The sequence below is a fragment of the Natrix helvetica genome (genome assembly GCF_964273705.1).
Source record: "Natrix helvetica genome assembly, chromosome: 1".
Lineage (NCBI taxonomy): Eukaryota > Metazoa > Chordata > Lepidosauria > Squamata > Natricidae > Natrix > Natrix helvetica.
This window is the reverse complement of record NC_138548.1, coordinates 370,828,891-370,973,069: the sequence shown is the minus strand read 5'-3', so window position 1 is coordinate 370,973,069 and position 144,179 is coordinate 370,828,891. Positions and strand designations below refer to the sequence as shown.

General features: G+C 42.8%; 2 protein-coding genes across 2 annotated transcripts; one reads left to right on the top strand and one right to left on the bottom strand.

Moving 5' to 3' along the window:
• Window positions 1-34,925: 34,925 nt before the first annotated feature.
• LOC309384593 (vomeronasal type-2 receptor 26-like) lies at window positions 34,926-134,233 on the bottom strand (the record flags this gene model as incomplete). The annotated part of the gene is made up of 3 exons (XM_081938294.1): window positions 34,926-35,830; window positions 133,055-133,181; window positions 134,117-134,233. 3 exons carry the CDS (start codon window positions 134,231-134,233, stop codon window positions 34,926-34,928), a joined length of 1,149 nt encoding a protein of 382 aa, XP_081794420.1.
• On the top strand, window positions 77,751-87,383 carry LOC309384594 (vomeronasal type-2 receptor 26-like; the record flags this gene model as incomplete). The annotated part of the gene is made up of 4 exons (XM_081938295.1): window positions 77,751-77,963; window positions 80,482-80,712; window positions 85,412-85,538; window positions 86,482-87,383. 4 exons carry the CDS (start codon window positions 77,751-77,753, stop codon window positions 87,381-87,383), a joined length of 1,473 nt encoding a protein of 490 aa, XP_081794421.1.
• Window positions 134,234-144,179: the final 9,946 nt, after the last annotated feature.

Genomic DNA, 144,179 nt, shown 5'->3' with positions numbered 1-144,179 from the left:
GGGAAGCTTAAGCACAGGAGTGAATGAAGAAGGGAGTGATTTTCTCACCATCTACTGCGCATGCTGCAGATAGTGGAATTGCCGCCAAGGCCAACCGTCCGGCATACCAACCTGATGATGGGTTTTGAAGCTGCAGCCCACATGACACCTGTGGGGTGTGTGGATTGGACTGGGGTTTGCGGTTACTAGGGGGAGGGAGTTGGGTCACATATTGATATCTATGATTACGCGCGGTTTTGCCTCAGATCTTGCTTTGCTAGCTGCTTTCTACTCTTACTCTACTTTTACTCATAACCAGTAAAAGTACTCTTAATTCTGAAAAATGGAGTTGAGTGGTTTCTTTCTTGGTTACTGATGGAGGCTGCCCTGACAGGGGCTGTTTAGGAGGTTAGGGTTTCAATGGGGAGGGTGTTCAGAAGGGCAGGAGCTGCAACAAAAAAGGTCAGGCTTTGGAGTAACTGTATGGTGTCAATATTTTAGGGAACATACAGTGTGTCTATTAAATCTGCAATGGTGGGACAAGTAGATATCCTCAGGGAGAAGAAGCCCCAGAGATACCTGCTCCTATGCCTAGTAGGGCTGTGAAAGTGAATTTAATTGCACAGAGAGAAACTGGGAGCCTGTGTAGCTTACATAGTAGTTGTCAACTCACCGTGTTGTCATGGCGACAGAATGAGTGGGAGTGCATTCCACGCATACTGTCAGCTGGAATGGGATCTAAGATTATTGCTGCTGGGTTGGAAGGTGTGCATCTATTGGGTAACGTGATTTATGACACAGACTGAGGGGAGGGAAGGAACAGGGGTAAAGTCCAGAAGCAGATAAACAAAGCAAAGATTTGGCTGCAAACAAATCTTCCCTAATGAAGCTATCAATAAATCACTGGTTTTTGTATAAAACATTGGCTCGATTATTATGAATCAGTAACAGGATCGTTAGGAAACTTAACAGTAGTGGTATAGTATGGAACAATGTAGGGAACCCAACAATTTGAGGAATTCAAATTTTCATGTGCCAAGTAATTAGGATTCAAAATCATTCAATCATTAAAAAAGAACCGCCAGAAAAGGAAGAGAGTGCCAGGTAATGAATTCTGAATAACATAGATAGAAGGGACCTTGGGAGTCTTCTAGTCCAACCCCCTGCTTAGGTAGAAAATCCTATAGCATTTCAGACAAATTGTTATCCAATCTCTTCTTAAAAACTTCCTGTGTTGGAGTATTTATAACTTCTGGAGGAAAATTGTTCCACTGATTAATTATTCTCACTTTCAGGAAATTTCTCCTTAGTTCTAGGTTGCTTCTCTCCTTGACAAGCTTCCATCTATTGTTTCTTGTCCTGCCTTTGGGTGCTATGGAGAATAGGTCGACCGCCTCTTCTTTGTGGCAGCCCTTTATTTTATTGCTTTTTATTTACTTTTTATCATCTAAAAAGAATTCAGCCTCTATTTTTATTAGGATTAGGCATTAGATATCAATGAGCATTTACAAAAACATGGAAATGGATTGGATCTTATTCAAGATCTTACTCCTCCCATTAAGGAATAAATTGGAGATGTTAAAAATAGCAATGAAGAATAATATGTCTTTTAACATGCACTTTGATCAAATGCTCTGGTTGAATCCAATGCCCTTTCCTCTGGTGTCACTCACCTTCCTGTGTGGAGATGGTCCCTTCTGGACAAGGAATACAATCGTAGCAGCAAATGGGTTCTTCTTTCCGACCCTGTTTTACAAATCCAGGGTGACAATTGTCCACACATTTGGAATGAGGCAGAGACTAAGCAGAAAAACAAAAATCATTCCAAAACGTCTGCCAAAATTTTTACAAAATTAAGCTGTGCTTAAGAAAGAAACTTCTGATGAGGAAAATGTTTCTTCTGGACTACATAAAATACTGCAAAGCTACTTCTTAATGACCCATAATCCCTTGTGGGGTGGAGTCTGGTCCACTGAATGGAGCTAGCAGAGTGTTTAATGGCCGAATGCCCTTCCTGTTGCCAATGTGGAGTTGTGTTCAGCAGATATATTCTCAGTGTTTCCAAAGAGAGAAATATCTGACTCTACCTAGGATCGAACTCATAGCCCCCTGATTGTGAGGTGAGAGCTTCACCTCTGGGCCATTGCACCACTCCAAAGCCACTTCCCTTTGAAAATAATCCAAATCCTTCTTCCAATTAAAAAATAAAGAAAAAATTCCTCACAAACTAGGGCTGTCAACCTCAAATCAGGTATTATTTAGTTATATCTGCATGTTTATATTTTCAATTCGTACAGCTGCCATGCTGGTGAAATAAGACTAAAGATTTCTGTCTAGTTTCTGGAATTATAGTGAGGACGAGTGGAGGTGAAGTCATGAGAATGTGTCCCTCAAAAAGGGTAAGCCAGGCATCTTTTGCTGCAGAACATGAGACATGTGCATGAGCCCTGTGTGGGAAAGGGATATTTCTAAGGCCAAGTGAGGTATTCAAGACGAGGTCCTTTTCATTGAACAATTACAGTTTTGTTGTTAATTGCTAGTTGTGTCCAACTCTTTGAGCCCCCAAGAACAGTGGTGGGATTCAAACAATTTTACTGCTGGTTCTGTGGGCGTGGCTTTATGGACGTGGCAGGGGAAGGATACTGCAAAATCCCCATTTCCTCCCGATTAGCTGGGACTCAGGAGGCAGAGAATAAATGGGGGTGGGGCCAGTCAGAGGTGGTATTTATCGCTTCTCCAAACTACTCAAAATATCTGCTACCATTCTGCAGAACTGGTCAGAACCTGCTGAATCCCATCTCTGCCCAAGAACCATAGCACTGCAGAACCCCTTATCCTCCACCGTCTCTCAAAATTAGAATTAGATGATATAGAAAGACAGACCCACATTTCTTTATTACTTAAATTTAGATCACTTTTTGTTTCAGCGGAAGACTTAAGGTAGCTGACAATCAAAATAAACAATTGCATTCAAAGGGTTTTTAAATGGCTTGGAAGCCAAAGATCAAATCTAAGTAGCATTTCATTACAAATGAACTCTCATTATCTCATTATTTCAAGAGTCAAGAAAGTTTTTTGGAGGGGTGAAGGTAACATTCAGTCCTTCATTTTTCTAGATTAAGGCATTATCTCACATCAGACGGTTTTCCCAGATCTGCCAACATGGCTCTTTTAATAAATTGGAACTTTGAGCAATACTTTGCCTCTGACTCTGATTTACTTTTGGATGCTATTTGGAACCTGACATCATTATGGTTCCTCTTTGCCTGAAGATCTTGGATCCCTTTCCTAGCAGCAGGAGGCCTATCCCAGTCAGTTGAGACAGAGGCATAAATAACTGGTCAAATAATGGCTCTTTAAAAAGACCTGAGCCTGCTCTTTCAGGGGATACAAACACCAACTATAGAGACAGAGAAAAGTTGCCAATATTTTCAACCACCTTGTTGAGCGACTTTAACCGTGAAAGAGCATCTTGGTTGAGAATAAGCCTCTGTCTTTCAAAGCTCCCCACTTGCTCTTTGATGGAATCCTTCTTGGGGTAAAGCAACCAACTTATGATATTCAGATCTGCTGCTACATTTCCACTTTGGTCCAAGTATAGTTTCTCCCAGGAAAAATTGCAAAATTCATTCTTCTCCAGAAAGGGATGGAACTAGAATTGAAACATCCAGGAATTTTGAAAGCAACTTGAAACATCCTACAAGAAGGAGCAATTTTAAAGCTGAGCCAGTGAACAAGAGATGTTCAGTCCCCACCTTCATTATTTGCATGAATAGCAATAGCGCTTAGACTTATATACTGCTTCACAGTGCTTTTACACAGGTGGCATTCAGCAGGTTCTGACCACTTTTGGAGAACCAGTAACGGAAATTTTGAATAGGTCGGAGAACCGGTAAATACCACCTCTGACTGGCCCTGCCACCATCTATTCTCTGCCTCCCAAGTCCCAGCTGATCGGGAGGAAAGGGGGATTTTACATTATCCTTCCCTGCCATGCCCACCAAGCCATACCATACCAAGCCACAACCACAGAACCGGTAGAAATTTTTTTTGAATCCTAGCACTGCTGCGCCACCACAGCTGAATGCAAAGTCTGAGCAGCCATCAGTCTGAAAAGCTTTAGTTACATTCCTACAGAGAGGAGGGGGTAGGCTTAATCCTTCCAGGTATGGCTGAAATTGATGAATATAAAATTCTATCATGCTAATTAAAAACTCATAAGTACAGGAATTTATTTACAATGTATACATTGTAAATGATTTTATAATAGCACTGTTTAATATCAAAATATAATTGTCGCAGTGCCTACTCTTTGGAACTAAATCTGGCCTCAGCTTGGCCAAATCTGTTGGTGTTTGGAAGAACAAGTAAGTTGAAATGACTCCCCTACATGGCCATTGGATTTTTTTTCTACGTAGGAACTAGGTTTGATCGATCCTTGTCAGGAGTCGTTACCTGCCATGGCGCTAGCCATGGTGCTCCCAATCTCTCTTTCTTGTCCGTTTTTCTCCTCCTAGATATTGAGGAATAGGCAATATTCAAGACATGGACCAGAGTCTTAACAATATTGTAAAAATGGTGGTCGCTTTTCATCGGAATTCTGTTCCTTTTCTCTTGTGTGTCCAGTGGTGCTATCTGGGTACACTGTCTCCGGCCCTTGACAGAAAGGACATGTTTTGAAAAAAAACAGTGGAAAGTTTTTTCTTCAAATTTGGAATCCCAAAAAAGCCTGGATGGAAAGGCATCACCATTTGGCCATATTTTTTTTTCCTGAAAAGCAAAGACCCAAATACTATGGATATATTTGTAAAATGCGTTCCTCGTCACTGTCACTTTCTCTACGATTGTGGTGATCCAGACTTTCCCTTCAATGGGTCCCGGCAAACCTTCCATTGTTAAATGGATGTGGTGAACTCTATCCACAAGAGAAGCAAATTCTATGAAGTGAACAAAGACATTGACTTGTTTCCACTTAGAGATGGCACTTCTGAGAAGTTCTATATCTCTAGCCATTGAGAATTGCTGCGAGATAACAACACAAATTCCATTCCTGACAAGCATAGGAGTGAAAGTCCTCATGAAATTCTCTCCCTCCTCTGTGTCTGTTGAAAAGAGACCAATCAAAGTCCATCTGAAATGGAGGAGAATTTGGATAATTCCTGCATTTTGGAACCCTTTTTTGGGCAGTATCTGATGGAAAAAAGGAATTTGACTTTTATCACTGAGAGCCTCCGAAACAATTCCATAACTGATCTGAAGAAGCAATGAAGAACAGTGTATTATATTTAGATCAGATCAAGCCCAAAATGTAAGCTTTTAACACATCCAGTGTGGTTCTCACAAACATATTAGAATAGTCTATTTTTATTAACCCTTAAGCTGTATCAAGATAAAGAATACAAAATGTGGAATATTAGCAAGATTGACTATAATCATTTGTCTAATCTGGGGTCTAAGATATTGCCCTTTCTCTTTTCTAATAAAATTGACATTCAGATAATAGACATCTTATGTCTTCCATCTCTAAGGTAAAGGTAAAGGTTCCCCTCACACATATGTGCTAGTCGTTCCTGACTCTAGGGAGAAGCGTTCATCTCCATTTCTAAGCCAAAGAGCCAGTGCTGTCCAAAGATGTCTCTGTGGTCATGTGGCCGGCATGACTCAATGCCGAAGGTGCACCGAACACTGTTACCTTCCCACCAAAGGTGATCCCTATTTTTCTACTTGCATTTTTACGTGCTTTCGAACTGCAAGGTTGGCAGAAGTGAGACAAGTAAGTAACTCACTCCGTTACACGGCGCTAGGGATTTGAATCACTGTACTGTCAACCTTCTGATCGACAAGCTCAGTGTCTTAGCCACTGAGCCACCAATCCCTATCTTCTATCTCTAGAGCACTGCAATTGCAAATCACTTCATTTTAGAGATTTGCTTAAATGTTCCATATTTAACATTGAACACAGCTGTTCAAGTTTTACTCGAGTCAATGTTTAGGCCTCCTCCCCACTGTGGATCCCAATCTCTAGCCACAGCAATGGCCATGGTGAAAAGCAGCTCGTGAATTCCATAGAAAAGATACAATTGAATCTATGACCCAACCACCAACAACCTGCTCACTTTACCAGATAAAGAAACACAAATACAAACCTGAGGGACTTTGTAGGTGCCTACTAATGTTGACATCTGAATGGAGATGTCATCAAGTGTTCCATCAAAAACAGCCATCAGGTTGTCCTTCTTTCCACAGCTGTAGTTGGGAACATTGGCTTCTCCAGTAGAGAGCATGTCCAGCAAGGCATCTGAAGTCCCAAGAGTGTTCATATAGTTGTCATGGATGTTGTAGCCAAGTGTGAGATTGTACAAAAGCTGAGAATTCTTGTTGACTTTTTGAATGGCAAAAATGAAGCTTAGGATTCTTGCTGGATAATTGAATGAACTACTGTAAACAAATGTTCATGATAACATCATCTCTAACAACAACAAAATATATTTTCATTTGTTCCTCTTTCTCTCCACAAGCCCATTCAGTCTTAAGCTAAAAGAGTCCAAAACAAGAAGCAAATTAGTCACCCATCACTGTTTAATGTTTATAAGTGTTGCGAAGGTGGGTTGGAGATTTTATATTCACAAATATATCATTATTTGTAATAGTGCTCGTTTTTCATTTGTGCAATGACCAAGATTCAAAATAGAATCATCAGTAAAGAGGACTTATAAATGATCCAGAAAAGCAATTCTAAAAACAAGCCATTCTCTATTCCTACTAGGGTCAGAAACTGAATATCAATACAATACAATAAACCCTACACCATTTCAGACAAATGGCTATCCAACATCTTCCTACAGACTTCCAGAGTTGGGGCATTCACAACTGCTGGAGGCAGGCTGTTCCACTCATTAATTGTTCTGTCAGGAAATTTCTCCTCAGTTCTAAGTTGCTTCTCTCCTTCATTAGTTTCCACCCATTGGTTCTTTTGTTCTACCCTCATGTGCTTTGGAGAATAGTTTGACACCCTCTTCTTTGTGGCAACCGCTGAGATATTGGAACACTGCTATCATGTCTCCCCTAGTCCTTCTTTTCATTAAACTAGACATACCCAGTTCCTGCAACAGTTCCTCATATGTTTTAGCCTCCATTCCCCTAATCATCTTTGTTGCTCTTCTCTGCACTCTTTCTAGAGTCTCCACATCTTTTCTACATCGTGGCGACCAAAACCGAATGCAGTATTCCAAGTGTGGCCTTACCAAGGCATTATAAAGTGGTATTAACACTTCACGTGATCTTGATTCTCTCCCTCTGTTTATGCAGCCTAGAACTGTGTTGGCTTTTTTGGCAGCTGCTCCACACTGCTGGCTCATATTTAAATGGTTTTCCACTACAATTCCAAGATCCCTTAATAACCATTCATATCAATGAATGGTTATTAAAATAGAGAAATGGGTTGGGCAGCTACAAACCTTTCAATAAGCTAGTTGTGATTAACTCAGGATTGTACAAGAGGAGGAAATAGTTTATATTTGGGGGGTTTGCCCCGTCTTTGCATTTGAGTGTCTTAAAATAAGACATAAGAGAGAAGCTATGGAAATCCAATGATTCAAGAAATTAAACAGGTCCTGCATTATAGGAATAACTGAAAGAAAACAAGCATGTTACGACTGCAAATGGAGAAAATGCAACTCCATCCCACTGGATGACTTACGAGGGAGATTGATAATAAGGAGCTATGTTGAAAGGCAGCATTATATGGGACATTAATGTGGCAATGGAGACTATGCTAATGAAGTGATCTCCTGGCCTGTAATAGCTCCATAGTTTTTTCCCTTCCTGCTCCTTCAAACTCAGCAAGCACTTCATTCTCAGCTTCCCAGAGACTGGCTGGGACATCAGCAGCAGCAGAAGTAGAAGGAGGAGATCCATAATTCATGTGGTGAATCAATCCCCTTCCGTTTTTCTAAGGAAGAACAAGAGAGTTCGGAGAATTCAAAGCACCATTCAAAGATGGAAATGAGAGTGACTTTCTTGACTGAGAGAGAGATAAGTTCACCTGGAAAGGAAAGAAAGGAAAGGTACATTCAAGAAACACAGTCCCTGAATGTCCCAAAATTTGTGCCACACGGAGTGTATGTATCCTTTTCTGATGCAAGATCCCTTTCAAGTTGCTTCAGTCTACTGTTTACATCAAGGGCAATCACTGCAGAGATATCAGGAGAGATCTCACAGATCAGGATTTTCATAATTACTGTAAGAAGCAACATCTCCTCTGGGGAACCTGAACTATTTCTGGCCTCCATATGTGGAGGAGAAGCTGGAGAAAAACATGGTGAAAAATCATAGATATACCCCTAGAGGGCATTGGTCTGAAGTAGTGTTCATCCTTCCTTTCTGGACATGTCTAGAAAGTGATGCTGAAAGAAGATAGTTCAACACTCAGGACATTGGGTGTTCTCCTTCAATGTATTCTCTTGTCTCCAGAGACTCCTGGGCAAGGTGACCCGGAACTATAGAACACTACTTTGGTGCCACTTTAGGTTGTTGACGAGTAGTTCTAGTGCTGCCTGTCTACTAATGCTAAGAAAGAAATCTGTAACCTTGAACCCTGCCTAATGTTAAGAATAGGACCTGTTTGTGATTCACTTTTCCATTAGATATCCTTATATTAATCGGAGGTGGGATTCAGCCGGTTCGCACCTGTTTGCCCAAACAGTATGTTAACTTTTTGCCCAGTTCGGTGGCTAATCACAACACTGGCTTTCCCCGCCCTGTTGCTCCCGCCCTGTCCCTCCCAGCCACTCCTTACCTCGCCCATCTTGGCCACTTGCTTAGAGTAACACCTGTGGCCCAGCTGCTCTCTGGTTCTTTGCTCGCTCCTGCTCCTCACCCACTTGCCTGCCATCACGGCTCACAAGTTATTCTGACTACGGAAATGTTGCTGAATGCTATATGTTGGACAAGACAAGTAGTTACTCTTGGCTGGCCAATGAATAAGAATGAGGTCAAGAATGAAAACAGGAGGGAGATGGGGAGGATGGAAGAGAGATCACGATTGCTGGCTTTGACCATGGATGTTGCTTGAAATTTAATGAATACTCCGAAGACAAATCCTGTTGCCATAGACAGGAACAAGGCAAGGGAAGCTAGGATGATCCCCAACATTTCTTTGTAGGATAGGAAAGTCTCAATCTTAAGTATACAGCCATCTCGGTTGATGCTTGGATGCTGGTCCACTGGACAATTTGTGCATTTCTCAGCATCTGAAAAGAGCAAAATTAACAACTACCATAAAGCAGATTCTTCCATCAGATGCAGAGTTGGAATAAAATAATAATGTGGAAGAATTGTCTGTAGAGAAAGGAAGTATGTAGCAATGGTTAGCAAGTTTAAGCAATCTATTGCAAAGGACAATTATCTATGGAGGAGAGCAGAGGAGAGGAGAAAACATGAGTAGTTCTCCTTTTCTAGGGTGATGTAGGTAAAGCTATTAGTATGAAAGATGTTTATTATAATGCAATTATTAATGCCATCAATATTGAATGAAACTTGCTTGGACGCTGAAATACACCATGCAAACTAAGCGGAGAGAGTGCAAAGGAGAAAGGGAGAAGAAAGGAGGAAGAGGGGTAATAGGAGAGAGGGAAACAGAAGGGAGAGATGGAGAAGGAGAGAGGAAGGGGAAGTGGAGAAGAGAGAGATGGTAGAGGGGAGAAAGGAGGTGGGGGAGAAGGGCAGAGATGAAATAGGGTATAATATGGTGTAAAGAAAGCAGAAGAGCAAACAACAGTTGTTGTGGATTGATGGCAAGAGGAATTGGTATAATACTGGATGATACAAAATAATGATTGTTAAGGTGTAATGGTATACTTGATGCTACATGTTTGAAAATAAAAATTAAAAAAACTTTTTCAAAAAGTAGTTCTTTTCTGCAGACACCAAGAAAAAATGCCAGAGGTTCACCAATAAATAAGATAAAGAAAAGAAATGCCATTTCTCTTCTAATTCCAATTCTTGATTGATCTGCTGTTTTTAATATACTGCTCCCTATTTAAATTACCAGACTATTTCTTGTAACTCCCTACGAATTATCCGTATTACAAGAAAACATTTTTTAAAGTCAAGTTTAAAAATGCCTTCCAAAACATGTGTTAGGGTTCTAAATACCATGCAGAAATAAATCATTGTCCAAGGCAAAACATCCTTAAAGGTGCAATTTATTCCGCAGGCATGTTAGCACGGCTATGGAAATTCCAACTCTGGATTTTCATCCTGTAAGTTCACCCAGTTGAAAGTTCATGATCTCTCCCCACACCCACAAATCCATCACATGTTCCAATCATCATCTTCCACGCTGGCATGTACACCCATCTTCTTCCGGCCAGGTGTCGAGATGCGGAGACAAAAGATGACCTTGGCTTCTATAAAAGAATGTCAACATACATTCCACAATCCTACTCCTTTCTATTCCCCCCTCCCAACTACTACACTAATGAAACAGCATAGAAAATTATAAGAAAGTGTGGCAGGCCAAAGATCCTAAAAAGAACATAAGTGCAGGCCTGACAACATGTTGACATGAGCAAGTCAGAGGCCATGGCAGTGACGTGCGGTGAGGTTTATGGCTGGTGAGGCATTGACCCAGTGGTGGGTTTCAATTTATAAAAAATTGTGGACTTCAACTCCCAGAATTCCACAGCCAGGCATGCTCAGTTCCGATTTAAAGCAACAGCATTTGTTTTTCTCCTTTGCAAAAGAATTTTCCTTCTTTCTTTTTCTTTTTCTTCTCCCTTCCCCTCCTTCCTCCCCCTCTCCCTCCCTCCCTCCTCACTCAAGCACACACACACACATACACACACACACACACAGAGAAGTTGTGATTCGACTACACACACTTTCCCCCAGCCCCTGAAGTATCCAGCCCAGCTTCACTGATTACAGGTTTGAAAAGGCAACATGGCTCTGCCTGCAATCAAACCCTAACCCTTCCCTCCAGCCTTTGCCCAAAGCCCTGCACCAGGAGGATGAAGTTTGAATTCCTCCCCCTCCCTCTGACCCACACGTACCTTTTCCAGCTGTTTCAGAGAGGATTTCAACTCTGCTCTTGCCTCAGTTCCTCTGAAGAAGCCCCGCCCAAATGAGCGCCCTCTACTATGAGGCAGGAGAACTGCGTCCCTCACCTACGTCAGGAATTCTTAGGCTTTTAACCATTGCTTAACTCTGCTCGAGTGATCATAAAACGCCTAAAGTCAGTCTAGATGAGGCATGCAGTTCTCCAACCTCATAGTAGAGGGTGCTTTTTTAGAGGCTTTTTTAAACAGTTAAGCAGAGTCATCCACGGTGAGGCAGCAACTAGCTAAGCCTGACCTCAGCTCTCGCCTTTTACATTTTTTTTTCTTTTTATAATGACAGTGGTGAGGCTGTGCCTCCCCTGCCTCCCCTGACTGCACGTCACTGGTGTATATGTGTTTGTCTATACTGTATATGTGTGTGTGCTTTATGTGTAAATGTATGTCAATACAATATAATACAATAGTAGAGTTGGAAGGGACCTTGGAGGTCTTCTAGTCCAACCCCCTGCCTAGGCAGGAAACCCTATACTGTTTCAGACAAATGGCTATCCAACATCTTCTTAAAGACTTCCAGTGTTGGGGCATTCACAACATCTAGAGGCAACTTCTGTTCCACGGATTAATTGTTCTGTTAGGAAATTTCTCCTCAGTTCTAAGTTGCTTCTCTCCTTGATTAGTTTCCACCCATTGCTTCTTGTTCTACCCTCAGGTGCCTTGGAGAATAGTTTGACTCCCTCTTCTTTGTGGCAACCCCTGAGATATTGGAACACTGCTATCATGTCTCCCCTAGTCCTTCTTTCTATTAGACTAGACATACCCGGTTCCTGCAACCGCTCTTCATATGTTTTAGTCTCCAGTCCCCTTATCATCTTTTTTGCTCTTCACTCTTTCTAGAGTCTCCACATCTTTTCTACATCATGACAAGCAAACCTGAATGCCATATTCCAAGTGTGGCCTTACCAAGGCATTATAAATGGTATTAACATTTCACGTGATCTTGATTCTATCCCTCTGTTGATGCAGCCTAGAATTGTGTTGGCTTTTTTGGCAGCTGCTGCACACTGCTGGCTCATATTTAAATGCTTGTCCACTAGGACTCCAAGATCCCTTTCACAGTTACTACTGTTGAGCAAGGTACCACCTACATTCTACCTGTGCATTTTGTTTTTGTTGCCTAAATATACTCTTTTCACCATTGAATTTCATTTCATTAGATAGTGCCCAATGTTTGTCAAGCTCCTTCTGTATCTTAAGCCTATCTTCTGAAGTGTTGGCTATTTCTGCCAGCTTGGTGTCATCTGCAAATTTGATGAGTTTCCCATTTATTCCCTCATCCAAATCATTGATGAAGATGTTTACTGGGCCTAAAACAGAGCCATGGGGTACTCCACTGCATACCTCCCTCCATGTAGATGCAGTTAAATTGAGGACTACACGTTGAGTGTGGTTGGTGAGCCAGTTACGAATCCATTTGGTGGTGATGCTGTCTAACCCACATTCTTCTATCTAGTAGTAGGTTATGGTCTACCTTATCAAATGCCTTACTGAAGTCCGAGTAAACTATATCGATGGCATTCCACTAATTTTGTCACTTTGTCAAAGAATGCAATAAGATTAGTCTGGCGTGATCTCTCTCTCTCTCTCTCTCTGTGTGTGTGTGTGTGTGTACACATACATATATATGTACATACGTATAAATGTACTGTATGTTTATGTATAAGTGTATATATTGTATATATGTTATATTCATTTTTTCTCCCAACAATTCTTAGATCCAATAAACAAACAAACAAGCAAAGAAATAAATAAATAATCCTGCTTCCTGTTTTCTTCTATCATATTTTCTTCTTTTCATAATTAACTCCACTTTCTACTTTCCATGATCAAAACAAAAACGATTTGTATATATTTCAGTCTGTCAGGGTAATCCACAATGTCTTGTTCAATTTTTAAGTGGTCACCCAAGTGCATTTCTAACTCCAGTAAATCCATTTCAGTGGTCCCCTAAAGTATTTCCTTGCCTTCGCTAGTCATTTCTGGTTGAAGAAAAGTATTAAAAAGTTCTAGCATTTTACTGGCCCATAAATAACATGATGTCAGCATTCCAAATATCATGCAGAATTAAATCAGAGTCCAAGGCAGAGCTATCCTTAAAATTCCAATTTAATAAAACAGACATGTTGGCATCGTACTGTGGAAACCCCAATTATGAAAAACCTCCTGGGATTCCACCCAGTTTAAAGTTCATGATCTTTTCCCCACACCCATAAATCCATCACATGGTCCAATCTTCTTCGGCCACGCTGGCATCTCCACCCAGCTGGTTCTGGTCAGGTGCAGAGATGCGGAGACAAAAGATGACCTGGGGCTTCTAGAAAGGAATGACAACAACACATTCCACAATTCTACTATTTTCTATTCCCCCTCCCAATTACTACACTAATGAAACAGCATAATGAAATAATAGAAAGTGTGACAGGCCAAAGATCCTAAAAGGAACATAACTACAGGCCTGAGACATGATTCCTTTAAAGTAGTCATCTTGTGTTCTGATAATCCACTTTCAAAGTTTTGTTTTTTCAATTGATTAGCAAACAAGAACACTTTTTCCCACACTAGAGATTCTTTGTAATTAGCTTCATAGTCTTTAAATCAATTTCAAAAAGCATTTATAAAGTTTTCCCAAAACAACTCTAAAATCACCTCTTTACTGTATATTACAAAATATTACAAAAAATAAAAGCTTTTACAAAGATGGAAAGATGTGATGTGCTTCATTTTTAAATGGCCTAAAGAGGACACCACCCACTGACTGGTAAACTTGTTTCAAATGTTTGTTTGTTTGTTCATTCATTCATTCGGCCTTTTTGCCCTTCATCTTGTTTCGAAACAACTCTGGGAGCCTTATGCCATTAAATGCATTAAAATCATAAAAGCAAAATATTTCTAAAACAATGAAAATGGAAACTACAATCAAGATAGAATTATAGTTAATTGATGGGGAGGCAAGTAGCTGGATGTGTGTGTGGGGGAGGTGGGATTGCCTCTTAGTTCATTAACCATCTCCATTGTGATGCTCCATCATTGGGATCTGAAGTTATCTACCAAATCATTGCTTAAGCAGTAAGGAACAAAAGATGGTATTTTATTTGATGAGCATAATGTCCAAAAATTTAGGTAAAGTTCTACCGACTGTGATTTCTAAATTCCAGCCCTTGCAAAGAAGGCCTGTCTACTCACCCTGTGCTTTTTTTTTTTTTTGCTTTGTTCAATTTTATCATCCCTTGAGACTACAGTTGAAGTTCAGATTTATAGTATGGTGATGTCCCAAAGGTCCTTCTTTCAAGAGGTACCTGGACTTTCTTGTATTTATTTAAAGACATTTCACTTTTCATCTAAGAAGCTTCTTTAGCTCTGAGAGGGGAATGGAAGGATTTATAGTCCTTGCAAACAGCTGCTCATTTGCATTCTTTTAGAGAGTCATTTGAGGCCACTTGGAGATTTTTCTGTGTCCTCTGGGTTACCGAAGTAGTGCAAATGGTTATTAAGCCTTCTTGGGACTGCTGAAATAATAATAAAATGTCATTTCTTATTTTGTCCTTCCCTAGTTTCATGAAAATTGAGATTATTAATTTTTTTTATTTTACACTTTGAATATTATTATTAATTAGTCTTACATTCTTTATATGTTTATTTCCTTTTATTTTAAATAATCTTAATTGTCAAAACATGCATACAAACTCAATAATAATTGCAATAAATAATTAAGTGTTATGAGCCTAAGAAACTACTTCATGATCAGATACCAACTTTTATCATTAAATGTTGCTTAGTATTTAGATCTGGTCTCAGGATGATAATGTAGCACTTGGGGAAGAAGATGCAGGCCAGCAGGCCAGCACCAGAAGCCAAGATGGAGAAGACCTGCACGGCCACCATGGATTTCCCTTTGGTGCTCAAGTAGGTGGGCAGGAAGGAGACCCAGACACTGCAGAAGACCAGCATGCTGAAGGTGATCAGTTTGGCTTCGTTGAAGGCCCCAGGCAGGTTCCTGGCCAGGAAAGCCACCGTGAAGCAAATGGCAGCAAGGAAGCCCATGTAGCAGAGAACAACATAAAACATGGTGACAGAACCTTCGTTGCACTGAAGGATGATAACTCCTGATTGGGAATGCAGATCAAAATCAGGAAATGGAGGAGAAACTCCCAGCCAGATTGCACAAATTACAATTTTTCCAGCAGAACCAGAAAGGATGATGAAATTGGCCAAGCTCTTCCCCAACCATCTCCTCACCCTGTTCCCTGGTTTTGTGGCCAGGAAGGCCAGCACTACCATGATTGTTTTGGTTAACACACAAGACACAGCTACTGAGAAGATGATGCTGAACATGGTTTGTCGGAGAAGGCAGGTGGCTTTCCTTGGTCGTCCAATGAAGAGAAAGGAGGACAAGAAGCAAAGCAAGAGGGAAACCAGGAGGATGTAGGAGAGGTCACGGTTGTTGGCTTTGACAATGGGAGTTTCTAGGTATTTAAGGAATATGACTAAAACAAAGCCTGTTGTTAGAAACAGGAGTACAGTAAAGGAGACCAGGATGATGCCCAGATGTTCTTCATAGGACAAAAAGGATATTCTTTTGGGGATACATTGGACTCTGTCATCATTTGGATATTGATCATCTGGGCACTTGGTGCATTTTTCAGTATCTGAGAAAACAGTAAGTAATATTATTTTTATAGTCCTTCCTTTCACCTTCCAAGAAAGACCTTCTCCGGATAACAGCTGACACTGAGAGACAAGAAAGCCCTAGCAATTGGTAAACTGAAATATAGATATAGACATAGAAAGATAAAAATATTATGGTTGCCCATCTGAATCCAAATGTTGAAGGAAATCCTAAAGCATTTCAGACAAATTGTTATCCAATCTCTTCTTAAAAACTTCCAGTGTTGGAGCATTTATAACTTCTGGAGGCAAGTTGTTCCAATGATTAATTATTCTCACTGTCATGAAATTTCTCCTTAGTTCTAGGTTGCTTCTCTCCTCGATAAGCTTCCATCCATTGTTTCTTGTCCTGCCTTTGGGTGCCTTGGAGAATAGGTCGACCGCCTCTTCTTTGTGGCAGCCCCTTATTTTATTGCTTTTTATTTACTTTTTATCATCTAAAAATAATTCAGTCTCTATTTTTATTAGGCTCAGGCATTAGATATCAATGAGCATTTACAAAAAGACGGAAATGTATTGGATCTTATTCAAGATCTTATTCATCCCATTATGGAATAAATTGGAGATGTTAAAAATAGCAATGAAGAACAAAATGTCTTTTAACATGCACTTTGATCAAATGCTCTGGTTGAATCCAATGCCCTTTCCACTCGTGTCACTCACCTTCCTGTGTGGAGATGGTCCCTTCCGGACAAGGAATACAATCGTAGCAGCAAATGGGTTCTTCTTTCCGACCCCGTTTTACAAATCCAGGGTGACAATTGTCCACACATTTGGACTGAGGCAGAGACTAAGCAGAAAAACAAAAATCATTCCAAAATATCTGCCAAATTTTTATTTATTAGATTGATTAAAATAAAAAGAAACTGTGCTTTAAAAAGAAACTTCAGAGCAATAGATCAGGAAAACATAAAATATGGCAAAGGAATATTTGAAATTGAAATATTGAAATTGAAAACAATCCAAATCCTTTTTCCAGTAAAGATACAAAGAAAAAAAATTCTCACAAACTAGGGCTGTCAATCTCAAATGAGGCATTATTTAGTTATATCTGTACATTTATATTTTCAATTCATAGAGTGAAATAAGACATCACAGGGCTATAATCAACAGGGAAATAAGACATCTACAGATTGCTCAGTGGCTAAGATCTTGAGCTTGCCAATCAGAAAGGTCGGCAGTTGTGTGGTTCGAATCTCTAGAGCTGCATAATGGAGTGAGCTCCTGTTTTTTATCCCAGCTTACGCCAACCTAGCAGTTTGAAAGCACATAAAAATGCAAGTAGAAAAATAGGGACCACCTTTGGTGGGAAGATAACAGTGTTCCGTGTGCCATTGGCATTAAGTCATACCTGTCACATGACCACAGAGATGTCATGCAAGATGTAACAGTGCTGGTTCTTCGGCTTTGAAACGAAGATGAGCACCGCCCCATAGAGTCAGGAATGACTAGCACATATCCAGGGTGATATGTGGTTTTCAACCTCAAATGAGGTATCATTTAGTTATATCTGTATGTTTATATTTTCAATTCATACAGCTGCCATGCTGGTGAAATGAGACTAAAGATTACTGTCTAGTTTATGGAATTATAGTGAGGACAAGTGGAGGTGAAGTCATGAAAATGTGTCCCTCAAAAAGGGTAAGTCAGGGATCTTTTGCTGCAGCACATGAGACATGTGCATGAGCTCTGTGTGGGAAAGGGATATGTCTAAGGCCAAGTGAGGTATTCAAGACGAGGTCCTTTTCATTGAACAATTACAGTTTTGTTGTTAATTGCTAGTTGTGTCCAACTCTTTGAGCCCCCAAGAACAGTGGTGGGATTCAAACAATTTTACTGCTGGTTCTGTGGGTGTGGCTTCATGGGCATGGCAGGGGAAGGTTACTGCAAAATCCCCATTTCCTCCCAATCAGCTGGGACTCAGGAGTCCTAGAATAAATGGGGTAGGGGCCAGTCAGAGGTGGTATTTACCGGTCTGAACTACTCAAAATTTCCACTACCGGTTCCACTCCAGAACCTGTCAGAACCTGCTGAATCTCACATCTGCCCAAGAACCATAGCACTCCAGGACTCCCTATCCTCCAACATCTCCCAAAATTAGAACTACAATTAGATGACATGGAAAGACAGACCAACATTTCTTTATTGCTTAAATTTGGAAATTTGAAACAGAAGCATAAATAACTCTGGTCAGTTATGGTCTCTTTAAAAAGACCTGAGCCTGCTCTTTCAGGGGATACTAACACCAACTATAGAGACAGAGAAAAGTTGCCAATATTTTCAACCACCTTGTTGAGCGAATTTAGCCGTGAAAGAGCATCTTGGTTAATAATAAGCCTCTGTCTTTCAAAACTCCCCACTTGCTCTTTGATGGCATCCTCTTTGGGGAAAAGCAACCAACTTATGATATTCAGATCTGCTGCTACATTTCCACTTTGGTCCAAGTATACTTTTTCCCAGGAAAAATTGCAAAATTCATTCTTCTCCAGAAAAGGGTGGAACTAGAATGGAAACATCCAGGAATTTTGAAAGCAATTTGAAACATCCTACAAGGAGGAGCAATTTTAAACCTGAGCCAGTGAACAAGAGATGTTCAGTCCCCACCTTCATTATTTGCATGAATAACAATCGCACTTCGACTTATATACCACAGTGCTTTTACATCTATCTCTAAGTGGTTTATAGAATCAGCCTCTTGCCCCCAACAATCTGGGTCCCCATTTTATCAACCTTGGAAGGATGGAAGGCTGAGTCAACCTTGAACTGGTCAGGATCAAACTCCTGGTAGTGAGCAGTGAGTTAGCCAACAATACTTGCATTCTAACCACTACACCACCACGGCTGAAATTTATGAATGTAAAATGCTATCATGCTAATTAAAAAACCATTAGGGTTTTTATTTAAATTGTAACATTTATTTAAATTGTATTTACATTATTTAAATTGAATTTATTTAAATTGTAAAATATATTTACAATTATAAATATAATTATACCCAAGTATAACTTTAAAAAAGCCAACTATAATCTCATAGACACCGACCACTCATTTCTTGATAGGCACATTCTATTCACTGGCTGTAATACTGCCAAAGACTATTATAATTTTTTTTTGCTCGAAGTCCAAATAGTCATTAAACTATACGCACCACTAATAACTTCCAAAACCAAGAAAAACAAATTACCCATAGCAATACGGAAGCTCCAATGCTCACCCAAAAATCCCTCTGACGAAATAACAAAACTGGCTACGTTGCTAACTTTAAAAGCTGCTATAAAAACTTATGCCACCAGATAAAGACTGAATGTCTCAATTATCACATCAAACAAGAGGAAAACCTTTTGCGCATGAAATCCAACAGTGCCTTCTATAGTTTTGTTAACAACCAACTTAAAGGCTTAAGATCCATCCCACCCCTAAAAGGACCTAACGGCAAAGACTGTAATGATGAAGTCGTTAAAGCCAAAATCTTTAACATATTCTTCAGCTCAGTATTTGTAAACAGCAATGGCTCATGCCCAACATTTCCTAGTCGTACCACAAATAATTACAATGATCTAACACAAATCAATTTTACAGAAGATAACTTTGAAAAGGCACTATGCAGCCTAAAACCATCTCCATCTATTGGATCTGATGGACTATGTGCCTCCTTCTTAAAAATGCTTTCCACTGCCATAGCAGAACCTCTAAGCATAATCTTTGAAAAATCTTTCAGAACAAGGTCCTTGCCCAACCTATAGTCTCTAGCCACAGTCATCCCTATCTTCAAAAACGGAGACCCCAGCTGAGTTGAAAATTACAGACCAATCTCTTTATGTGGCGTCACCTGCAAAGTCATGGAATCAATCATAAACCAACTGGTTACCCTCCACTTAGAAATGAACAACCTACTCTCTAACAAAAAAATCGGTTTCAGGAAAAACTTATCCTACAATCTACAACTCCTACACTGCAAAAACATATGGACTACACAACTCGAGCAAGGCAAAGCAATACACGCAATTTATATAGACTTCTGTGAATCTTTTGATTGGAAAAAGGTATAAGATAGAGATTATAGAAGAAGTGCAGGAATTCTATGAGAAATACTGCACAGGGGAAGAAGAACAAGGAAGTAAAGAGGACCTATAAAGGGGAAGTCGAGGCCAAGAGGAAGAAACATCAGAAGACAAAGAAAGAAACAGGAAAGAAGAACAGAGGCAAGAAAGAGAGGGAACAGAAAAGGAGGGCGCTAGAGGGAAAAGTCAGATACAAACTAGAAGCAACAACAACAAAAAAAAACCCATCTAAAGATGGACCAGGAAATAACTATTATCTCAACAAACTTGAATGGACTGAAAGCACCAAAAAAAAAAAAAAAGAGTGCAGATGTTTAACAAACTTAAGAAACTGAAGGTAGATATAATCTGCATACAGGAAGTGCATATTAAAAGGGAGCATAAGAACTTATTGGAAAACAAAAAACTAGGGAAATTATACACAGCACTAGCAGAAAAAAAAGAGGGATAGCAACCTATATAAAGGAAAAAATAAATTCCAAAGAAGTCAACTCTGATGAAGAAGGCAGGATACTAATGATTGAATTAGAGACAACATAAAAACCGATATTATTAATAGTCATATATGCACCAAATCAGAAACAAGAGGAATTCTATAGGAAACTACATAACAAAATAAACGAATTAGAATATGAAAATATTTGCTTAATTGGGGATTATAATGCAATAGTGGATAAAAAAATGGACTATGAAAGCAAAAAGAAAAGAAAACAAAAAAAATATGCTACCCAAATCCTTTTTTGAGATCGCAATGGAATATAAATTACACAATATTTGGAGAGAAAAGCACAAAACAAGAAAGCAATATACCTTTTATTCGAACCCCCATCAGTCACTATCAAGAATTGACATGGCTTGGATCTCATCTGGTCTATGCAATCAAGTAGATGAAATAGAAATAGAAGCAAATGAGTGGGCAGATCACAATCCAATAAAATTAAGATGGAAAGGTCAAAGAAGAAGAAAAAGATGGATGATGAATTCAAATATTATAAACAAAACAGAATACACTCAAATGCTGGAGAAAGAACTAAAACCATTTTTTAGCATAAATAAAAAAGAAGATACCTCAATTCAAAATCTCTGGGACACTATGAAAGCATACACAAGAGGCCTTACGATTGCCTACATGGTGAGAAAAACTAGAAAACAAAAAGAGCAACAAGAATGTATGCAAAAGGAACTTATGGAAGCCGAAGATGAACTCCAGAAAGACCCAAAGAATAAAATTAAAAAAGAAAAAAGAGAGATAATCAAACATAAGCTCAACTTAATAAATCAAAAGGAATTAGCGCAGAAAATTAAAGCAGCCAGACAAAATTACTTTGAACAAGCCAACAAACCTGGACAATGGCTGACATACAGACTGAAGAATGAAAGAGAAAAAAGGATGATATATCAATTAAAAGATGAGGGAAGAATTCAATACAAAGCAGAAAAAAAGAAGAATATTATTCATAAATACTTCACAAAACTATACGCACAAGATAGTATGGAGGAAAACAAAATAAAGCATTATTTAAACACAGCAAAGATAACACCAATCTCAAAAGAGCAAAGGGAGGCGATAAACAGGCCAATAATTTAGCCGAAGTGGAACTAGTCTTGAAAAACCAGAAAAATAATAAAACCCCAGAACCAGATGGAATACCAGTGGAGCTATACAAATATAATAAAATAATATTGGAAGAGTTAGGGGTGGAAATGTTTAATGAAGTTTTAGGAAAAGCCAAGATACCGGAATCATGGACAGAAGCAATAATATCGCTAATCCCAAAAGAAGAAGCCAGCCTACAAGAAATTCAAAACTACAGGCCAATTTCATTACTAAACTCCGATTATAAAATATTTGCAGCAATTATGGCAGGAAGAATCAAACAGGTTTTAAATGAACGAATACACCCAGACCAAAATGGATTTTTACCCCACAGACACATTAGAAATAATACGAGAATCATCCTAGATATAATAGAGTACTACGAGGCGCATCCAGGAAAACAAATGGTACTGGTTTTCCTTGATGCACAAAAAGCATTTGACAACGTAATCTGGAAATTTATAATAACAATATTGGATGAGATGAAATTCGGTGAAAAATTTATAAAAATGATAGAAGGATTTTATAACAATCAGACAGCCAAAGTTCTGATGAATGGAGAATTAACAGAGAAGATTGAAATAAAAAAAGGAGTCAGACAGGGATGCCCCCTCTCTCCTTTGCTGTTTATATTGACTTTGGAAATTTTATTAAATGAAATTTGGAAGGACCAGGGAATAAAAGGTTTAAGACTCAAAAATGAAGAATATAAGGCCCAAGCCTATGCCAATGACCTAGTATTCGTACTAGCGGACCCATTAGAATTCAGTCGGAAATTAATTCAAAAATTAGAAGAATATGGTGAAGTGGCAGGATTAAAGATCAATAAAAACAAAACAAAAATGATAACCAAGAACATGACAAAAAAGCAAGAAGAGGAACTGGAAGTAACAACCAGAATGCAAATAACTAAGAAAGTGAAATACTTGGGGATCTGGGTGTCGGCAAAATGTTCCACAATTAAAGATGATAACTATAATAAATTAGTGATAAAATAAAGAAAGAGTTAGAAAATTGGAAAAATATTCAACTATCACTCATGGGACATATAGCGACAATTAAAATGAATATTCTACCAAGAATCTTATACCTGTTGCAAGCCGCACCTATTAATCCGGGTAAAAAATTCTTTCAAGAATTAAACAAAATAACTGCTAGGTTTATTTGGCAGGGATGAAAAGCGAGGATTAAACTAAAGTCAATGCAAGACAGCAAGGAGAGAGGAGGTTTAGCATTACCAAATTGGGATCTATACGCATCAGCAGTATCAATAACATGGGTGAAGGATTGGATAGAGCTAAAGAATAAAAGAATTTTGACTTTGGAAGGCCATGATTTGCAAACAGGTTGGCACACATTCCTATGGGATGATAAAAATAAAACGCACAAATACTTTCAAAATCATTTAATTAGAAGAGCGTAATTGCAAAAATGGCTAAAAAAAACCCCCCACTATGTGAAAATTCCAAATTGGCTATCACCGACAGAAAGGATGACTCATCCAAATTTTATAGATTTGAACAAAATGCTAAGATATAGAGACTTGATTGATAGACAGGAAAACTTAAAAACAATTGAAGAATTGGCCGAACAGAACATGAAAGTTGACTGGCCAACTTACCTTCAAATCAAAACTAAATACAATAAAGATACCAAATTATATGACATTGAAACAGAACCATACGAATTGGATAAAATCATTCAAAGCTCAGATAGAAAAATGATTGGGAGAATATATAAATTTCTCCTGAAGTATAAAATGGAAGAGGAAACTGTGAAAGAACAAATGATAAAATGGGCGCAAAACTTTGGATATAATATTGAATTAGACAAATGGGAAAAATTTTGGAGAACAAACTTAAAAATGACACTCTCAGTTGCATACAAGGAAAACCAGTACGAAATGTTTTATAGATGGCACCTGTCACCAATAAGGTTAGCTAAAATATCAACAAATACCTCCCCAAAATGTTGGAAATGCGAATCGATACACGGAACATATTACCATTTATGGTGGACCTGTGAGGAGGCTAAAATGTTTTGGAAAAAGATCGAAAATTGCAGACCAATCTCTTTATGTGGCATCACCTGCAAAGTCATGGAATCATTCATAAACCAATTGGTTACCCTCCACTTTGAAATGAACGGCCGACTCTCTAACAAAAAAATTAGTTTCAGGAAAAACCTATCCTACAATCTACAACTCCTACACTGCAAAAACATATGGACCACACAACTCGAGCAAGGCAAAGTGATAGAAGCAATTTACATAGACTTCTGTAAATCTTTTGATTCAGTGGTACACGATAAACTACTTTTAAAATTAAAGCTTATGGCGTCTCTGGATCCCTGCCTAATTGGATAGCTACATTCCTGTCAGATAGGTAACAAGTGGTCAAAATAGGGAGCGCCCTATCAAATCCTGCACATGTTAACAGCAGTGTCCCCCAAGGCAGTGCTTTAGGAGACCAATACTCTTTATATTTTGCATAAATGACCTTTGCTTCTAGACCGCTTCTAGACCGCCCCCTCTCCCGCAAGGGACTCGGGGCTCATATTACAAGCAAGTGCGCTCTCTTCACTGACAATGTAAAATTATTTAACACCACCTAAAATGCAGCCACCCTTCAAAAAAACCTTGACTATGTGCCAGAATGGTCAAACATTTGGAAACTTCAAATCTCAACCAACAAATGTTCTGTCTTACACATTTGTAAAACAAATCAGAACACCAAATACAAGCTGGTTTTGCACTCTACAAGCCTCCCAAACCCTCTGCACACCTCATTTTTGCACACAGAAAAAGGTCATGCAGAGCTTTGGGAGGCTTGTAGAGTACTTCCTAGAGCTAGGAGGGGCAAAAAGGAGCAAAAATGGCCTGTTTTTCACTCATTTTTGCCCTCCTCAGCCCCAGGATCACTTTGCAAACCTCCCAAACCCTCTGCACATCCATTTTTTGCAAAGGGGGCACCGCTTCAATAGGCCAAAAATGCTGTATTCAGTGTATGAGATGCACTCAGATTTTCACCCTCTTTTTTGGGGGGAAAAGATGCATCTTATACTCTGAAAAATACGGTAGGTTTGATGGATCCTTGTCAGCAGCCCATACCTGCCATGGCTCTAGCCTTGGCACTCCCAATCTCTCTTTCTTGTCTGCTTTTCTCGTCCTAGATATTGAGGAATAGGCAACATTCAAGACATGGGCCAGAGTCTTAACAAAACTGTAAAAACGATGGTCAATTTTTATCTGAACTCTGTTCCTTTTCTCTTGTGTGTCCAGTGGTGCTATCTGGGTACATCGTCTCCGGCCCTTGACAGAAAGGTCATGCTTTGAAAAAGAACAGCGAAAAGACTGGTCTTCAAAATTGGAATCCCAAAAAAGGCTGGATGGATAGGCGTCATCATTTGGCCATTTTTTTTCCTGAAAAGCAAAGACCCAAATACTATGGATATATTTGAATAGTGAATGCCTTGTCCCCGTCATTTTCTCCACGATTGTGGTGATCCAGACTTTCCCTTCAATGGTTCCTGGCAAACCTTCCATTGTTAAATGGATGTGGCTAATTCTATACATAAGAGAAGCAAATTCTATGAAGTGAACAAAGACATTGACCTGTTTCCACTTAGAGATGGCATTTCTGAGAGGTTCTGTAGGTCTAGTCATTGAGAATTGTTGTGAGATAACGACACAAATTCCATTCCTGACAAGCATAGGAGTGAAACTCCTCATGAAATTCTCTCCCTCCTCTGTGTCTGGTAGAAAGAGACCAATCAAAGTCCATCTGAAACAGAGGAGAATTTGAACAATTCCTGAGTATTGGAACCCATTTTTGGGCAGCATCTCATGGAAAAAAGGAAATTGACTTTTATCACTCAGAGCCTCTGGAACAATTCCAAAACTGATCTGAAGAAGCAATGAAGAATAGTGTATTATATTTCGATCAGATCAAGTCCAAAATGTAAGCTTTTAACACATCCAGTGTGGTTCTCACGAACATATTAGAATAGTTTTTTGGTTTTTTTTTTACCCCTAAGCCATTTCAAGATAAAGAATACAACACGCAGAATATTAGCAATATTGAATATAATCATTTGTCTAATCTGGGGTCTAAGATATTGCCCTTTCTTTTTTCTAATAAAATTGGCATTCTTTTAATAGACGTAGTATGTCTTCCATCTTTAGAGTACTGCAAATGCAAATCAGTTCATTTTAAAATTTGCTTAAATGTTCCATATTTAATATTGTGTCCAGTTCCTTAAACTTACTCACGTCAATGTTTAGGCTGCCTTCCCACTGTGGATCCCAATCCCTAGCCACAGCAATGGCCATGGTGAAAATCAGCTCACGAATTCCATAGAAAAGATATGATTGAATCTATTACCCAACCACCAACAACCTGATCACTTTACCAGATAGAGAAACACAAAAACAAACCTGTGGGACTTTGTAGGTGCCTACTAATGTTGACATCTGAATGGAGATGTCATCAAGAGATCCATCACCAACAGCCATCAGGTTGTCCTTCTTTCCACAGCTGTAGTTGGGAATATTTGCTTCTCCAGTAGAGAGCATGTCCAGCAAGGCATCTGAAGTCCCAAGGGTGTTCATATAGTTGTCATGGATGTTGTAGCCAAGAGTGAGATTGTACAAAAGCTGAGAATTCTTGTTGACTTGTTGAATGGCAAAAATGAAGCGTAGGATTCTTGCTGGATCAATCAATGAGCTACTGTAAAAAATGTTCATGATAACATCATTTCTAACAGCAACAAAGTACATTTTCATTTTTTGCTCTTTCTCTCCACAAGCCCATTCAGTCTTAAGCTAAAAGAGTCCAAAACAAGAAACAAATTATAGTCACCGATCACTGCAAGATAGGAATAACTGAAAGAAAAGAAGAAGAGTGTTAGGACTGCAAATGGAGAGAATGCAACTCCATCCCACTGAATGACTTACGAGGGAAATTGAGTATAAGGAGCTGTGTTGAAAGGCAGCATTATATGGGATATTCCTGTGGCAATGGAGACTATGCTAATGAAGTGGTCTCCTGGCCTGTAATAGCTCCGTAGTTTTTTCCCCTCCTGCTCCTTCAAACTCAGCAGGCACTTCATTCTCAGCTTCCCAGAGACTGGCTGAGACATCAGCAGCAAAAGCAGAAGCAGAAGCAGGAGGTCCATAATTCATGGGGCTGAATCAATCCCCTTCCTGTTTCTGAGGAAGAACAAGAGAGTTTGACTAATTCGAAGCACTCTCACAATATGGAAATGAGAGTAACTTTGTTGACTGAAAGAGGGAGATAAACAGAACCTCACCTGGAAAGGAGAGAAAGGAAAGGAGAAGCACAGTCCCTGAATGTCCCAAAATTTGTGCCACGGAGAGTACAAGTTTATTTATGCACCCTTTTGTGAGGTAAAGTCCTTTGCACCTTGATTCAATCTGATGTTTACATCAAAGGCAGCCACTGGAGAAGTGACGGAAGAGTTTTCAAAAATCAGGATGGTGATAATTACAGTGAGAGGCAATTTCTTCTCTGGGGATCATGAGTTCTTTTGGGGACCTATGTGCAGAGATCTATAGAGGTTGTCATTCATCCATGTCACCGTTGTCCCAAAGGTGCTTTTATATAAAAGATGACTGGGTTTTCTCATTTTTCTTTAGGGCATTTCGCTTCTCATCCAAGAAGCTTCTTCAGTGGCAGAGTAAGATTTTGGGGGATGTGGAGTCATTACTATATTTATTTATGAACTAATTGCCTGGTGGATCTCAATAGGTCTTTATGTCCTGTGCCCAATCACATACTTGCTGTTGCCCACACCCGATCTTTTCACTTGCTTCTGTTCCCAATCCCTTGTATGTGTTTTGGCCCACCAGCAGCCAGAGGAACTGGCAGCAGATTCAGACAGTGAGGCGGTTGGGGACGAACATGGGCCATTCCTGGAGTCTGGGGGAGGCTCTGATGAGGGCACTGTGTTGGAGGCAGAGAGGCGGCCAGAGTCATATACCAGCCATCAGACATCAGGGAGGCAGACAAACAGCTGGTGCCTGTTCTCAATGTGCAGATGCCCAGAGTTACCAGAGGAGGGAACTACTAAAGAACAGAGGTCAAATTGGGAGTAAGACCAGATGATGAATGGCCCCTCCCAGAGGAAATAAAAGAGGAGTGAAAGGGGAGTGGAGTTTGCAGGAGACAATAAGTTCGCTAATCAGATAGTGACTCTCCGAGATTCCTTGCCAGGTTCTGTACATATCAGCCTGTCCAAGCCAGATAAGGTCTGTGACTATAAATCCTCCTTTGAAAGACTTTGCCACCTGTGAATGAGCATAATTCACTGTAAATTAATAAAAGGGTTTTTTTTTTTTTTTTGCTAAGCAAGGAACTTGTTTCATGCCCCTTGGGAAGCCTCCGTCAGAACAGTATGCATCAATTTATATAATGTAAAAGGTGGGGAATCCTAGCTTCTTCTTTTTTTATAACAACTGCAGTGTGCGGTAGGTGTGCCCCCCCCATACTCATAGTATACATTTGCACATAGTTCATTATTAGGTAGCAACATAATAACATATAGTCAGCATGTAAGTTCAGTTGATAATTTCGATCAGTTTATGCCAGGTGTATTTTCTTACTCATTTTTGTGATCTGAGCTTTCTCGATGTTGCCCCATCTCCCCCCGCTGACAGAGCTCCGGCCCCTCCCGTGTCCTGTGTATCTGGTGGAGGATCATCAGGTTTTTCTAGGAGTAGTTTGTTTTTTTCCATAAAGGCCTGTGCCTCTATGGGTGTATCAATTCTAACTCTTGTCTCCTCCCAGAATATTAGCATACCTTCAGGCATCAACCATCTAAACCACACCCCCTTCTGGTATAATTTATTCGCTAATTGCAAATAGCTTTTTCTTTTTTCTCTTACTTTCTTGGGGATCTGTTTCAGAATCGTTATCTCCTTATCTTTGTATGTCAAAGCTTGCCCCCTTTATGTACTCAGAATCTCATCTCTTGTGCTTTTTCTAAGGAATTTAATGTGTACCTCCCTGGGAACATTGTGTGTCCTAGCATAAGCTGAATTCACTCTATAAACCAGGTCTATTTCCCACCCCATCTGTTGTTTCTCTTTCTGGATGTAGTCAGCCAAAATGTTTGTCATGATGTCCCTTATATTTTCATCATCTGTCTCGATCACATTTTGAAATCTAAGATAAAAGGATATTCTCTCAAACTCTATTTTCATCTGCTGGGAATCAAGTTCTTTGTTTCCCTTCTGCATCCCTTCCATCCCTTCCCTCATCTCAGCCACCCCACCCTCCAAAAGGTTCAATCTCTGTGAGTTCTTGTTAATTTTGGCCTGGTTCTGTTCAATTTCTTCTTTCATCTCCTGCAGTTGTTTCTTTATTTCCTCTTGTCCCTGTATAATTTGCTGAAACATTTGTTGAAACTCCATCTCCGGAGGTTTAGGTTGCATCAAAACTGTTATCATTGATTGTGCACTAGGACTGGAGGCTGCAGATGTCGGGGCAGAGGCAGCAAAGCCAGGCTTTCCAGGAGGTGGTTTTTTAGGTGGCATTCTTTATACCATAAAGAGTTCAGTCAGTATAGAGAATGGTCAGTCAGAAAGGCAAGGCAGCTAGGAGAGTCCAAGAGACAGAAGGTCCAGGCAGAAGAGAGTTTTTGTTTCCACTGGCCCTGGCAATAGAGCAAAATTTCCACTCCAGGGAGTTCAAAGAACAGCAATCCACAAGAGACTTGTCTGAGTAGCACGGAGACAAAGACCGGAAGCCTGAAGTTTCAAAGGTGGAGTCAGATTTCACATTTCATAAAGACAGCGGAAGTGTGCCATCTTGCCCTGCCAGCTTCGGGTTTGGAGACAACAAATAAAGTTTTCAAAGTTTAATGTTCAAAGTTTCCAGACCATCATTGTTTTAAGGTTTAAGTCCGAAAATTCACTTAGTAGGCCGTGGCATCATTGGTTGGCTCTCCCCATTCTCCTCCTTTCCCTGGGGCTAAGAGCTAAATCGTTTCCAGCCGCCTGTCCAAGGGAGGGGGGGAAAATCCCCCTCCCTCCAGCCGCGCCTCTCCTATTCACGCCGAAAGTAAAGTTTAAACAGCTGACTTTTTTGTTAAAGTTAATAAAGTAGTTAAAAGGAATGGAGGAAGTTCACGCCACACTGCACAGCAGCCGCATCCTTCTAATCTCTGTTTCTCCGGATGGCATCGTAGCGAAGACGCTGGAGCGTCTGCCCATCGTGCTCCCCGGTGCCTGGAGCGAGGCGGGGGACCTCCCGCCGGCTGCCACCAATCCAGGGATCCTCCGCGGTGCCGCCCCTTCGGCAGGACACCTCTACGGGGTGTCCTGTGCCCCCCAAGGAGTGGGAAGCCCACCGGGGGAGCGAGGGGCGAGCAAAGCTTGCTCGTCACCGCCGGCCGCCGGAACCGGAAGTGGGAATCCTCCCTTCTTAAGGCCCATCCTTTGGGGAGAAAAAGTAGTAGCAAGAGGCTAGCACTGAAAGCCAACATGGAGAAAACCTGCACAATTATTAATACCATCAATATTGAATGAAATTTGCTTGGACGCTGAAATACACCGTGCAAACTAAGGGGAGAGAGTGCAAAGGAGAAAGGGAGAAGAAAGGAGGAAGAGGGGGAGGATAGGAGAGAGGGAAACAGAAGGGAGAGAAAGAGGAGGAGTGAGACATGGAATGGAAAGAGGAGAGTGGAAGGGGAAGTTGAGAAGAGAGAGATGGTAGAGGGGAGAAAGGAGGTGGGGGAGAAGGGCAGAGATGAAATAGGGTATAATATGGTGTATGGAAAGCAGAAGAGCAAAAAACAGTTGTTGTGGATTGATGGCAAGAGGAATTGGTATAATACTGGATAATACAAAATAATGATTGTTAAGATGTAATAGTATACTTGATGTTACATGTTTGAAAATAAAAATAAAAAAACTTTTTCAAAAAGGAGTTCTTTTCTGCAGAGACACCAAGAAAAAAATGCCAGAGGTTCACCAATAAATATGATAAAGAAAAAGAAATGCCATTTCTCTTCTAATTCCAATTCTTGATTGATCTGCTCTTTTTAATATTCTGCTCCCTGTTTAAATTACCAGACTATTTCTTGTAACTCCATAAGAATTATACGTATTAAAAGAAAATATTTCTTTACAGTCAAGTTTAAAAATGCCTTCCAAAACATGTTGACATGAGCAAGTCAGAGGCCATGGCAGTGACGTGCCGTGAGGTTTATGGCTGGTGAGGCATTGACCCAGTGGTGGGTTTCAATTTTTTTAAAAATTGTGGACTTCAGCTCCCAGAATTCCACAGCTAGGAATGCTCAGTTCCGATTTAAAGCGACAGCATTGGTTTTTCACCTTTGGGAAAGAATTTTCCTTCTTTTTTTTTCTTTTTCTTCTCCCTTCGCTTCCTTCCTCCCTCCCTCTCTCCCTCCCTCCCCCCTTCTCTCAAACACACACACACACACACACACACACACACACACACACACACAAACACAGTTGGATTGGACTACACACACTTTCCCCCAGCCCGGAAGGATCCAGCCCAGCTTCACTGATTACAGGTTTGAAAAGGCAACGTGGCTCTGCCTGCAATCAAACCCTAACCCTTCCCTCCAGCCTTTGCCCAAAGCCCCGCATCAGGAGGATGAAGTTTGAATTCCTTCCGCTCCCTCCAACCCAAACGTACCTTTTCCAGCTGTTTCACAGCAACTCTGCTCTTGTCTCAGGTCCTCTGAAGAAGCCCTGCCCAAACGAGCACCCTCTACTATGAGGCAGGAGAACTGCGTGCCTCAACTACGTCAGGAATTTTTAGGCTTTTAACCCTTGCTTAACTCTGCTCGAGTGATCATAAAACGCCTAAAGTCGGACTAAATGAGGCATGCAGTTCTCCTGCCTCATAGTAGAGGGTGCTTTTTAAGAAGCTTTTTTAAACACTTAAGCAGAGTCATCCATGGTGAGGCAGCAACTAGCTCAGTCTGACCTCAGCTCTCGCCTTTTTCCTTTTACATTTTTTTTCTTTTCATAATGACAGTGGTGAGGCTGTGCCACCCCTGCCTCCCCTGACTGAACGTCACTGGTGTATATGTGTGTGTCTATACTGTATATGTCTGTGTTTTATGTGTAAATGTATGTCAATACAATACAATACAATAGCAGAGTTGGAAGGGACCTTGGAGGTCTTCTAGTCCAACCCCCTGCCTAGGCAGGAAACCCTTCAGACAAATGGCTATCCAACATCTTCTTAAAGACTTCCAGCGTTGGGGCAGTCACAACTTCTGGAGACAACTTTTGTTCCACTGATTAATTGTTCTAACTGTCAGGAAATTTCTCCTCAATTCTAAGTTGCTTCTCTCCTTGATTAGTTTCCACCCTTTGCTTCTTGTTCTACCCTCAGGTGCCTTGGAGAATAGCTTGACTCCCTCTTCTTTGTGGCAACCCTTGAGATATTGGAATACTGCTATCATGTCTCCCCTAGTCCTTCTTTTTATTTAACTAGACATACCCAGTTCCTGAAACAGTTCTTCATATGTTTTAGTCTCCAGTCCTCTAATCATCTTTGTTGCTCTTCTCTGCACTCTTTCTAGAATCTCCGCATCTTTTCTACATCGTGGTAACCAAAACTGAATGCAGTATTCCAAGTGTGGCCTTACCAAGGCATTATAAAGTGGTATTAACACTTCACGTGATCTTGATTCTATCCCTCTGTTGATGCAGCCTAGGACTGTGTTGGCTTTTTTGGCAGCTGCTGCACACTGCTAGCTCATATTTAAATTGTTGTCCACTAGGACTCCAAGATCCCTTTCACAGTTACTAATGTTGAGCAAGGTACCTATAATCAACCTGTGCATTTCATTTTTGTTGCATAAATGTACTCTTTTCATAATTGAATTTCATTTTATTAGATAGTGCCCAATGTTCAATTTGTCAAGATCCTTCTGTATCTTAAGCCTATCTTCCAGAGTGTTGGCTATTCCTGCCAGCTTGGTGTCATCTGCAAATTTGATGAGTTCCCCATTTATTCCCTCATCCAAATCATTGATGAAATTGTTGAAGAGATCTGGGCCCAAAACAGAGCCTTGGGGTACTCCACTGCATACTTCCCTCCATGTAGATGCAGTTCCATTGAGGACTACCCGTTGAGTGCGGTTGGTCAGCCAGTTACGAATCCATCTGGTGGTGATGCTGTCTAACACATATTCTTCTCCTTTATCTAGTAGTAGGTTATGGTCTACCTTATCAAATGCCTTAGTGAAGTCCAAGTAAACTATATTGATGGCATTCCTCTGGTCCACAAATGTTGTCACTTTGTCAAAGAATGCAATAAGATTAGTCTGACATGATGTGTGTTTGTGTGTGTGTGTGTGTGTGTGTGTACATATACATACATACATACATATATATGTACGTACATATATATGTACTGTATGTGTATGTATATGAGTATATATTATATATATGTTATATTCATTTTTTCTCCCAACCATTCTTAAATCCAATAAACAAACAAGCAAACAAATAAATAAATAATCCTGCTTCCTGTTTTCTTCTATCATCTTTTCTTCTTTTCAAAATTCTTATTATCTTTCCATGATCAAAACAAAAACAATCTATATAGATTTCAGTCTGTCAGGGTAATCCACAATGTCTTGTTCAATTTTTAAGTGGTCACCCAAGTGCATTTCTAACTCCAGTCAATCCATTTCAGTTGTCTTCTAAAGGATTTATTTGCCTTCACTTGTCATTTCTGGTTGAAGTAAAGTGTTAAAAAGTTCTAGCATTTTACTAGCCCATAAATAACATGATCTCAGCATTCCAAATATCATGTAGAATTAAATCAGAGCCCAAGGCAGAGCTATCCTTAAAGTTCCAATTTAATAAAACAGACATGTTGGCGTCGTACTGTGAAAATCCCAATTCTGAAAAAAGTCCTGGGATTCCACCCAGTCTAAAGTTCATGATCTTTTTTCCACACCCATAAATCCATCACATGGTCCAATCTTCTTCGGCCACGCTGGCATCTCCACCCAGCTGGTTCCGGTCAGGAGTCGGGGTGCGGAGACAAAAGATGACCTGGGGCTGCTAGAAAGGAATGACAACAATACATTCCACAATTCTACTCCTTTCTATTCCCCCTCCCAATTACTACACTAATGAAACAGCATAATGAAATAATAGAAAGTGTGACGGGCCAAAGATCCTAAAAGGAACATAACTACAGGCCTGAAACATGATTCCTTTAAAGTAGTCATCTTGTGTTCTGGTAATCCACTTTCAAAGTTTTGTTTTTTCAATTGATTAGCAAACAAGAACAATTTTTCCCACACTAGAGATTCTTTGTAATTAGCTTCATATTCTTTAAATCAGTTTCAAAAAGCATTTATAAAGTTTTCCCAAAACAACTCTAAAATCACCTCTTTACTGTATATTACAAAATATTACAAAAAATAAAAGCTTTTAAGAAGATGGAAAGATCTGATGTGCTTCATTTTTAAATGGCCTAAAGAGGATACCACCCACTGACTGGTAAACTTGTTTCAAATGTTTGTTTGTTTGTTCATTCATTCGGCTTTTTGCCCTTCATCTTGTTTCGAAACAACTCTGGGAGGCTTATGCCATTAAATGCATTAAAATCATAAAAGCAAAATATTTCTAAAACAATGAAAATGGAAACTACAATCAAGATAGAATTATAGTTAATTGATGGGGAGGCAAGTAGCTGGACATGTGTGTGGGGGGAGGTGGGATTGCCTCTTAGTTCTTCAACCATCTCCATTGCGATGCTCCATCATTGGGATCTGAAGCTATCTACCAAATCAATGCTTAAGCATTAAGGAACAAAAGATGGTATTTTATTTGATGAGCATAATGTCCAAAATTTGAGGTAAAGTTCCACCCACAGTGATTTCTAAATTCCAGCCCTTGCAAAGAAGGTCTGTCTACTCACCCTGTGCTTTTTCTTTTTTTTTGCTTTGTTCAATTTTATCATCCCTTGAGACAACAGTCGAAGTTCAGATTTATAGTATGGTGATGTCCCAAAGGTCCTTATTTCAAGAGGTACCTGGACTTTCTTGTTTTTATTTAAAGACATTTCACTTTTCATCTAAGAAGCTTCTTCAGCTCGGAGTGGGGAATGGAAGGATTTATACTCCTTGAAGACAGCTGGTCATTTGCATTTGTTTAGAGAGTCATTTGAGGACACTTGGAGATTCATCTGTGTCCTCTAGGTCACCGAAGTAGTGCAAATGGTTATGAAGCCTTCTTGGGACTGCTGAAATAAGAATAAAATGTCATTTCTTATCTTGTCCTTCCCTAGTTTCATGAAAATTGAGATTATTATTATTTTTTATTTTACACTTTGAATATTATTATTAATTAGTCTTACATTCTTTATATGTTTATTTCCTTTTATTTTAAATAATCTTAATTGTCAAAACATGCATACAAACTCAATAATAATTGCAATAAATAATTAAGTGTTATGAGCCTAAGAAACTACTTCATGATCAGATACCGACTTTTATCATTAAATGTTGCTTAGTATTTAGATCTGGTCTCAGGATGATAATGTAGCACTTGGGGATGAAGATGCAGCCCAGCAGGCCAGCACCAGAAGCCAAGATGGAGAAGACCTGCACGGCCACCATGGATTTCCCTTTGGTGCTCAAGTAGGTGGGCAGGAAGGAGATCCAGACACTGCAGAAGACCAGCATGCTGAAAGTGATCAGTTTGGCTTCGTTGAATGCCCCAGGCAGGTTCCTGGCCAGGAAAGCCACTGTGAAGCAAATGGCAGCAAGAAAGCCCATGTAGCCGAGAACAATATAAAACATGGTGACAGAGCCTTCATTGCACTGAAGGATGATCACTCCTGATTGCGAGTGCAGATCAAAATCAGGAAATGGAGGAGAAACTCCCAGCCAGATTGCACAAATTACAATTTTTCCAGAAGAAGCAGAAAGGATGATGAAGTTGGCCAAGCTCTTACCCAACCATCTCCTCACCCTGTTGCCTGGTTTTGTGGCCAGGAAGGCCAGCACTACCATGATTGTTTTGGCTAACACACAAGACACAGCTACTGAGAAGATGATGCTGAACATGGTTTGTCGGAGAAGGCAGGTGGTTTTCCTTGGTCGTCCAATGAAGAGAAAGGAGGACAAGAAGCAAAGCAAGAGGGAAACCAGGAGGATGTAGGAGAGGTCACGGTTGTTGGCTTTGACAATGGGAGTTTCTAGGTATTTAAGGAATATGGCTAAAACAAAGCCTGTTGTTAGAAACAAGAGTACAGCAAAGGAGACCAGGATGATGCCCAGATATTCTTCATAGGACAAGAAGGATATTCTTTTGGGGATACATTGGACTCTGTCATCATTTGGATATTGATCATCTGGGCACTTGGTGCATTTTTCAGTATCTGAGAAAACAGTAAGTAATATTATTTTTATAGTCCTTCCTTTCACCTTCCAAGAAAGACCTTCTCTGGATAACAGCTGACACTGAGAGACAAGAAAGTCCTAGTAGTTGGTAAACTGGAATTTAGATATAGACCTTCACTGAACCAATATGCCTTGTTGTAATCACTTCATCCCAAAGCCTGGAAGAACAATCTCCATAGGTTTATGAATGGGGGTATCAACCTCTGCTTTTCTGCTTGCTTTCGGCTGCCATTGAAACGGGGAGGGGGGGAGATAACATGGTATTTGGGAGGGGAAGCTTAAGCACAGGAGTGAATGAAGAAGGGAGTGATTTTCTCACCATCTACTGATTATGCTGCAGATAGTGGAATTGCCGCCAAGGCCAACCATCCGGCATACGAACCTGATGATCGGTTTTGAAGCTGCAGCCCACATGACACCTGTGGGGTGTGTGGATTGGACTGGGGTTTGCGGTTACTAGGGGGAGGGAGTTGGATCACATATTGATATCTATGATTATGCTGCTTTCTACTCATAACCAGTAAAAGTACTCTTAATTCTGAAAAATGGAGTTGAGTGGTTTCTTTCTTGGTTACTGATGGAGGCTGCCCTGACAGGTGGCTGTTTAGGAGGTTAGAGTTTCAATAGGGAGGGTGTTCAAAAGGGCAGGAGCTGCAACAAAAAAGGGCAGGTTTTGGAGTAACTGTATGGTGTCAATGTTTTAGGGAACATACAGTATGTCTATTATATCTGCAATGGTGGGACAAGTAGATATCCTCAGGGAGAAGAGGCCCCAGAGATACCTGCTCCTATGCCTAGTAGGGTTTTGAAAGTAAATTAAATTGCATTTGGAGAGAAACTGGGGGCCTGTGTAGCTTACATAGTAGTTGTCAACTCACCGTGTTGTCATGGCGACAGAATGAGTGGGAGTGAATTCCACGCATACTATCAACTGGAATGGGATCTCAGATTATTGCTGTTGGGTTGGAAGCAGTGGTGGGTTTCAATTTTTTTTAGAACCTATTCTGTAGGTGTGGCCTATTTTGTGGGCGTGGCTTAGCGGTCATGTGACCGGGTGGGAGTGACCAACCTATAAATGTGGTGAAACTCATTTAACAATGCTCTTTCTTAGCAACCAAAATTTTAGCTCAATTGTGATCATAAGTTCTCTTCCTTTTTCTTTCTTTCTTTCTTTTTCTTTCTTCCTTCCTTCTTCCCTTCTTTCTTGTGTCTCTCTCTCCCTCTTTCTTTCCTTCCTTCCTTCCTTTCTTTCATTCCTTCCTTTCTTGTGTCTCTCTCTCCTTCTTTCTTTCATTCCTTCCTTTCTCTTCCTTTCTTCCTTCCTTCTTCTTTCTTTCTTGTGTCTCTCTCCCCCACTTTCTTTCTTCAATCCCTCTTCTGCCTCTCTCTCCCTCTTTCTTTCTTTCCTTCCTTTCTCTTCCTCTTCCTTCCTTCCTTCCTTCCTTCTTTCTTTCTTGTCTCTCTCCCCCACTTATTTCCTCCCTCCCTCCCTTCCTTCCCTCCATCCTTCTTGTGTCTCTCTCTCTCTCCAATGTTCTTTCTTTCTCTTTCTATCTTTGTCTCTCTCTCTCCCTTCCTTCCTTTCTCTCTTACTCTTTCTTTCTCACTCTCCCCCCCCCTCTCACACATATACCTTCCAGTTGGTGAAAATTTCTGTTTTGCCAGCTGGGAGGCTGGCAAAGAAGCCTCGTTTTCCCTGCCGCCCGTGGCACTTCACTTGCTGCAACTCGGACAATGGGGAGCTGGGAGTAGCGCTGTCCAGGTTTGAGGAACGGATGTTCCTTCTGCTCAGCTTATGCACTTGAAAAGACCACGCGGTTCCATATCCACAGCTGATCCCTTCTTGGCCAAAAGGGCGCCTTTTCAGTCCCAGCTGGGCATCTGGAAGAGTGGCTGAAGTGGCTTCTCTCTCCTCCTCCTGCCAGCCGAAGGAAAAGCCCCGGGGAGACGGGCTTTGCGTGGCTGCGGCAGCCCGGCAGAGCAGCGTGCAGAGCCCGTCTCCCCGGGGCTTTTCCTTCGGCTGGCAGGAGAAGGAGAGAGAAGCCGCTTCAGCAAACTTGTGTAAGATAAGTCAGGCAGGCGGGTGGGCGCGTAACCACGCCTTCTACGTTTTCTCCGGCAGAGTCACGCACCCACCCGCCTGCCTGTCTTATCTTACACAAGTTGGCCGAAGCGGCTTCTCTCTCCTCCTCGTCCTGCCAGCCGAAGGAAAAGCCCCGGGGAGACGGGCTCCGCGTGCTGCTCTGCCGGGCTGCCAATCCTCCGCTGACCCCTAAAGAAGAAGGATCGGCTGCGGCAGCCCGGCAGGTGCATGAATCTGCCAGAGAAAGCATAGAAGGTGCGGAATCAGCTCTGCCTGAAGGTAAAAAGCTTGGACCTCCCCCCATGCACCCGTCAGCCAAAACCTCCCGGGAGGCTTCGGCTGGTGGGCAAGCAGGGGTGGTGGTGGCTCTGAGCCTTCTCGCCTTCAGACAGAGCTGATTCTGCACCTTCTACGTTGTCCTGGGCAGAGTCATGCACCCACCAGCTTGCCTGTCTTGTCTTACACAAGTTGGCCAGCTGAAGCCTCCCGCCCTTCCTGAGCAGCTGGCAGCTGCAAGGGGCGCGAAGGGGAGGCAGGTGGGCTTTGCAACCCGAAGGCTGGCATTTCGTCTCTGCAGCGTAAACCAGCTTGGGCGCGACTAGAGAGGTTTCCTCAGTGGAGCTCCTGAAAGAGACGCAGGCTGCCACCGCTCCGCTGAAGACATTTCTGAGAAGAGTTGGTGGAGAGCAGGCAAGCGCCGTCCCGTGACAGGGGCGGGGCAGGAAACTTACTTCCGGGTTCATTGACCAACCGGATCGCGCGATCTGGTGCGATCCAGTAGAAACCCACCACTGGTTGGAAGGTGTGCATCTATTGGGTAACGTGATTTATGACACAGACTGAGGGGAGGGAAGGAACAGGGGTAAAGTCCAGAAGCAGATAAACAAAGCAAATATTTGGCTGCAAACAAATCTGTCCTAATGAAGCTATCAATAAATCACTGGTTTTTGTATTAAAACATTGGCTCGATTATTATGAATCAGTTATGGCATCATTAGGAAACTTGACAGTAGTGGTATAGTATGGAACAATGTAGGGAACCCAGCAATTTGAGCAATACAAATTTTCATGTGCCAGGTAAACAGGATTCAAAATCATTCAATCATTAAAAAAGAACCGCCATAAAAGGAAGAGTGTGCTAGGTAATCAATTCAGAATAACAGAGATGGAAGGGACCTTGGAGGTCTTCTAGTCCAACCCCCTCTTAGGCAGGAAATCCTATAGCATTTCAGGCAAATGGTTATCCAATCTCTTCTTAAGAACTTCCAGTGTTGGAGCATTTATAACGTCTGAAGGCAAGTTGTTCCAATTATTAATTATTCTCACTGTCAGGAAATTTCTCCTTAGTTCTAGGTTGCTTCTCTCGCATTCTAGGTGGTCAGGGTTTACAGAACCAGGGCATGAGGCTGATGTTGTGTAACGCAAGGTCCGTGGTTAATAAGACCCCCCTCATTTACGATTTGGTTTCTGAGGGGGAGCCGGACCTTGCAGGGATCACGGAAACCTGGTTGGGCCACGAGGGGGGTTTATCCCTCGTGGAAATGTGCCCACCAGGATACCGTGTATTCCATCAGCCTCGTGCCTGGGGTAAGGGTGGCGGGGTAGCGGTAATTATACGGGAAGGCCTGGCACCGAGAAAATTCGCCGTACCTCAGATATCCGGGTGTGAGACTCTAGGTGTGAGATGGGGCCCAGGGAGTCAGTTGGGCCTGCTGATTGCATACTTGGCTCCTCGTTATGCATCAGCGGCCCTGCCAGAGCTCCTTGAGGTGATTGCGGAGGTGGCGGTTGAGACCCCCAGACTATTAGTTATGGGGGATTTCAACCTGCCATCGACGGGTGAATCATCCGAGGTAGCTCGGGAGTTCATGGCTTCCATTACAGCCCTGGAACTGACCCAAATAATTCAGGGCCCCACACACGAGGGAGGCCACACGCTGGACCTTGTGTTTATCTCTGGTCGGTGGAAGAGTGATCTGGGAATAGGGGAATTGGTTACTACTCCCCTGTCATGATCAGATCATTCGCTTCTCCATCTCGACTTCCCTTCCGCTACCCTCCATTGCGGGGAGGTGGAACCAGAAGATCTTAGATGGTTCTGCCCCAGGCGACTGATGGAACCTGATAGGTTCCAGACGGAGCTTGGGCCACTGCCTGTAACCCTGACCCGCGCCCGGATGGAGGACCTGGTGGTCGCATGGAATAGTGCGGCGGCCGAGGCCTTGGACCGGGTTGCGCCCTTGCTGCCTCTCCGGACTAGTGAACGCCTCGCTGAGGGAGGGGTTCCTACCAGCCGTCTTGAAAGAGGCGGTGGTGAGGCCCCTACTTAAGAGGCCTTCTCTGGACCCAGTAGAGTTAGCCAATTAGCGTCCTGTCTCCAACCTTCCCTTTTTAGCGAAGTTGTTGAGAGTGTGGTGGCGCAACAGTTCCCTCGACACCTGGAGGAAATTGTTTATCTAGACCCGCACCAGTCCGGTTTCCGGCCCGGGCACAGCACTGAAACGGCTTTGGTCGCGTTGGTGGATGATCTCTGGAGGGCGAAAGATGGGGGTTGCTCCTCCATCCTAGTCCTATTAGATCTCTCAGCGGCTTTCGATACCATCGACCATGGTATCTTATTGCGCCAGCTGGAAGGGGATGGGGGTGGGGGGCACCGTGTTGCGGTGGTTCTCCTCCTTCCTCTCCAGTCGGACGCAATGTGTGTTGATGGGGGAGCAGAGGTCGACCCTGAGGCCGCTCACGTGTGGGGTGCCGCAGGGGTCGGTCCTCTCACCTCTCCTGTTCAACACATACATGAAACCGCTGGGTGAGATCATTCGAGGATTCGGGGTTGAGTGCCATCTGTATGCAGATGACACTCAGTTATACATCTCTACCCTGAACCACCCCAACGAAGCCGTCGAGGTGATGTCCCGGTGTCTGGAAGCCGTGCGGGTCTGGATGGGGGACAACAGACTCAAGCTCAACCCTTCCAAGACGGAGTGGCTGTGGCTACCGGCGCCCCGCTTTAGCAAGTTTGCTCCATCTCTGGCCATTGGGGGGGAACAACTACCCCTGGTGGATAGGGCATGCAATTTGGGCGTCCTCCTAGACTCCCGGCTGTCGCTAGATGATCATGTGACAGCCGTGGCTAGGGGGGCGTTCCACCAGGTGCTCCTGGTGCACGAATTGCGCCCCCTACTAGAGCGGGACACCCTTCGCACAGTCACTCAGGCCCTGGTGACTTCCCGTCTTGATTACTGTAATGCTCTCTACATGGGGCTCCCCTTGAGATGAACCCGAAGGCTCCAGTTGGTTCAGAATGCAGCCGCGCGGACAATTATGGGGAGTACCAGGTACTCCCATGTAACACCACTTCTACGCGAGCTGCACTGGCTGCCTGTGGCTTTTCGAGTGCGTTTCAAGGTGTTGATTGTCATCTTCAAAGCGCTTCATGGCTCGGGACCTAGTTATTTGCGAGATCGCATTCTACCCCATACATGCCTACGGCCAATCCACTCACACAGGGAGGGTCTCCTCCGGGTACCCTCCACTAGACAATGTGGGCGGGCAGTGCCCAGGAGTAGGGCCTTCTCTGTGATGGGCCCAACCCTCTGGAACGAACTCCCCCCTGATATTAGAACTACTGTTGATCTCCGCTCCTTCCATAAGAAACTTAAGACCCACCTTTTCCGACTAGCTGGCCTGGCCTAATTGTAATTATAAGTACAAACTATTACTGACCTTCCTGGATGGCTTTTTAATATTGTAAATTTTGGGGTTTTAATTTGGTTTTAGACTGTTTTTAAACTAGAAATGAGTTTGGGCAATATACAGACCGTATGTTTATGTTGGTTGTCTAATGTTTTGTTGTTTTTGCTTTGTTGTTTTATACGTACTGTTTGTACACCGCGCCGAGTCCCTGCGGGGAGAGGGGGGCGGTATATAAATTTAATAAAACTCAAAACTCAAACTCCTTGATTAACTTCCATCCATTGTTTTTGTCCTGCCTTAGGGCGCTATGGAGTATAGGTCGACTGCCTTTTCTTTGTGGCAGCCCCTTATTTTATTGCTTTTTATTTACTTTTTATCATCTAAAAAGAATTCAGTCTCTATTTTTATTACGATCAGGCATTAGATATCAATGAGCATTTACAAAAACACGGAAATGGATTGGATCTTATTCGAGATCTTATTCCTCCCATTATGGAATAAATTGGAGATGTTAAAAATAGCAATGAAGAACGAAATGTCTTTTAACATGCACTTTGATCAAATGCTCTGGTTGAATCCAATGCCCTTTCCCCTCGTGTTACTCACCTTCCTGTGTGGAGATGGTCCCTTCCGGACAAGGAATACAATCGTAGCAGCAAATGGGTTCTTCTTTCCGACCCCGTTTGACAAATCCAGGGTGACAATTGTCCACACATTTGGACTGAGGCAGAGACTAAGCAGAAAAACAAAAATCGTTCCAAAACATCTGCCAAATTTTTATTTATTAGATTGATTAAAATAAAATGAAACTGTGCCTTAAAAAGAAACTTCTGAGCAATAGATCAGGAAAACATAAAATACTGCAAAGCAATATTTGAAATTGAGATATTGAAATTGAACATAATCCAAATACTTGTTCCAGTTAAGATATAAAGAAAAATTCCTCACAAACTAGGGCTGTCAATCTCAAATGAGGCATTATTTAGTTATATCTGTATGTTTATATTTTCAATTCGTACAGCTGCCATGCTGGTGAAATAAGACTAAAGATTTCTGTCTAGTTTCTGGAATTATAGTGAGGACGAGTGGAGGTGAAGTCATGAGAATGTGTCCCTCAAAAAGGGTAAGCCAGGCATCTTTTGCTGCAGCACATGAGACGTGCGCGTGAGCCCTGTGTGGGAAAGGGATATGTCTAAGGCCAAGTGAGGTGTTCAAGACGAGGTCCTTTTCATTGAACAATTATAGTTTTGTTGTTAATTGCTAGTTGTGTCCAACTCTTTGAGCCCCCAATAACAGTGGTGGGATTCAAACAATTTTACTACTGGTTCTGTGGGCATGGCTTGGTGGGCGTGGCAGGGGAAGGTTACTGCAAAATCCCCATTTCCTTCCGATCAGCTGAGACTCAGGAGTCAGAGAATAAATGGGGGCGGGGCCAGTCAGAGGTGGTATTTACCGGTCCGAACTACTCAAAATTTCCGCTACCGGTTCTCCAGAACCTGTCAGAACCTGCTGAATCCCACGTCTCCCAAGAACCATAACACTCCAGGACTCCCTATCCTCCACCATCTCCCAAAATTAGAACTACAATTAGATGACACGGAAAGACAGACCAACGTTTCTTTATTGCTTAAATTTGGGTAATTCTTTGTTTCAGTGGAAGACTTAAGGTAGCTGACAATCACAAAACAATTGTATTCAAAGGGTTTTTAGATGGCTTACAGGCCAAAGATCAAATCTAGGTAGCATTTCAGTACAAATTGACCCTCATTATCTCATTATTTCAAGAGTCAAGAAAGTTTTTTTGGGGGGGAGGGTCAAAGTCATTTTCAGTCCAATTTTCTAGATTAAGGCATTATCTCACAACGGACAGGTCATTAAGAATCTTTTTGCCTGCACACCTCGGATCACCTTCCTAGCATCAGGAGGCCTATCCCAGTGTGGTGAAACAGAAGCATAAATAACTCTGGTCAGTTATGGGCTCTTTAAAAATACCTGAGCCTGCTCTTTCAGGGGATACTAACACCAACTATACAGACAGAGAAAAGTTGCCAATATTTTCAACCACCTTGTTGAGCAACTTTAGCCGTGAAAGAGCATCTTGGTTGATAATAAGCCTCTGTCTTTCAAAACTCCCCACTTGCTCTTTGATGGGATCCTCCTTGGGGAAAAGCAACCAACTTATGATATTCAGATTTGCTGCTACATTTCCACTTTGGTCCAAGTATAGTTTTTCCCAGGAAAAATTGCAAAATTCATTCTTCTCCAGAAAGGGATGGAACTAGAATGGAAACATTCAGGAATTTTGAAAGCAACTTGAAACATCCTACAAGGAGGAGCAATTTTAAAGCTGAGCCAGTGAACAAGAGATGTTCAGTCCCCACCTTCATTATTTGAGTGATTAACAATCGCACTTTGACTTATACACCACAGTGCTTTTACAGCCCTCTCTAAGTGGTTTATAGAATCAGCCTCTTTCCCCCAACAATCTGGGTCCCCATTTTATCAACCTTGGAAGGATGGAAGGCTGAGTCAACCTTGAACTGGTCAGGATCAAACTCCTGGTAGTGAGCAGTGAGTTAGCGAACAATACTTGCATTCTAAGCACTATGCCACCACGGCTGAAATTTATGAATGTAAAATTCTATCATGCTAATTAAAAAACCATTAGGGTTTTTATTTAAATTGTAAAATTTATTTAAATTGTATTAAACATATTCTTCAGCTCAGTCTTTGTAAACAGCAATGGCTCATGCCCAGTATTTCCTCGTCGTACCACAAATAATTACAATGATCTAACACAAATCAATTTTACAGAAGATAACGTTGAAAAGGCACCATGCAGCCTAAAACCATCTCCATCTATTGGACCTGATGGACTATGTGCCTCCTTCTTTAAAATGCTTTCCACTGCCATAGCAGAACCTCTAAGCATAATCTTTGAAAAATCTTTCAGAACAAGCTCCTTGCCCAACCTATGGTCTCTATCCACAGTCATCCCTATCTTCAAAAAGGGAGACCCCAGCCTAGTTGAAAATTACAGACCAATCTCTTCATGTGGTGTCACCTGCAAAGTCATGGAATCAATCATAAACCAATCGGTTACCCTCCACTTAGAAATGAACAGCCCACTCTCTAACAAAAATATGGGTTTCAGGAAAAAAACTTATCCTACAATCTACAACTCCTACACTGCAAAAACATATGGACTACACAACTCGAGCAAGACAAATTAATACACACAATTTATATAGACTTTTGTAAATCTTTTGATTCAGTGGTACACGATAAACTACTTTAAAAATTAAATCTTATGGCATCTCTGGATCCCTGTATAATTGGATAGCTACATTCCTGTCAGATAGGTAACAAGTGGTCAAAATAGGGAGCGCCCTATCAAATCCTGCACCTGTTAACAGCAGTGTCCCCAAAAGGCAGTGTGTTAGGAGACCAATACTCTTTATACTTTACATAAATGACCTTTGCAATCATATTACAGGCAACTGCGTTCTCTTTGCTGACAATGGAAAACTATTTAACACCACCAACAATGCTGCTACCCTTCAAAAAATCCTTGATTATGTATGAGAATGGTCAAACAATTGGCAACTTCAAATCTCAAACAACAAATGTTCTGTCTTACACATTGGCAAAAAAAGTCAGAACACCAAATATAAGCTACGTGGACAAGACCTTGTAGATGACCTTCACTCTGTCAAGGACCTTGGAGTACTTATATCTAATGACCTAAGTGCCAGAGCCCACTGTAATAACATTGTCAAAAAGGCATTAAGAGTTGTTAACCAAATCTTGTGTAGTTTCTTCTCTGGTAATGTTGTACTGCTAACCAGAGCATACAAAACATTTGCTAGACCAATTCTCGAATGCAGCCCATCTGTCTGGAACCTGCAATGCATTAATACAATTGAGGAGGTCCAGAGATATTTCACGAGAAGAGTCCTCCAGTCCTCTCCTCGCAACAGAATCCCTTATGCCACCAGACTTGAAATTTTGGGCTTAGACAACTAAGAGCTGTGCCCCCTTTGTTCTGACCTAAGCATAGTACATAAAGTTATCCGCTACAATGTCCTACCTGTCAATGAATACTTCAGCTTCAACCACAATACAAGAGCTCACAATAGATACAAACCTATGGTAAACTGCTCTAAACTCAACTGCAGAAAATACGACTTCTGTAACAGAGTGGTCAATGCCTGGGATGCACTACCTGACTCCGTGATTTCTTCCCCCAAATCCCCAAAAGTTTAACCTTAAACTTATTCCTTGGTAAGGCCACACTTGGAATACCGCATTCAGTTCTGGTCGCCACGATGTAAAAAAGATGTGGGGACTCTAGAAAGAGTGCAGAGAAGAGCAACAAAGATGATTAGGGGACTGGAGATTAAAACATATTAAGAATGGTTGCAGGAACTGGGGTATGTCTAGTCTAATGAAAAGAAGGACTAGGGGAGACATGATAGCAGTATTCCAATATCTCAAGGGTTGCCACAAAGAAGAGGGAGTCAAACTACTCTCCAAAGCATCTGAGGGCAGAACAAGAAGCAATGGTTAGAAACTAATCAAGGAGAGAAGCAATTTAAAACTGAGGAGAAATTTCCTGACAGTGAGAACAATTAATCAGTGGAACAGCTTGCCTCCAGAAGTTGTGAATGCCCCAACACTTCTTTAAGAAGAAGTTGGATAATCATTTGTCTGAAGTGGTGTAGGGCTTCCTGCCTAGGCAGGGGTTTGGACAAGAAGACCTCCAAGGTCCCTTCCAAATCTGCCATTCTATTCTATTCTATTCTATTCTATTCTATTCTATTCTATTCTATTCTATTCCATTCCATTCCATTCCATTCCATTCTATTCTATTCTATTCTATTCTATTCTATTCTATTCTAGACTGTCTACTGTTGACCTCATCCCATTCCTAAGAGGTCTCTAAAGGGTGTGCATAAGTGCACCAACACGCTTACCATCCCTGTCCTAATTTTTCTTTTTATTCGTATCCATTTCATGTATCCAAAATCATGTTTATAAATATATATGTTGTTTAATACATGCCTGACAAAATAAATAAATAAATGAAAATAAACGATATATATATACATTTAAAATAATTTTATACTAGCAGTATTAAATATCAAAATATAATTGTTACAGTGCCTGCTCTTTGGAACATAATCTTGTGAATTAAATCTGGCCTCAGCTTGGCCAAACCTGTTGGTGTTTTGAAGAACAAGTATATTGTAATGGCTCCTCTACAGGGGCATTGGATTTTTTTTTCTAAGTAGGAACTAGGTTTCATGCATCCTTGTCAAGAACCCATACCTGCCATGGCTCTAACCATGGTGCTCCCAATCTCTCTTTCTTTTCTGTTTTTCTCCTCCTAGATATTGAGGAATAGGCTACATTCAAGACATGGGCCAGAGTCTTAACAACACTGTAAAAATGATGGTCGTTTTTTATCTGAACTCTGCTCCTTTTCTCTTGTATGTCCAGTGGTGCTATCTGGGTACATCGTCTCCGGCCCTTGACGGAAAGGACATGCTTTGAAAAAGAACAGCGAAAAGACTGGTCTTCAAATTTGGAATCCCTAAAAAGCCTGGATGGAAAGGCATCATCATTTGGCCATTTTTTTTCCTGAAAAGCAAAGGTCCAAATACTATGGATATATTTGAAAAGTGAATGCCTTATCACTGTCATTTTCTCCACGGTTGTGGTGATCCAGACTTTTCCTTCAATGGGTCCCGGCAAACCTTCCATTGTAAAATGGATGTGGCGAACTCTAGCCACAAGAGAAGCAAATTCTAGGAAGTGAACAAACACATTGACTTGTTTCCACTTAGAGATGGCATTTCTGAGAGGTTCTGTAGGTCTAGTCATTGAGAATTGTTGTGAGATAACGACACAAATTCCATTCCTGACAAGCATAGGAGTGAAAGTCCTCATGAAATTCTCTCCCTCCTCTGTGTCTGGTGGAAAGAGACCGATCAAAGTCCATCTGAAACAGAGGAGAAGTTGGACAATTCCTGAGTATTGGAACCCATTTTTGGGCAGCATATCATGGAAAAAAGGAAATTGACTTTTATCACTCAGAGCCTCTGAAACAATTCCAAAACTCATCTGAAGAAGCAATGAAGAATAGTGTATTATATTTCGACCATGTCAAGTCCAAAATGTAAGCTTTTAACACATCCAGTGTGGTTCTCACGAACATATTAGAATAGTTAATTGTTTTTTTTTATCCCTAAGCCATATCAAGATAAATAATACAACATGCAGAATATTAGCAATATTGAATATAATCATTTGTCTAATCTGGGATCTAAGATATTGCCCTTTCTTTTTTCTAATAAAATTGGCATCCTGTTAATAGACGTGTTATGTCTTCTATTTCTAGAGCACTGCAAATGCAAATCAGTTCATTTTAAAATTTGCTTAAATGTTCCATATTTAACATTGTGTCCAGTTACTCAAGTCTTACTCAAGTAAATGTTTAGGCCTCCTCCCAATGTTGGATCCCAATCCCTAGCCTTGGCAATGACCATGGTGAAAATCAGCTTGTGAATTCCATAGAAAAGATATGATTGAATCTATTACCCAACCACCAACAACCTGCTCACTTTACCAGATAGAGAAACACAAAAACGAACCTGTGGGACTTTGTAGGTGCCTACGAATGTTGACATCTGAATGGAGATGTCTTCAAGAGATCCATCAACAACAGCCATCAGGTTGTCCTTCTTTCCACATCTGTAGTTGGGAATATTGGCTTCTCCAGTAGAGAGCATGTCCAGCAAGGCATCTGAAGTCCCAAGTTTGTTCAAATAGTTGTCATGGATGTTGTAGCCAAGGGTGAGATTGTACAAAAGCTGAGAATTCTTGTTGACTTGTTGAATGGCAAAAATGAACTGTAGGATTATTACTGGATCAATCAATGAGCTACTGTAAAAAATGTTCACGATAAACATCATCTCTAACAACAACAAAATATTTTTTCATTCATTTTCTCCACAAGCCCATTCAGTCTTAAGCTACGAGAGTCCAAACGAAGAAGCAAATTATAGTTACTCATCACCGCAAGATAGGAGTAACTGAAAGAAAAGAAGAAGAGTGTTAGGGAGTGCAAATGGAGAGAATGCAACTCCATCCCACTTAATGACTTACGAGGGAGATTGAGTATAAGGAGCTGTGTTGAAAGGCAGCATTATATGGGACCTTACTGTGGCAAAGGAGACTATGCTAATGAAGTGGTCTCCTGGCCTGTAATAGCTCTGCAGTTTTTTCCCCTCCTGCTCCTTCAAACTCAGCAGGCTCTTCATTCTCAGCTTCCCAGAGACTGGCTGGGACATCAGCATCAGAAACAGAAGCAGAAGCAGGAGGTCCATAATTCATGGGGCTGAATCAATCCCCTTCCTGTTTCTGAGGAACAACAAGAGAGTTTGAAGAATTCGAAGCACTCTCACAATATGGAAATGAGAGTAACTTTGTTGACTGAGAGAGAGAGAGATAAACAGAACTTCACCTGGAAAGGAGAGAAAGGAAAGGAGAAGCACAGTCCCTGAATGTCCCAAAATTTGTGCCACGGATAGTACAAGTTTATTCATGCACCCTTTTGTGAGGCAAAGTCCTTTGCACCTTGCTTCAATCTGATGTTTACACCAAAGGCAGCCACTGGAGAAGTGACGGAAGAGTTTCCAAAAATCAGGATGGTGGTAATTACGGGGAGAGGTAATTTCTTCTCTGGGGATCATGAGTTCTTTTGGGGACCTATGTGCAGAGATCTGTAGAGGTTGTCATTCATCCATGTCACCATTGTCCCAAAGGTGCTTTTATATCAAAAGCAACTGGATTTTCTCATTTTTCTTTAGGGCATTTCGCTTCTCATCCAAGAAGCTTCTTCAGTGGCAAAGTAAGATTTTGTGGGATGTGGAGTCATTACTATATTTATTTATGAACTAATTGCCTGGTGGATCTCAATAGATCTTGATGTCCTGTGCCCAATCACATACTTGCTGTTGCCCACACCCTATCTTTTCAGTTGCTTCTGTTCCCAATCCCTTGTATGTGTTGTGGCCCACCAGCAGCCAGAGGAGCTGGCAGCAGATTCAGACAGTGAGGAGGTTGGGGAGGAACATGGGCCATTCCTGGAGTCTGGGGAAGGCTCTAATGAGGGCACTGTGTTGGAGGCAGAGAGGCGGCCAGAGTCATATGCCAGCCATCAACTGCCTTGAGAGGCAGACATCAGTGAGGCAGATGAACAGCTGGAGCCTGTTCCCAATGTGCACATGCCCAGAGTTACCAGAGGAGGGAACAGCTAAAGAACAGAGGTCAAATTGGGAGTAAGACCAGATGATGAATGGCCCCTCCCAGAGGAAATAAAAGAGGAGCGAAAGGGGTGTGGAGTTTGCAGGAGACAATTAGTTCGCTAATCAGATAGTGACTCTACGAGATTCCTTGCCAGGTTCTGCAGATATTGGCCTGTCAGCTCTCCAAGCCAGATAAGGTCTGTGACTATAAATCCTCCTTTGAAAGACTTTGCCGCCTGTGAATGAGCAGAATTCACCGTAAATTAATGAAAGGGTTTTTTGCTGGGACAAGGAAATTGTTTCGTGCTCTTGGGAAGCCTCGGTCAGAACAGTATGCATCAATTTATATAATGTAAAAGGTGGGGAATCCTCCTTCCTTTAGGCCCATCCTTTTGTCCTGAACATAAATAAGAAAAAATGTGCTTCAACAGACAGGAGTCCTGGTCAATGTTCCCTCTAATTTTTTTTCAGTGTGAGCGGAAAAGTATAGTGTTTGAGCGGCACATTTTCATGCCTGAGCACCTGAATTTTTTTCACAGATGTCACCCAAGACAACAACAAAATCAGTGTTATTTGAAATTCAAAGTTATGTTTATTCAAGATACCCGCTTAATTAAAACTGTTATATAATATATAACTATGTAATATATATAGTAAGTTGAGGACTACTTGCATTCAAGTTCAATGGATGACTCTCTATGGGAAAAGGATCAAAACTTCCCTCTATCCACATTTTCCATACTATGAATTACTTTATATGCTTCATACTTTCCCCCTTACTATCCAATAGTCTGCAGTGATATTAGCAAGTGATGAATAAATTACCAATTGATGTAGATTAGCAATTGGGGTACATAAAGAAACAAACCTATTATTTATTGAGTTGCATGTATTCAACATTTATATATTGGCTGGCTGTAAAATATATTTAACCATTTGTTTTTATATGATGATCCAAGAACTGGAACCATTTGCTGTATCAATACTATGGATGGTATCACCTAGCTGACCATGGCTGATCCCCCCAAAACTAGTAGACTCTGTACTGCTGCCAAAACAAACTACATGGAGGTTGGCCAATTTGAACTTGCTAAAGAAATCTGATCAGTCACCTTTGAGAGGATGAACCAACAGAAAATAAAGTTGGTTTTCAATATATTAAATGGCTCATTTAATATACAGCCTTTTCATACGCAAATGATATAATAATGCATGGAATGTGTGATGAAATGTTGATTTGTAAGTACTAATTTTCAGATTTTCAGACAAAGATGCATAAAAGAGGCAAACCAATACATTAGGTCAGTTTTCTGTTTCCTGAAAATTATCCCTTTCTTCTCTGGTGCCATTGGTAAAAAAAACAGAAGACTAATTCAAAGCATTTAAAAAGAAAATAGATAATGACAGCATGCAAGTGTCAGCAAAGCCTTCCCCTGATAGATAAGGGAAAGAGGTATATGACCCTACACTTTCAGAATCAAACAGAAAGAAATCCCCTCCCAGACTAAATGTGTGTGTGTGTGTGTTACGCGCCTATACTTTCCAATAGATATGTGCAACAGACCGATCGGTAACCTGAAATCCAACCGCTTCCCCAAAGGCAGAGTGCTCTAATATGCTTCCAGCAGCCCTTCGGGGCCGGTGGTCCTGTTCACAGTTATCACAAGGAAGCCCCTCTCCGTTAAGTGGAGATTATTTTCAGGAAAACAATTTGCGGACTCGCCGCCTGCCTTACACGCTCAGAGCTTTAAAAGCAGTCCTGGATAGACGCCAATAAGTGACGGGGGCTGCAGGTGCCGGGCAATTGAAACGCTCTGCTCTACCCAGAGGGAAAGAGGAGGCAACCACCAGGAGCAGCCCCAGCGCTCGCCAGGCCACACGGCAAAATGGATGCGACGCGCCCATCCGAACTGAGACACAAGCTGCCGCCGCAATTCCCTCTCCACCACCCCTCCCTCCCATCCATCGCACATTTCCTTCTGCGGAGGCCGAGTCTATCCCCGAGGTCCTGGAGACACTTATTATTCATGACCGCCTTTAAGTTGCTCATGCGGTGATTGGCTGGGCCTGCTGAAAGACAGAACTGGCAGCCACTCCGCGACAAGCTTGAACAGAGTCCTGGGACAGGGGTTGCTGCCGGTGGTGGCGGCGGCGGGGAGGGGGGGTTACCTGCCCAGCTTGTTGATTCCTCTTGGTCCTGAATTGAATGGTGTCATTTCGGCTTCGTTGCTCTCCCCGGCTGGGTAGTTACGTTTCGGGGGAGGAAGGCAGCTGGCAGAGCCGAGGATTCATCATGCTAAAAAACACTGCATGGAAGTTGGAAGCTACTGCGCGGCGTTTTCTTTTCAAGTGCGCGCTCGCGCAGCCGCGCAGCTTAGAGGGAACGTAGGTCCTGGTCTCATGTTCAAATGTATCTATAGAAAATACAGACACATACAGCCATAGCATCCATGCATATCCACACCAGTAGTGGGTTCAGACTGGTTCATACTGGTTTGGCCAAACCGTTAGTAGCTTGGTAGCCTGGTTCGCTGGAACCGGCAGTGACCTAGACCTGCCATGCCCCCAAACCAGCTCTCCCATCTTCTTTTTGGCTTTTGCGCATGTGCAGAGCAATTTCGGTTTTACTGTGCATGCGCCCAATGCATGCACATGCAAAGTGACCCTGAGCGAACTGGCAGTGGCAGTTGCTGGAACCAACCCCTTCCCCACACGCTTTCCCATACACTGAACAGCAAAAAGAGGGGAAACACATTTATTATGACTGGGAGTTCATTTCTACCAACATAAAGAAATGACTCATTTTTTATATACTTTAAAAAACATTAAAGTATCAAACCCCATTTGGTGCATTTATTAACTGACATTTCTGGGAAACAATACAATGCAATAGTAGAGTTGGAAGGGACCTTGGAGGTCTTCTAGTCCAACCCCCTGCCTAGGCAGGAAAACCTATACCGTTTCAGACAAATGGCTATCCAACATCTTCTTAAAGACTTCCAGTGTTGGGGCATTCACAACTTCTGGAGGCAAGCTGTTCCACTGATTAATTGTCCTAACTGTCAGGAAATTTCTCCTCAGTTCTAATTTGCTTCTCTCCTTGATTAGTTTCCACCCATTGCTTCTTGTTCTACCCTCAGGTGCCTTGGAGAATAGTTTGATTCCCTCTTCTTTGTGGCAACCCCTTAGATATTGGAACACTGCTTTCATGTCTCCCCTAGTCCTTCTTTCTCTTAAGCTAAACATACCCAGTTCCTGCAACCGTTCTTCATATGTTTTAGTCTCCAGTCCCCTAATCATCTTTGTTGCACTTCTTTGCACTCTTTCTAGAGTCTCCATATCTTTTTTACATCGTGGCGACCAGAACTGAATGCAGTATTCCAAGTGTGGCCTTACCAAGGCATTATAAAGTCGTATTAACACTTCACGTGATCTTGATTCTATCCCTCTGTTGATGCAGCCTAGGACTTTGTTGGCTTTTTTGGCAGCTGCTGCACACTGCTGGCTCATATTTAAGTGGTTGTCCACTAGGACTCCAAGATCCCTTTCACAGTTACTACTACTACACATACACAGAACTCAATTTACTGTTTTATTTTGACATCATACGTTCTTTTGTATTCAGATCTGGTCTTAGGAAAATAATGTAACGTTTGGGGAGAAAAATTAATAGCAAGAGGCTAGCACTGGAAGCCAACATGGAGAACACCTGCACAATTATTAATACCATCAATATTGAATGAAACTTGCTTGGACGCTGAAATACACCTTGCAAACTAAGCAGAGAGAGTGGAAAGGAGAAAGGGAGAAAAAAGGAGGAAGAGTGGGGATAGGAGAGAGGGAAACAGTAGGGAGAGAAAGAGGAGGAGAGAGAGAAGGAATGGAAAGAGGAGAGAGGAAGGGGAAGTAGAGAAGAGAGAGATGGTAGAGGGAAGAAAGGAGGTGGGGGAGGACAGAGAGAGAGGAGAGAGGACAGAGGTGAAATAGTGTGTGTGTGTGTGTGTGTTTGTGTGTGTGTGTGTGTGTGTGTACATATATACATACATACATATATATGTACGTACGTATATATGTACTGTATGTGTATGTATATGTGTATATATTGTATATATGTTATATTCATTTTTTCTCCCAACCTTTCTTAAGTCCAATAAAGAAACAAACAAGCAAATAAATAAAAAAATAATCCTGCTTCCTGTTTTCTTCTATCATCTTTTCTTCTTTTCAAAATTCTTATTATATTTCCATGATCAAAAGAAAAACAATCTGTATATATTTCAGTCTGTCAGGGTAATCCATGATGTCTTGTTCAATTTTTAAGTGGTCACCCAAGTGCATTTCTAACTCCAGTCAATCCATTTCAGTTGTCCCCTAAAGGATTTATTTGCCTTCACTTGTCATTTCTGGTTGAAGTAAAGTGTTAAAAAGTTCTAGCATTTTACTGGCCCATAAATAACATGATGTCAGCATTCCAAATATCATGCAGAATTAAATCAGAGTCCAAGGCAGAGCTATCCTTAAAGTTCCAATTTAATAAAACAGACATGTTGGCGTCGTACTGTGGAAATCCCAATTCTGAAAAACCTCCTGGGATTCCACCCAGTTTAAAGTTCATGATCTTTTCCCCACACTCATAAATCCATCACATGGTCCAATCTTCTTCGTCCACGCTGGCATCTCCACCCAGCTGGTTCCGGTCAGGTGCAGAGATGCGGAGACAAAAGATGCCCTTGGGCTTCTAGAAAGGAATGACAACAACACATTCCACAATTCTACTATTTTCTATTCCCCCTCCTAATTACTACACTAATGAAACAGCATAATGAAATAATAGAAAGTGTGGCAGGCCAAAGATCCTAAAAGGAACATAACTACAGGCCTGACACATGATCCTTTTAAAGTAGTCATCTTGTGTTCTGATAATCCACTTTCAAAGTTTTGTTTTTTCAATTGATTAGCAAATAAGAACACTTTTTCCCACACAAGAGATTCTTTGTAATTAGCTTCATAGTCTTTAAATCAGTTTCAAAAAGCATTTATAAAGTTTTCCAAAAACAACTCTAAAATCACCTCTTTACTGTATATTGCAAAATATTACAAAAAAAAAAAAGTTTTTACAAAGATGGAAAGATGTAATGTGCTTCATTTTTAAATGACCTAAAGAGGACACCACCCACTGACGGGTAAACTTGTTTCAAATGGTTGTTTGTTTGTTCATTCATTGATTTGGCTTTTTTGCCATTCATCTTGTTTCGAAACAACTCTGGGAGGCTTATGCTGTTAAATGCATTAAAATCATAAAAGAAAAATATTTCTAAAACAATGAAAATGGAAACTGCAATCAAGATAGAATTATAGTTAATTGATGGGGAGGCAAGTAGCTGGACGTGTGTGTGGTGGCGAGAGGTGGGATTGCCTCTTAGTTCATCAACCATCTGCATTGCGATGCTCCATCATTGGGATCTGGAGCTATCTACCAAATCAATGCTTAAGCATTAAGGAACAAAAGATGTTATTTTATTTGATGAGCATAATGTCCAAAATTTGAGGTAAAGTTTTTCTTTTTTGCTTTGTTCAATTTTATCATCCCTTGAGACTACAGTTGAAGTGTAGATTTATAGTATGGTGATGTCCCAAAGGTGCTTTTTTCAAGAGGTACCTGGACTTTCTTGTTTTTATTTAAATAATAATAATAATAATATTTAATGCTTCTAGACCGCCCCCTCTCCCGAAAGGGACTCGGGGCGGTGTACAGTTCATACAAAATACAAAATACAAAATATACCAAGATACAATAAAATTAAATATGTACAGTTGACAATTGACATGGAGGAGGTTAAAATGCAATTAAAAGAACTGTACAAAGCAGATATAAAATAAATTCAAAACCCCTAAAAACAAATACAGTAAATTAAAAAAACCCTAAAATAACCAGATATAATACATTTGCCAGGAGGGACAGTTGAATTATGCCAGGCCTGCTAATCGGAACAGGTGGGTCTTCAGTTTTTGCCGGAAGGAGCGGAGGTCAGAAGTGGTTCTAATGTCGGGGGGGAGGTCATTCCAGAGGGTTGGGCCCATCACAGAGAAGGCCCTACTCCTCGGTGTCGCCCGCTGGCATTGCCTAGTGGACGGCACCAGGATAAGTCCCTCCCTGTGTGAGCGTATTGGCCGCAGGGATGTATGTGGGAGGATGCGATCCCGCAAGTAACTAGGTCCCGTGCCATGGAGCGCTTTAAAGATGGTAATCAGCACCTTGAAATGCACCCGGAAAACCACAGGCAGCCAGTGCAGCTCGCGCAGGAGTGGTGTTACGTGAGAGTACCTCGTACTACCCATCACAGCCCACGCGGCTGCGTTCTGAACTAACTGCAGTCTCCGGGCGCGTCCCAAGGGCAGCCCCATGTAGAGAGTGTTGCAGTAATCCAGGCGGGACGTCACCAGCGCATGAGTGACCGTGCGTAGGGCATCCTGGTCCAGTAGGGGGCGCAATTGGCGCACCAGGCGAACCTGGTGGAACGCCCCCCTTGCCACGGCTGCCACATGGTCATCCATTGACAGCCGGGCATCAAGGAGGACGCCCAAATTGCGCACCCGTTCCACAGGGGGCAATTGTTCGCGCCCTATGGCCAGCGTTGGAATTAGCTGGCTGAACCGAGGTGCCGGTAGCCACAGCCACTCAGTCTTGGAGGGGTTGTGTTTAAGTCTGTTGTCCCCCATCCAGACCCCGACGGCCTCCAAACACCGGGACATCACTTCGACAGCCTCGTTGGGGTGGTTTGGAGTTGAAATATACAGCTGAGTATCATCAGCGTAGAGGTGATACTCAACCCCAAAACCACGGATGATCTCACCCAGCGGCTTCACATATGTGTTGAACAGGAGAGGCGAGAGGACCGACCCCTGTGGCACTCCACAAGTGAGTGGCCTCAGGGTCGACCTCTGTCCCCCTGTCAACACACATTGCTTCCAGTCGGAGAGGTAGGAGCCGAACCACCGCAAAACGGTACCTCCGACTCCTATCCCCTCCAACCGGCGCAATAGGATACCATGGTCGATGGTATCAAAAGCCGCTGAGAGGTCTAATAGGACCAGGATAGAGGAACAACCTCTATCTCTGGCCCTCCAGAGATCATCAACCAACGCGACCAAGGCTGTCTCTGTGCTGTGCCCGGGTCGGAAGCCGGACTGGCGTGAGTCTAGATACTCGGATTCGTCAAGGTGTCATGGAAACTGCTACGCCACCACATTCTCTACAACCTTCGCTAGAAATGGAAGGTTGGAGACTGGACGGTAATTAGCTAGCTCCATTGGGTCGAGTGAAGGCCTCTTAAGTAAGGGCCTCACCACCGCCTCTTTCAAGGCGGTTGGTAAGGATCCCTCACCCAATGAGGCATTCACCAGACATGTCACTTCTCATCTAAGAAGCTTCTTCAGCTCTGATTGGGAAATGGAAGGATTTATAGTCCTTGCAAACAGCTGGTCATTTGCATTGCAGAGACATTGAAGTCGTTTGGAGATTTATCTGTGTCCTCTGGGTCACCAAAATAGTGCAAATGGTTATTAAGCCTTCTTGGGACTGCTGAAAAGTCTGTGTTGTGGACTGGAGATAGATGATGTCATATTCCTCCCCCACCCCCCAATCTGGGAAGTCTCGTCTTATCTGTAAATGCATTATGTTGATATTATATAATATATATAATAATAAAATGTCATTTCTTATCTTGTCCTTCCCTAGTTTCATGAAAATTGAAATTATTAATTGTTTCTATTTTACACTTTGATTATTATTATTAGTTAGTCTTACTTTCTTTATATGTTTATTTCCTTTTATTTTAAATAACCATAATTGTCAAAACATGCATACAAACTCAATAATAACTGCAATAAATAATTAAGTGTTATGAGCCTAAGAAACTGCTTCATGATCAGATACTGACTTTTATCATTAAATGTTGCTTAGTATTTAGATCTGGTCTCAGGATGATAATGTAGCACTTGGGGAAGAAGATGCAGCCCAGCAGGCCAGCACCAGAAGCCAAGATGGAGAAGACCTGCACAGCCACCATGGATTTCCCTTTGGTGCTCAAGTAGGTGGGCAGGAAGGAGATCCAGACACTGCAGAAGACCAGCATGCTGAAGGTGATCAGTTTGGCTTCGTTGAATGCCCCAGGCAGGTTCCTGGCCAGGAAAGCCACTGTGAAGCAAATGGCAGCAAGGAAGCCCATGTAGCCGAGAACAACATAAAACATGGTGACAGAGCCTTCGTTGCATTGTAGGATGATCACTCCTGATTGGGAATGCAGATCAAAATCAGGAAATGGAGGAGAAACTCCCAGCCAGATTGCGCAAATTACAATTTTTACAGCAGAACCAGAAAGGATGATGAAGTTGGCCAAGCTCTTCCCCAACCATCTCCTCACCCTGTTCCCTGGTTTTGTGGCCAGGAAGGCCAGCACTACCATGATTGTTTTCGCTAACACACAAGACACAGCTACTGAGAAGATGATGCTGAACATGGTTTGTCGGAGAAGGCAGGTTGCTTTCGTTGGTCGTCCAATGAAGAGAAAGGAGGACATGAAGCAAAGCAAGAGGGAAACCAGGAGGATGTAGGAGAGGTCACGGTTGTTGGCTTTGACGATGGGAGTTTCTAGGTATTTAAGGAATATGGCTAAAACAAAGCCTGTTGTTAGAAACAAGAGTACAGCAAAGGAGACCAGGATGATGCCCAGATGTTCTTCATAGGACAAGAAGGATATTCTTTTGGGGATACATTGGACTCTGTCATCATTTGGATATTGATCACCTGGGCACTTGGTGCATTTTTCAGTATCTGAGAAAACAGTAAGTAATATTATTTTTATAGTCCTTTCACCTCCCAAGAAAGACCTTCTCCGGATAACAGCTGACACTGAGAGACAAGAAAGCCCTAGTAATTGGTAAACTGAAATATAGATATAGACATAGAAAGATAAAAATATTATGGTTGCCCATCTTAATCCAAATGTAGGCAGCTTCCAGTCCAGTTTAAAAAACAATATATATATATATACCACTCTTCACTGAAACAATATGCCTTCACTGAACCAATATGCCTTGTTGTAATCACTTCATACCAAAGCCTGGAAGAACAATCTCCATCGGTTTATGAGTGGGGGGCTGTTTAGGAGGTTAGGGTTTCAATGGGGAGGGTGTTCAAAAGGGCAGGAGCTGCAACAAAAAAGGGCAGACTTTGGAGTAACTCTATGGTGTCAATGTTTTGGGGAACATACAGTGTGTCTATTATATCTGCAATGGGGGACAAATAGATATCCTCAGGGAGAAGAGGCCCCAGAGATATCTGCTCCTATGCCTAGTCGGGCTTTGAAAGTAAATTTAATTGCACTTGGAGAGAAACTGGGAGCCTGTGTAGCTTACACAGTAGTTGTCAACTCTCCGTGTTGTGATGGCGACAGAATGAGAGGGAGTGAATTCCACGCATACTGTCGGCTGGAATGGGATCTCAGATTACTGCTGCTGGGCTGGAAGGGGTGTATCAATTGGGTAACGTGATTTATGACACAGACTGAGGGGAGGGAAGGAACAGGGGTAAAGTCCAGAAGCAGATAAACAAAGCAAAGATTTGGCTGCGAACAAATCTTCCCTAATAAAGCTATCAAAAAATCACTGGTTTTTGTATAAAACATTGGTTCTATTATTATGAATCAGTTACGGCATCGTTAGGAAACTCGACAGTTTTGGTATAGTATGGAACAATGTAGGAAACCCAGCAATTTGAGCAATACAAATTTTCATCTGCCAAGTAAACAGGATTCAAAATCATTCAATCATTAAACAATTACCGCCAAAATAGGAAGAGAGTGCCAGGTAATCAATTCAGAATAACAGAGATAGAAGGGACCTTTGAGGTCTTCTACTCCAACCCCCTCTTAGGCAGGAAATCCTATAGCATTTCAGACAAATGGTTATCCAATCTCTTCTTAAAGACTTCCAGTGTTGGAGCATTTATAACTTCTGGAGGCAAGTTGTTCCACTGATTAATTATTCTCACTGTCAGGAAATTTCTCCTTAGTTCTAGGTTGCTTCTCTCCTTGATTAGCTTCCATCCAATGTTTCTTGTCCTTCCTTTGGGTGCTATGGAGAATAGGTTTACCGCCTCTTCTCTGTGACAGCCCCTTATTTTACTGCTTTTTATTTACTTTTTATCATCTAAAAAGAATTCAGTCTCCATTTTTATTAGGATCAGGCATTAGATATCAATGAGCATTTACAAAAACACGGAAATGGATTGGATCTTATTCAAGATCTTATTCCTCCCATAATGGAATAAATTGGAGATGTTAAAAATAGCAATGAAGAATAAAATGTCTTTTAACATGCACTTTGATCAAATGCTCTGGTTGAATCCAATGCCCTTTCCTCTGGTGTCACTCACCTTCCTGTGTGGAGATGGTCCCTTCCGGACAAGGAATACAATCGTAGCAGCAAATGGGTTCTTGTTTCCGACCCCGTTTTACAAATCCAGGGTGACAATTGTCCACACATTTGGACTGAGGCAGAGACTAAGCAGAAAAACAAAAATCATTCCAAAACATCTGCCAAATTTTTTATAAAATTATGCTGTGCTTAAGAAAGAAACTTCTGATGAGGAAAAGGTTTCTTCTGGACTACATAAAACACTGCAAAGCTACTTCTTCTTTTAATGACCCATAATCCCTTGCGGGATGGAGTCTGGTCCACTGAATGGAGCTAGCAGAGTGTTTAATGGCCAAATGCCCTTCTTGTTGCCAATGCGGAGTTTTATTTAGCAGATATATTCTCAGTGTTTCCAAAGAGAGAAATATCTGCCTCTACCTAGGATCGAACTCACAGCCTCCTGATTGTGAGGTGAGAGCTTCACCTCTAGGCCATTGCACCACTCCAAAGCCACTTTCCTTTGAAAATAATGCAAATCCTTCTTCCAATTAAAAAATAAAGAAAAAATTCCTCACAAACTAGGGCTGTCAACCTCAAATCAGGTATTATTTAGTTATATCTGCATGTTTATATTTTCAATTCGTACAGCTGCCATGCTGGTGAAATAAGACTAAAGATTTCTGTCTAGTTTCTGGAATTATAGTGAGGACGAGTGGAGGTGAAGTCATGAGAATGTGTCCCTCAAAAAGGGTAAGCCAGGCATCTTTTGCTGCAGCACATGAGACATGCACATGAGTCCTGTGTGGGAAAGGGATATTTCTAAGGCCAAGTGAGGTATTCAAGACGAGGTCCTTTTCATTGAACAATTACAGTTTTGTTGTTAATTGCTAGTTGTGTCCAACTCTTTGAGCCCCCAAGAACAGTGGTGGGATTCAAACAATTTTACTGCTGGTTCTGTGGGCGTGGCTTCATGGACGTGGCAGGGGAAGGATACTGCAAAATCCCCATTTCCTCCCGATTAGCTGGGACTCAGGAGGCAGAGAATAAATGGGGGTGGGGCCAGTCAGAGGTGGTATTTATCGCTTCTCCAAACTACTCAAAATATCTGCTACCATTCTGCAGAACTGGTCAGAACCTGCTGAATCCCATCTCTGCCCAAGAACCATAGCACTGCAGAACCCCTTATCCTCCACCGTCTCTCAAAATTAGAATTAGATGATATGGAAAGACAGACCCACATTTCTTTATTACTTAAATTTAGATCACTTTTTATTTCAGTGGAAGACTTAAGGTAGCTGACAATCAAAATAAACAATTGCATTCAAAGGGTTTTTAAATGGCTTGGAAGCCAAAGATCAAATCTAAGTAGCATTTCATTACAAATGAACTCTCATTATCTCATTATTTCAAGAGTCAAGAAAGTTTTTTGGAGGGGTGAAGGTAACATTCAGTCCTTCATTTTTCTAGATTAAGGCATTATCTCACATCAGACGGTTTTCCCAGATCTGCCAACATGGCTCTTTTAATAAATTGGAACTTTGAGCAATACTTTGCCTCTGACACTGATTTACTTTTGGATGCTATTTGGAACCTGACATCATTATGGTTCCTCTTTGCCTGAACATCATGGATCCTTTTCCTAGCAGCAGGAGGCCTATCCCATTCAGTTGAGACAGAGGCATAAATAACTGGTCAAATAATGGCTCTTTGAAAATACCTGAGCCTGCTCTTTCAGGGGATACTAACACCAACTATACAGACAGAGAAATGTTGCCAATAGTTTCAACCACCTTGTTGAGCGACTTTAGCCGTAAAAGAGCATCTTGGTTGATAATAAGCCTCTGTCTTTCAAAACTCCCCAGTTGCTCTTTGATGGGATCCTCCTTGGGGAAAATCAACCAACTTATGATATTCAGATCTGCTGCTACATTTCCACTTTCATCCATGTATAGTTTTTCCCAAGAAAAATTACAAAATTCATTCTTCTCCAGAAAGGGATGGAACTAGAATGGAAACATCCAGGAATTTTGAAAGCAACTTGAAACATCCTACAAGGAGGAGCAATTTTAAAGCTGAGCCAGTGAACAAGAGATGTTCTGTCCCCACCTTAATTATTTGCGTGAATATAAATAGCACTTCGACTTATATACCACAGTGCTTTTACATCTATCTCTAAGTGGTTTATAGAATCAGCCTCTTGCCCCCAACAATCTGGGTCCCCATTTTATCAACCTTGGAAGGATGGAAGGATGAGTCAACCTTGGACTAGTCTGGATCAAACTCCTGGCAGTGAGCAGTGAGTTAGCCAACAATACTTGCATTCTAACTATGCCACCATGGCTGAAATTTATGAATGTAAAATTCTATCATAGTAATTAAAAACCATTAGGGTTTTTATTTAAATTGTAACATTTATTTAAATTGTATTTACATTATTTAAATTGAATTTGTTTAAATTGTAAAATATATTTACAATTATAAATATAATTATACCCAAGTATAACTTTAAAAAAGCCAACTATAATCTCATAGACACTGACCTCTCATCTCTTGATTGGCACATTCTATTCACTCTCTGTAATACTGCCAAAGACTATTATAATATTTTTTCCTTGAAGTCGAAATAGTCATTAAAGATCCATCCCACCCCTAAAAGGACCTAATGGCAAAGACTGTAATGATGAAGTCATTAATGCCAAAATCTTTAACATATTCTTCAGCTCAGTCTTTGTAAACAGCAATGGCTCATGGCCAATATTTCCTAGTCGTACCACAAATAATTGCAACGATCTAACACAAATCAATTTTACAGAAGGTAACGTTGAAAAGGCACCATGCAACCTAAAACCATCTCCATCTCTTGGACCTGATGGACTATGTGCCTCCTTCTTAAAAATGCTTTCCACTGCCATAGCAGAATATCTAAGGATAATCTCTGAAAAATCTTTCAGAACAAGCTCCTTGCCCAACCTATGGTCTCTAGCCACAGTCATTCCTATCTTCAAAAAGGGAGACCCCAGCCTACTTGAAAATTACAGACCAATCTCTTTATGTGGCATCACCTCCAAAGTCATGGAATCAATCATAAACCAACTGGTTACCCTCCACTTAGAAATGAACAACCTACTCTCTAACAAAAAAATCGGTTTCAGGAAAAACTTATCCTACAATCTACAACTCCTACACTGCAAAAACATATGGACAACACAACTCGAGCAACACAAAGCAATATACGCAATTTACATAGACTTCTGTAAATCTTTTGATTCAGTGGTACACGATAAACTACTTTTAAAATTAAACCTTATGGCATCTCTGGATCCCTACCTAATTGGATAGCTACATTCCTGTCAGATAGGTAAGAAGTGGTCAAAATAGGGAGAACCCTATCAAATCCTGCACCTGTTAACAGCAGAGTCCCCCAAGGCAGTGTTTTAGGACCAATACTCTTTATGCTTTACATAAATGACCTTTGCGATCATATTACAAACAACTGGCAACTTCAAATCTCAACCAACAAATGTTCTGTCTTACACATTGGCAAAACAAATCAGAACACCAAATACAAGCTGGTTTTGCACTCTACAAGCCTCCCAAACCCTCTGCACACCTCATTTTTTGCACACAAAAAAAGGACATGCAGAGCTTTGGGAGTCTTGTAGAGTACTCCTTAGGGCGGGGGTGTGGCAAAAACGAGTAAAAATGGCCAGTTCTTTCGCTCATTTTTGCCCTCCTCAGCCCCAGGAGCACTTTGCAAACCTCCCAAAGACTCTGCACATCCATTTTGGCAAGGGGGGCAGCGCTTCAAAAGGCCAAAAATGCTGTATTCAGTGTATGAGATGCACCCAGATTTTCACCCACTTTTTTGGGGGGGAAAAGATGCATCTTATATTCCGAAAAATATGGTAGGTTTGATGGATCCTTGTCAGGAGCCCATACCTGCCATGGCTCTAGCTTTGGCACTCCCAATCTCTCTTTCTTCTCCGCTTTTCTCCTCCTAGATATTGAGGAATAGGCAACATTCAAGACATGGGCCAGAGTCTTAACAACACTGTAAAAACGATGGTCAATTTTTATCTGAACTCTGTTCCTTTTCTCTTGTGTGTCCAGTGGTGCTATCTGGGTACATCGTCTCCGGCCCTTGACAGAAAGGACATGATTTGAAAAAGAACAGCGAAAAGACTGATCTTCAAATTTGGAATCCCTAAAAAGGCTGGATGGATAGGCGTCATCATTTGGCCTTTTTTTTTCCTGAAAAGCAAAGGTCCAAATACTATGGATATATTTGAATAGTGAATGCCTTGTCCCTGTCATTTTCTCCACGATTGTGGTGATCCAGACTTTCCCTTCAATGGTTCCCGGCAAACCTTCCATTGTTAAATGGATGTGGCGAACTCTATCCACAAGAGAAGCAAATTCTACGAAGTGAACAAAGACATTGACTTGTTTCCACTTAGAGATGGCATTTCTGAGAGGTTCTGTAGGTCTAGTCATTGAGAATTGTTGTGAGATAACGACACAAATTCCATTCCTGACAAGCATAGGAGTGAAAGTCCTCATGAAATTCTCTCCCTCCTCTGTGTCTGGTGGAAAGAGACCGATCAAAATCCATCTGAAACAGAGGAGAAGTTGGACAATTCCTGAGTATTGGAACCCATTTTTGGGCAGCATCTCATGGAAAAAAGGAAATTGACTTTTATCACTCAGACCCTCTGGAACAATTCCAAAACTGATCTGAAGAAGCAATGAAGAGTAGTGTATTATATTTAGATCATATCAAGTCCAAAATGTAAGCTTTAAACACATCCAGTGTGGTTCTCACAAATATATTAGAATAGTTAATTTTTTTTTTACCCCTAAGCCATATCAAGATGAAAAATACAACATGCAAAATATTAGCAATATTGAATATAATCATTTGTCTAATCTGGGGTCTAAGATATTTCACTTTCTTTTTTCTAATAAAATTTGCATTCTGTAAAAAAAAACATGTTATGTCTTCTATCTCTAGAGTACTGCAAATGCAAATCAGTTCATTTTTAAAATTTTGCTTAAATGTTCCATATTTAACATTGTGTCCAGTTCCTTAAGACTTACTCAAGTCAATGTTTAGGCTGCCTCCCCACTGTGGATCCCAATCCCAAGCCTTGGCAATGACCATGGTGAAAATCAGCCCGTGAATTCCATAGAAAAGACATGATTGAATATATTACCAACCACCAACAACCTGATCACTTTACCAGATAGAGAAACACAAAAACAAACCTGTGGGACTTTGTAGGTGCCTACTAATGTTGATATCTGAATGGAGATGTCATCAAGAGATCCATCAACAACAGCCATCACGTTGTCCTTTTTTCCACAGCTGTAGTTGGGAATATTGGCTTCTCCAGTAGAGAGCATGTCCAGCAAGGCATCTGAAGTACCAAGGTTGTTGAAATAGTTGTCATGGATGTTGTAGCCAAGGGTTAGATTGTACAAACGTTGAGAATTCTTGTTGACTTGTTGAATGGCAAAAATGAAGCGTAGGATTATTTCTGGATCAGTCAATGAGCTACTGTAAAAAATGTTCATGATAAACATCATCTCTAACAACAACAAAGTATACTTTCATTTATTGCTCTTTCTCTCCACAAGCCCATTCAGTCTTAAGCTAAAAGAGTCCAAAACAAGAAGCAAATTATAGTTACCCATCACCACAAGATAGGAGTAACTGAAATAAAAGAAGAGTGTTAGGAGTGCAAATGGAGAAAATGCAACTCCATCCCACTAAATGACTTACGAGGGAGATTGAGTATAAGGAGCTGTGTTGAAAGGCAGCATTAAATGGGACATTACTGTGGCAATGGAGACTATGCTAATGAAGTGGTCTCCTGGCCTGTAATAGCTCCGTAGTTTTTTCCCCTCCTGCTCCTTCAAACTCAGCAGGCACTTCATTCTCAGCTTCCCAGAGACTGGCTGGGACATCAGCAGCAGAAGCAGAAGCAGAAGCAGGAGGTCCATAATTCATGGGGCTGAATCAATCCCCTTCCTGTTTCTGAGGAACAACAAGAGAGTTTGACTAATTCGAAGCACTCTCACAATATGGAAATGAGAGTAACTTTGTTGACTGAGAGAGAGAGATAAATAGAACTTCACCTGGAAAGGAGAGAGAGGAAAGGAGAAGCACAGTCCCTGGATGTCCCAAAATTTGTGCCACAGAGAGTACAAGTTTATTCATGCAGCCTTTTGTGAGGTAAAGTCCTTTGCACCTTGCTTCAATATGATGTTTACATCAAAGGCAGCCACTGGAGAAGTGACGGAAGAGTTTCCAAAAATCAGGATGGTGATAATTATAGTGAGTGGCAATTTCTTCTCTGGGGATCATGAGTTCTTTTGGGGACCTATGTGCAGAGATCTGTAGAGGTTGTCATTCATCCACGTCACCGTTGTCCCAAAGGTGCTTTTATATCAAAGGCAACTGGATTTTCTCATTTGTCTTTAAGGCATTTCGCTTCTCATCCAAGAAGCTTCTGCAGTAGCAGAGTAAGATTTTGGGGGATGTGGAGTCATTACTATATTTATTTATGAACTAATTGCCTGGTGGATCTCAATAGACCTTGATGTCCTGTGCCCAATCACATACTTGCTGTTGCCCAGACCCTATCTTTTCACTTGCTTCTGTTCCCAATCCCTTGTATGTGTTGTGGCCCCCCAGCAGCCAGAGGAGCTGGCAGCAGATTCAGACAGTGAGGAGGTTGGGGAGGTACATGGGCCATTCCTGGAGTCTGGGGAAGGCTCTAATGTGGGCACTGTGTTGGAGGCAGAGAGGCATCCAGAGCCATATGCCAGCCATCAGCTTCCTTGAGAGGCAGACATCAGTGAGGCAGACGAACAGCTGGAGCCTGTTACCAGTGTGCACATACCCAGAGTTACCAGAGGAGGGAACTACTAAAGAACAGAGGTCAAATTGGGAGTAAGACCAGATGATGAATGGCCCCTCCCAGAGGAAATAAAAGAGGAGCGAAAGGAGAGTGGAGTTTGTAGGAGACATTTAGTTCGCTAATCAGATAGTGACTCTCCGAGATTCTTTGCCAGGTTCTGCAGATATTGGCCTGTCAGCTCTCCAAGCCAGATAAGGTCTGTGACTATAAATCCTCCTTTGAAAGACTTTGCCACCTGTGAATGAGCAGAATTCACTGTAAATTAATGAAAGGGTTTTTTGCTGGGACAAGGAAATTGTTTCGTGCTCTTGGGAAGCCTCAGTCAGAACAGTATGCATCAATTTGTATAATGTAAAAGGTGGGGAATCCTCCTTTCTTTAGGCCCATCCTTTTGTCCTGAACATAAATAAGAAAAAATGTGCTTCAACAGAAAGGAGTCCTTGTCTCTGGTTCAAATGTATCAACAGAAAATACAGACACACACAGCCTTAGCATCCAGGCATACCCACACCAGTAGTGGGTTCAGACTGGTTCATACTGGTTTGGCCAAACCGTTAGTAGCTTGGTGGCCTGGTTCGCTGGAACTGGCAGTGACAAAGGCCTGCCATGCCCCATGGTTCCGCCCCAAACGCCTGATGGAACCAGATAGGTTCCAGACGGAGCTTGGGCCACCTCCTGTGGACCTGTCCCGCCCCCGGGTGGAGGACCTGGTAGACGCATGGAATAGTGCGACTACCGGGGCCCTAGACCGGGTGGCGCCTTTGCGGCCTCTCCTGCGGCGACGAACCACCCTGGCCCCTTGGTTCACCGAGGAGCTAAGGGTGATGAAACGCCACAAGAGACGCCTAGAGAGTTGTTGGAGATCCTCCCGTTCCGAATTTGACCGAGCACAGATACGAGCCTATTTGAGGACGTACCTTGTGGCATTAAGAGTGGCCAAACGTCAATATTGTGCCGCTCTTATTGCATCCGCAGATAGCCGCCCTGCCGCCCTGTTTCGGGTGACTCGCTCTCTCTTGTTTGAGAGACCGCGGGAAGCCCCTTTACAGGGCAGAGCAGAGGAGTTTGGGGAATATCTACAGGACAAAGTCGCTCAAATCCGGAAGGGATGGGCCCCTTTCAGTAGTCCAGCTGAGACGCCCGCGGCAAGTCTTGAGGGACCGCTTTGGGAGGAGTTTGACTCGGTTGCCATCGAGGATTTGGACAGGTTGCGTGGACGTCTGCGACCTACCACATGTTTATTGGACCCGTGTCCCTCCTGGCTTGTACTGGCATCCTGGGAGGTTACACGCGACTGGCTCCTGGGCCTAGTGAACGCCTCGTTGGGCGAGGGGCTTCTACCGACTGCCTTGAAAGAGGCGGTGGTGAGGCCCCTGATCAAGAAGCCTTCCCTGGACCCAATGGACCTAGTCAATTATCGTCCAGTCTCCAACCTTCCTTTTTTAGCGAAGGTTGTAGAGAGTGTGGTAGCACAACAGTTCCCACGTCACCTGGAGGAGAATGATTATCTAGACCCGCGCCAGTCCGGCTTCCGACCCGGGCACAGCACGGAGACGGCCTTGGTCGCATTGGTTGATGATCTCTGGAGGGCCAGAGATAGGGGCTGTTCCTCTATCCTGGTCCTATTAGATCTCTCGGCGGCGTTCGATACCATTGACCATGGTATCCTGTTGCACCGGCTAGAGGGGCTGGAAGTCAGGGGCACCGTTTTACGGTGGTTTGGCTCCTACCTCTCTGACCGGACGCAACGTGTGTTGGCAGGGGAGCAGAGATCAACCCGGAGGCCACTCACATGTGGGGTGCCTCAGGGGTCGGTGCTCTCGCCTCTCCTGTTCAACACTTACATGAAACCGCTGGGCGAGATCATCCGTGGTTTTGGGGTGGGATATCATCTGTATGCTGATGATACTCAGCTATACATTTCCACCCCGAACCACCCCAATGAGGCCGTCGAAATGATGTCCCGGTGTTTGGAGGCCGTACGGGTCTGGATGGATGACAACCGACTAAAACTCAACCCTTCCAAGACGGAGTGGGTGTGGCTTCCGGCCTCCCTGTTCAACCAGTTGCTTCCATCCCTGGCCATTGGGGGCGTGCAACTGGCCCCCATGGAACAGGTGCACAATTTGGGCGTCCTCCTAGATGCCCGGCTGTCCATGGATGACCATGTAACAGCCGTGGCAAGGGGGGCGTTCCATCAGGTTTGCCTGATGCGCCAATTGCGCCCCTTATTGGACCGGGATGCCCTACGCACAGTCACCCAGGCGCTAGTGACGTCTCGCCTGGACTACTGCAATGCTCTCTACATGGGGCTTCCCTTGAGATGCACTCGGAGACTGCAGTTGGTCCAGAACGCGGCCGCGTGGGTGATTATGGGGAGGACGAGATACTCCCCTGTAACACCTCTCCTGCGCGAGCTGCACTGGCTTCCTGTAGTCTATCGAGTGCGTTTCAAGGTTTTGATTATGATCTTTAAAGCGCTTCATGGCACAGGACCTAGTTACATGCAGGATCGCATCCTGCCCCATACATCCCTACGACCAATCCGCTCACACAAAGAGGGACTTCTTCGGGTGCCGTCCACCAAACAGTGTCGGGGGGCGACACCCAGGAGCAGAGCCTTCTCTGTGATGGGCCCAGCCCTATGGAATGACCTCCCCCGTGACATCAGGACTACTTCCGATCTCCGCTCCTTCCGTGTACAGTTGAAGACCCACCTCTTTCAATTATCTGGCCTGGCTCAACCGTAAATTTTTCTTATTCCTCCTGACAGTTCTTTTAAATTTTTTAAATTTTAAATTGTGTTTTTACAATTGGGGTATTTTAATGGTGACTTTTAATTGTCCAATGTGATGTAATTTGTTACCTCCTCCGTGCATGTTATGTCCTGTATATATGTAGGTTTATGTGTTTGTATACATGTTTTATGTTTTATACTCCATTGTACGCCGCCCCGAGTCCTGTCTGGAAAGGGAGCGGCTAATAAATTTAAATTTATTATTATTATTATTTTATTATTAAACCAGTTCTCCTATCTTCTTTTTGGCTTTTGCGCATGTGGAGATAAATTTTTGTTTTACTGTGCATCTGCCCAATGCATGCACATGCAAAGTGACCCTGAGCGAACCAGTAGTAGCAGCTGCTGGAACCCACCCCTTCCCCACATGCTTTCCCATACACTGAACAGCAAAAAGACTGTTATAACTGGGAGTTCATTTCTATCAACCTAAAGAAATGACTCATTTTTTATTTAATTAAAAAAACATTAAAGTATCAAACCTCATTTGGTGCATTAACTGACATAGACATAGAACTTAATACAATGCAATGAAATAGTAGAGTTGGAAGGTACCTTGGAGGTCTTCTAGTCCAACCCCCTGCCTAGGCAGGAATCCCTATACCATTTCAGACAAATAGCTATCCAACATCTTCTTAAAGACTTCCAGTGTTGGGGCATTCACAACTTCTGGAGGCAAGCTGTTCCACTGATTAATTGTCCTCACTGTCAGGAAATTTCTCCTCAGTTCTAAGTTGCTTCTCTCCTTGATTAGTTTCCACCCATTGCTTCTTGTTCTACCCTCATGTTCCTTGGAGAACAGTTTGACTCCCTCTTCTTTGTGGAAACCCCTGAGATATTGGAAAAATGCTATCATGTCTCCCCTAGTCCTTCTTTCTCTTAAGCTAAACATATCCAGTTCAAACTCAATTTACTGTTTTATTTTAACATCATATGTTCTTTTGTATTCAGATCTGGTCTTAGGAAAATAATATAAGCTTTGGGGAGAAAAATTAATAGCAAGAGGCTAGCACTGGAAGCCAACATGGAGAAGACCTGCACAATTATTAATACCATCAATATTGAATGAAACTTGCTTGGACGCTGAAATACACCATGCAAACTAAGCAGAGAGAGTGGAGAGGAGAAAGGGAGAAGAAAGGAGGAAGAGTGGGGATAGGAGAGAGGGAAACAGAAGGGAGAGAAAGAGGAGGAGAGAGAGAAGGAATGGAAAGAGGAGAGAGGAAGGGGAAGTAGAGAAGAGAAAGATGATAGAGGGAAGAAAGGAGGTGGGGGAGGAGAGAGAGGAGAGAGGGCGGAGGTGACATAGGGTATAATATGGTGTATAGAAAGCAGAAGAGGAAACGACAGTTGTTGTGGATTGATGGCAAGAGAAATTGGTAAAATACTGGATAATACAAAATAATGATTGTTAAGGTGTAATGGTATAATTGATGCTACATGTTTGAAAATAAAAATAAAAAAACTTTTTCAAAAAGGAGTTCTTTTCTGCAGACACCAAGAAAAAATGCAAGAGGTTCACCAATAAATAAGATAGAGAAAAAGAAATGCCATTTCTCTTCTATTTCCAATTCTTGATTGATTGATCTGCTGTTTTTAATGTACTGCTCCCTATTTAAATTACCAGACTATTTCTTGTAACTCCCTAAGAATTATACGTATTAAAAGAAAATATTTTTTAAAGTCAAGTTTAAAAATGCCTTCTAAAACATGTTGACATGAGCAGGTCAAAGGCCATGGCAGTGACGTGCGGTGAGGTTTATGGCTGGTGAGGCATTGACCCAGTGGTGGGTTTCAATTTTTTAAAAATTGTGGACTTCAACTCCCAGAATTCCACAGCCAGGCATGCTCAGTTCCGATTTAAAGTGACAGCATTTGTTTTTCTCCTTTGCGAAAGAATTTTCCTTCTTTCTTTTTCTTTTTCTTCTCCCTTCTCCTCCTTCCTCCCTCTCTCCCTCCCTCCCCCCTCTCTTAAACACACACACACACATACACACACAGAGAGAGAAGTTGGATTGGACTACACACACTTTCCCCCAGCTCCGAAAGGATCCAGCCCAGCTTCACTGATTACAGGTTTGAAAAGGCAACGTGGCTCTGCCTGCAATCAAACCCTAACCCTTCCCTCCAGCCTTTGCCCAAAGCCCCGCATCAGGAGGATGAAGTTTGAATTCCTCCCCCTCCTTCCGACCCACACGTACCTTTTCCAGCTGTTTCAGAGAGGATTTCAACTCTGCTCTTGCCTCGGGTCCTCTGAAGAAGCCCCGCCCAAACGAGCGCCCTCTACTATGAGGCAGGAGAACTGCATACCTCACCTACGTCAGGAATTTTTAGGCTTTTAACCCTTGCTTAACTCTGCTCGAGTGATCATAAAACGCCTAAAGTCAGACTAGATGAGGCATGCAGTTCTCCTGCCTCATAGTAGAGGGTGCTTTTTTAGAGGCTTTTTTAAACAGTTAAGCAGAGTCATCCACGGTGAGGCAGCAACTATCTCAGACTGACCTCAGCTTTTTCCTTTTACATTTTTTTTCTTTTCATGATGACAGTGGTGAGGCTGTGCCTCTCCTGCCTCCCCTGACTGCACGTCACTGGTGGGCTTTAACCCATAGAATTGGGTTGTTGAACTATCTCAAATGCAATAAAAATATTTCTTGTCATGTTCACACTACAAAGAAAGGAAAACATTGAGGGCTCCCAGAGCAAAATAAGAACCAAAAAGATGTAATTAAAATGGAGATTCATGCTAAATATTAGAAGATATTTCCTGTCTGAAAGTTTTCTTAACCGTGGAAGTCTCTGCCTAGAACAATGATGGGAAAGGGAGGTTTTCCAATGAATTCTGAACAGTCAGACTAGATGCCCTGCAATATCCCTTCTGATCAATCCATTCTGTAATTCTATGGATTGGCCCACTGGTGGGATTCACAATTTTTTACTACTGGTTCTGTGGGTGTGGCTTGGTGGGAGTGACATAGCTCGGTGGGCATGGCAGGGGAAGGTTACTGCAAAATCACCATTCCCTCCCGATCAGCTGGGACTCAGGAGGCGGAGAATAGATGGGCGGGGCCAGCCAGTGGTGGTATTTGCCAGTTCTGAAAACTACTCAAAATGTCCATTACTGGTTCTCCAGAACTGGTATTCTGCTGAATGCCACCTCTGGATTGGCCACATCCTCCTATCACATTCACTTCAACTTTGAAACCCTATTTGGGACTTCCAAAACCAGATGGAGCCCTACAGAGCTCTTTGTTCTTCACATCAACAAAATCACAGTGATTTTCTCATTCCCTCATGTCACATCTCTAGGGATGGTCTCCAAAGAAAATTTTGGACATAAACATCAACCTGCAGGGGAAAAAAAAGAAATGACATCTTATATGATAATATGTTGATGAGCTCAAGATCTACAATCTCAGCAAACAACTGGGACAATGCTAAGGATTTCCCTTTATCCCCCTTTAATGCAATGCATTTCAAGGAAGCTTTTTTCCCCCTTCTTTCAGATTTTATCTGAGAAAAAGAGAAGCTACAAGGCAGGAGATTGGCTCAGGCAGACAAATGGTTTTCCTGCTTCTCCTTCTCATGCTGCTTCCTCATGCAGTTAATGGGAAGCTTGGTTTGAAATGCCCTCTGAACCTGAAGAGGAATGAAGCTGACCCACTAAATTATTACAAGCCAGGAGGCCTTCTTCTGGGTGGGGTCATTGGCGCAACTAGAACATCCTTCCTCCCTTACGATTTCAGCAGAAGCCCCTCTGCAAAGGTGTTTGGGTAGGTACAATGAAACTGCTTCTCTGCTGGTCATTGCTAATTTCCAGACTTCTAGGTATGTGACTGCACTATTTCACAGTCATCTTTCATCTATTGCCATCTTCTTGTGTTGAAGAAAGATGGGGTGGGTGGGTGTGTAGAATTCACAAACATGATTGCAACACTCCTTTAGACAGAACAGTGATAAATATGCAGCCAGATAATCCCTCTTGACAGCAATTTAGGGGGCAATGACAACAATGAAACAACATACAGACGGGACGTTGAACAACTAGCCTCATGGTGTGACTGGAACAATCTGGAACTGAACATACTCAAAATCATAGAAATGGTGGTAAACTTTAGGAGAAACCTTCCCATACTACCACCTCTTACAATAGTGTATTAGACAACACAGTATCAACAGTAGAGATCTTCAAATTTCTAGGTTCTATCCTATCTCAAGACCTAAAATAGACACCTAACATCAAAAACATCATCAAAAAAGCACAACAAAGAATGTTCTTTCTGCATCAACTCAGGAAGCTCAAACTGCCCAGGGAGCTGATGATACAGTTCTACAGAGGAATCATTGAGTCTCTCATCTGCACCTCTATAACTGTCTGGTTTGTTTCCGCAACCCAACAAGACAGTCACGGACTTCAGAGGATAATCAGAACTGCAGAAAAAACTATGACTGCCAACCTGCCTTCCATTGAGGACCTGTACACTGCGCGAGTCAAAAAGAGGGCCATGAAAATATCTACAGACCCCTCACACCCTGAACATAAATTGTTTCAACTCCTACCCTCAAAACAACACTATGGAGCACTGCACACGAAGACAACTAGACACAAGAACATTTTTCCCCGAATGCCATCACTCTGCTAAACAAATCATTCCCTCACCACTGTCACACCATTCACTAAGGCTGCATTACTATTACTATTAGTCTTTTCATCGTTCCCATCACCCATCTCCTCCCACTTATGACTGCAGCACTGTAACTATCCTTACGATTTATATTGATATTGTTTCCTGATAGCTTATTTGTACCCTATGACTATCACTAAGTGCTGTACCTTATGATTCTTGATGAATGTATCTTGTCTTTTTATGTACACAGAGAGCATATGCAACAAAGACAAATTCCTTGAATATCCAATCACATGTGGCCAATAAAGAAATTCTATTCTTTTCTATTTTTCTATTCTATTCTATCTTTTGAGTCCAATATCAGCACTTCTCTTTAGATCAGGTTTCCCCATTTGGTTTCTCTTTGCGGTGCACCAGTGCAAAGATATCATCCGCTAAACGACTTTCTGCATTCCCTGTGCATCTTCTCAAATGTAAAATCATCTTTCCATTCAATAAAGTGGAAAAAACACTCATTTACTTGCCAAATATCTGGACATAAAGATCTTAACTGAGATAGCATCTCTTCCCTCCCCCCTGCACTCTTTATGATTAATTATTTAATGGTAAGTGTTAATATGAAAACAGAATTCTTGAAAGTGTTCCCTTTGTGCTGGAAAAGAGAAGATGATGGAGACATGGGATAGCTGCTTCCCAATATATGGAAACCAGTTTTTCAAGATTAGGAGCAAGGGGTGGACATTTCAAAGGAGCAGGAAGTATAGCTGCTGGGCTAGCTTTCGAAACACAGGAGCTATTTCACAGCTCAGGAGTTGGTGACTTCTGTCTCTGGAAGAGAAGTCTCAGCATCTCAGCAAATTATGGATCGTCATTGGTAAAAAGGTTAATTTTTTTTCACCTTGCCTTGGAAGTCTTGAAGTATTAAACTGCTCAAAGAATGTGTAGATAACACCAATGAGGTTTACATCAATTTGGTCTTACAATTCCTGGGCCAATTACAAGGATGCTTGACGGAGATTTCAAGGGCTGAACAAAAGAACGGTCTTCTCTGTTTTAAACACAACATCCAAAATATCTCTGACAAAACGATGTTCAAAGCATTAATTTTAGATAAACCATTATATCTTTGCTGACTTTAAAAAAGGCTTTTTACAGTGCCATTTGGAGCCCCCCCCCCCATTTTGTAATGCATACTAATGCATCTAAATTTTTGGTCTTTTCACTATTTTACTTAACTTCAAATTTCCTATCCATAGAGTTATTCCAAAAAGGACAAATGATTATGCTAATGACATTAAAACGTAACACTGACCATTTACTATATGCAGACATCTTTTTAATATATTGGCTGTTAATTCATTTTAGATTTAAACAGAAACCATTGTGAAGTTACATAAAAATGAATTATTTTCATTAACGATGGTTTGAAATGTATATATTTTCAGGAAGGGAACCCTGATGACTTGGAAAATTCTCTCCTTTCCTTTTGCAATCCAGGAGATCAACCGAGATCTCCAGCTCCTACCCAACATCTCCCTGGGCTACAACCTCCATGACAACCATTTCAACGCAATCCTGACTTTGGATGCTTTGCTGGGTTTGCTTTCCAGTGGAGCGGCAAATATTCCAAACTACAGATGTGGAAGCCATAATGGGCCCTTGGTAGTTTTTGATGGATCCAAAGATGATATCTCCATCCAGATGTCAAATACATTGGGCATTTATAAAATTCCACAGGTGTGTGCATGTGTTGGGGGACACAACTTCTACTTTGATTTTTCCATGAAAATTAATGGTAGCTTTTCATCATTGTAACCGTTGGTCTAACGCAATTGGAGCTGGTTTCAATTCTCACACAGGTCAAATACCTAAAACATCCAGATCAGAAGTGGTATTCAGCCAGTTCTGATCAGTTCTGGAGGACCGGTAGCAGGTAGCAGAAATTTTGAGTAGTTTGGAGAACCGGCAAAAGCAACCTCTGACTGGCTCCACCCCCATCCATTTGCTGCCTCCCGAGTCCCAGCTGATTGGCTGGGTCTTCTTCTGTTGCCCTGCACAGGAGAATGGAGCTGGAAAACAGGTTAGTGGGGTGGGGAAGGAATGGAGATTTTGCAGTATCCTTCCCCTGCCATGCCCACCAAACCACGGCCACCAAGCCACGCCCACAGAACTGGTAGTAAAAAAGTTTGAATCCCACCACTGATCCAGATCTCTAATACCTGGGTAAATCTGAGTTTCTTTATAAAAGAAACATCTTAAACTCAAGGCTAAGAGGAACAGGATGCAATTTAGGAACATACCAATCAGGAAAACTGTCATATGAATATTGTCCTCAACAATACATTGAAGTGTCTTCCTCTACCTTATAAGGACCAGGATTTTTTTATCATAGATTTCAGTTGCTAATATCTTGACTTGGATTTGACTCAACACTTCTTTTCTTTTTCAGATCAGTTATATTTCTGTTTCACAGGCTCTGAATGAGAAATCCAACTTCCCTTTTTCCTACCAAATGGTCCCCAAAGAAGGCTTTCAGTACTCCGCAATTATTAAGCTCCTACAGCTTTTCAGGTGGACGTTGGTTGGTCTGGTAGCACCAGACACGGATGGTGGAGAAAGGTTCATGAGAAGTTTGACTCCTCTGCTTGTCAGGAATGGCATTTGCATTGTTTTATCCCAAATCGTTCCTGTGACTACGTATCATGTAATGATTGATGTCTTCCAATTCTCCAAGTGGACACAAGTCAATGTCTTTGTTTACTTTGCCGAGTTCAATTCCTTCATGATGGCAATAATAATTATACAAGATATAATTGAAAACTACTTAAAAAACAGAATTGGAAAGGTCTGGATCACTACAGCTTTGTGGGATTTTACTTTGGAGTTGCAGTATCATTCACAGATTATTCCAGTCATTTATGGCTACATTTCCTTTTTGATCCAGACTGGCAGAAATGCCAAATCTGATGATTTTGAATCTCTTTATTATTTTACTCTAAACTTTATAAACAAAATATTTCAATGTTCATATACTAAGCATGGCTTGTCCATGAAAGGCTGGAGCAGATGCTCAGAGAAAGAGGACCCGGAAGCTCTGCCCCATGAGAAGATCGAAGAAATCCTGTCTCTCGACAACTACATCATCCATCGCTCTATCTGGACTGTGGCCAGGGCCTTAAATGCTGCGTATTCATCCAGATCCAAGAGGAAAGTGAAGGATGAAAAAGATCAATTGCCGGTTCAGGAATTGCAGCCATGGCAGGTATTCCCTTGGCATAATCCCATTTTTGCCAAAAAAAAATTCCATTTTTTTAACTAGAATTAGTGATGAAGTTCATTACTTTATTCAGCAATTTAGTTTCCCCGACTCTACAGCTACCTGTATCCACTTATCCATAGTAACCTCTCATTCCATCTACTTTTGATTTTCCATCCCCTTTTATTTTTCGGATCTTCATTAGTTTTAATATAGAAATCCCAAAGGTGCTTTTTTCAAGAGGCAATAGGACTTTCTGATTTTTCTCTAAAGATGTTTCGCTTCTCATCCGAGAAGCTTCTTCAGCTCTGACTGGATGATGGGGAATGGAAGGATTTATACTCCTTGCAGACAGCTGGACATTTCCATTCTTTTAGCAGGTTGCAAAAGTCACCTGGAGGTTTATCTGTGTCATCAGGGTCACCTGAGTGGTGCAAAGGGGTGTGGAGCCTTCTTGGAACTGTTGAATTTGCAAAAGTGAAATGTCTTCAGAGAAAAACCAGAAAGTCCAGTTGCCCCTTGAAAAAGCACCTTTGGGACAACCGTGACCCGGATGGCTGAGAATCTCCAGACATTTAACATAGAAAGTTAGTTTTTTCTCTCCTCCTCTATTCTTTGCCTTATTGTATGTGATTTTCATTTAATAGCATCTTTTTTATGATATACTTTTTAACATGATCACGTCAACCATCTGCAGCTTTTTTCCCTAGTAATTTAGCTTTATGGAGCTTTGTTCCAAGTTGAAATCCTTTACCCTGTAATCCAAGATATAAACTTGAATTCATTCAGGTTTAGAATGAATTCAATGTACATTATAAAGATCTTTCGATTTATTAATGCAAACTTGTGCTTTATAGTGTAAAGGTTTTTCCCCCTTATAAGCATTTCTTGCCAGTGCCATGGATTTTATTAGAATTTGCTGTAATCCAAGATATAAACTTGAATTCATTTAGGTTTAGAATGAATTCAATGTACATTATAAAGATCTTTCGATTTATTAATGCAGACTTGTGCTTTATAATGTAAAGGTTTTTCCCCCTTATAAGCATTTCTTGCCAGTGCCATGGATTTTATTAGAATTTGCTGTAATCCAAGATATAAACTTGAATTCATTCAGGTTTAGAATGAATTCAATGTACATTATAAAGATCTTTCGATTTATTAATGCAGACTTGTGCTTTATAATGTAAAGGCTTCCCCCCCCCCCCTTATAAGCATTTCTTGCCAGTGCCATGGACTTTATTAGCATTTGCTGTTTTGAACTCCAAGGTAAGTGATTAGTTGCTGTTAGTACCTAAAGATAAGAACTCTAAAATAAGGTCACTTTCCCCCCAGTATTTCTGTGACTCTCTCTTTCTATTTCTCTATGGATTATTATCAACTAAATGAACCTCGTTTATTTTTCTGAAGAAGAAAGTAATCAACAAGCTAATGGAGCATTTCCTGAGAGGGCCATGTTTGACCATTCTTTCCCCCCTAAATAGATGTTCAGGTCTCCCACCTTCATCACAATTTTTGACATGCAATAATGAAAACTAGATGGTCCTACAAATACTGACCACTGTTTATCCGGGCTGTGTTCAACTGAACTTTCAAATAACAATTTTAAATAAGCTAGAGAAGGCAGAATAGGTTACAAAATAACAGAGTTGGAAGGGACCTTGGAGGTCTCTGCCTAGGCAGGAAACCCTACACCACTTCAGACAAATGGTTATCCAATATCTTCTAAAAAAACTTCCAGTGTTGGAGCATTTACAACTTCTGGAGGCAAGCTGTTCCACTGATTAATTGTTCTAACTGTCAAGAAATGTCTCCTTAGTTCTAGGTTGCTTCTCTCCTTGATTAGTTTCCACCCATTGCTTCTTGTTCTACCCTCAGGTGCCTTGGAGAATAGTTTGACTCCCTCTTCTTTGTGGCAACCCCTGAGATATTGGAACACTGCTATCATGTCTCCCCTAGTCCTTCTTTCTCTTAAACTAGACATACCCAGTTCCTGCAACCGTTCTTCATATGTTTTAGCCTCCAGTCCCCTAATCCTCTTTGTTGCTCTTCTCTGCACTCTTTCTAGAGTCTTCACATCTTTTTTACATCATGGCTAGGAAAACTGAATGCAGTATTCCAAGTGTGGCCTTACCAAAGCATTATAAAGTGGTATTAACACTTCACGTGATCTTGATTATATCCCTCTGTTTATGCAGCCTAGGACTGTGCTGGCTTTTTTGGCAGCTTCTGAACACTGCTGGCTTATATTTAAATGGTTGTCCACTAGGACTCCAAAATCCTTCTCACAGTTACTACTATTGAGCGAGGTACCACATATACAGTACCTACATATACTGTACCTGTGCATTTGGTTTTTTTGTGTGTGTAAATGTAGAACCTTACTTTTTTCTAATTAATTGCACCCATGATACATAGAGAAATGATAAACTCTATGGGTAAACTTAGATGTGGAATTCTGGAAGTGCAGAACTGTGTTCAGAATACCTGTCCTTTTTTCCTTCCCTCCTTTCTATTATTTTAGTTTCATCGTTTCCTGAAAAACATTTTCCAGCTTCACAATACCTCTTTGGATGGATTATATCTGGATGAAAATGGAGACCTGGCTGCTGATTTTGACATCATGAGTTCATTCCAGTTTCCCAATATGTCAGTTGTCCGGTCAAAATTTGGGAGCTTAACAAAACAGCAATCAGAAGATGCCATATTTACTATTGACCAGGATGCAATGTTGCCCCCCAAATGGCTCAACCAGGTGAAGAAAATCTTTCTTCCCCAGTTGTCTGAAGGTTGAGTCATGGCAACCCTCATATTTTACTTGTTAGTCGAGACATTTCACTACTTTTCCAAACAGCTTCATCAGCCAGAACAAATTAATTAGTCAGAGAGTCATTGCAATGTACCAACTCCTTCTGCACCAACCTCAGGGACTTCCTCTTCAAAGTGCATTGCAAAGTGTTAATGTCCAGGTAAAGTTGAACATAATTCAAGATAGCGCTGCCTAGGGCAGCCTTGGTGAAATGCACTCTGATAAGAGGAATTATTGAGTCTGTCATCTGCACCTCTATAACTGTCTGGTTTGATCCTGCAACCAATCAAGACAAACACAGACTTCAATGAATACTGCATTTTTTGGAGTATAAGACTCTCCAGACTATAAGACACACCTAGCTTTTAGGGAGGAAAACAAGAAAAAAAAATCTGCCTCTGCCTCCCAGCAATTTGCCTCCTTGCAGCAAACAGCCTAGTCAGCTTCAGCACAGCCTGATTTAGCACAAGCAGCTGACTGGCAGTTGAATTGGCCTCCCGAAATACCAGCAATCAGTTGTTTCTGGCTGCGGGGATCGTCGGCACCACCCATGGCTGCCTCTGCGCGCCCCATTTTTGGCCTCCATGTGCCCTGTTTTCGGCCTCAATAATACAATACAATAGTAGAGTTGGAAGGGACCTTGGAGGTCTTCTAGTCCAACCCCCTGCCTAGGCAGGAAACCTTATACCGTTTCAGACAAATATCTATCCAACATCTTCTTAAAGACTTCCAGTGTTGGGGCATTCACAACTTCTGGAGGCAAGCTGTTCCACTGATTAATTGTTCTCACTGTCAGGAAATTTCTCCTCAGTTCTAAGTTGCTTCTCTCCTTGATTAGTTTCCACCCATTGCTTCTTGTTCTACCCTCAGGTGCTTTGGAGAATAGTTTGACTCCCTCTTCTTTGTGGCAACCTCTGAGATATTGGAACAATGCTATCATGTCTCCCCTAGTCCTTCTTTCTCTTAAGCTAAACATACCCAGTTCCTGCAACCGTTCTTCATATGTTTTAGTCTCCCGTCCCCTAATCATCTTTGTTGCTCTTCTCTGCACTCTTTCTAGAGTCTCCACATCTTTTTTACATCGTGGCAACCAGAACTGAATGCAGTATTCCAAGTGTGGCCTTACCAAGGCATTATAAAGTGGTATTAACACTTCACGTGATCTTGATTCTATCCCTCTGTTGATGCAGCCTAGAACTGTGTTGGCTTTTTTGGCAGCTGCTGCACACTGCTGGCTCATATTTAAATGGTTGTCCACTAGGACTCCAAGATCCCTTTCACAGTTACTACTACTGAGCAAGGTATCACCTATACTGTACCTGTGCCTTCCGTTTTTGTTGCCTAAATGTAGAACCTTACTCTTTTCACCATTGAATTTCATTTTATTAGATAGTGCCCAATGTTCAAGTTTGTCAAGATCCTTCTGTATTTTAAGCCTGTCTTCTGGAGTGTTGGCTATTCCTGCCAGCTTGGTATCATCTGCAAATTTGATGAGTTCCCCATTTATTCCCTCATCCAAATCATTGATGAAGATGTTGAAGAGTACTGGGCCTAAAACAGAGCCTTGGGGTACTCCACTGCATACTTCCCTCCATGTAGATGCAGTTCCATTGAGAACTACACGTTGAGTGCGGTTGGTCAGCCAGTTACGAATCCATCTGGTGGTGATGCTGTCTAACCCACATTCTTCTACTTTATCTAGTAGTAGGTTATGGTCTACCTTATCAAAAGCCTTACTGAAGTCCAAGTAAACTATATCAACGGCATTCCTCTGGTCCACTAATTTTGTCACATTATCAAAGAATGCAATAAGATTAGTCTGGCATGATCTGTTTTTGACAAATCCTTGTTGGCTTTTGGCTATTACTTTGTTTGCTTCTAGGTGTTCGCAAATTCGTTGCTTGATTATTTTTTCCAGAATCTTTCCTGGTATTGAGGTTAGGCTGATAGGTCTGTAGTTTCCTGGATCTAATTTTTTCCCTTTTTTGAAGATGGGAACCACATCAGCTCTTTTCCAGTCCTCTGGTAGTTCCCCGGTGTTCCAGGATCTCTGAAAGATATAATTCAGTGGTTCTGAGATCTCGTCTGCTAGTTCCTTCAGAACTCTGGGGTGTAATCCATCCGGTCCTGGTGATTTGAACTCGTCTAGGGTAGACAGGTGCTCACTTACCATTTTCTTCCCTATTTCAATTTGTGTTCCTAATTTTGTGGTGCTGCTTTTGATAGGTTGGACTGTTTTATCCCTTTGTGTAAAGACAGATGCAAAACATGAGTTAAATAGTTCTGCTTTCTCCCTGTTGCTTGTCACCTTCTTGCCACTTTCTCCTAGCAATGGACCAATTGTTTCCTTAACTTTTTTCTTGTTTTTAACATGTTGGAAGAAGCTTTTTTTGTTAATTTTTACTTTTGTGGCAAGCCTTTCTTCATTGTGAGCCTTAGCTTTCCTCACTTCATCTTTACAGGCTCGGGCTATTTGCTGATATTCTGCCTTAGTTATGTCCCCCTCCTTCCACTTTTTATACTTACTTTTTTTCTCTTTCAGTTTGTCAGATAGTTGTTTATGCAGCCATGCTGGTTTCTTTTGGGAGCTGTTATTTTTCTTCTTCATTGGTATTGTGTTAGACTGGGCTTTTGTAATCTCATTTTTCAAAATTTCCCAAGCTTCTTGAGTTGTTTTCCCCTCGAGGATTCTCATCCATGGAATTTTTCCCAAGCTCTCTCTAAGTTTATTGAAATTAGCTTTCTTAAAGTCCAAGACTCTAGTTTGACTTTGTTCTACTACTTGTGTTTGGATAATGTTGAATTCCAATATTGCATGGTCACTTGCCCCCAGGGTTCCTATGGCTTCAACACCTTCTATCCTTTCCTCTCTGTTAGTGAGAATTAAGTCCAGTATGGCTGATCCTCTTGTTTCCTTCTCTACTTCTCTACCTCTGTGTGTCCTGTTTTCAGCCCATTCCAGGCGGCAGAGATTGCCATTGGCAGCAGTGGCAATCCCCTGCTGCCTGGAATGGGCTGAAATTGGGACACACAGAGACTGAAAGTGGGGCACAGAGAGGCAGTGATGAGTGGCGGTGACATTCTCTGGATTTGCTTGCCTTTTGACTTTTCCCAGTTGTGTCTTTCCACAGACACCATTTCGTTGTGCATATTTATAGCTATCTCTGAACTTGATATGGGTCCTAAAAAATTACCGCCTGGCAAGCCGTCTTCGGTCCCAACTCTACCTATTTAACAATTTTAATTGTTCAGCTATTTAATTATATTATGTTGTATTTTTGTATGGACTGTACACCGCCCCGAGTCCCTTTTGGGAGAGGGGGCGGTCTAGAAGCGCAGTAAATAAATAAATAAATAAATAAATAAATAAATAAATAACATCTTCTACGTCCAGCCCGGTCACCCAAAAGATACCATTGGCTTCATTTTTATAACCTAATGTGACTGAAGAGAGCTCAAAGGAACTATCCGTGGAGCAAATGTTTCAAACTATTATAAAGGGACAGGACGAACTGAAAAAGCAACTGGCAGATTTAACTGATGAGCTCAGAGAAACGCAACAACAAGCAACACAAAATAAACAGAGAATAAGTGTGCTGGAGGAGGGCATGACTGGGCTAAGGGAAGAGGTTAAGTCAATCCAGAAGGGGAATATAGAATTTGAAAATCATATGATAAAGGTGGAATTTGAGAGAATGTCTTTTTTTCTTAGATTTCAAAACTTGCCAGAAACAGAGAATGAAGATCTCAAGGAGATCATGACCACAATCTTAGCAGAATATATTAAAAGAGATAAACAACAGCTATGGTGGGATATTGATTTGATCTATAGAGTTAACTCAGCATATGCTAGAACACACAACGTGCCAAGGGAAATACATGTTAAATTTCTTAGAAAGACTACAAGAGACGAGGTCTTAGGAGCTCAAAGGGTGGAACCACTAAAATATAAAGACAAAGAAATAACCATTCTTAAACAGATTCCAAAGAAAGTAAGAGATAAGAGGAAGAAATATTCCTCTTTAGCAAAGAAATTATATAATAATGGAATCTGGTTTAGATGGCTATTGCCAGAAGGAATGCTGATTTTCTGGGAGGGCAGCAGAATTAGAATCAACACAGTTGTGGAGGCAAAGGCCTTTACTAAGAAACACAGTACACAAGATATGAAGGAGGGAGGGGCCGCGGCTCTGCCGGCAGACAGGGGGGAGGATGCAACACTCAGAAGACTCAGGTCACAAAAATGAGTTGAAACATTATTGCAATTGTTGTTATAATGTAATCCCTGGAAGGGATACAAAAGTGATTGAATATATTGATAATTGAATGTAAAAACAAAAAGAGAATACACCCCTTTTGATGTATCAGTGAGTTAGAGAGATGTATGCCTGAGCCACTTCAAAATATTCTTGCTCTGGATTTACAAATGTTTCATACTTCTTTGCCCAGCAAACCATATTTTCATCTCTACAATTCCTCCCAGGGGCTCTGCAAATGGTGCTATAGCTCACCTGTGTTCAACAAACACCAGGTCACCTTAGAAAGAGCCACCCAGTGGCTATCGGCAGAAGCAATAAGGATAAACTCCTATTTCCTACATATTGCCTTTTAACATATATTTGATGTTCCTTCTATTTTTGTTTAGTCCCTCCCTCAATCCAAGTGCGTGGAAAGCTGCCATCCAGGATTTGTAAAGGTGCCTCAGGAAGGGAAGCCCCCTTGCTGCTACGACTGTATTCCTTGTGCTGAAGGGACCATTTCCACTCAGGAAGGTTGGTGGCTCTAAAGTTTCCCCAGTAGAAGCAATCAGAGATTCTAATTTCTCAATTGGGGTCTTTCTTTTACTGGTTTCCTTGCCTTGAGAAGGAGTTTCATGAAGTGAGTTGTAAGAAATAATCTGGGAGAAAGACTATGCAATTCAGCCAGGCCCTCTTTTTCCTTTGATCATCAGTTTTTCTGATGAGAAAAGAGGATCATTATATGAAAAAGGATCTATATTTCAAAATTCCCCATGCTGACTTTGTTTTAAAAACTTGTTTACAAGTCGAAAAGGACAAAGATGTTGACATGCTAGAAGTGCAGAGAAGAGCAACAAAGATGATTAGGGGACTGGGGGCTAAAACATAAGACGTAAAACATGGTTGCTGCAACTGAGTATGTCTAGTCTCTCAGGGGCTGCCACAAAGAGGTAATCAAGCTATTCTCCAAAGCACCTGAGGGTAGGACAAAAAGCAATGGGTGGAAACTAATCAAGGAGAGAAGCAACTTAGAACTAAGGAGAAATTTCCTGACCATTAGAACAATTAATCAGTGGAACAACTTGCCTCCAGAAGTTGTGAATGCTCCAACACTGGAAGTTTTTAAGAAGAGATTGGACAACCATGTGTCTGAAGTGGTGTAGGGTTTCCATCCTAGGCAGGGGGTTGGACTAGAAGACCTCCAAGGTCCCTTCCAACTCTGTTATTCTATTCTATATTAAGAGAAAAGTCATGTAGAGTTACAAGAAAAAGGATATTTTAAAATGTATAAGACTCTCAGGTAAAGGCAAATGTGAGTGAAATTGATTGTTGGGAAAATATAAACAACAACAAAAATAGATGGAATTGTCAGATGATGCATTCATGGAAGAGATGATAAAGGTGGACAAGACAGACAGAAGGAGAAAAGGCTGCTGGAGGTAGATAATGATGTTTCTTTCATCTCTCTTATTTGCAGATGCAAAAAGGTGCACCAAATGTCCAGATGATCAGCATCCAAATGAGAAACGAGATCAGTGCATCCCCAAGATCATAACTTTCCTATCCTATAAAGGACTTCTTGGGAATATACTGGTTTCCATTGCCCTGATCTTGTCTTTAGCTACAGTGCTTGTGTTAACAATCTTTACTAAACACTTGGAAACGCCAATAGTCAAAGCCAACAACCGTGATCTCTCTTATATCCTTCTTATCTCCCTGTTGTTGTCCTTCCTGACCTCCTTCCTCTACATTGGCCAGCCAAGGAAAGTCACTTGTCTTCTCCGTCAAACCTTTTTCAGCATTGTTTTCACACTTGCTGTCTCCTCAGTCTTAGCCAAGACAATCACAGTAGTGTTGGCCTTCCTGGCCACAAAGCCAGGCAACACCATGAGGAGGTGGCTGGGGAAGTCTCTAGCCAACTCCCTTGTTCTTTCTTGTTCTGGGATTCAAATTCTCATTTGTTCCATTTGGTTAGGAGTCTCTCCCCCCTTTCCTGATTCCGACCTCCACTCCCAGTCTGGAGAGATTGTCTTGCAATGCAATGAAGGCTCTGTTGCCATGTTTTATGGATCCCTGGGCTACATGGGCTTCTTGGCTATCATTAGTTTCACAGTGGCTTTCCTGGCCAGGAATCTGCCTGGAGCCTTCAACGAAGCCAAGCTGATCACCTTCAGCATGCTGGTCTTCTGTAGTGTCTGGATTTCCTTTGTGCCCGCCTATCTGAGCACCAAGGGGGAATTCATGGTGGCTGTTCAGGTTTTCTCCATTTTGGCCTCCAGTGCTGGGTTGTTGGGTTGCATTTTCATCCCCAAGTGCTATATTATTATCCTCCGGCCGGATCTCAACACAAAGGAACAGCTTATATTAAAAGTAAAGTAAGAATATAGGGGTTGCCTTTTTTTTGTATTTTAAGATAATAATTTAAGATTCCTCATGACAAAACATTTTTTTTTGTTTTCCATTTTGAAACTCAACCTGCCATCTTTAGATTTGTAGGATGCTGATAAAAACAAAATAGATATTCCCTTCCAAATTATTATTATTATTATTACAAAGTTAGAGCTCAAAATGTATCATCTATATTGTAAAGTTTTTTTGATTTTGGTTTCTCACTCCCAAGAATTATGCTTACTTTTGCTTAATGTTTTCCTTGTAGGTTTTTTTTTACAGTTCAATAATATTGGCCCTACAGCTTCAGGATACAGTCACAAAAAACACAAGCATGCATGATTATATCTGAACAACTTTGTTTTGATAAGTAAACAAATGAAACAAATGTAGTAAAATAAAATAAATAAAATGAATATAGTTTATATTGTGATTGACATTTTTTGGTTTGCTTTGATGTTCCCCAGCTAGAGTCCACTGAAGTTCAGGCAGGCTGGAAACATTGTTAGTAAAACCAGAAACATTCCCTCAAGGTTGACTCAGCCTTCCATCCAGTGGGTAAAATGAGGACCTAGATTGTTGGGGGCAAGATGCTGACTCTGTAAACTGTTTAGAGAGGGTATATAAGTCTGAGTGCTATCCTATTATAAAATCCCCCTTCAAATGGTCCTAAGACATCCCTTGTGTTGTGCAGCATATAGAATAGATATATTCGGTCTGTCTATCCTATCTATCTATCATCTATCTATCTTATCCATCCATCTGTCTAATCTATCATTCTTATATCTGTCCATCCATCATCCATTCATATCCAAAAGTACATATATAGACTGGGTGAAACCAGGCTTTATAGTATTGTGGCCCAGCAGTGGCCAGCAGAGCTGGCAGCAGATTTGGACAGTGAGGAGGTTGGGGAGGAACATGGGCCAGTCCTGGAGTCTGGGGAAGGCTCTGATGAGGGCTCTGTGTCGGAGGCAGAGAGGGAGCCAGAGCTGTATGCCAGTTATCAGATGCCTTCAGAGTCAGACATCAGTGAGGCAGACAAACAGCTGGAGCCTGTTCCTGGCCTACACATTCACAGAGTTGCCAGATGAAGGGAACAGCTAAAGAACACGGGTCAATTTGGGAGTAAGGGCACAAGTGCATGATGAATGGCCCCTCTGAGAGGAAATAAAAGAGGAACTAAAGGGGAGTGGAGGAGGAGGAGGAGACAATTAGTTTGATGAATTGGCTCGTGACTCTCTGAGACTCCTTGCAAGTTTTGCAGATATTGGCCTGTCAGCTCTCTACGCCTGTGACTGTAAATCTTCCCTTGAAAGACTTTGCTGTATATGAATGAGCAGAATTCACAGTAAATTAATAAAAGGGTTTTTTGTCGGGACCAGGAGTTTGCTTCATGCTCTTGGGAAGCCTACGTCAGAACAAATAGCAGTAACTGTGAGAGGGATCTTGGAGTCTTAGTGGACAACCAATTAAATAAGAGTTAACAGTGTGCAGTGGCAGCTAAAAAAGCCAACGTCATCCTAAATTGCATTAACAGAGGGATACAATCAAGATCAAGTGAGGTACTCATACCACTCTACAGACCCTTAGTAAGACCACACCTAGACTACTGCACCCAGTTTTGGTCACCACACTATAAAAAGATGTTGAGACTGTAGAAAGAGTGCAGAGAAGACCAACCAAGATGAGTAGGGGACTAGATGCTAAAACATACAAGAATGGTTGCAGGAATTGGGCATGGCTAGTCTAGTGAAGAGAAGGACCAGGGGAGACATGATAGCAGTGTTCCAATTTTTGAGGGGCTGCCACAGAGGAACGGGTCAAGTCATTCTCCAAAGCACCTGAAGGCCAGATAAGGAATAATGTATGGAAATTGAACAAGGAGAGATTCAAACTGGAAATAAGGAGAAATTTTCTGACAGTGAGAGCATCAACCGATGGAACAGAAGTTGCCTTCAGAAGTTGTGGGAGATTCATCACTGGAGGCTTTCAAGAACAGACTGAACTGCCATCTGTCAGAAATGGTGTAGGGTCTCTTGCTTGGGGGGGGGGGTTGGACTAGATGACTTACAAGGTCCCTCCCAATTCTCTCTCTCTCTCCCTCCCTACCTATAACATATAGATCAATTATATGCATTTTATCATGAAAGCATCTGCTTGGTCTTCCTATCTGTGGAACCAGCTCCTTGCATAGCATGGAGAGGGCAAGCAAGGCCAGAATGGGGATGGGAGGTCTTCTGGAGAACCGGTAGTGGAAATTTTGAGTAGTTCAGAGAACCAGTAAAAACTTCTGACTGGCCCCACCACTATCTATTCTCTGCTTCCCGACTCCCAGCTGATGGGTAGGAAATGGGGATTTTGCAGTAACCTTCCCCTGGAGCGGGGAGGGAATGGAGATTTTACAGTATCCTTCCCCTGCCACGCCCACCAAGCCATGCCACGCCCACAGAACAGGTAGTAATTTTTTTTAATCCCACCACTGATATTAACTGCTGCTAGAATTGTATTTGCACAAAATTGGAAGAGTGAAGAGATACCTACAGATGAGAATGTGATTAGGAAAATATTAGAATGTGCAGAAATGAATGGATTAACACTGGCAATGAAGGAGAAAGAGCAAACTGAATACGATATGGTATGGGATCCATTTTACCAGTGGCTAAATAATGAAAATGGAAGTTAGAAATAGGGAAACAAAATAAAGAAGATATGCTAAAAGAGATAAGTAAATATTATGAGTATGTTGAATATTATTATGTTAATATTGTAGAATTAATATGTGGAATATTATTATGTTGAAGATTGCAGAATCAATATTAATTTAACGAAGGAGGTTGCAATTTTGATGATTGTTTAACAGAGATATTTGTACCCAGACAACACATTGTTCAACTGAACATGGAATGATTATATTAAAAAATACATATTACAAAAAGAAAAGAAAAAGAATGATCTTACCTGTTGCCAGGCAGACAGCCAAAGTCAACTACCTGGGTATTAAACTGACTTCCTCTAGCATCACTTTCTAGGCGTGTCTTGACATGAAGGACAATAATCTCTACAGAACACTTCCCCCAGGTATGTCTCTGCAATTTTTCACTAACTTGCTTTTCTCCACCTACCCCTCCTCACATAGAGCCTTGGAAGAAAGTTCAGGATCCAATCCCGAGAGGAGAATTTGGTTCTAACTATAATTACCACCCCCGCAATCTTTGAAATGTCTTCTACTTCTCCTGTGGCTGCATTTGATATAATCACCAGACTGAAGCAATATGGAAGGGATCTTGCACAGAAAATAAAATAAAGGCTGAATTCCAGTCATGTTGAACGTTTTGCACGAAATTTAGGAGAGGTAGAGTTTATGCTGTCAAATGTATCCTTTTCTCTCCATGTAAAGCGTGGTGTGTCTCTGAATCAGGAAAGCCACTGGCATTTCCATCCTGTGACAGTGCTTTCAATTCTTCTGATTTCTTGTTGTTTAGATACAGAGAAGTGACTGATTCAGCTAAGGGGAGAATGGATCTGGTGCTTCTGCTTATGATGCTACTGTTTGTGCTAACCCAGAGAAACTCTGGGAGGCTCAGGACCAAATGCCCCCTGATTTTGAAGAGGCAAAACAAAGGACATACATGGAGCTATTACAGGCAAGGAGATCATATCATTAGCGTGGTTGTCACTGCAACAAAATCTTTGCTTCTGCCATTACAGTTTAATGGAGCTCGTTACATTTCTTCTCCTCCGTAAGTCATGCAACATGATGGAGTTGCATTCCCTCCATTTGCATTTCTAACATTCTTCTTCCTTTCTTCTTCTTCCACTTCTTCCCAATTTACAGGATATATGTAAGTTATTAGATCCTTTTCAGTCATGGGGCTCTCCCCTTTAGTCCCACCTTGTGTGAGACCCTCATATGCAAGGATGGGACTCAAGAAACACTAAAAAAGCCCAAGAAAGGCAGACACAGAAGTCCAGAGAACTTACTCCTCTTCCATTCCTGAATTTAGCTCTTGAATACGGACATTTCATTCATATAATTACAGAAAGGATTGTAGTTGCCTCTGCTGAGCTCGTATTCAATGCCCGTCCTTATAGAAATAGAAGATATTTCTTTTTAAAATTGCTTTGCTGGTGCATCATCCATCCATCCTTGCTTTTAATGGTGGTTCTACTTTAATAATTGAATGATTTTTGAATCTTCATTATTGGGCAAACGAAAATCAGAACCTCAGGTAGTCCTGTAATTTACAACCACAACTGAGTCCAAAATTTATGTTTAGATTAGATTAACAGACCTTGTACGTTATCTAGTCCAATTACCTGCCTAAGCAGGAGACCCTACACCATTTCTGACAAATGGCAGTCCAATCTCTTCTTGAAAGCCTCCAGTGATGAAGCTCCCACAACTTTTAAAGGCAACTTCTGTTCCATTGGTTGATTGTTCTCACTCTCAGAAAATGTCTCCTTATTTCTAGGTTGAATCTCTCCTTGATCATTTTCCATCCATTATTCCTTGTCTGGCCTTTAGGTGCCTTGGAAAATAGCTTCCTCTTTGTGGCAGCCCCTCAAATATTGGAAGACTGCTATCATGTCTCCCCTGGTTCTTCTCTTTGCTAGACTAGCCATGCCCAGTTCTTCATATGTTTTAGTCTCCAGTCCCCTAATCACCTTGGTTGCTCTTCTCTGCACTTTTTCTAGAGTCCCAACATGTTGCTAAGTTAGAAATTTATTAAGTGAGTTTTGTCCCACTTTACAATTTTTCTTGCCACATTTGTTAAGTGAATCACTGCAGTTGTTAAATGAGTAACACAGTTATTAAGTGAATCTGGCTTCCCCATTGACTTTGCTTGTCAGAAGGTCACAAAAGGTGATCACATGACCATGGGAAACTGCAACCGACAAAAATATGAGTCAGTTCTCAAGCATCCAGATGTAAATCGCATGACCATGGGAATACTGCAATGGTCATAAGTGTGAAAAATGATTATAAGTCACTTTTTTCAGTTCCATTGTAACTTTGAATGAACTGTTGTAAGTCAAGGACTACCTGTACTATAAATCTATATTTGTGACTTAATCCTGGAGGAAGGCAAGAAAAACCAAAAGTACAAATATAGACTGGGTGAAACCAGGCTTAATAGTAGTAACTGTGAGAGGGATCCTGGAGTCTTAGTGGACAACCAATTAAATATGAGCCAACAGTGTGTGGTGGCAGCCAAAAAAGCTAATGTAGTTGCATTAACAAAGGGATTCAATCAAGAAGAAGTGATTTATTAATACCACTTTATAAAGCCTTAGTAAGACCACACCTAGAATACTGCATCCAGTTTTGGTCACCACACTATAAAAAAGATGTTGAGACTCTCAAAAGGGTGCAGAGAAGAGCAACGAAGATTATTAGGGGACTGGATACTAAAACATATGAAGAACGGTTACATGAATTGGGCATGGCTAAGTCTAATGAAGAGAAGGACCAGAGGAGACATGAGTTTTCCAATATTTGAAGGGCTGTCACAGAGAGGATGAGAACCTGTTTTCCAAAGCACCTAAAGGCAGACAAGGAATAATGGAAACTGGTGATGGAGAGATTCAACCTGGAAATAAAGAGAAATTTTCTCACAGTGAGAACAATCAACCAATGGAACAGAAGTTGCCTTCAGAAGTTGTGGGAGCTTCATCACTGGAGGCTTTCAAGAAGATCCTGGACTGCCATCTGTCAGAAATGGTGTAGGATCTCCTGCCTGGGTGGATTTTTTTGGAGTAGACAATTTACAAGATCCCTTCCAACTCTGTTAATCTGACACTCATAAAAATAAAATTGTGATGGGCGACTGCCCATTTCCTCTGCATTTGGATACGTCTTGTCTTAAGACTTAATGGGCTTGTGGAGACGAAGATGAGTACATTTAAGAATAGTTTTTGACTGTTGATGTTGATAACATGGACATTTTTTACAGTATTATATCTGAAGATCTGCCAAGAATCCTACAGTTCATATTTGCCATTCAAGTGGTCAACGAGAATCCCCAGCTCGTCCTCAATCTCACACTTGGCTACAAAATCCACTACAACTATAGGAATACACTTGGCACTTTAGATGCCTTGCTGAACATGCTATCTACCGGAGAAGCTAATATTCCTAATTACAGTTGTGGAAGGAAGGACAACCTCTTAGCGCTTCTTGATGGAGCCAGAAATGACATCACTTTCCAAATGTCAATCATGGGAAACACCTACAAAATCCCACAGGTTTGTGTGTGTGTTTCTTTATTTGACAAAATGAGTGGGAAGGATGCATGGGTGGGAGACAGTTCCAGTTTTTCTTCTCTGTGGTACTCACATTTGTGAAATTGCAAGAAGTACAAAGGGTAAGGAGAGACTCTGTGTCCAAAGGATCGTCTTCTTTGTATTTTTGTTTCGCCCCGCAAAAAAAGAGGTTTTGCAGGTTTATTGGATTTTGTTTGTTTGTCAATCCCTCAAACACGTGTGCTGCAAAATAATAAACCTGTGATAGGAGATGGCATTAATTTTTTTAATTAAGTACTTTTTATTGTTTTATATCATACATTCCATTTCTATGTTGAGCAGTGTATTCTCTAGGTGTCCAGGGTTGTTAACATACAATCATCATAGTAAGTGTATGTATGTATGTATGTATGTATGTATGTATGTATGCATGCATGTATACACACACACACACACACAGACACAAATATGCAATAATATCAATCATTATATCACCATCAAAATATTTACTTATTGGTTTTTCTTTCTCACGTAATCCATATTTCACATAAATCCACTCCTCTAACCTCAATATCTGTCATTTAACCATTTGTAGAATGGTTTGATCCTTTGATTTTTAGGGTTAATCTATCCATCTCTGTACATTCCATAATTTTTTTGATTATAATATCTTCTGTAGGGGTTTCTGGGTTTTTCCAGCATTGTGCATATGCAATCCTGGCTGCTGTTAGGATGTGTAAAACCAAATATGTGTTACCCTTATTATGGTTTCCTGGAAGCGTCCCCAACAAAAATGTTTCAGGTTTCAAATCTATTTGTTGTTTTGTCATAATTTCCAGCCAAATGTGTATTTTCTTCCAGTATTTTTTATTTATTTTTTGCTTTGGAACATGTCCACCACATGTGGTAATATGAGCCTGGTATTTGATTGCATTTCTAACATTTAACAGGTTTATTTTTACGAGATGGCATTGATTTATATTACAGGCTCCTGATAGACTTGCAGGTTACAACCAGGATAAATTTGAGTGCTGAAATTTCTGCAAGTTAACTGAACTCTAAGGCAATCCTCCTTATATCTTTGATTCCTTATCCATGCTTTTAGCCAAAAAAATATTCCTGATTCCTGAAAAGAACTCAAATAAATTGTCCCATCTACAACTATTATGGCCCACACCATAACTGGGTAACACCAAATAAATGTTATAGACTCCTCATGAGTGCTAGCATTAACCAGATATTAAAATATTAGAATAGAATAGAATTCTTTATTGGCCAAGTGTGTTTGGACACACAAGGAATTTGTTTTTAGTGCATATGCTCTCAGTGTATGTAAAAGAAAAGATACATTCGTCAAGAATCATAAGGTACAACAATTAATGATAGTCATAAGGTACAATAAGGAATCAAATCTTACTAGGAAGCAATCAATATAAATCGTAAGGATTCAAGGAACAAAGTTATAGTCATCCATCATAAGTGGGAGGAGATGGGTGATAGGAATGATGATAAGACTAATAGTAATAGTAATCCAGCCTTAATGAATAGTTTGACAATGGTGAGGGAATTATTTGTTTAGCAGGATGATGGCGTTCAGGGAAAAACTGTTCTTGTGTCTAGTTGTCTTCGTGTGCAGTGCTCTATAGTGTTGTTTTGATGGTAGGAGTTGAAACAATTTATGTTCAGGGTGTGAGGGGTCTGTAGATATTTTCATGGCCCTCTTTTTGACTCACGCAGTGTACAGGTCCTCAATGGAAGGCAGGTTGGCAGTAATTGGCTTTTCTGCAGTTCTGATTATCCTCTGAAGTCTGTGTCTGTCTTGTTGGGTTGCGGAAACAAACCAGACAGTTATGGAGGTGCAGATGTCAGACTCAAAGTTTCCTCTGTAGAACTGTATCAGCAGCTCATTGGGCAGTTTGAACTTTCTCAGTTGGCACAGTAAGAACATTCTTTGTTGTGCTTTTTTGATGACATTTTTGATGTTAGGTGTCTATTTTAGGTCTTGAGATATGATAGAATTAGCAAACATATTACCCACAAACTAGTTAATTTTCTACCCAAAGGTTAATAGCAACCAAGTTGGATTAATAACAACCTAACATTCTCAACTTGATCTGACCATATTTTTTTTTCTCAGATCAGCTATAAACTTGTTTCAGAAGATCTGAGCGATAAAAATCATTTCCCCTTTTCCCACCGGATGGCCCCCAAAGAAGGGATCCAGTATCCAGGAATTGTCCAACTCCTCCTCTATTTCAGATGGAATTTGATTGGTCTTTTTGCTTTTGACATAGACAACGGAGAGAATTTCATCAGGACATTGACTCCTGAGTTTGTCAGGAATGGAATTTGTGTAGTTATATCACACCGATTCTCAGTGAGCAGAAATGAAATACCCCCCTGGGAATCCTTTTCTAAGTGGAGACAAGTCAATGTCTTCGTTTACTTTATAGAATACGGGAACCTCATGAATGGAGTTATCCGTGTCCATGCAATGTTTGAAGCTTTGCCAGGACCCATTGAAGGGAAAGTTTGGATTGCCACAACTGTGGCTCCCTTTTCACTGCTGAGTCGGATATTTTTCAAATATGTCCACAGTATTTGGAACTTTGGTATCCAGGGAAAAAAAAGGCCAAAGGGGGATGTCTTTGAATCCAATCTCTATGTGGAACGTCATTTTAGATCTAAGATCTTTAAATGTTCTTTCTCAAAGCACATCTTTTCTGTCAAAGGCCAGAGAAGATGCACACAAGAAGCATCGCTGGAGAGCCAGAAGGAAAAAGGCAGGGACATGATTTCAAATGACCACCATGTTTACAGTATAATTAAGACTCTGGCCCAAGCCTTGAATGCTGCGTATTCCTCCAGATCCAAGAGGAGAAGGAAGGAGAGTGAAGAGAATTTGGGAGCTCCAAGGTTGAAGCCATGGCAGGTATGAAGTTTCAACAAGGATCCACCAAACTTAAGTTTCTTTTGAGCAGGAATCCAAAGGAAGAGGAGCCATCTCAACCCCCTCCTGCTTTTCCAGTGGTTTTTGCTTGCTGCCTTGCCCAACTCTTTCTGCTCAGTGGTTGTGAGCATTCGGTTTGCAATCCACTACTATTTGAGATAATTTTCACAAATATTGCTATCAAATGAGATATTTGACAGCAATTACCTCCATTGAGCTGCAGCGGTGCAGTGGTTAGAGTGCAGTACTGCAGGCTACTTCTGCTGACTGCCAGCTGCCTGCAATTTGGCTGTTCAAATCTCGCCAGGCTCAAGGTTGACTCAGCTTTCCATCCTTCCGAGGTCGGTAAAATGTGGACCCAGATTGTTGGGGGCAATAGGCTGACTCTGTAAATTACTTAGAGAGGGCTGTAAAGCACTGTAAAGTGGTATATACAGGGGTGGGCTGCTACAGGTTTGCCGGGGTTCGGGAGAAACCATAGTTAACGTTATGGCTGGTTCAGAGAACCTCCAAATCCCACCCCTAGTACTAGCTGATAACCTGGCGTTGTCCTGGTATTTATTTATAGGGGGGAAATGTCCAGAGCAAATGTAATTTCTAATGTTGGATTTTTCCCCTTACCAGAGGGAGCCCCCTCGTGGAATACTATGAAGCTATTGCCATGGCAACTCCACTGTGCTGTATAGTAGAATCCATTTTACGGCAGTACAGTAGAAGCCATTTTAAGGCACAACAGGCTGCATCTTAACAGAACACACATCCCATGGAGTGTTAGGGGCGTCTTATCCCCACAGTATTTGTTTCCAGAGAGTAAGTCATCTGTGCACCAAGTTTGGTTGAAATTACTTGAGGCATTCCAGAGTTATGCTGGAACACACACACACACACACACAAACACCTGAACAAAAGGAGATTGACAAGGAAGTCATGAATTTTTGGGCAGTGGAAATGTTGATGTTCCTAGGAGTTAATTATTATACTGTAAACAAGTCTGTAAGTTTGAATATGTGAAAAGATCAAATGAGATAAGAAGGCTATTTTCCTGGATTATTTCCATTTTAGTTTAATCTCTTCCTGGAACCCTCTGAGTTTTGCAATATTTCCCATGAGAAACTGTACTTGGAGAAGAATGGAGACATAGGAGCTGACCTGAACGTCATGAGGTCAATGATTTTTCATAATGAAGTGAATGTGCAAGTGGGGAGTATTGAAAGGCAAAGACTTATCATCAACCAGGATTCTCTCTCATGGCTGAAGCTGAAGAAGGTCTGGGAAATGATGGCTTCTTTTCCCTGTTTAGCAATGTCTAAAAAAACATGTAGAGGACACAGATGTTCAGGATCTATTTCAGTTCAAAAGACTGGTCCCCATGTTAGATGACTTACATTCATTACTGAATGTGGGGAATGAATCTCTACTGGGTTTTTTTAGCCTTCTTAGAGGTTTCAGTACTATTGATCAAGTGTCCTTCAGAACTCCCTGGAAGGTGTGGTAGTTTGCATTACTGTTTCACATGGATTCAGTTATATCCGGCATTCACATAGATCATGGTTGAGTTATGCCTCTTCTGCCATTTATTTTTTCCATTCAACTGCCAGGGGAGGTCATCAGAAACTGGGTACAACAATGCTGATAGTATCAAGTTATCCTGTATCCTCTCAAATGCCAAAGGAGGAAATGCATTGACCAGTGCTCAAGTTCAATTTTGGACCAGTAGTCCTTGAACAGAAAGGATCTTGTCTTGGAGGTCCTTTTCAATACAGGATCATCCTCATGTTCCACTTGTCGCAGCAAAAGAGGACTTTATTAGCCCTTTTTGAAGGATGCATTCTTATGAGTTTTCCTTTAGCTCATATAACTACTAGCCTCAGAGTCAAACAGAAATCTTTAGTAACTACTGCCCAAGCAATCATGGGGTCATTTTGACTCTTCTTATTTGCTGGGGAATATCAATATCGTACAGTAGAATAGAATAGAATAGAATTAGAGCAGAGCAGAGCAGGGGAGAAAATGAATAGAGACTAGACTAGACTAGACTAGACTGGAATAGAGTAGAATAGAATAGGGTAGAGCAAAGCAGAGCAGAGCAGAAAATGAATAAACTAGACTGGAATGGACTAGACTAGAATTAGAGTAGAGCTGAGCAGAAAATGACTAGACTAGACTTTAATAGAGTAGAGCAGAGCAGAGTAGAAAATAAATAGACTAGACTAGGCTTAGAGTACAGCAAACCAGAGCAGAAAATGAATAGACTAGACTAGACTGTAATAGAATAGAAGAGAGCCGAGGAGAGCAGAAAATAAATAGACAAGACTGGACTGGACTGGACTAGACTAGACTAAAATACTTTAGTGGCCAAGTGTGATTGGATACATAAAGAATTTATCTCTGGTGCACATAAACATACAAACTTGCAAAGTTAATATCCTTCATTCATAAGGAAAATATCCTTTGCAAACTACTTGAGAAGCCTTAGCCAAGTGAGATGATGAAAATCTATTCCGTATCTCTATGTCCTTTTTAAAAATAGAAATGTAGTCCTAAAACATTTTCTTTGGTATTCCTTGTTGTTGTTGTTTTGCTTAGCCTCTACCTCAATCTAGATGTCTAGAAAATTGTCATCCTGGATTTGTGAAGCGGGCTCAAGAAGGAGAGCCAGTTTGTTGCTATGACTGTGTTCTGTGTCCAGAGGGCACCATCTCCACTCAGGAAGGTGGGTAACACCAGAAGAAAAGCAGGTGTTGTAAAAATGGATCAATCCAGAGCATTTTAATAACTTGAAAATTGTTCTGCTATCAGCTGTTGTCCAAAGAAAGTATTTCTTGAACTGTAAAAGGAGGGATATTAAATATTGTTTTTCATTTTCACAGATGCAGAAAAATGCACCAAGTGTCTGGATGATAAATATCCAAATGAAGACCAAGTCCAATGTATCCCCAAAGTTCTAACCTTCTTGTCTTATGAAGAACATCTAGGCATCATCTTGGTCTCCTTTTCCTTAATCTTATTCCTAATCACTGTCCTTATTTTAATCATATTCATTAAATATCGAGAAACTCCCATTGTCAAAGCCAACAACCGGGACCTCTCTTACATCCTCCTGGTCTCCCTCCAGCTTTGCTTTTTGTCTTCTTTTCTCTTCATTGGTCAACCAAGGAAAACCACCTGCCTTCTCCGACAAATGGTTTTCAGCATCATCTTCTCAGTTGCCATTTCTTCTCTTTTGGCCAAGACAATCACGGTGGTGCTGGCTTTTCTGGCCACAAGACCAGGAAACCGAGTGAAGAGATGGTTGGGGAAGAGCTTGGCTAACTCCATAATACTTTCTTGTTCTGCTGTCCAAATTAGTATCTGTTGCATCTGGCTGGGAGTTTCTCCCTCATTCCCTGACTCTGACCTCCACTCCCAACCTGGAGTAATCATCCTTCAATGCAATGAAGGCTCTGTCACCCTGTTTTATGTTGCCCTTGGCTACATGGGCCTCCTGGCTGCCATCTGTTTCACATTGGCTTTCCTGACCAGGAATCTCCCCGGGGCCTTCAATGAAGCCAAACTGATAACCTTCAGCATGATGGTCTTCTGCAGTGTCTGGATGACTTTTGTGCCAACCTACCTGAGCACCAAAGGGAAATACATGATAGCTGTGCAGGTCTTTTCCATCTTAGCCTCCAGTGCTGGTCTGATGGGCTGCATCTTCATTCCCAAGTGTTACATTATTATTGTAAGAGCAGACATGAATACAAAGGAGTACCTTACTGCCAGAATAAATGTAAAACATGAGGCATAACAGCATTAGATCAGAAGAATTGTAAATATTCCTTTTATTTGAAAGAAGATATTAATTAATTCCACTTTGATTGTATGCTGGAGTCAAAGAAAATCAAATGTAGATGTTTCTCAGTGGGAAATGGCTGAATGGAATTCTTACAGCTCCCTTCCCTTTCATCAAAATAAATGTTCTAAAAAGAACTCATAAAAAATCATTTAGAGAAATTTGATGTTCAGCCGCTGCCAATGATCACAACATATTTTAAGAATTGAGCAATTATTCTCACTAACAGCAGCTAAAGCTTCTTTCAGCCTATAATTGATAGCACATCTTGTCTTGGGAAAAGCAAATATTAGCAATGAATTACCATATTTTTTTAGTATAAGATGCTTCAAAGTATAAGACGCACCTAGATTTTGGGGAATAAAACAAGAAAAAAATCTGCCTCCCAGCAATTTGCCTCCTTGCAGTAAACAGCTTGTTTCGGTTTCAGTTTAGCCTGATTAGCACAAGAAAAGAAAATCTGCCTATAGCAATGTTTATACTAAAGTAGGTCTTTTGTGAGGTTTTTTAAATGTGTAAATCAAAGTGTTCGTTCTAGTGGACCTCAGAGGGAAACATGCCTTCTGGGTATGTTAATTCCTTTTTTCTTGAGCGCATTTTATGTGTGGAATTTGGTGGTGTCACATTAGATAATTTAGAGGTTGCACTTCATTGTAGAATTGGTTTTTAATTTACCATATTTTTCGGAGTATAAGATGCACTTCTCCCCCTAAAAGAGAGTGAAAATTTGGGTGTGTCTTATACACCAGATGTAGTCCCATCCATCTGCCCCCCCCCCTGGCCTCTGTCTTCCAGCAATTTGTCTCCTTGCAGCAAACAGCCTGTTTCAGTTTCAATTTCAGCACAGCCTGATTAGCACAAGCAGCTGATTGTTGGCTCCATCGTCCTCCCAACGATCAGCTATTTCAGGCTGTAGGGATTGCCTTAGCCTATTGCTGCCTCCGTCCCCCCCCCCCCATTTTCAGCCTTTTCATGCCCAATTTTCCACCCATTCTGGGCGGTGGGGATTGGAGTGGGCAGAAAATGGGGTGCACGGAGGCCGAAAATGGGGCACGCCGAGGCAATAGGCAAGGGAAGAGATGTTTGGTGCTCAGCACAGGACAAACTCAATCAAAGTCTGGTTAGAGCTGCTGTTAAGGCCTACCTTGTGTCAGTGAGGGAGACAAATAGTACTCCACCCTTTTTGCATACTGATATAGCTCCCTGATAATCCTCTTTCAGTTGACATGAGCCCTTTTGGGTAGAGGGATCTTAGATAACCTCTTGCAGGGGTGGAAGAATTTGTGCAGCATCAGTTGGACAGTCTGTTAGCTTTTTAAAAAATATATTTTTATTATTTTTACATTTAAAACATTGCAGTACCGTGAAGTCGAAGTGGCCATACATTCACATTATATACAGCTAGTCTCAACCATTAACAATTAGCCTACTTAATACATTGTCTATCCTTCTGTCCAATCACAATATATACATTTGTTCCAGTCTTGTCACCTTGTCTTATACCAATCATAAAATCTGTTCCAGACTTCAAAATATTCTGATTCCCCTTTATTTTTAAGTTCAAGAGTGAGTCTGTTAGCTTTACTTCCACTTGGATATGAGCTTTGTTGCAGGTTCAGAGACAATTCCTGGGGGAGCCCTTTTCCTGGTTATCTTTCTAGATCAGTGATGGCTAACCTTTTTCTAAAGGAGTGCCAAAATTGTGTGTGTGCATGCTATCTTACACACAAAAGGGGAAGGCAAAAATGGCCTCCCCCCCCGAAGCTTTCTGAAAGGCGGAAATGGATTGTTTCTGAACTTCCGGTTGGTCCGTTGGAATCCTTTTTTTTGCCTTCCCCAGGCTTCAGGAAAGTCTCTGGAGCCTGGGGAGGGTGAGGAATAAGTGGATCCCAGATCTCCTCCAGAACCAAGGATACGTAGAGCTGAGAGGAGACAGGCACAATGCCAGGTGAGGTTATGGGGTGAGGTTGCCTCCTCTTGCGTAGTCTAGCTGGTGGAGTTGTGCCTATCTCCTCTCTGCTCTATGTGTCCTTGGATCACCCAGCTGAATCCTCTGAGCTAATTGGAAGAATACCACCTCCTATGCATCTAAGATCATAGGAGGTCAAATACGGCAAGGATGGCTGCACAACCTTCATCCTACCCCCACCAGAGGTCATGAAAAAGTGTGCCCAATGCCATTTCAATCCCATACTTGGGCTCAGTCCTGACTCAAAGGCATCTTGATAATCTGCTTCTTCCAAGGCTTTTGAAGTAGCTATACAATTACATTTCCAATCATTTTGGAAATACGGCAGCACAGTGGTTAGAGTGCAGTACGGCAGGCTACTTCTGCTGATCACTGGCTGCCAGCTGTTTGGCAAATCAAATCTCACCAGACTCAAGATTGACTCAGCCTTCCATCCTTCCGAGGTGAGTAAAATGAGGACCCAGGTTGTTGGGTGCAATATGCTGATTCTGTAAACCTCTTAGAGAGGGCTGTAAAGCACTGTGAAGTGGTATCTAAATCTAAGTACAAGTGCCGGTACAATTTTCTCTAAAAATTGAAGTTAGGAACTTGTTCTGACCCCCCTTCTCATATACCAAAGCCCTCTGAAACAAGGTCTCTGCAAGATGTTTTATTTACATACAGTGTAAACCTTGGCAGCAATCCAGGTCCAGATAACACCTTGGCAGCAATCCAGCCTGCTGAGGTACGACACAGATTTGAGAGCGTCTCCAACTCTAATGATAAGTTGATTCCTGCAAAACAACTTTCGGAAAGTCCCTCCTTAAATAGCCTTGAGAGGAGCCTGATTACGATCACCTGAGTCCAATCATCTCTTGTAAATGCGTAGCTGTTCTCTACGTCTATCAGCTCTCCATTGCCGGGCATCCAGAAACCACTCCCTTGTCTCCTCCCCACTGCTCCAATGCATGACATCAGGAGCACACTCCCTTTGGCTTTCACCACTGCTCCATGCCTCAGGCGCCTCCAGGTGGCCAACCAGCCTCTCTGATCCCTGCTCGGAGTCAGAACCCTGTCCAGGGTCCTCCACATCCTCCAGAGCCGACTCATAGGGACCCTCGCTGTTGGAGTCTGGTGGCAGCTCCAATGGCTCCTGCTGGGCCACAACAGGAACTGGATGAAAATTAATGGGTATGGTGGGGTCCACCAATCTTTTCCTGAGTAGGGGGTGAACTAATGGCAATTTACAAGATAAAGGAACACCCCCTCACTCAAAAACCATTAAGCACTGCAAGGGACCAGTCACATGACAACCCCCAGGCTGCTTTAACAATCTAGAAGGGCCATGGAATTAAAGAGCAAGTGGCTGAGGTCAGAGTCCTAAGGACGCTCTCTCAGCAGGCTGCACCCAGACCTGTTTTTTCATCTCAGGGTGGCTTTAAGAATATTTTCCCACCATGGTGATGTCACGTTCCGGCGTTCACGTTGCATACAAACAGAGATTCAGTTTGTTTGGTGAACAACTTTTATCTCTATCTAACAAACTACGTGATAACCAGCACTAAATGACAATGATACAAAGGTAATCAAATCCAAGTCAGTTCTAACCAAGTTAACACCATCACCCATATATATATATACCATTACCCCACCCAGCTCCACCCACAACTCCACCCAGATGACACCCACCCACCATCACCAATCACCATGGCCCACACCTCCAGCCACACCCCCATTCAGTGTCATCATAGTCTCTTTCCTGGTTAGCCGCATCCGAGCAAAGAGTTACATCAGAGTACCCGAGTAGAAGAATTACAACCGAGGAGGCAGTTGCACCTGGGTAGAGGAGCCACATGCAGCTACAGGCTCAATCGACATCAGAGAGGCAACATCAACGTGGCAGTGTTGCATGGTGGGCATGGTGATGGACAGGGTCCGCCTGGATGGCAGCCTGAGGACTGACAGGTGATATATGTTATGTGAATATGACCCTTGTAGGAAGAAAGGTTTTCCCACTTTATTTTAGTTATAAAGTATTTTTCAAGTTGTTGCCACTGAACTAATGTACTTAAGGGTTCCCATAATTCACCGACACATCAGCTCACAGGTTTAGCTTCTTTATTGCAGAGAATTGATTTCTTGAATTGTTTTGATTTCTATGGCTTCCATCTTTTGCTTTCTTTTTGTGGAAGAGACTCAAATCCAAAGATGAGGCGGGGAAGAAAAAAAACCCTGAAAGAAGTTCATATTATTTTCCTCTCCCCGTCCAATCCTGAATTCATGATATGAATAATAACTTTTGCTAAAAGTGATGATTGCTGTAGTTTCCCCTGCTCAGCTCATTTCTATATTCCTTAAACACCTGTTGACATTCAATGCCTGATGTTTATTGGAATAGAGGATGACTTGTTTTTAGAATGGCTTTTCTGAGTTACACTTATGAAACTTGCTCTTCCCTTTCTGTTCTACTTAATGATTGGATTACTTTGTAACCTGTTAATTGGGGTGATGAAAATGAGTACTGCTATGTATTATGATTTATTTGTGATTTAATCATTGGGGGAGGACTAGCTTAATCCCTTCTTCTCAACACTCACAATTATTACATGGCGAGGAGGGACTATTCTTTCCCTCTGGTTCTGGATTAATACTGGTTTAAGACTCGGTAGTCTTGTGGAAAAAAAGAGGATTAAATAGCAAAAAAATGTGTTTTGTTATTACTGTTCGTGATGCTGATGTTAACGTGAGTATTCTTTTACACTAGCTTACCTTATGATATGGCAGGAGCAGTACGTTTTATTTTCAATATTCAAATAGTCAATAAAAATCACAAGCTCCTGCACAATCTCACACTTGGCTACAACATTCATGATAACTATTTGAGTGAATTAGGCACTTCAGAGGCCTTGCTGGACATGCTCTCTACTGGAGAAGCTAATATTCCCAACTACAGCTGCGGAAGGAAAGACAACCTTTTGGCTCTTGTTGATGGGGCTGACAGGGACATCACCATCCAGATATCAACATTAGTAGGTCCCTACAAAATCCTACAGGTTTGTGTCTAGGTTGATATGATTGGGGTGGTAGCGGGTGAGTCATAGGCTCAACCATATCTTCTCTATGGAATTCAAGAGCTGCTTTTCCCTATAACCATAGGAGTTTTTAAGAAGATGTTGGATAACCATTTGTCTGAAGTGGCGTAGGGTTTCCTGCCTAAGCAGGCGGTTGGACTAGAAGTCCTCCAAGATCCCTTCTAACTCTGCTATTCTATTCTATTCTATTCTGTTCTGTTCTGTTCTGTTCTGTTCTGTTGTGTTCTGTTCTGTTCTGCCCTGCCCTGCCCTGCCCTGCCCTGCCCTGCCCTGCCTTATTCTATTCTATTCTATTCTAAAAACTCATAGCTATCCAATTTCCTTAACCGTTATCACTACTACAACAAACCAAATCACAACATCTGAGAAATATTTTTGAGGTGGAGAAAAGGACTTCAGCAGCTGCCTACTGAGCTGAATTGGGAATTTGCACAATTTCTTCTTTGTGTAAAAATCAGGACTTACAATTATTGGTATCAAATTAAAGCTATGGAAGCTGATAGACCCTTATAATTGTGTCTGTTAGAAGACACAAAATTTCAGTTAAAGAGCTCTTGGATTGTACAAATGAAATGGTATCGGGTATTGTGGTATCCCTGCTTCTTGTTCAGCAGGTCAAGAAGTTAAAAAAAAGATTGCTGCACAAAGAATCTGGGATATAGAAGCTGAGAAAAATGCAGCAATCCTCATAAATTAGATATAAAATGGCCCTTTATTGTAACGAAACACTTTGGTTGTGAGTCTAATTGTAGTAAATGGTAGTGGTGATACACAAATATGATTTGCCTTGGCATTTGCTATTACCTTTTTCACTTAATTTGATTCTTTTATTCCATTATTATATACAATCTTGTTAATATTCTGTGTTTGATATTTAAACAATGGCTAATCAACTAATTATTCCAACAATGTATGTTCATCAGAACAAAGTTGGGTTTATTAAAAGATCATATTTTTGGGACTTGTTCGGACCCCCAACTATAACACAGCATTCTTCATTGCTTTCTCAGATCAGTCACAGAAGTTCCTCAGAGGCTTTGAGTGATAAAAGACAATTCCCCTTTTTCTACCGGATATGCCCAAAAGATGGGGCTCAGTATCCAATAATTGTCCAACTGCTCCTCCATTTCAAATGGACCTTGATTGGTCTTTTTGCTTCAGACAATGAAAGCGGAGACAATTTCCTGAGGATCTTTCCTCCTTTGCTTGTCAGGAATGGAATTTGTGTCGTTATATTGCAACAATTCTCAACAACAGGAAATTTTGCACCCCTCAGGGCTGCCATGTCTAAGTGGAGACAGGTCAACGTCTTTGTTAACTTCATGGAAAGGGAAGCCCTTTGGGACAGAATTCTTCCTTTCTATTTAACACTTATGCGTTTGTCAGGACCCGTTGAAGGGAAAATCTGGATCACCACAATTTTGGGATTATACTTAATACATTACAAATGAATTCTCAAGTACAAAGTACAAGTACAAAGTAATTCTCAAGAGAGAAGCAACTTAGCACTAAGGAGAAATTTCCTGGCAGTGAGAACAATTAATCAGTGGAACAGAAGTTGCCTCCAGAAGTTGTGAATGCCCCAACACTGGAAGTCTTTAAGAAGATGTTGGATAGCCATTTGTCTGAAATGGTATAGGTTTCCTGCCTAGGCAGGGGGTTGGACTAGAAGACCTCCAAGGTCCCTTCCAACTCTACTATTGTATTGTATTGTATTGTATTGTATTGTATTGTACATCCATAGTGTTTGGACCTTTGTTTTTCTGCAGAAAAAACAACCAAAACACGAGGCCTTTGACCCCCATTTCTTTTTAGATCCCCAGTTTATAGGTCACACTTTTCGCTGTTCATTTTCAAAGCATGCCTTTTCTGTCAAGGGACGGAGAAGATGCATTGAAAAAGCACCACTGGAGACTCAAGAGAAAAGGAACAGGATCTGGATCAGAAATTATGAACATTATCACACTATCATTAAGACTCTGGCCTACACCTTGAATGCTGCATATACCCTCAGATCTAGAAGGAGAAGGAAAGAGAGTGAAGAGAGTTTGGATGCTCCAAGGCTGCAGCCATGGCAGGTAAGGGGTCCCAATATGGATCCATTAACCTTAGTAATATTTCTGAAGACATCAGAAGGAGAATCAGGGGTACTATTGAAACCTCCTTGTGCTATAAAATGCCAACAGGATTGGCCAATCTAATAGCTCAGGTGAAAAATTTCTAAGCAGCCTATACCATAACACCATTGATTGATGGATTAATGGATTAATGGATTGATGGATTGATGGATTTATGGATTAATGGATTAATGGATTAATGGATTAATGGATTAATGGATTAATGGATTAATGGATTAATGGATCTATCCATCCATCCATTCATTCATTCATTCATTCATTCACTCACTCATCTATCAATTCATCTATCAGTTCATCCATTGGGTTTATGTGCTGTCCATCTCACCCCGATATTACACACTGCTAATTTTAGCAGTATACATGCATGTTCAAATAATTACATGTATATGTGGATTTGTGATTAGCAGTGTAAAATATTATCTTTATAAATTTGAAGGGATTGCTTAAGGCCATCTAGCCCAATCTCCTCTTGGCATCCCAGCTGTTCTGACTGATGACTGCTCAGTTTTTGCATTAAGACAGTGAGTGTAGGGGGAGACTGCATTATATATTCATAAGGGATATGATTTGAGTCATACATGAATGGCCAAATGGTTTGACCTACTTTGTTCAATTTAAGTTTGAATTTTGCAATAAGAAGCTCATGATCTGAGCCACAGCCAGCTCCAATCTTCTTTTTACCAACTGTATAGAGTTTCTCCATCTTTGGCTGCACAGTATATAATCAATCTGATTTTGGTATTGACCATCTGATGATGTCCATGTGTAGAGTCTCCTCTTGGTTTGTTGAAAAACAGTGTTTGCTATGACTGACATGTTCTCTTAACAAAATCTGTTAGCCTTTACCCTGCTTCATTTTGTACTCCAAGACCAAAAGTTATTCTGGTCACCTCTTTACTTTACTTTACTTTACTTTATTTTAAATTTCTAGACCGCCCCCTCTCCCGAAAGGGACTCGGGGCGGTGTACAGTCAAATTAAAACACAAGGAATACATAAGAATAAATATATAAATACACAGATCCTTAAATACTTAGATGAGGAGGCTATAAAAACTGTATCTTAAAGTAAAGCGATTAAAAAACAGTATTTAAAAATAACTTTATTATTATTATTATTATTTTTATTATTTATTCACATTTCTAAACCGCCCCCTCTCCCAAAAAGGGACTCGGGGCGGTGTACAGTCCACAATAAATCACAGATAAAATACAAATATAAATAGGGTTATAAATATATGTATGTATATATGTGTGTGGAGGAGGTTAAAATTAAGAGTCCTGTACAGAAGAATAAATAAATATGAAGCTAAAAGCCCTAAAAACAATTAAAACTAAAACATTACCCTTAAAATAACCAGATGAGAATATACTACCAGGAGTTCATAGATGTAACATTTATAATCATGCCAGGCCAGCTAGTCGGAACAGGTGAGTCTTCAATTTTTGACGGAAGGAGCGGAAGTCCGAGGTGGTTCTAATGTCGGGGGGGGGGAGGTCATTCCAGAGGGTTGGGCCCATCACAGAGAAGGCTCTACTCCTCGGCGCCGCCCGCTGGCATTGCCTAGTGGACGGCACCTGGAGAAGGCCCTCTCTGTGAGAGCGGATTGGCCGCAGGGATGTATGTGGGAGGATGCGATCCCGCAAGTAACTAGGTCCTGAGCCATGGAGCGCTTTAAAGATAGTAATCAGGACCTTGAAACGCACCCGAAAAACCACAGGTAGCCAGTGCAGCTCGCGCAGGAGCGGTGTTACGTGGGAGTATCTAGACCTCCCCATGATAACCCGTGCGGCCGCGTTCTGGACTAGCTGCAGTCTCCGGGCGCGTCCCAAGGGAAGGCCCATGTAGAGAGCATTACAGTAATCTAGGCGAGACGTCACCAGCGCATGAGTGACTGTGCGTAGGGCATCTCGGTCCAGTAGGGGGCGCAATTGGCGCACCAGGCGAACCTGGTGGAACGCCCCCCTTGCCACGGCTGCCACATGGTCATCCATTGACAGCCGGGCATCAAGGAGGACGCCCAAATTGCGCGCCCGTTCCACAGGGCAGTAGCTCGTCCCCTATGGCCAGCGATGGAGTCAGCTGGCTGAACCGAGGTGCCGGAAGCCACAGCCACTCAGTCTTGGAGGGGTTGAGTTTGAGTCTGTTGTCCCCCATCCAGACCCCGACGGCTTCCAGACACCGGGACATCACTGCAACAGCCTCGTTGGGGTGGTTTGGGGTTGAAATGTACAGCTGCGTATCATCAGCGTACAGATGGTATTCAACCCCAAAACCACGGATGATCTCGCCCAGCGGCTTCACGTATGCATTGAACAGAAGGGGCGAGAGAACCGACCCCTGCGGCACCCCACAAGATAGTGGCCTCGGGGTCGATCTCTGCCCCCCTGTCAACACATATTGCATCCGGCCGGAGAGGTAAGAGTCGAACCACCGTAACACGGTGCCTCCGACTCCCATCCCCTCCAGCCGGCGCAGAAGGATACCATGGTCGATGGTATCAAAAGCCGCTGAGAGATCTAATAGGACCAGGATAGAGGAACAACCTCTATCTCTGGCCCTCCAGAGATCATCAACCAACGCGACCAAGGCTGTCTCAGTGCTGTGCCCAGGTTGGAAGCCGGACTGGCGTGGGTCTAGATAATCGGATTCGTCGAGGTGACGCGGAAACTGCTGCGCCACCACATTCTCAACAACCTTCGCCAAAAAAGGGAGGTTGGAGACTGGACGATAATTAGCTAGCTCCATTTGGTCGAGTGAAGGCCTCTTGAGTAAGGGCCTCACCACCGCCTCTTTCAAGACGGTAGGTAAGGATCCCTCACCCAACGAGGCGTTCACCAGGCCCAGAAGCCAGCCTCGTGTCACCTCCCAGGATGCCAGTACCAGCCAGGAGGGACACGGGTCCAATGAACATGTGGTGGGTCGCAGCCTTCCACGCAACCTGTCTAAATCCTCGGGGGCAACAGAGTCAAACTCCTCCCAGAGTGGACTCACAAGACTCACTGTTGACAGCCCGTCCAGACCACTGGAGGGGGCCCATCCGCTCCGGATCTGAGCGACTTTGTTCTGCAGATATTCTCCAAACTCCTCTGCTCTACCCTGTAAGGGTGCCCCCTGCGTCTCTTGCACCAAGAGGGAGCGGGTGACCCTAAACAGGGCGGCAGGGCAGTTATCCGCAGATGCAATAAGAGCGGCACAATGTCTACGCTTGGCCGCTCTCAATGCCACAAGGTAAGTCCGTAAATAGGCTCTTACCTGTGTTCGGTCAGACTCGGAGCGTGAGGACCTCCACCTGCTCTCTAGACGTCTCCTCTGGCGCTTCATCACCCTCAGCTCCTCGGTATACCAGGGAGCCCGGGTGGGTCGCTGCCGTAGGAGAGGTCGCAAAGGCGCAACCCGGTCCAAGGCCCCAGCCGTCGCCCTATTCCAGGCGGCCACTAGGTCCTCCGACCGAGCACGGGTCAGGGCTACAGGTAGCGGCCCAAGCTCCGACTGGAACCTATCAGGTTCCATCAGATGCTTGGGGCGGTACCAGCTTGGACAAACTGGTTCCGCCTCCTCGCGGTGGGGGGTAGCGCCAGGGAAGTCTAGCCGGAGACAGGAGTGATCTGACCATGACAGGGGAGTAATGTCTAAGTCCCCTATTCCCAGATCACTCGTCCACTGCTCAGATACAAAAACAAGGTCCAGTGTGTGGCCACCTTCATGTGTGGGGCCCTGAATTAGTTGGGTCAGGCCCATGTCTGTCATGGAAGCCATGAACTCCCGAGCCACCTCGGATGCTGCTCCCGTCGACGGCAGGTTGAAATCCCCCATAACCAAAAGTTTGGGGATCTCCACCGCCGTCTCCAAGATCAGCTCGAGGAGCTCGGGCAGGGCTGCTGACGTATAGCGAGGAGCCAAGTATACAATCAGCAGACCCCACTGCCTCCCTGGGCCCCATTTCACACCAAGTGACTCACACCCGGGTATCTGAGAAACAGTGAACTCCCTCGGCTCTAGACCATCCCGTATAACCACCGCCACCCCTCCACCCTTACCCAGGGCCCGGGGCTGATGAAATGCATGGAAACCTGGTGGGCACATTTCCACGAGGGGCAAACCACCCTCGTGACCCAACCAGGTCTCTGTTATTCCTGCAAGGTCCAGCTCCCCCTCAGAGATCAGCTCATTAATGAGGGGGGCCTTGTTAGTCACGGACCTTGCATTGCAAAGCATCAGCCGCAGGCCCTGTCTCTGTAGATCCCGACCACCTAGGTTGCGGGGGTTGGTACAAACGACCGGGCGTAGCCAGCAGCCACGGTCTCCCAACCGACCTTGTGATCTTCTCTTGTCCTTGCATCCCCCCCTCCCCGCGACCGTTGTAATAAAACAACCCTCTACTGGAATAGTTTGTTCCCTCTCCCCAAACTTTTTTTTTTTATAGTAAAAATAACCCCTAAAAATACCCCAAAAAGTTAAAGTTAAAATAATGACCTAGAAATTCCCAATTAAAAATATCTGCTCTTGAATTCCTACTTGAGCATTCCAATTCCCTAGGATGAAAAAGACATCTTTTGGGGTGTTAGTTCTAGAAGGTTTATAGGTCTTCATAGAACTGATCAACTTCAGTCTCCTTGGGATCAGTGGTTGGGACATAGACTTGGATTACTGTGATGTCGAATGGTTTATACAATACAATAATACAATACAATAGTAGAGTTGGAAGGGACCTTGGAGGTCTTCTAGTCCAACCCCCTGCCTAGGCAGGAAACCCTATACTGTTTCAGACAGATGGCTATCCAACATCTTCTTAAAAACTTCCAGTGTCAGGGCATTCACAACGTCTGGAGGCAAGCTGTTCCACTGATTAATTGTTCTAACTGTCAGGAAGTTTCTCCTCAGTTCTAAGTTGCTTCTCTCCTTGATTAGTTTCCACCCATTGCTTCTTGTTCTACCCTCAGGTGCCTTGGAGAATAGTTTGACTCCCTCTTCTTTGGGGCAATCCCTGAGATATTGGAAGACTGCTATCATGTCTTTCTTTCTCTTAAACTAAACATACCCAGTTCCTGCAACCGGTCTTCATATGTTTTAATCTCCAGTCCCCTAATCCTCTTTGTTGCTCTTCTCTGCACTCTTTCTAGAGTCTCCACATCTTTTTTACATCGTGGCGACCAGAACTGAATGCAGTACTCCAAGTGTGGCCTTACCAAGGCATTATAAAGTCGTATTAACACTTCACGTGATCTTGATTCTATACAATAAAATAGTAGAGTTGGAAGGGACCTTGGAGGTCTTCTAGTCCAACCCCCTGCCTAGGCAGGAAACCCTATACCGTTCCAGACAAATGGCTATCCAACATCTTCTTAAATACTTCCAGTGTTGGGGCATTCACAACCCTATTCTATCCCTCTATTTATGCAGCCTAGAACTGTGTTGGCTTTTTTGGCTGCTGCTGCACACTGCTGGCTCATATTTAAATGGTTGTCCACTAGGACTCCAAGATCCCTTTCACAGTTACTACTGTTGAGCAAGGTACCACCTATACTGTACCTGTGCATTTCCTTTTTGTTGCCTAAATGTAGAACCTTACTCTTTTCACCATTGAATTTCATTTTATTAGATAGTGCCCAATGTTCAAGTTTGTCAAGATCCTTCTGTATCTTAAGCCTATCTTAAGCTATTTGTCTGAAACGGTATAGGGTTTCCTGCCTAGGCAGGGGGTTGGACTAGAAGACCTCCAAGGTCCCTTCCAATTCTACTATTGTATTATTGTATTGAGGCCCTTTTGATCTTATTTGGAAATAACCTTCATCTTGTCCTGCTTGGGGAAAGTGTGTCCTCAGTGGGATGGTTCATGCTCTACGAAATACAGTTGTGGGAGATGGAAATATAGGCTACTGATCTATTAGAATCAATAAGGCCAACGTGAATGATAGCAAGCCCCAAGAAAGAAACATGAACACAAGTCTCCAGCTAGGATGTCTTCAGAACGTAAAAGAACTATTTGTAATTTGCTACGTAGTTGCAATTTGTATAATATGGTATTGCAGAGTGGATAGTTTCATGCATATATTTGGAACTAGAAGGATGAATCAGTTCTAGAAACCAGATAGTGAGTTTTAGTCTTAGTTCATCAACACGGCAGACATATCAAATGGTATCTTAACTGGGAGATACCTTAGGTTGACATTCAAAGTGGAATGGTTTTTCAATGATTATATAATCCACAAAATTTCCGGATCCAATTGGTCTTCTTCATTCTACCTTTATTCAATTTTTAATAAATCTAATAGAACAAAAGTGTAATAAATCTTTGAGAGTAAAGTTTATTTTCAAATTTAATACAAGCAGATCATCATACTTTAAAATCATCTGAAGAATGGAGGAGTGCATTAGTAAGTCCACGAGGAAAAGTACACTGGATGTCCCTGAACACTTAAAACTTTTCTTAATTTTATCCCTCCAGATATAATTAACTAGAAAAGACCTCTGTTGCAATGTTAGATGCCAAAAGCAAAAAGGAGGAAATTAGGATAGTTAATTTAGTAGCTAGAACAGTAAAGTGTAAAATGGGCCAGAACACAGAGTTGTAGTTGATTGGTTGGGGACTGCTGGCTCCTGCATGAGGCAATCTATGCTATGATTGGTTGCTGTGGCTATAAAAGGGGTGGTTCCCCTTTTCCCTCCTTTTTCTTCTGTGTGCTCTGTATACTGTTTAGATTTACCTCATGATATTCCTGTGTTCCGGACTATCTTGTCTGTTGAAAAGATAATGTCAAATTATTCATTTATATAAAAGTACAATTCTGTGTCAGTGTCTCTGACAATTCCCTGACAGAGGAACTAAATGAACAATCTGCTCATAGGTATATATCTGTTTAGAATGAATCAGTTACTTCATATTTACTTGAGTGAAGCCCAGAGACTACTTGATTAATGTCCATGTCAACATCCATTTCCCATGGATTGTAACCCTAATACATCTTTGGCATTCCTTGTTTTCCTGCTTAGTCTCTGCCTCAGTCCAGATGTGTGGAAAAATGCCATCCTGGATTTCGCAAGTGGGCACGAGAAGGAGAGCCAAGTTGCTGCTATGACTGCATTCCTTGTCCGGAGGGGACCATTTCCATTCAGGAAGGTGGGTGACACCAGAGAAAAGGACACCACTACTTGTGGAAGTGGATACATCCAGAGCATCAGAGGTGGTATTTTACTGGTTCAGACCAGTTTGCCTGAACTGGTAGCGGAAATCGTGGCTGGCTCCCCCAACCCACCCCGACTCTACGGCATCCCATTTGGCCCCTTTTCCGCCAAAAGTGCTAGATTGAGAAGGGCTGACAAATGGAAGCAGCAACTCCGTAGGCAGACTCACAGAAGATGATTAAGCACAGGTGGTTGTGGATTGGCCCCTCCCAAGAGGGATTGTAGGTGAGGTGTTGGGAGGGGACATTTGCAGGAAACAACCATTTGAATTAGTAGTTAAGAAAATCTATCTGTGTATTCTACCCATGTTGTTTGGATTATCTGCATTGCTTCATTTGAATTATTTGGGTTGCTGCAGAGCTACTCTATTGAACGTGAGTTGTCTGGGCCCTCAGCCAAAGGATTCGTTATCTCAGTAATTAAACAGTGGCAAACAGCCAAGCCTGTCTTCTGGTTTATTCACAGGTGTGAGTGGGTGGGTGGGTGGGGGTCAGAACAGGAAGGTAAGTGAATACCACCCCTGCAGAGCATGTTCATGAAAGTGCAAGTTAAAAGACAGATTGAAGCTCAGCTGTGGGCTTGGTTATTTTCAGGAAAGGAAAGAATAACAAAATGACCTAACGAGGGGCAAGGAAGAGACAGGAAGATGTGGCAGATTGGACACGTTTGACTATTGCCGGATAAAATCTCTCTTCTGCTTTTCAATAGGGATGCCTTCTTCCATGTTTACCTTTCTAGAAACATCTGAATTCTGTCAAACTTCAGGAATGATCTTAGGTCCATTTCCTAGAACAGTGATGGCTAACCTTTTCTGGACCAAGTGCCCAAAGCGTGCACTTGCATGAATGTTGCATGAATGCATGCATGAATGCGTGCGTGAATGCGTGCATGTGCACCCAAACCCCCAAAATGCAATGCGTGCACACACCCTGTGCATGCTCCCCACCCCTGCACATGTGCACATGCTCCCCACATGTCCCCTGCATGCCTCCCACCCACCCCTGCATGCATGCATGGCCCACTCACATATGCATGGCAGAGACCTGCTGACCAGCTGGCCAGTGGGAGGTGCAAGCACATGCACTGCAGAATTGAACTGGGGCAACAGCTAGCACGCCCACTGAGAGGGTGCTGCATGCCAACTATGGCACGCGTGTCATAGGTCCACCATCACGGTCCTAGAAGCAGAGGTGGTGTTCAGCCAATTCTGACAGGTTCTGGAGAAGGTAGCAGACATTTTGAGAGTGAGGAGGGAATGGGGATTTTGCATCATCCTTCCCCTGCCACGCCCACAGAACCGGTAGTAAAAAGTTTTGAATCCCACCACTGCCTAGAAGGTTTATTGCATTACACTATACATGGGCCTCCCCTTTAGAATCATTGGGAAGATGACTCTGATACAAAATGAGGTGTTGTGGAAATCGCTCAGATCCGGAGTGGATGGGCCCCCTTCAGTGGCCCAGGGGAGACGTCGGAAGCAAGTCTTGAGGCACCACGCTGGGAGGAGTTTGACTCTGTTGCCCCCGAGGATTTGGACAGGTTACGTGGTCGACTGCGAGCCACTACATGTTTATTGGACCCGTGTCCCTCCTGGCTTGTACTGGCATCCTGGGAGGTTACATGAGGCTGGCTCCTGGGTCTTGTGAACGCTTCATTGGAGGAGGGGTCCTTGCCGGTCACCTTGAAAGAGGCGGTGGTGAGGCCCCTACTCAAGAGGCCTTCCCTGGACCCAGTGGAGCTAGCTAATTATCGTCCCGTCTCCAACCTTCCCTTTTTAGCGAAGGTTGTAGAGAGTGTGGTGGCACAACAGTTCCCACGTCACCTGGAGGAAACCGACTATCTAGACCCGCGCCAGTCCGGCTTCCGGCCCGGTCACAGCACGGAGACGGCCTTGGTCGCGTTGGTGGATGATCTCTGGAGGGCCAGAGATAGGGGTTGTTCCTCTATCCTGGTCCTATTAGACCTATCAGCGGCCTTCAATACCATCGACCATGGTATCCTATTGCGCCGGCTGGAGGGGATGGGAGTAGGGGGCACCGTTTTGCGGTGGTTCTGCTCCTACCTCTCCGACCGGATGCAATGTGTGTTGGCAGGGGAGCAGAGGTCGACCCTGAGGCCACTCACTTGTGGGGTGCCGCAGGGGTCGGTCCTCTCGCCCCTCCTGTTCAACACATACATGAAGCCGCTGGGTGAGATCATCTGTGGTTTGGGGGTTGGATACCATCTGTACGCTGATTTATTTATTTATTATTTATTTCTTAGATTTTTAGACCGCCCCTCTCCCAGAAAGGGACTCGGGGCGGTGTACAGACAATACAAATAAAACCAGTCATAATAATTAAATACATTTAAGATACATTTGGAGGGGGAGATAGGCTGTACTAAGAAATAAATATGTTCTAATCCTAAAAACATCACAATTAAAACCCCAAACCCTATTAAAATAAAATAAATCCCCGGGAGGTAAAACTAAGAAAGTGCCAGGCCAGCTGATTGAAATAGGTGAGTCTTTAACTTTTGCTGGAAGGAACGGAGGTCGGTGGTAGTTCGAATGTCTGGGGGGAGGTCATTCCAGAGGGTTGGGCCCATCACAGAGAAGGATCTACTCCTAGGTGTCGCCCGCTGGCATTGCCTAGCAGACGGCACCAGGAGGAGCCCCTCCCTGTGTGAGCGGATAGGTCGCAGGGACGTGTGTGGTAGGATGCGATCCTGCAGATAACTAGGTCCTATGCCATGGAGCGCTTTAAAGATGGTGATCAATACCTTGAAACACACCCGAAAGGCCACAGGTAGCCAGTGCAGCTCGCGCAGGAGAGGTGTTACGTGGGAGTAACGTGTACTTCCCATAATAACCCGCGCGGCTGCGTTCTGAACTAGCTGCAGTCTCCGGATGCGTCCCAAGGGAAGCCCCATGTAGAGGGCATTGCAGTAGTCCAGGCGAGACGTCACCAGCGCATGAGTGACCGTGCGCAGGGCACTCCGGTCCAGTAGGGGGCGCAATTGGCGCACCAGGCAAACCTGGTGGAACGCCCCCCTTGCCACGGCTGCCACATGGTCCTCCATTGACAGCCGGGCATCGAGGAGGACGCCCAAATTGCGCGCCCGCTCCACGGGGGACAGTTGTTCGCCCCCTATGGCCAGCGATGGAGTCAGCTGGCTGAACCGAGGTGCCGGTACCCACAGCCACTCGGTCTTGGAGGGGTTGAGTTTGAGTTTGATGACACACAGCTGTACATTTCCACCCCAAACCACCCCAACGAGGCCGTCGAAATGATGTCCCGGTGCTTGGAAGCCATTCGGGTCTGGATGGGGGACAACAGACTCAGACTCAACCCCTCCAAGACTGAGTGGCTGTGGCTACTGGCACCCCGGTTCAACCAGTGGATTCCATCGCTGGCCATAGGGGGCGAACAACTGCCCCCCGTGGAACGGGCGCGCAATTTGGGCGTCCTCCTTGATGCCCGGCTGTCAATGGATGACCATGTGGCAGCCGTGGCAAGGGGGGCGTTCCACCAGGTTCGCCTGGTGCGCCAATTGCGCCCCCTATTGGATCGGGACGCCTTACGCACGGTCACTCATGCGCTGGTGACGTCTCGCCTGGACTACTGCAACGCTCTCTACATGGGGCTCCCTTTGAGATGCACCCGAAGACCACAGCAAGTTCAGAATGCGGCCGCGCGGGCCATCATGGGGAGGACAAGATACTCCCATATAACACCACTCCTGCGCGAGCTGCACTGGCTGCCTGTGGTTTTTCGGGTGCATTTCAAGGTGTTGGTTACTATCTTCAAAGCGCTCCATGGCACGGGACCTAGTTACCTGCGGGATCGCATCTCACCTCATACATCCCTGCGACCAATCCACTCTCACAGGGAGGGACTCCTCTGGGTGCCATCCACTAAGCAGTGTCAACGGGCGGCGCCTAGGAGTAGAGCCTTCTCTGTGATGGGCCCAACCCTCTGGAATGACCTCCCCCCCGATATTAGAACTACTACCGACCTCCGCTCCTTCCGACAGAAGCTTAAGACCCACCTGTTCCAATTAGCTGGCTTAACTGATTTATAGTCCCATTTTAACCTCCTGGCAAACATCTTATTGGGTAGTTTTTAAGGGTAATTTTAATGTTTATTTGTATTTTAATTTAAATATTGTGCAGTCCATATCCTACCTCCTCCATTTACCTATTTGTATATTTAAGTATATCTATATTTTGTATTCATACTGTTTTAATATGACTGTACACCGCCCCGAGTCCTGTTTAGGAAAGGGTGCGGTTTATAAATTAAAGTTGTTTATTATTATTATTATTATTATTATTATTATTATTATTATTATTATTATTATTATTATTATTATTATTATTATTATTATTATTATTATTATTATTATTATTATTATTATTATGGATGCACCTCATTCCACCCATATTACCACTGGTCTCAGTAACCATTGCAGGACTGGCTTCCTCTTCCAGCCAACTCAATTTCACAAGATAGGCATCCTCCGGATTCAGTATATTAAGAAGTGCCCTCTGGAAGAACCCAGAAAATTTAGCTAGAAAGACTAACAGATTCAATTATTTACCAAAAACAATGTAGGTTACTTTGACGATTCTGGACATTACATTCTTTTTAGAAAAGAGACTTACATTTCGAATAACTTTATTGTCAATTTGAATGTATACTAATCGGCATACATCAAAATGAAATGTTGTTGAATACAACTCTCAAGGGGTCCCCACCTCCAACATACACTACAAAATAAACATACATGACGAAATAAATAAATACAAAACTATGCATATGCCCACATATATTATATGACACAGAGAAACCACACAGCCCCTCTCTCGCAGGCATGGCCCTTGGCTCTTTCAAGGGCCCGCCTTGATGACGGGTTCGTGGACCCCGAGAGGTGCAGGAACCGGAAGCTAAGGGGATTTTTAGTAAAATGTTTTTTATCTTTTTTAGGGGGTCCCAGGGTGGGGGGGAGGGTTAATCAGACCGGGAGGAGGGCCAGAGCCGGACAGACAGGTGAGTCCAGGAAGGACGGGGATGCGGTGGAGGGGGGGAATATAAAGGTCACTAAAGCAGAGGGTTGTCCTATTGCAACGGTCGCGGGGAGGAGGGGATGCGAGGACAGGATAAGATCCCAAGGTCGGTTGGGAGACCGTGGCTGTTGGTTACGCCCGGTCGCTTGTACCAACCCCTGCAGTCTAGGTGGACAGGTTCTACAGAGCCAGGGCCTGCGACTGATGCTTTGCAACGCAAGGTCTGTCACCAACAAGGCCCCCCTCATTAATGAGTTGATCTCAGAGGGGGAGCTAGACCTTGCAGGGATAACGGAGACCTGGTTGGGCCACGAGGGTGGTTTACCCCTCGTGGAAATGTGCCCACCGGGTTTCCGTGCATTCCATCAGCCTCGGGCCCTGGGTAAGGGTGGAGGGGTGGCGGTGGTTATGCGGGAATGTTTAGAGCCGAGGGAGTTCACTGTCCCTCAGATACCCGGGTGTGAGTCCCTTGGTGTGAACTGGGGCCCAGGGAGGCAGTGGGGCTTGCTGATTGTATACTTGGCTCCTCGCTATGCATCAGCAGCCCTGCCCGAGCTCCTCGAGCTAATCTCAGCGACGGCAGTTGAGACTCCCAGACTTTTGGTCATGGGGGACTTCAACTTGCCGTCAATGGGAGCGGCCTCTGAGGTGGCTCGGGAGTTCATGGCTTCCATGACGGCCATGGACCTGACCCAATTAGTGCAGGGCCCCACTCACGAAGGGGGCCACACACTGGACCTCATTTTTGTATCTGAACAGTGGACGAGTGATCTGGGAATAGGGGATTTAGTCATTACGCCCCTGTCATGGTCAGACCACTCATCCCTCCGGCTGGACTTCCCTGGCGCTATCCCCCACCGCGAGGAGGCGGAACCAGACTCTATAAACTGGTACCGCCCCAGGCACCTGATGGAATCTGATAGATTCCAGACGGAGCTTGGGCCAATTCCTGTAGCCTTGTCCCGCTCCCGCTCCGAGGACCTAGTGACTGCCTGGAATAGGGCGACGACTGGGGCCTTGGACCGGGTTGCGCCTTTGCGACCTCTCCTGCGGCATCGACCCACCCGGGCTCCTTGGTTTACTGAGGAGCTTAGGGTGATGAAGTGCCACAGGAGACGTCTAGAGAGCAGGTGGAGGTCCTCACGCTCCGAATCTGACCGAACACAGGTAAGAGCCTATTTGCGGACTTACCTAGTGGCAATAAGAGCGGCCAAACGTAGACATTGTGCTGCTCTTATTGCGTCCGCGGATAACCGCCCTGCCGCCCTGTTTAGGGTGACTCGCTCCCTTTTATCGCAGAGGGCGCGGGAGACACCCTTACAGGGTAGAGCAGAGGAGTTTGGGGAATATCTTCAGGACAAAATCGATCAGATCCGGAGCGGGTGGACCTCCGTCAGTGGACCAGACGAGCCGCCAACAGCGAGTCTTGAGAGACCATTCTGGGAGGAGTTTGACTCTGTTGCCCCCGAGGATTTGGACAGGTTGCGTGGACGGCTGCGACCCACCACTTGTTCAACGGACCCGTGCCCCTCCTGGCTGGTACTGGCAGCCTGGGAGGTGACACGAGGCTGGCTCCTGGGCCTGGTGAGCGCCTCACTGGGTGAGGGATACTTACCAACCGCCTTGAAAGAGGCGGTGGTGAGACCCTTGCTCAAGAGGCCTTCGCTCGACCCAATGGAGCTAGCTAACTATCGTCCAGTCTCCAACCTCCCCTTCTTGGCGAAGGTTGTCGAGAATGTGGTGGCGCAGCAGTTCCCGCGACACCTAGACGAATCCGACTATCTAGACCCACGCCAGTCCGGCTTCCGACCCGGGCACAGCACTGAGACAGCCTTGGTCGCGTTGGTTGATGATCTCTGGAGGGCCAGAGATAGGGGTTGCTCCTCTATCCTGGTCCTATTAGACCTCTCGGCGGCTTTTGATACCATCGACCATGGTATCCTATTGCGCCGGTTGGAGGGGATGGGAGTCGGAGGCACCGTTTTGCGGTGGTTCGGCTCCTACCTCTCCGACCGGAAGCAATGTGTGTTGACAGGGGGACAGAGGTCGTCCCTGAGGCCACTCACTTGTGGGGTGCCACAGGGGTCGGTCCTCTCGCCTCTCCTGTTCAACGCATATGTGAAGCCGCTGGGTGAGATCATCCGTGGTTTTGGGGTTGAGTACCATCTCTACACTGATGATACTCAGCTGTATATTTCAACCCCAAACCACCCCAACGAGGCTGTCGAAGTGATGTCCCGGTGTTTGGAAGCCGTCGGGGTCTGGATGGGGGACAACAGACTCAAACTCAACCCCTCCAAGACCGAGTGGCTGTGGTTACCGGCAACTCGGTTCAGCCAGCTGACTCCATCGCTGGCCATAGGGGGCGAACAATTGTCCCCTGTGGAGCGGGCGCGCAATTTGGGTGTCCTCCTTGATGCCCGGCTGTCAATGGAGGACCATGTGGCAGCCGTGGCAAGGGGGGCATTCCACCAGGTTCGCCTGGTGCGCCAATTGCGCCCCCTACTGGACCGGAGTGCCCTGCGCACGGTCACTCATGCGCTGGTGACGTCTCGCCTGGACTACTGCAATGCCCTCTACATGGGGCTTCCCTTGGGACGCATCCGGAGACTGCAGCTAGTTCAGAACGCAGCCGCGCGGGTTATTATGGGAAGTACACGTTACTCCCACGTAACACCTCTCCTGCGCGAGCTGCACTGGCTACCTGTGGCCTTTCGGGTGCGTTTCAAGGTATTGATCACCATCTTTAAAGCGCTCCATGGCAGAGGACCTAGTTATCTGCAGGATCGCATCCTACCACACACGTCCCTGTGACCTATCCGCTCACACAGGGAGGGGCTCCTCCTGGTGCCGTCTGCTAGGCAATGCCAGCGGGCGACACCTAGGAGTAGATCCTTCTCTGTGATGGGCCCAACCCTCTGGAATGACCTCCCCCCAGACATTCGAACTACCACCGACCTCCGTTCCTTCCGGCAAAAGTTAAAGACTCACCTATTTCAATCAGCTGGCCTGGCACTTTCTTAGTTTCACCTCCCGGGGATTTATTCATTTTAATTGGGTTTGGGGTTTTAATAAGCTTTTAATGTATTATATTTATTATTCTATTACAGTCTCATAACCTCCTTCACCTATGTATTTAATTATTTAACTGTTTTGTATATGTATTTTATAACGTATTTTAGTGACTGTACACCGCCCCGAGTCCTTTCCGGGAGAGGGGGCGGTCTATAAATGTGAATAATAATAATAATAACAGTCTAGTACAGATGTATACATGTACATGGCGAGACAAACAAATCTTGCAAGTTTATCAAATGGATGGAGTAGGGAACAAAACTGTAACAGAATCTGGTAGTCCTGCTAGAAATACTTCAAAACCTCTTCCCAGAGGGGAACAAGAAAAACAGACTGTAAAGTGTGTGTGTGGGGGGGCCTTTAACAATGCTTTGAGCTCTAAGCACATAGTGCTTATAAGCACTATCCTGAATAACAGGAAGCAAGCTTTCTATAATCTTGGCTGTCCTTACCACTCTCTGTAGGGGCTTTCTATCTGAGGCGCTACTGCCACCAAACCAAACAAGGATGCAGTTTGTTAAAAAGACCTCTGTAAAAAGTGGCCAGGACAGAAGGACATAAATGTGCTCTCCTCATCTAATGCAGGAAATGCAGGTGCTGGTTTGCCCGCTTCACTAAGGATGATGTGTAGAGAGACCAATTCAAATTATTACTTATCTGCACTCCCAGATACTTAATACTGTTGACCAACATATGATATTATCTTCTTTCGGTGGAGATATTAAGAAAAGCATCTTGGGAAAATGCTCCTGTTATCAGCTTTTGTCCCAAAGAAGTTGCTTCTGAAAGGTAAAAAAATGAAATATTACAATAATACTACTTTTTGGTTTCTTCAGATACAGACAAATGCACCAAGTGTACGGAAGATAAATATCCAAATGAGGACCGAGTCCAATGTATCCCCAAAGTTACAACCTTCCTGTCTTATGAAGAATATCTTGGGATCATCCTGGCCTCCTTTGTGCTACTTTTCTTCCTAACCACAGGCCTTGTTTTAGTCATATTCATTAAATACCGAGAAACTCCCATTGTCAAAGCCAACAATAGGGACCTCTCTTACATCTTCCTGGCCTCCCTCCTGCTTTGTTTCTTGTCTTCTTTTCTCTTCATTGGTCAACCAAGGAAAACCACCTGCCTTCTCCGACAGACAGTGTTCAGTATTATGTTCTCAGTTTCCATTTCTTCTCTGTTAGCCAAAACAATCATGGTGGTGCTGGCTTTCCTGGCTACGAAACCAGGAAACTGAGTGAAGAAATGGTTGGGGAAGAGCTTGGCCAACTCCATCATATTTTCTTGTTCTGCTGTCCAAATTATCATCTGCTTCATCTGGCTTGGAGTTTCTCCCCCATTTCCTGATTCTGACTTCCACTCCCAGCCTAGAGTGATCATCTTGCAATGCAACGAAGGCTCTGTTTTCATGTTCTACATCACACTCGGCTATATGGGCTTCTTGGCTTCCCTTTGCTTCACAGTGGCTTTCCTGGCCAGGAATCTGCCTGGGGCCTTCAATGAAGCCAAGCTGATCACCTTCAGCATGCTGGTCTTCTGCAATGTCTGGGTGACCTTTGTACCAACTTACCTGAGCACCAAAGGGAAATACATGGTGGCCGTTCAGGTCTTCTCCATCTTGGCCTCTGGTGCTGGGCTGTTGGGCTGCATCTTCATCCCCAAGTGCTACATTATCATTTTCAGCCCAGACCTCAATACAAAAGAGCAGCTTACAAGTAGAAAAAATGTGGAAATGTGAGGTGGAGGAATGTGAGCTCTCAACATGTTCCTACAGGCCAAATCTGGAAAATGGTCCAAGTTGTTCTCCTTACATGTAGGCCAATGATTGTGGTTGAAATAATTAAAGGGCAGCTGGAATATAGGATTGTGAGTAAAGCTACCATATTTTTCGGAGTATAAGACGCACCTTTCCCCCCCCCCAAAGAGAGTTAAAATTTGGACGCATCTTATACACTGAATGTAGCCCCACCCACCCCTACCAGAGGCCAAAAACATGAGGCATGGAGGCATCGATGGTCTATGGCAATCCCTGCAGCATGGAACAGCTGATTGGGGGTATTCCGGCAGTCCAATCCACCCACCAATCAACTGTGCTGAATCAGGCTGCAATAAGTGCTGAAGCTGACCTGGCTGGTCAGCGTTTGCAGCAGCAATCACATTCAGAAAGCACAGTAACTGATTCAGCAGGATTCAAAATAATAATAATATACAACACATTACCAAAAGCAGGTTTTCCAAGATAGCAGTAAATACAAACAAAACACAAGGAGTTTCACTTTCAGTTTTTGGCTAAGCCAGGCTCCTTCCTGTCTCCTTCTTGCTCAGAGTCCAAATAACCCTCGTTGGCTGACTTAGTTGCTATGCCTTTTCATTGGCTGACCTTGTTACCATGTGTCAGCTGAATACCATGGATGCTTCTTATTTTCCTCCCCAAAAACGAAGGTGCGTCTTATACTCCGAAAAATAAGGTAGTTCTTGGAGAAATGGGAGCATGTTGCCAAGATAAAAATTTGAAGTAATTGATTTGGCAACCTTGAGGTCCTTGTTTCTCGGTACACTTTATTAAAACTGCTATGGCAATGCAGATGATACGATGTTTTATTTAGACAATACATCTTTCTTGAGGAAAGTAATGGTAGATGGTTGGGGAACTTACCTGAGGCCTTCTAATTATGTATATCTGTGCTTTCATAATCTATTAAATATGCATATGCATGATTACTGTTTTGTATTCTTTTTTTGAAATGTATAAATATGAGTACATCCTTTTGTCTGTAGGATTTCCTCCCATTACTTTCTGGAGGGAAATTCCTCCAGTATTAACTGAACAAATAAATGAGCCTTGATTATTGGTTCTGTTTTTGTTTCTACAAAAACTGGCATCATTACTGGGATTCAGAATATTAGAATAACACAATAACAGATTTGGAAGGGAGCTCAGAGGTCTTCTAGTCCACCCCCTCTCCTCAAGCATCTTATACCATTCCCAAGTGGCTGTCCAGCATCTTCTTAAAAGCCTCCAGTGATGGAGCACTCACAATTTTTAAAGGCAAGCCATTCCACGGGTTAATAGTTAGGAAGTTTCTTCTGAATTCCAGGTGGCTTCTCTCTTTGGTTAGTTTCCATCCATTGTTTCTTGTCTTGCCTTCTAGTACTTTGAAAAATAGGTTGACTCCCTCATTTTTGTAGGAGCCCCTCAAATATTGGAAGACTGCTATCATGTCTCCCGTAATCTTTCTTTTCACTAGACATACTCAATTCCAATGAGGGACGTGGTGGATCAGTGGCTAAGATGATGACCTTGTTGATCAGAAAGATCGGCAGCTTGGCAGTTTGAAACCCTAGCACCTGGTAACGGGGTGAGCTCCTTTCACCCAGCTTCTGCCAATCTAGCAGTTTGAAAGCATGTAAAAACGCAAGTAGAAAAATAGGAACCACCTTTGGTGGGAAGGTAACAGTGTTCTGTGCACCTTCGGCATTTAGTCATGCCGGTCACACGACCACATAGATATCTTCAGACAGCGCTGGCTCTTTGGATTTGAAACAAAGATGAGCACTGCCCCCTAGAGTTGGGAACAACTAGCATACGTGTGTGAGGGGAACTTTTATCTTTACCCAATTCTTGCAAACATTCTTCATATGTTTTAGCCTCCAGTCCCTAATCACCTTTGTCGTTCTTTTCTGCACTCTTTCCAGAGTCTTAACATATTTTTTATAATATGGTGACCAAACCTGGATGCAGTATTATAAGTGTGGTCTTACTGCTTTATAAAGCAGTACCAGTACTTCACCTGATGAATACTAATACTTCACGTGACAAAGGGTTGAGAGCAGGACATCTCCTGTCCAATTTCCACCCTAGACAAGTATTGACCACATTTTCACTACTCCAGGGACCCTGAGGACACAGACAAACCTCCAAGTGGCCTCAATGACTCTCTAAAAGAATGCAGATGACCAGCTGTTTGTAAGGAATATACTGTAAATCCTTCCATTCCCCACCATCCAGTCAGAGTTGAAGAAGCTTTTGGGTTGAGAAGCGAAGCGTCTTCAATGAAAAAAAAAAAGCAAGAAAATGCAGTTGCCTCTGGAGGAAGCACCTTTGGGACAACCACGACCTGGATGTCTGACAATCTCTATCGACATTAACCCTAAAGAAAAGAGATGAACTAGCATAACATCATGCTACACACCCTAAATATACCACATGGTAAATTGTATCCAAGGCCCCAGAGAGGTCAAATTAGGCAAGGATGGATGCATAACCAACATCCAGTCCTCAGCAGAGATCATGAAAAATAGTGACCAGTGTCAATCCCATACTTGGGCTCAATTCTGACTGAGAGGCATATATCTACCTCTTTCAAGGACCTCTGAAGGGTCTCCACAACTATATTTTCAATTGCTTTCTGTAAAACAGTTGAAGTTAGATATCAGAAAATTGATCAGTATTATGGGAACCAGCAATGTTTCCTTGAGGGAATGGGGTAAATCAAACCTGTATATGAGGTCAAGGAATAACCCACTGCTGGGTTATTCCTTGAACCATTAACCACTGCTGGGACTCATTCACATGACATCACCAAGTCCACTTTCACAAGGCAGGAAGGGCATGGATCTAAATAGCAAGAGGCCAACCCAGTGGTGAATTCAATTTTTTTTACTACTGGTTATGTGGGTATGGCATGGCGGGCATGGCAGGGGAAGGATACTGCAAAATCTCCACTCCCACCCCACTCCAGGGGAAGGATACTGTAAAATCTCCATTCCCTCCCCACTCCAGGGGAAGGATACTGCAAAATCTCCATTCCCACCCCACTCCAGGGAAAGGTTACTGTTACTGTCCTCAATGGAACTGCATCTACATGGAGGGAAGTATGCAGTGGAGTACCCCAAGGCTCTGTTTTAGGCCCAGTACTCTTCAAAATTTTCATCAATGATTTGGATGAGGGAATAAATGGGGAACTCATCAAATTTGCAGATGACACCAAGCTGGCAGGAATAGCCAACACTCCAGAAGATAGGCTTAAGATACAGAAGGATCTTGACAAACTTGAACATTGGGCACTATCTAATAAAATGAAATTCAATGGTGAAAAGAGTAAGGTTCTACATTTAGGCAACAAAAACGGAATGCACAGGTACAGTATAGGTGGTACCGTGCTCAATAGTAGTAACTGTGAGAGGGATCTTGGAGTTCTAGTGGACAACCATTTAAATATGAGCCAGCAGTGTGCAGCAGCTGCCAAAAAAGCCAACACAGTCCTAGGCTGCATCAACAGAGGGATAGAATCAAGATCACGTGAAGTGTTAATACCACTTTATAATGCCTTGGTAAGGCCACACTTGGAATACTGCATTCAGTTCTGGTCGCCACCGTGTAAAAAAGATTGGAGACTCTAGAAAGAGTGCAGAGAAGAGCAACAAAGATGATTAGGGGACTGGAGACTAAAACATATGAAGAACGGGTATGCAGAAACTGGGTATGTTTAGCTTAAGAGAAAGAAGGACTAGGGGAGACATGATAGCAGTGTTCCAATATCTCAGGGGTTGCCACAAAGAAGAGGGAGTCAAACTATTTTCCAAGGCACCTGAGGGTAGAACAAGAAGCAATGGGTGGAAACTAATCAAGGAGAGAAGCAACTTAGAACTGAGGAGAAATTTCCTGACAGTTAGAACAATTAACCAGTGGAACAGAAGTTGCCTCCAGAAGTTGTGAATGCCCCAACACTGGAAGTCTTTAAGAAGATGTTGGATAGCCATTTGTCTGAAACGGTATAGGGTTTCCTGCCTAGGCAGGGGGTTGGACTAGAAGACCTCCAGGGTCCCTTCCAACTCAACTATTGTATTGTATTGTATTAAATCTCCATTCCCTCCCCACTCCAGAGGAAGGATACTGTAAAATCCCCATTCCCTGCCCACTCCAGGGGAAGGTTACTGTACAATCTCCATTCCCTCCCCACTCCAGGGGAAGGATACTGTAAAATCTCCATTCCCTCCCCACTCCAGGGGAAGGTTACTGTAAAATCTCCATTCCCTCCCCACTCCAGGGGAAGGATACTGCAAAATCTCCATTCCCTCCCCACTCCAGCGGAAGCATAATGTAAAATCTCCATTTCCACGCCACTCTGGGGACAGTAGAGGGGGTATTTGATGGTTTTCCAAACTACTCAAAATTTCTGCTACTGGTTCTCCAGAACCTGTTAGAACCTGCTGAATTTCACCCCTGGGTTGATCTCACAGTCCCGAGGACCCTATCTGCTTTCTGAGGTCCAAGAGTTTCAAACTGTTCCCAAATAACCAGGCAAGATGCCTCCCCAGGCAACTCCTCTGGACCTGCAACAAGGCTGGAATCCAGGTGCAAACAAATCTAAAAGACTGTCCAATGGATGCTGAACAATTTCCTGCCAACACCTCTGCGAGAGGGTATCTGAGACCCCTATACACAATAGTTCACTCTCCCCAGACTCCTATAAAGCCTCTGGAGCCTGGGGAGGGTGAAAAAAGCATGCAAAAATGTGTGGGGGGATGTCGCACCTGCAGTGCGTGCATGCACATGGAGTGTGTGTCGTGCATTGCATTATGGGTGTGGCATGCCTGCACATGACCCGCCTGCCCTCCCCCACTTATGGCACGCGAGCCAAAAAAGGTTCGCCGTCACTGCTCTGTCCCATACTCAAAATATCCCCAAATTCTTCCCATCTCCTTTTATTGGCTTTCTGTAAGGTGACTATTTTTGAGCTTCTGGGATTACTGAAGTCCAATCCAACTCATCCCATCTTCACTGTGCTTCTTACCGTACACACAAAAATGGAAGAACATTTCAATTCCCACCATGGATGAATGGTTACAGAAGCCAATGGAGTTAGCAGAGATTTTATTGATTGTTTTGATCAAAGAAAAAAAAATACTTTTATTTCTACTTGGAAACCACTTCTGGACTTTGTGCTTGAGGTGGAAAAAAACAAAACTTTGATTTTGCATTTTACTGAGTAAATTGATTTGTTGTTATAGAAATGGCTAGTTTATATCATTATGGAAAAGTAAAAAGTTGAGGTTCAGTTTTAATGCTTTATTTTACTGCAACAGAGGGCATCAGAAATCAATGCTTTTTTCACCCTCCCTTCCTCACTTTTCTTTCCCCTTTTCCTCCCCAATGTGTCTTCCTATTTGCTTTTGTATTTTTGTATTTTATTTTATAATCTAATAAAATGTTTAAAATAGAAAAAAGGAAAACAAAACAAAAGGAACCTCCCACAGCCAAAATGCATATGTTGTCCTTGAGCAGAACCAACCTCTTTACTTTTTCTCTGTTGACTAGACAAAGGCATTTGACACTGTAAGCTGGGAGTCTCTCTGGATCATTCTGAGATGCTATGGATCCCCAAGGAAATTTGTGAACTCCATGATGGAATGACGGGAGTGTTGCTTTAGTAGAGTGACTTACCTTATGTGTGGCCAGAATTTGAACATATAACACAGCACAGTACTTGAGCAAAATGGTGAGTATATGTGGGACTGATTGGGGTAGATTGTAGGAGTGACACTAAAATATACTTTTATCATATTTTATTTATTACACACACACACACACACACACACACACACACACACACAGTCATTCAAGTCATTCGTGTACAAGAACAGTGATTTACAGTTGATGCTGAACAAATATGTCCTTCAATTTGATTATCAGCCTTATCAAGCCTGAAGCCAGTGCCAATTTGCCCTCATTGTCATTTAATATGTTTGGTCTGTTGGAACATGTTGAGAGTTGAAATTCCTCTGTCTCACATTTACATATCTCTTCTGGTTGTAAGCTGCTCCTTTATATTCAGGTCTGGCCTCACAATGATAATGTAGCACTTGGGGATGAAGATGCACATCAGCAGACCAGAACTGGAGGCCAAGATGGAGAAAACCTGCACGGCCACCATGTATTTCCCTTTGGTGCTCAGGTAGGTGGGGACAAAAGTCACCCAGACACTGCAGAAAACCAGCATGCTGAAGGTAATCAACTTGGCTTCATTGAAGGTCCCAGGAAGATGCCTGGCCAGGAAGGCCACCACGAAGCAGATAGCAGCCAGGAAGCCTAAGTAGCTGAGAGTTATGTGAAACATGACAGCAGATCCTTCATTGCATTGCAGGATGATTGCTCCAGGCTGGGAGTGAAAGTCAGAATCAGGGAATGGGGGAGAAACTCCTAGCCAGAAGAAGCAGATAATAATTTGAACAGCAGAACAAGAAAGGATGATGGAGTTGGCCAAGCTCTTCCCCAACCATCTTTTCATTTTGCTTCCTGGCTTTGTGGCCAGGAAAGCCAGCACCACCATGATTGTTTTAGCCAAGAGAGAAGAAATGGCAACTGAGAAGGTGATGCTGAAAACCATTTGTCGGAGAAGGCAGGTAACTTTCCTTGGTTGACCAATGAAAAGAAAAGGAGACAAGAAACAAAACAAGAGGGAGATCAGGAGGATGTAAGAGAGGTCCCGGTTGTTGGCTTTCACAATGGGACTTTCTAGATACTGTATGAATATGATTAAAACAAGCCCTGTAATTAGGAACCAAAATAGCACAAAGGAGACCAGGATGATGCCCAGAGGTTCTTCATAAGTCAGGAAGATTATAATTTTGGGGATACATTTGATTCGGTCCTCATTTGAATGTTGATTATCTGGACACTTGGTGCATTTTTCCGTATCTGAGAAAACAAAAACGCAACATTTATTTAATACTATGCCCTTTTCAAGCCATACCTTCTTTGGACAATAGCTAATAGCAGGAGCATTTTCCAAGATGCGTTTTTTAATATCACCACAGAAAAAAAGATAAGAGGAACACACACACACACACACACACACACACACACACACACACTTTTATATTTTTTCTTCATCTATCTCTCTACCTCCCTTCCCCCCTCCTCCTCTCTCCCTCTCTCCCTCGTCTATGAAATTGGGAGAGACCTAGGACTTGAAGTAATGTGGAAAACTTGCACAGGAATCTATGTTCTTAAAGATAAACAATAATCTAGACAAGTGATGGCAAACCTTTTTGGCAGTGAGTGCCAAAACTGGAATGCACATGCATGTATGCATGCCAGAGCACCGGAAATCCAAAGATCAGCTGGCCGGCACGCACATGCCTTTTTTTTTTGCTGATTCTCAGGCAGGTTTTGGGGCCATTTTCAGGCCACTTTTGGCCCAAAACACAGCCTGACAATGGTCCCCAAAATCACCTGGTTTGGGCTGGTTTTGGGGTCTGTTTTCAGGCTGTTTTGGGGCCATTGTCAGGCCATTTTTGGCCCAATAAATGATCCAAAAGCAGCCAAAAGACGGGCTGGAAACAGCCTAAAAAATGGCCCAAACCAGGAAATTTTGGGGGCCATTTTCAGTTGAGTTATTTGGCCATTTTCTGGTGCTTCAGCACCCGCGAAAATGAAGCATGTGCATGCCGGAAACCAGAAGAGCAGCTGGCGACAGTGCACGTTCCCAGAGAGAGGGCTCTGCATTCCACCTCTGGCACACATGCCATAGGTTTGCCACCACAGATCTAGACAAACATCTTGGATTCTGCTAGATGGTACTTACAATATTAATATACTGGGTCCAGAGAATGTTTCTCTTGTAAAAACTGGTTGGCTGCCAGAGAAAGCTAGTCCTGTAAATAATCTGAAATGGCTACTTGGAGCAGTGATAATGTAGGTGTAGTGAGGTGCACCCATAACTTTCCACACCACCTCATTGTGGACCAGTGATACTTTCCTCAAGGGGTGGCCCCTATAGAACACATTTCAACAATTCTTCTAAGAATTGGACCTAAGAAAACTTCTCAACTGTCAACGGACTCTGATGTTCTTAGAGAGGGAAATGTGGAACGACACATCCAAGCTAAAAGCAGAAATGTTTTCTCTAACCTATCATGCCCTCCTACCTCTATTCATCCCCTCCTTCAAGGTCTTCTCTTTCCTTTAGATAAGGAATTACACAGTCTGAAAGCAAGAAAAGTCTTAAGGTTCAATTTGACTTTTATGAAAATCTGACTTGCATATCAATGAAAATACTCTGGATGAATCCACTTCCATTAAACCTGCTCTTTTTTTTTTTGATTCAACACCATTTCCTACAGTGTCACCCACCTTCCTGAGTAGAGATGCTTCCTTCTGGACAAGGAACACAGTCATAGCAGCAAATAGGGTCTCCTTCCCGAGCTCGCTTCACAAACCCAGGATGACAACTTTCCACACATTTGGACTGAGGCAGAGACTAAACAGGAAAACAAGAAATACCAAAGAAAATGTGTTAGGACTCACATTTATGGAAAATAGAAGTTGACATGAACATTAGCCAAGTATTCTCTGGGATTCACTTATGTAAATATTAAATTATTAACTCATTCATAACAGATGTAGAAAATATAACTACTGGAAGATTCTTCATTCAGTTCCTCCCTTTTGCTTCTGGAATACCACATAGCAATAAAGGCCTTTTACAATTTAATAAAGCCTGGGGGGTTGGAATTGAGAAAATATTTAAGCATTAAGTGACCTTGTGGGTTCTTCCTCATGGGTGTATTAATGAGTATTCAGTGGTGGGATTCAAATTTTTTGACTACCAGTTCTCTGGCCATGGGTATGTCTAGTTTAATGAAAAGAAGGACCAGGGGTGACATGATAGCATTGTTCCAATATCTCAGAGGTTGCCACAAAGAAGAGGGAGTCAAACTATTCTCCAAAGCACCTGAGGGTAGAACAAGAAGCAATGGGTGGAAACTAATCAAGGAGAGAAGCAACTTAGAGCTGAGGAGAAATTTCCTGACAGTGAGAACAATTAATCAGTGGAACAAAAGTTGCCTCCAGAAGTTGTGAATGCCCCAACACTGGAAGTCTTTAAGAAGATGTTGGATAGCTATTTGTCTGAAACGGTATAGGGTTTCCTGCCTAGGCAGGGGGTTGGACTAGAAGACCTCCAAGGTCCCTTCCAACTCTACTATTGTATTGTATTGTATTATTATAATATCTGAAGGACACCATGGTAAATAGTACTGAAGCCTCCCAACCCAACTAAGAAATCTCTAAGTATCCTACTCCTCACATTCAATTCTCAATGGAAGGCATCCATCTTGGTGACTAGGCTTAATCCACTTGAAATGGGTGCTACAGCTTTGGAAAACAGAGATAAGGCAGCAGTATTTCCCATACCTTGTTGAGGAACATCATCCTTGAAATAGCATCTTGGTTGATGGTAAGTCTCTGTCTTTCAAAACTTCCCAGTTGTTCTTTGATAGGATCCTTCTTCGGGAGAATCACCAAGCTCATGATGTTCAGATCTGCTGCAACATCTCCATTTTCGTCTAAGTACAGTTTTTGCTGGGATAGATTGTAAAATTCATTCTTCTCCAGAAATGGATGGAACTAGAATCGAAACATGTAGGAATTTTAAAAGCAGAAAACGTGGTTTCTTTATCCCACATGGTCTCTTCACATTTGAATCTTCCTTCTACATTTTGTTGAACTTGTAAATATACTTAGTGTGGAGCACAAGTGTCACCATGATCTTCCAAAGTGAAAAACAAAGTTTCATCAAATTTGGCAAACACGTATCAACAAAATGCAAGTGACGAAATAAAAAGAAAAATTCTAAAGCAAGTCAAAAATCAATCAATCAAACAAGCAAACAAAAAATTAAGAAAAAAAAAAACAGGGACCAATCCAGAAAGCACGGACTTTTCAAGAAGAAATTTGCCAGGTTAATCATATACCAAATAGACCAGATGGGAAATACGAACAGGAGAGGTAATTATATATATAAGACTAGATAATATAGATTATATATGTAAGACTAGATAAACAGAATTCATAAGAATCTTAGGTCTGAACATTCTGGTTTGGGAAGACCTCAACTCAAGTACAAAGTCCCCTTGCAGGCACCACACTTGGAGAAGACATTGCACAAAATTTGGATCCCATTTAATGAATGGCAAAGAAGCCAAGAAAGAGATCAAAGGAGCTTCTTTTAGTCTTGAGGAAAGACAACAAGGAGAAGAGCCATATTGATCCACGAGAGCTGAAAATAGCAAATATGAGAGCATCTTTTTCAACTAACAATCTCTTATTTGGAGAATTGAGAATAACATGCTCATCCATATTTCTCAGAGGTTTAAGATCCATTCATTTATTTTAGAGTGCTGAACATGGAAAAATGAACGTAGAAGACAGGAGATTCTGGCTGAATGAGTAGAAAAACAATTGTTCAAAGTATAATAATAATAATAATAATAATAATAATAATAATAATAATAATAATAATAATAATAATAATAATAATAATAATAATAATAATAATAATAATAATAATAATAATAATAATAATAATAATAATAATAATAATAATAATAATAATAAAATTTTATTTGTTAGCCGCACCCTCTCCCAAAGGACTCGGGGCGGCGTACAATAAAAAACACATAAAATACAAATATAGACAGTACATACACAAAAATATAGACGTATACATGGAGGAGGTAGACAGATAGATGGAAACAATTAAAATCACAAATTAAAATCCCCTAAATAAAATTACAAAATTAAAAACCCGTCAGGAGCGATATGATCAAACTATGGTTGAGCCAGGCCAGCTACTTGGAAAAGGTGGGTCTTGAGCTTTGCGCGGAAGGAGCGGAAGTCAGAGGTAGTCCTAATATCCGGGGGGAGGTCATTCCACAGGGCTGGGCCCGCCACAGAGAAGGCTCTGCTCCTAGGCGCCGCCCCCCGGCACTGTCTGGTGGACGGCACCTGGAGAAGTCCCTCTCTGTGCGAGCGAATTGGTCGCAGGGATGTATGGGGCAGGATACGATCCCACAAGTAGCTAGGTCCTGTGCCATGGAGCGCTTTAAAGATCGTTATCAAAACCTTGAAACGCACCCGATAGACCCCAGGAAGCCAGTGCAGCTCGCGCAGGAGAGGTGTCACATGGGAGTACCTTGTACTCCCCATAATCACCCGCGCGGCCGCATTCTGGACCAACTGTAGTCTCCGAGTGCATTTCAAGGGAAGCCCCATGAACCATTTTAGAGCTGAGCCAGTGAAGCAGTGACATTCAGTCTCCCCTTTACTGAATGGCTTAATTCAAAGACCAAGCAGCCATCAGTCAGAAAAGCTTTAGCTGGAATTCCTGCAGAGAGAAGGGGTTGGCAGATTTAACTATAGTTTCAATCAGGAAAATCTTCAATCTTAGACCAAGCCAAGCCCCCTCCCATCTTATTATTTGCCTTTTAAATATCTCTCTACTTCATTCTATGTTAATCTTACATCCTAGACCTGCTACAAAGAGAGACCCTGCCATAGCCATAATCATGGATTGGTCATCATCCCAACTTATTCAAGGTCTGACATCCTTCGACTGCGAGGGTCCCCCCTCTCGCAGGCATGCCCCCCTGCCCTGACGAGGGCCCACCTCAATGAGGGGTTTATTAACCCAGAGAGGTGGAGGAAGCGGGGGATTAGGGGTTTTTTAGGAAAATGTTTTGTAAAGCTTTTAAGGGGTTCCAGGGAGCGGGGAGGGTTGGTTTGGCCCTGGGGCATGGATACAACCAGGCCAACAGGTAGGGTCAAGACGGAAGGGAGGGTCAAGACGGAAGGAAGCGAAGCGGAGCGGGTGGGAGGAAATAACATTCCTATAAGGGGAATTCCAATCACGACGGTCGTAGGGAGGGGCAGGCGTGAGGACACTAGAAGAACGTATAGTCGGTTGGGAGACCGGGGCCACTGGATACGCCCGGTCGCTTGTACCAACTCCCGCAGACTAGGTGGACAGGATCAGCAGAGCCTGGGCCTTAGGCTGATGTTATGTAACGCGAGGTCCATGGTTAACAAGGCCCCCCTCATCAATGACTTGATCACAGAGGGGGAGCCGGACCTCGCAGGAATAGCGGAAACCTGGTTGGGCCCGGAGGGGGGGTTTGCCCCTCAGGGAAATGTGCCCTCCAGGTTACCGTGTATTCCACCAGCCACGGGCCCAAGGTAGGGGTGGGGGGGTAGCAATTATCATCCGGGACGATCTGGCACCGAGAGAATTCACTGTGTCGCAGACATCTGGTTGTGAGTCTCTGGGCGTAAAGTGGGGCCCAGGGAGTCAGTTGGGCCTGTTGATAGTATACCTGGCTCCCCGCCATACATCAACGGCCCTGCCTGAGCTCCTCGAGCGGATCGCGGAGATGGCGGTTGAGACCCCCAAACTACTAGTGATGGGGGATTTCAACCTGCCGTCGACGGGAAAGGCATCCGAGGTAGCCCGGGAATTCATGGCTTCCATGACAGCCATGGGTCTGACTCAAGTAATTCAGGACCCCACTCACGAGCGAGGCCACATTCTGGATCTTGTGTTTGTCTCCGACCAGTGGATGAGTGATCTGGGAAGAGGGCATTTAGTCATCACGCCCTTGTCATGGTCAGATCACTCACTTCTCCAGCTGGACTTCCCTGGCGCTACTCCCCACCGCGGGGAGGCGGAACCAGATTATCCTAGATGGTTCCGCCCCAGGCGCCTGATGGAACCGGATAGGTTCCAGGCGGAGCTTGGGCCACTTCCTGCTGACCTGTCCCGCCCCCGGGCTGAGAACCTGGTAGCTGCATGGAATAGTGCGGCTGCCGGTGCCTTGGACCGGGTGGCGCCTTTGCGGCCTCTCTGATGGCCACGATCGACCCGGGCCCCCTGGTTTAACGGGGAGCTAAGGGCGATGAAACGCCTTAAGAGACGCCTGGAGAGTAAGTGGAGATCCTCCCGCTCCGAAGCTGACCGAACACAGGTAAGAGCCTACATAAGGACCTACCTTGTGGCAATAAGAGTGGCCAAACGTCAGTATTGTGCCACTCTTATAGCGTCCGCAGAGAACCGCCCTGCCGCCCTGTTTCGGGTGACCCGCTCCCTTCTGTCACAGGAGCAGCGGGAGCCCCCCATTGCAGGGCAGGGCAGAGGAATTTGGAGAGTTCCTGCAGGATAAAATCGATCATATCCGGAGAGGTTGGACCCACTCCAGTGCTCCAGTGGGGACGTCCGAGACTAGTCTTGAGAGACCATGCTGGGAGGAGTTTGACCCTGTTGTCATCGAAGATTTGGACAGGTTGCGCGGGCGACTGCGGGCCACCACATGTTTACTGGACCCGTGTCCCTCCTGGTTGGTGCTGGCCTCCTGGGAGGGCTCACGAGGCTGGCTACTGGGACTGGTGAACGCTTCATTGGGGGAGGGCCTGATGCCGGCCGCCTTGAAAGAGGCGGTGGTCAGGCCCCTGCTCAAGAAGCCTTCTCTGGACCCAAAGGAGCTAGCAAATTATCGTCCTGTCTCCAACCTTCCTTTTTTAGCGAAGGTTGTTGAGAGTGTGGTGGCTCAGCAGTTTCCGCGCCACCTGGAGGAAGCTGATTATCTAGACCCGCGCCAGTCCGGCTTCCGACCCGGTCACAGCACGGAGACGGCCTTGGTCGCGTTGGTGGATGATCTCTGGAGGGCAAAGGATGGGGGTTGTTCCTCCATCCTTGTCCTATTAGATCTCTCGGCGGCCTTCGATACCATCGACCATGGTATCCTATTGCGCCGGCTGGAGGGGTTGGGGGTTGGAGGCACCGTGCTACGGTGGTTCCGCTCCTACCTCTCTGGCCGGACGCAATGTGTGTTGACGGGGGAGCAGAGGTCGACCGCAAGGCCCCTCATTTGTGGGGTCCCTCAGGGGTCGATCCTCTCGCTTCTCCTGTTCAACATATATATGAAGCCGCTGGGCGAGATCATCCGTGGTTTTGGGGTGAGTTACCATCTGTACGCTGATGATACTCAGTTGTACATTTCCACCCCAAACCACCCCAACGAGGCTGTCGAAGTGATGGCCCGGTGTCTGGAAGCCGTACGGGTCTGGATGGATGACAACAGGCTCAGGCTCAACCCCTCCAAGACAGAGTGGCTGTGGTTCCCGGCTTCCCGATTCAATCAGCATACTCCATCGCTGACCATCGGGGATGAGCAATTAGCCCCGGTGGAAGGAGCACGCAACTTGGGCGTCCTCCTTGAGGATCGGCTGACCTTAGAAGATCACGTGGCGGCCGTGGCAAGGGGGGCGTTCCACCAGGTTCGCCTGGTGCGCCAGTTGCGGCCCCTTTTGGACCGGGAGGCCTTGCGCACAGTCACTCACGCGCTGGTGACGTCCCGCCTGGACTACTGTAACGCTCTCTACATGGGGCTCCCCTTGAGGTGCGCCCGGAGACTGCAGTTGGTCCAGAATGCAGCCGCGCGGGTTATTATGGGGAGATCGAGATTCTCCCATATAACACCTATCCTGCGCGAGCTGCACTGGCTTCCTGTGGCCTACCGGGTGCGCTTCAAGGTACTGGTTACCATCTTCAAAGCGCTCCATGGCACAGGGCCCAGTTACCTGCGGGATCGCGTCCTGCCCCATACATCCCTGCGACCCATTCGCTCACACAGAGAGGGGCTACTCCGGGTGCCGTCCTCTAGAGAGTGCCAGAGGGCGGTGCCCAGGAGTAGGGCCTTCTCTGTGGTGGGCCCTACCCTTTGGAATGACCTCCCCCCAGACATCCGGACAACAACCGACCTTCGCTCCTTCCGTATGAAGCTGAAGACCTACCTGTTTTGTCAAGCCGGCCTGGCATAACGTTACAATCTTGCCACCCCAGGTCATTTTATAATGGGAAATTTTGTTTTTTAAAGTTTTTAGAGTTTAATATTTTTGGGGTTTTAAATTTTGTAAGTATGCTTATTTATGGACTTATTTTTACCTCCTCTGCACGATATATGGTGCTATCTTGATTATTGCTCTGTACGTCGCCCCGAGTCCCTGTGGGGAGAGGGGGCGACTAATAAGTTCAATAAAATAAATAAATAATAAATAAATAAGTCCAAAAAATGCCAGGGAATTTCTAGAAGCCAGGCACTCCGACAAATCAGCCATCAATACACACATCGACATTAACAACATCTATAGACTGTGCAAAAGAGATTATCACCCAATCCAAAAAAAGAACAGAAAGACTTCAGCACCTCTCCACCAGCAATCAGCACCCAGATCAGCACAGATCAACTCCAAGACCAACAGTCAATTAAGCAATGCCCCAATCAAGAAACTGCCAAAGAGCAGTCAATAAACAGCCAACCAAAGAATCTCCAAGAGTATCCCCACCCACATAGACAGACAAGATACCAGAATATAAACTGACAGCAAACAGCACTTACTAGCACTCATGATGTTATCTAGTTTGGGTAATGAAACATCTGCAAGAAAACCAGCAAGCTCAGAGAGCACCAAGGATCCCTCATGTCAATCCTGAGCTAAAAATATTCTCCTTTATTAGGACAATAATGGTTCTCTTCTCTTCTCTTCTCTTCTCTTCTCTTCTCTTCTCTTCTCTTCTCTTCTCTTCTTTCCTCTCCTCCCCTCCCCTCCCTTCTCTTCTCCCCTCACCATCTCCTCCCCTCCCCCTTTCCTTCCCTCCCCTCCCCTCCTCTCTCCCCTCCCCTTCTTCTTCCCCTCCCCTCTCCTTCTCACCTCACCATCTCCTCTCCTCTCCTCCTCTCCCCTCTTCCCCCTTCCCCTCTCCTCTCCTCCCTTCCTATCCCCTCCCCTCTCTTCCCTTCCCCTCCCCTCCCTTCCTTTCGCTTCCCTTCCCCTCCCCTCCCCATCTCTTCTCACCTCATCTTCTCTCCTCCCCTTCCCCTCCATTCCCCTTCCCTTCCCTTCCCTTCTGTTCTCACCTCACTAGCTTCTCTCCTCCTCTCCCCTCCCCCCTCTCCTCTCATGCCTCGTGAGATTAGATTACCCAAATCTGTGGGCCTTTTGTAGCACAAGGAGGTTGAGATGGTTCCCCTTTTCTCCTTTGGATTCCTTCTCAGAAGGAATGACATTCTATGGATCCTTTTTGGTACTCCCTACCTGCCATGACTGCATCCTTGGGTATCCAAACCTCTGTTTGCCCCTTCTCCTCCTTGATTTGGAGGAATATGCAGCATTCAAGGCATGGGCCAGTGTCTTAACGATAGCATAAACACGGTGCTTATTTGTGATCCTGTTCCTGTTCTTTTTCTCTTGGGTCTCCAGTGGCAATTTCTGAGTGCATCTTCTCCGGCCTTTAACTGAAAAGAGGTGCTTTGAAAAGAGACAGTGAAAAGACCGATCTTGAAATTTGGGTTCCACAAAGAATTTGGGATAAAAGGCATAATCTTTTGGTCTATTTTTCTCCTGAAAAGCAAAGGTCCAAATACTATGGAGGTATTTGAAAAGTTTGTGCTTTCTCATTGAAAATCCCCCCAAGACTGTCAAAATCCAGACTTTCCCTTCAATGGGTCCTGGCAAACGCATAAATGTTAAATGGAAAGGAAGAATTCTGTCCCAAAGGGAAACATATTCTATGAAGTGAACAAAGACATTGATTTGTCTCCAGTTAGAGATGGCATCCCTGAGGGATTCTATAGGTGCAACTGTTGACATTTGTTGTGCTATAACAACACAAATTCCATTCCTGATAAGCAGAGGAGTAAAAGTCCTCATGAATTTTTCTCCATTCTCTACATTTGAAGCAAACAGACCAATCAAGGTCCACCTGAAATGGAGGAGCAATTGGACAATTCCTAGGTAGTGGATCCCTTCTTTGGGGACCATCCGGTGGAAAAAAGGGAATCGACTTTTATCATTCAGATCTTCTGAAGTAGTTGCATAACTGATCTAAAAAAAGCAATAAAGAATGCTGTATTATATTTGGATTCAGATCAAGTCCAAAATATTAGTTTCTTTTTAATAAACTCAACTTGTTTCTCCTCAGCATATTAGAACAGTTTATTGTTGATTGGCTAGCATTGTTGATTGGCTAGTTAGAACAATTAATCAGTGGAACAGAAATTGCCTCCAGAAGTTGTGAATGCCCCAATACTGGAAGTCTTTAAGAAGATGTTGGATAGCTATTTGTCTGAAACAGTATAGGGTTTCTTGCCTAGGAAGGGGGTTGGACTAGAAGACCTCCAAGGTCCCTTCCAACTCTACTATTGTATTATTATTGTATAGTAGGCCACATCAAGATACATAATATAAAACATAGAACAGTAATCAGAGTGTATATAAAATAGAATAAAGAAAGAACTTAATTTAAAAAGTATAAAAATAAAGAATGCAAATCAAACTTCTGTATTAGAATTTAGAATTCTAAAGATTCTAGAATTTACCACAATCAGAGCCACATATGTAGATCTCATTTAAACCCTTTTCTTCCAATACTACAGGGGTGTCAAACTCAATTCATCATGGCATCGCCATATGATGTATTGGGATTTCCCGACTCTTTGCTAACCCATGGGCGTGGCTAGCTTGCGATGCATCCAGCCCACAGCCCGCGAGTTTGACAGCCCTGTAATAGTATATGTAAGTATTGAATTCTTACTTCATGGGAAATATATTGTCTTAATATAAGATATTTTGTTCAAAATACTGATCCCTCTCTTTCTAATGCAATTGACTTTCAAGTAATACATGTGTTCCATCTTCTATCTCAGGAGCTTCACAATTACAAGTTTGTTCTTTATAAGAGAGTTGGCTACATTGTCCATATTTAACTATTGTATCTCGCTGTTCAAATTTAAATACCCCTAATGATGTTTAGGCATTTCTGTGTTTCAATACTTGAAAATTTAAAAAGTACATTTGGATTGTCCCATTCATTTTCGTATGCCAACTTTACTGAGAATGGGTATATTTTTTTCCTCTGGCTCAATATCCCAGCTTCTTTGTACACCAATCATTTTGGCTTGTTCCACAAGTGTACAAGAGGGAGGGAGACCAGAACTCCTAATATAATTTGTAAGTTCTAAAAGCCAAGAAGTCTTTGATTGAAATATTGTCTGTTCTACCCATAAAGGAAAATATTTGTAGCTCAGGGCTGAAATAGATTGGATTGGATTGGAATGGAATAGAATAGAATAGAGCTGGAAGGAACCTTGGAGGTCTTCTAGTCCAGCCCCCTGCTCAAGCAGAAGATCCTATACTATTTCAGACAAGTGACCGTCCAGTCTCTTCTTAAAAACCTCCAATGATGAAGCACACACAACGTCTGAAGGCAAGCTATTTCACTGGTTAATTGTCCTCACTGTTAGGAAGATTCTCCTCAATTTCAGGTTGCTTCTCTCCTTGATTAGTTTCCATCCATTGTTTCTTGTCCTGCCCTCTGGTGCTTTGGAAAATTAGCTGACCCCCTCCTCTTTGTGGCAGCCTCTCAAATACTGTGACAATGTCTCCCTTAGTCCTTCTTTTCTCCAGACTAGCTAAACCCAAATCCTGCAACCGTTCTTCATATGTTTTAGTCTCCAGGCCTCCAGACCTTTAATAATCTTAGTTGCTCTTCTTTGCAGTTCTTTTTAATCAGTGCTGATGATATTATCTAATTTGGGTAATGAAACATCTGGAAGTAAACAACCAAAGTCAGAGAGCTACCAAAGACCCCTCATTTATCTGTTCCAACAGACACAAATTTTGGATTTGGACAGTTTCCATAGATGTAATTTTATACCAATAATTATATGCCCCCATTTTAGACAAAAAACAAATGGTAAAATTGTAAAATTCTCAATCCAGCAGCTGAATCCCCTTTAAATCCCGCTCAAATACTTTTATGTGTGGGTTTCTTCTAGTAGTGATATACTTTAAGCCCCAAACTTGATCTCAACATAAAAACATGGAGGTAGTGACGTTTTATATACTATTAAGTAGAATAAAGACGCTGGATAGTGATGATTTTTTTTTAAAAAAATTAAGCAGTAAATTCAGTTAAGTCCTAGATAATGTGGAAGGCATTATTCAGTTTTAGAGAAAAGTACTCTAGGTAAGGAAAGATCTTAATTCGCCGAATAGCTTCATTATTGAGTAGCCATCTAACGGCTACGATGCTGCTTTCCGCAGGCATAGTTTTTTTTCTTTGATGCATTAATAATGTGTGAATTGCTATGAGAGTAGGAGCCAAGTTTTATTAACAGTCTATAAAACCCAACTTGCAAGTAGGATAATATCATCTTATAGAGCTGCAGTGGCATAGTGGTTAGAATGCAGTACTGCAGGCTACTTCTGCAGACTGCTGGCTGCCTGCAATTTACCGTATTGAATCTCACCAGACTCAAGGTTGACTTAGCCTTCCATCCTTCCGAGGTGTGTAAAATGAGGACCCAGATTGTTGTGGGCAATATGTAAACCGCTGAGAGAGGATTGTAAAAGCACTGTGAAGCGG